Source organism: Arachis ipaensis, chromosome B10 (assembly GCF_059453495.1).
Source record: "Arachis ipaensis isolate K30076 ecotype BB chromosome B10, ASM5945349v1, whole genome shotgun sequence".
NCBI classification, from domain to species: Eukaryota; Viridiplantae; Streptophyta; class Magnoliopsida; order Fabales; family Fabaceae; genus Arachis; species Arachis ipaensis.
The window spans coordinates 1,885,079-2,026,774 of NC_142435.1; the positions used below are offsets into that span (position 1 = coordinate 1,885,079).

At 35.9% G+C, this 141,696-nt stretch overlaps 15 protein-coding genes, 2 non-coding genes and 2 pseudogenes across 21 annotated transcripts in view; 7 read left to right on the forward strand and 12 right to left on the reverse strand.

Annotated features, from left to right (window-relative positions):
• The first annotated feature begins 5,989 nt into the window (after positions 1 to 5,989).
• On the forward strand, positions 5,990 to 8,445 carry LOC107623051 (F-box family protein). The gene is made up of 2 exons (XM_016325183.3): positions 5,990 to 7,587; positions 7,968 to 8,445. Exon 1 carries the CDS (start codon positions 6,375 to 6,377, stop codon positions 7,557 to 7,559), a length of 1,185 nt encoding a protein of 394 aa, XP_016180669.1. The 5' UTR covers positions 5,990 to 6,374; the 3' UTR covers positions 7,560 to 7,587; positions 7,968 to 8,445.
• A 9,063-nt stretch (positions 8,446 to 17,508) lies between these two features.
• On the forward strand, positions 17,509 to 36,671 carry LOC107621965 (ABC transporter C family member 2). 3 transcript variants are annotated; one of them, XM_016323917.3, is made up of 28 exons: positions 17,509 to 17,810; positions 18,405 to 18,826; positions 19,035 to 19,213; positions 19,354 to 19,393; positions 20,396 to 20,552; positions 20,866 to 20,980; positions 21,067 to 21,147; positions 21,514 to 21,538; positions 21,673 to 21,729; positions 21,862 to 21,927; positions 22,194 to 22,268; positions 22,537 to 22,644; positions 22,966 to 23,100; positions 23,383 to 23,489; positions 23,590 to 23,683; positions 24,278 to 24,445; positions 24,688 to 24,828; positions 25,032 to 25,232; positions 25,828 to 25,926; positions 26,039 to 26,191; positions 26,711 to 27,090; positions 27,402 to 27,582; positions 27,791 to 28,114; positions 33,498 to 34,254; positions 34,815 to 34,936; positions 35,073 to 35,318; positions 35,449 to 35,863; positions 36,152 to 36,671. In XM_016323917.3, the coding sequence occupies exons 2-28, from the start codon at positions 18,494 to 18,496 to the stop codon at positions 36,247 to 36,249; spliced, it is 4,857 nt and encodes a 1,618-aa protein (XP_016179403.2). In that variant the 5' UTR covers positions 17,509 to 17,810; positions 18,405 to 18,493; the 3' UTR covers positions 36,250 to 36,671. The 3 variants fall into 3 exon arrangements, with proteins under 3 accessions (XP_016179403.2, XP_088359279.1, XP_020969003.2); XM_088503153.1 differs by lacking the exon at positions 17,509 to 17,810 and adding an exon at positions 17,908 to 17,930; XM_021113344.2 differs by lacking the exon at positions 17,509 to 17,810 and adding an exon at positions 17,953 to 18,161.
• A 1,478-nt stretch (positions 36,672 to 38,149) lies between these two features.
• Positions 38,150 to 49,785, forward strand: LOC107615334 (pentatricopeptide repeat-containing protein At3g09040, mitochondrial-like; annotated as a pseudogene). Its single transcript, XR_015902709.1, has 7 exons — positions 38,150 to 38,648; positions 40,812 to 40,984; positions 42,822 to 45,835; positions 48,014 to 48,135; positions 48,272 to 48,517; positions 48,650 to 49,062; positions 49,381 to 49,785. The product of XR_015902709.1 is annotated as a pentatricopeptide repeat-containing protein At3g09040, mitochondrial-like (transcript).
• Positions 49,786 to 54,218: 4,433 nt separating this feature from the next.
• On the forward strand, positions 54,219 to 54,734 carry LOC107619904 (uncharacterized). The gene has a single exon (XM_016322140.1). The coding sequence runs from the start codon at positions 54,219 to 54,221 to the stop codon at positions 54,732 to 54,734; it is 516 nt and encodes a 171-aa protein (XP_016177626.1).
• An 8,048-nt stretch (positions 54,735 to 62,782) lies between these two features.
• LOC148578938 (small nucleolar RNA Z278) lies at positions 62,783 to 62,893 on the reverse strand. The gene has a single exon (XR_015899253.1). It is a non-coding gene; the product is annotated as a small nucleolar RNA Z278 (small nucleolar RNA).
• A 56-nt stretch (positions 62,894 to 62,949) lies between these two features.
• LOC148578939 (small nucleolar RNA Z223) lies at positions 62,950 to 63,042 on the reverse strand. Its single transcript, XR_015897639.1, has one exon. It is a non-coding gene; the product is annotated as a small nucleolar RNA Z223 (small nucleolar RNA).
• Positions 63,043 to 64,725: 1,683 nt separating this feature from the next.
• Positions 64,726 to 67,139, reverse strand: LOC148578940 (uncharacterized; annotated as a pseudogene).
• Positions 67,140 to 76,806: 9,667 nt separating this feature from the next.
• On the forward strand, positions 76,807 to 78,687 carry LOC107619905 (protein kinase PINOID-like). Its single transcript, XM_088503159.1, has 2 exons — positions 76,807 to 77,559; positions 77,659 to 78,687. Exons 1-2 carry the CDS (start codon positions 76,931 to 76,933, stop codon positions 78,482 to 78,484), a joined length of 1,455 nt encoding a protein of 484 aa, XP_088359285.1. The 5' UTR covers positions 76,807 to 76,930; the 3' UTR covers positions 78,485 to 78,687.
• A 12,734-nt stretch (positions 78,688 to 91,421) lies between these two features.
• Positions 91,422 to 94,962, reverse strand: LOC107623215 (DOMON domain-containing protein / dopamine beta-monooxygenase N-terminal domain-containing protein). Its single transcript, XM_016325401.3, has one exon. It carries the CDS (start codon positions 94,515 to 94,517, stop codon positions 91,815 to 91,817), a length of 2,703 nt encoding a protein of 900 aa, XP_016180887.1. The 5' UTR covers positions 94,518 to 94,962; the 3' UTR covers positions 91,422 to 91,814.
• Positions 94,963 to 100,055: 5,093 nt separating this feature from the next.
• On the reverse strand, positions 100,056 to 100,582 carry LOC110267456 (uncharacterized). The gene is made up of 2 exons (XM_021113049.2): positions 100,394 to 100,582; positions 100,056 to 100,295 (listed from the first exon to the last, which is right to left on the reverse strand). Exons 1-2 carry the CDS (start codon positions 100,580 to 100,582, stop codon positions 100,056 to 100,058), a joined length of 429 nt encoding a protein of 142 aa, XP_020968708.1.
• A 967-nt stretch (positions 100,583 to 101,549) lies between these two features.
• LOC107623941 (F-box protein SKIP19) lies at positions 101,550 to 103,366 on the reverse strand. Its single transcript, XM_088503163.1, has 2 exons — positions 102,945 to 103,366; positions 101,550 to 102,452 (listed from the first exon to the last, which is right to left on the reverse strand). The coding sequence occupies exons 1-2, from the start codon at positions 103,301 to 103,303 to the stop codon at positions 101,846 to 101,848; spliced, it is 966 nt and encodes a 321-aa protein (XP_088359289.1). The 5' UTR covers positions 103,304 to 103,366; the 3' UTR covers positions 101,550 to 101,845.
• Positions 103,367 to 105,990: 2,624 nt separating this feature from the next.
• On the forward strand, positions 105,991 to 107,965 carry LOC107621662 (myosin heavy chain-like protein). Its single transcript, XM_088486012.1, has 2 exons — positions 105,991 to 106,310; positions 106,896 to 107,965. The coding sequence occupies exons 1-2, from the start codon at positions 106,211 to 106,213 to the stop codon at positions 107,684 to 107,686; spliced, it is 891 nt and encodes a 296-aa protein (XP_088342138.1). The 5' UTR covers positions 105,991 to 106,210; the 3' UTR covers positions 107,687 to 107,965.
• Positions 107,966 to 110,451: 2,486 nt separating this feature from the next.
• Positions 110,452 to 111,860, forward strand: LOC107619907 (mitochondrial import inner membrane translocase subunit TIM17-1-like). The gene is made up of 2 exons (XM_016322141.1): positions 110,452 to 110,507; positions 111,500 to 111,860. Exons 1-2 carry the CDS (start codon positions 110,452 to 110,454, stop codon positions 111,858 to 111,860), a joined length of 417 nt encoding a protein of 138 aa, XP_016177627.1.
• A 1,094-nt stretch (positions 111,861 to 112,954) lies between these two features.
• Positions 112,955 to 118,005, reverse strand: BRCA1 (breast cancer susceptibility1). Its single transcript, XM_016325971.3, has 13 exons — positions 117,733 to 118,005; positions 117,581 to 117,634; positions 117,417 to 117,487; positions 117,230 to 117,343; positions 116,483 to 116,952; positions 116,094 to 116,201; positions 115,041 to 116,000; positions 114,849 to 114,949; positions 114,562 to 114,748; positions 114,266 to 114,472; positions 114,016 to 114,181; positions 113,786 to 113,904; positions 112,955 to 113,466 (listed from the first exon to the last, which is right to left on the reverse strand). The coding sequence occupies exons 1-13, from the start codon at positions 117,786 to 117,788 to the stop codon at positions 113,116 to 113,118; spliced, it is 2,964 nt and encodes a 987-aa protein (XP_016181457.1). The 5' UTR covers positions 117,789 to 118,005; the 3' UTR covers positions 112,955 to 113,115.
• A 1,289-nt stretch (positions 118,006 to 119,294) lies between these two features.
• LOC107623633 (Tetratricopeptide repeat (TPR)-like superfamily protein) lies at positions 119,295 to 121,287 on the reverse strand. The gene has a single exon (XM_016325972.3). The coding sequence runs from the start codon at positions 121,203 to 121,205 to the stop codon at positions 119,346 to 119,348; it is 1,860 nt and encodes a 619-aa protein (XP_016181458.1). The 5' UTR covers positions 121,206 to 121,287; the 3' UTR covers positions 119,295 to 119,345.
• Positions 121,288 to 123,181: 1,894 nt separating this feature from the next.
• On the reverse strand, positions 123,182 to 126,217 carry LOC107619908 (uncharacterized). Its single transcript, XM_088503179.1, has 4 exons — positions 125,519 to 126,217; positions 125,221 to 125,445; positions 124,540 to 124,920; positions 123,182 to 123,837 (listed from the first exon to the last, which is right to left on the reverse strand). The coding sequence occupies exons 1-4, from the start codon at positions 126,035 to 126,037 to the stop codon at positions 123,370 to 123,372; spliced, it is 1,593 nt and encodes a 530-aa protein (XP_088359305.1). The 5' UTR covers positions 126,038 to 126,217; the 3' UTR covers positions 123,182 to 123,369.
• Positions 126,218 to 126,250: 33 nt separating this feature from the next.
• Positions 126,251 to 130,520, reverse strand: LOC107622434 (hyperosmolality-gated Ca2+ permeable channel 3.1). Of its 2 annotated transcripts, none has more exons than XM_016324315.3 (6): positions 130,124 to 130,520; positions 128,854 to 129,008; positions 128,500 to 128,634; positions 127,386 to 128,230; positions 127,042 to 127,297; positions 126,251 to 126,721 (listed from the first exon to the last, which is right to left on the reverse strand). In XM_016324315.3, the coding sequence occupies exons 1-6, from the start codon at positions 130,368 to 130,370 to the stop codon at positions 126,365 to 126,367; spliced, it is 1,995 nt and encodes a 664-aa protein (XP_016179801.1). In that variant the 5' UTR covers positions 130,371 to 130,520; the 3' UTR covers positions 126,251 to 126,364. The 2 variants fall into 2 exon arrangements, with proteins under 2 accessions (XP_016179801.1, XP_016179800.1); XM_016324314.3 differs by having other exon boundaries at positions 128,500 to 128,781.
• Positions 130,521 to 131,034: 514 nt separating this feature from the next.
• ERD4 (Early-responsive to dehydration stress protein (ERD4)) lies at positions 131,035 to 135,050 on the reverse strand. The gene is made up of 6 exons (XM_016324313.3): positions 134,432 to 135,050; positions 133,565 to 133,704; positions 133,145 to 133,420; positions 132,151 to 132,995; positions 131,673 to 131,928; positions 131,035 to 131,566 (listed from the first exon to the last, which is right to left on the reverse strand). Exons 1-6 carry the CDS (start codon positions 134,700 to 134,702, stop codon positions 131,210 to 131,212), a joined length of 2,145 nt encoding a protein of 714 aa, XP_016179799.1. The 5' UTR covers positions 134,703 to 135,050; the 3' UTR covers positions 131,035 to 131,209.
• Positions 135,051 to 137,601: 2,551 nt separating this feature from the next.
• The window catches only part of LOC107622989 (Galactosyltransferase family protein), a 4,955-nt gene continuing 860 nt past the window's right edge, over positions 137,602 to 141,696 (reverse strand). The window contains exons 1-7 of the mRNA XM_016325077.3: positions 141,022 to 141,696; positions 140,269 to 140,501; positions 139,606 to 139,896; positions 139,150 to 139,278; positions 138,802 to 138,975; positions 138,367 to 138,474; positions 137,602 to 138,134 (exon numbers count right to left, since the gene is read on the reverse strand). The exon at positions 141,022 to 141,696 is cut by the window's right edge and continues 860 nt beyond it. Coding sequence (XP_016180563.1) covers positions 137,928 to 138,134; positions 138,367 to 138,474; positions 138,802 to 138,975; positions 139,150 to 139,278; positions 139,606 to 139,896; positions 140,269 to 140,501; positions 141,022 to 141,696 — 1,817 coding nt within the window. The 3' untranslated portion in view covers positions 137,602 to 137,927. The remainder of the gene's footprint in view (positions 138,135 to 138,366; positions 138,475 to 138,801; positions 138,976 to 139,149; positions 139,279 to 139,605; positions 139,897 to 140,268; positions 140,502 to 141,021) is intronic.

A 141,696-nucleotide genomic window follows, 5' to 3' on the forward strand; every position in this document is an offset into this window, starting at 1 on the left:
TATCGGCTTCAGTCGGGCTAGTAGTTCCCTTGAACTTCGGTGGATTAACCTTCAAAAAGTCCGCCAGTGTCATCGGACCCTAAACTCCACCTCCGTCATTACCATGGTTGTTCATCTGTTGACCAAGAGCCTCAGCAGTGGCTTGCATAGCAGCAGCCATGTTCTCTAACGCAGTCATAAAGTTCACCGGATCATTAGGGTTAGTCTCCGACACACGAGTATTAGTACGACCTCTCTCACGACCTTTACCGCGTCCACGAGGCGCCATTTGGTCCCTATACACACCAAACAATCGATATTAAGTTGATCAGTCTCAATATCGGAAGTTCAGTGCTTCAAAGTCCCAAATGCATGCTCATGAACGTTTATGCCAATTATATCAAGCAGATATACTAGTAGCACATAACACACACACAGAGAATGCACAGAAGCATAGTCAGTCCATTCCTCAGGCTCTACAGGAACGAACTGCTCTGATACCATAATGTAACACCCTACCATACAGAGACTTATGCTTAAGTCATAATTCAGAGATGGCAAGGTATTACGACCTCTAAAACAAAAATTTAGTACGTATAGTAGTATGAATAATTGATTATAACTAGGAGCCTTTGTAGAAAAAGGGGTAAACAAAAACCGTAACTCGAACGCGCAACACTCCGATCGATAACGTAACGAGAAAAGGATAAGCTAACGCAAGATCATATATATAAAGAGTGTCAAAAACGGGAATATCAAGACTCAAAATCCGGCTGCGAAGATAACCGGTCCGAGCATAATAATATATACATATAATAAAATAAGGAAACCCCAAAGGAAACCCAAAGGGACACAAATACATACAACCTATTCTCCAAAATCCCCTCTAGAAAGAGTCATCACAGTTTGTATTATTTAATGGAGATAAAAGTATCTAAACAAGATATATAAATCAAGATAGAGTCCCGAGAACAAGAATCTTCGCTAATCCAGAAGTCCCCAGCATGCCTCAACGAGAAGCCTCGCGTCCTGCATCTGAAAACCACAAAATCCGCATGGGTGAGAACCAGAGGTCCCCAGCACGGTAACAGCTTCCACATATATAATACATAATAATAGAGGAAAGCCAAAGGCAATCCTAGAACTTCCTTCAGATAATATCAAAGCTTATAAACAAGCTAAACCGTAAGTGGCAACTGACTAAAGATTCTTCAGTCTAACTAATACTTTCCTTTCCAATTCCTTCAGACCTCCCAACCACCAGCAGGAGTATAATATAGCAAACACAGTTATATCAGACAAGAGATTTACAAATAGGAACAGATAAGGCATTTAGGCAATTAGCAAGTAATATGCAGTCAAATAGGCAATCTCAAACAATTCATGTAGTATGCTTATGATGCATGCCTGTCCCTAGTGGCTGATGATATCATCTGTCGGTTATAGAGCCAACCCGACAAGTCCTGGTAGCTAGCCATTGGACTGTCCCTCTATCGTGCATCCCCAACTCGAGTTATACTCATCATAAACTTGATCATAATCATGATCCATATCCATCACCCTCACTGGTGAATATTTATCCATCACCATCACTGTTGAATATTTATGGGGGCGAGCTCATCCGGGCCTTTCACAGTGCCCGGCCACACTTACGACATAGGGTCAAAAGAGCTTCGAGTCTCAACCTGGAGCACATGGTGGCTAGCCATTGCTACTACCCAGGGAAACCCTCATTTCCAATGGTGGAAGTGCAAACCTTCACAATTCAATCAACATCATATATGCATTTATACTTGGCCATAAACATGGCTCCGCCGTAACACGGCAATAATCTAGCCATCCGGCTCACGGTTAAATCCATAACCAGCCAATTCATTAACAATTACGGCCCTTCGGCCCATGGCACAACAAGCACTTCCACCGCCATTCTCCGCATCTCACATAATCATCTTTGATCCTCAATGATCATTCATTTTTCCCTTGCTTCACTCGCAAGTTACCACATTCACTAGCCCTTTTTCTCATGCTAGGCATATCATAATGATTTAAGACATAAGTGGTGAGATCGGAGGCTTAGAAGTATGAAATTTGGCTTTTAAAACTCAAAAATCAACTTTGGGATGAAAACAGGTCCACGCGTACGCGCACTCCACGCGCACGCGTGGATGGCGCTTTCTCGAAGAACGACGCGTACGCACCAAGTGCGCCTATGCGCGAGGGGTCATTCTGCTAAAAATTTTCTAAGTTAAAAGCTGCAGAATTTACAGATTCAAACCCCAATCTTCCGACGGACATAACTTCCTCATTTTAAATCGTTTTTCACTCGTTCTTCGAACGGCATGGACATCCCGGATCCAATTTCATTTCTAAACAGATTTGGCACAAATCAGAGATCCGTAGTCCAAGTTATGTCCCGTCAAAGTATGCCCAAAAACCATGTTTTCATACAAAACCACAAGGTGCCATTTTCAAAACAAGCCACTTTCAACTCTTTTCAAAATCAATCAAACATGCCAATTTCAATCCTTCTCTTTGAAATCATTCAAAATGTACCAAAATCAACAACAAGCCATCCTCAACTCACACATTGACACTTTACCAAGGTTTCCAAAACCACATCCAACCATTTTAACACTTCTCAATCAAATGGCTAAGGGACAAACACAATATCATGTCATACACCCTTCCTCATCCCAATTTCCAATAATACCATTTCCAATTAACCATCATTATACATAATCAACATCATACTCACCATCAACATGGTACCACACATCAATTCAACCTCAATCATCCATCAAGCATATATCACAACACGCATTTCTCATATTTCACACAATCAAGGCATCAATATTCATAATCACATATATGAACACATCATATATTTCAACCATTCAACAACACCAACAATTCAATGCCTATCTTAGGGCCTCTAGCCTAAGTATTTCCTACCACATTACATATTAGATACGGGAAACTAAAACCATACCTTAGCCGATTTTCCAAGCTCAACCGGAGCACTTCCAAACCACTTGTTCACAAGCTCTCAAGGTATCAACACCTCCAAGAACAGATTTTATCACACAAAACCCTCTTCCAAGCTTTCCAAAATCACCAATCAAGCTCCAATATTCACATATACACAACCTAAGCCACAATCATCATACCCATACACAACATCTCAATACCCAAACATCATAGAACAACAAATTATACTAGGGTTGAGAATCTTACCACACCCAAGGTCCAAGGAGACAAGATTAACCTTCTCCTTCAAGAGAGTTGGGTCCTATAACATCAAAGAACCCAAAATCTCAACATTTTTGCTCATGAAACTCGAAATCAATGGCTGGAATTTCGAACAGTAAAATGTGGCTTACCTCAAGATTGATTGTATGGGTTTTGTAGAGCTCTCCGCGGTGAACGCGTGGCCGCAAACGGAGCGGCAATCGGAGCTCTAGATCAAAAGTTATGGTGGTTTGAAGATTAAGTGAGAGAAAGAACTTGAGAGAGTGTTCTTCCCTCCATAGCCTCCATTTTCAGCGTGTTTAGTGTGTTGTGAGGAGAGAGAGTGCTGAAAACTAGGGTTTTGGTTTAGTTTAGTTGGGCCAAGGGCCCACTTTGGGTCCGGTTGGCCCGGTTTGGCCCGTTCGGTCCAATCTTGGTCCGATTTCTATAAAATTGGTACCGAAATTCTCGTCTCAATTTCCTCTATCACATTTAGCCATAAAAATAACATTTTTGGCTTTCTAGAATAAATTCTCATTTATGGGTTAATTAGCTGTTAATTAACTGGGTCTTACAGCACTGGTGGCGGCTAGCGCGGTGGCCCGTTGGCGGCACTGGTTCAGTGATGAGGAGAAGGTAGCCACGTTAAGTGAAGAGAGGAGAGGGGGCACTGCGGTTCTAGAGTTGCTAGCGGCGGCGAAGCAGGGGCTGGTGCGAAGGTCCCTTGGTCGGCGAAGACGAGACAGGGAATGAGAGAAGGAGGGACCCACGACGAAGGAGGACGGCAACAGATGGGGTTAGTGGTGGTGGTGGTAGTAAGGTGATGAGCAGATGAGGATGATAAAGTGGTTAGTGGGGAGGAGAAAGACGATGCGGATGATGATAAGGGTAATTTAGGATTTTTATGGGATTTTTTAGTGTTTGAATAATTTTGTTGTATGGAACACATATTTCATGAGTACAAATGGTAATTTTTTTTTCTATGGATAAATATGTTAGCATTTTCAACTTTCGTGGGTAGAAATGGTAGTTTATTCAATATATAAAGAATTTGGATCCTCTAAATTTTGAATTTTCACTTTAGAGGATAAAGTGGGGTTAATACTCAAAATGGTCCTTAAAATTTGACCCCAACGCAATTTAGTCCTCAAACTTTCAATTACCTCAAATTGTACCCTGAAATTTTGACACATGCCTCAATTTGACCCTTCCGTCGTTTCCCGTCATCGAAAAGCTGATCTGGCGAATTTCAGGGGCCATCTGATCAACATTTTTTTTTCAGTTTTACCCTTCTTTTATACCTACCACCACTATTATCATCACACTACTCTCTCTCTCTCTCTCTCTCTCTCTCTCTCTCTCTCTCTCTCTCTCTCTCTCTCTCTCTCTCTCTCTCTCTCTCACAACCATTGAAGCAACCATCACTGGCCAAATAAGCCATTGGAACTAAGAGTCGAATACATCACTATATCAAAAAAAGAATAAAAAAAAGTTTTAAGCTTTATTTTCCCAATCTTCACCCTAATTTGTTCAGATAATAAAATCAAGTTCAATTTTTTTCTTATTTTTTGATTCTGGGACAAAGAATGAATGGGTTGAAAGAAAAATTGTTGAGGAAGCTGAAATCAATCAAGCCAATTGGGTCTCAGATAAGATCAAATCCTTCAAGTGAAAGTATTAGTACGTTGATTTTTTCCAAAAGATTCCAACTAGGTCTCAGGTACAATCAAATCCTTCAAGTGAAAGTATTAGTACGTTGATTTTTTCCAAAAGATTCCAACTTTTAATCTAAGTTCCCTCTTTATTTTCCGAAAAATGTTCCCAAGAAAATAATTGTTGTCCACCCTTTCTAGAGAACTTTGCTACAATGAATTTTTATGGTGGCCAATTCAATTAAAAAGAATCAGAATCCCATGACGCCAAAAAAAGAGGGTTAAGTCTTAAGAGTCTAATTTCAGAAAGTGGGTTTAAGTCTCGTCGATGCTGTGCGCACATGGTGTTGCTGTAGGCCAAGTTGAAAGCTTTTCACACTTGTTCACTCAGCACTATACAGATCAGAGTCACCCAAAATTTTCTAGCACAAGCAGCGGAAGATCAGAAGAGGAGTGGAGGCAGACGGCCAACTCGAGCGCTGCGATGGCGAAGAAGAACTAGAATACGCAGAGCTAGAGCAGAGACAGATGCTAACCCACAATTGTGACGGCGACGATGACTCAGAGGCAGAAGCAGAGGATGGCGAAGGCTAATGGAATAAAAAAAGCACGAGAAAGAGGCAGATCCAGAAGACATGCTAGAGCTATCTGAGGCTTGATCCTGCTCCCCAATTCACCAGAAACACAATGATTTAGAAGAAATGAAGTTGTTAGTTTTTTTTTTTTTCAAATTATTGGGGGCTAAATTGATGTATACAAAAATTTTGCCATGTCAGCTTTTCAGTGATGGAAGTAGACGGAAGGACCAATTTGAACTACGTCTTAAAATTTCAAGGTACAATTTGAGTCAATTAGTAATTTGAGGGTTAAATTAAGTTGGGAGTCAAATTTCAGTAGTCATTTTGAGTATTAACTAGGATAAAGTGTGATCACTCATTCTTAAATGAATTTTCTCTTATATTTTTTTTTGGTCTCATCTAAAAAATAAATAATGAAAAATTACACTTTACACTCTAAAATAAAATTTAAAATTTAGAGAATTCAAATTCATATATATAAAAGTATGATTTTGTATTTAGTTTTCAATTTTCATGTTGATTTATAACGTTGGAGAGCACAAAACATAGATTATTGCAGCAAATGTTAGTCATTAGTGACGGAGAGAGAGGCTCCTCTCTAGTCTATAGCAGCAGTGATTCACCCTTTCCCTTTACCCTCTTCACTTATTCTACGCGCATCGCATAATATCTTTCTCTCTCTCTCTCTCTAATCTTAATCTCGAATATATGTAGAGACAAAAGCAAAGCCGTGGATCTGCCTCCGACACCCACCCATTTCCACTTGCATCTCCTCCTCACAACTCCTTCCTTCCTCCCTCCCTCTCTTCCCTAACCACCAAATCCCTTCAAATCTCCAACCCCATCTCACACCCACTTCCACACTTCTTCCCTTTCTTTCCATCTCTCAACAAATAATTAAAACCCTAATCTCTCTCTCTCTCTCTCCACCAAAACAATGTCATCCCTGCGCGCAGATCTACCCTGTCGGATCTACCCGGAGCCCGATTCCATCGAGATCGACCACTTCGACCGCCTCCCCGACTCCCTCCTCCTCCTCGTCTTCAACAAGATCGGCGACGTCAAAGCCCTAGGCCGATGCTGCGTCGTTTCCAGAAGGTTCCATTCCCTCGTCCCACAGGTTGAAAACGTCGTCGTTCGCGTCGATTGCGTCATCTCCGACGACGATTCTTCTTCCTCCGCCGCCGCCTCCGACAAATCCCGCGGCCCCTTCTCCAACCTCTTCCGCTTAGTCTTCGGCGGCATCGTCAAGCCTCTTCAAGCCCTGGGCCAGTTCCTGGGCCCAAAACGGGCCTCATCCTCTTTGGGCTCTTCATCCGGCCCAGGTCCATCGTCTTCGGCGTCTTCCTCGCTTGCCGTGGGCAGCGAGGACGACGGCGATGCCGATCAGGGAGGCGTTACCCACCACTCACCGACACAAGTCCTCAAGAACTTCAACGAGATTCGCCTCCTTCGGATCGAGCTCCCAAGCGGTGAATTAGGGATCGAAGACGGAGTACTCCTTAAGTGGAGGGCAGATTTCGGCTCAACCCTTGACAATTGCGTGATCCTCGGAGCTTCCTCTGTAATTCAGGCTAAATCATGCGACAATGTCGCTTCTGAAGTTGTTGGCGGCAACAATGGCGAAGACAACGGAAGCATTCCCGATTCGTTCTACACAAACGGAGGGTTGAAGCTTCGCGTGGTTTGGACCATAAGCTCTTTGATCGCGGCGTCCGCGCGGCATTACCTTCTTCAGCCGATAATTTCGGAGCATAGGACATTGGACAGTTTGGTTCTGACCGATGCCGATGGTCAGGGAGTGTTGTATATGAACAGGGATCAGCTTGAGGAGCTGAGAGTGAAGCCCCTTTCGGCTTCTTCGGCTTCCAAGAGGACCCTTGTTCCGGCGTTGAACATGAGGCTGTGGTATGCGCCGCACTTGGAGCTGCCTGATGGGGTTGTTTTGAAGGGCGCCACGCTTGTCGCCATTAGGCCGAGTGAGCAGTCGCCAGCCCCTGCTGCAAAGAAGGAGAATTCTGATGTTTCTTGGGTGTCTACTGCTTTCGAGGAACCGTACCGGACGGCAGCTAGGATGCTGGTGAAGAGGAGGACTTACTGCCTTGAAATGAACTCTTTTTGATTGATGATTAGATGTTGGATCTTAAAAGGTATAATCTTTTTGGAGTTGGGTATCTTGAGTTTGTTGCTGTTGTGAAGTTGCTTAATGGTTTTGCACTAACTGAATCTGCTAAATCTGTGTTTTTGGTGGACTTTGTTTAGTGATTGGATGTAATTTTTCTTGCCCCTGCAATGTAATGCATGTTATATTTCCTTTTTGTCCAGGATCTCTTTAACTCAGGTTGGTAGCTTTATTGTGATGGCCTAATTGTATGTGTGATATTGTTTGTTAGTTGCTTTAGAAGTGATAGAATGATGATGTACAATTTGTTAGGTTAGTTAAATCTAGTATGAGCTGACTGAACAAGATTTGCATCGAGTTTGTATCCCTATTATTATCTTCTAACCTTGTGATTGCTTGGATTTCCAGGGAATGCAGAATCAATTGAGAAATGTTGAGTTTCTCTGGTATAGAAGGGAATCAGAATACACTAATTTTAGTGAAGTTGAGGTGCCTTCAAGTCCCCGGCTTCTGAAACTGCAGCCGACATTCGAGTAGTTGTTAAAAGGAGCTGCAAATCATTCACCTAATATAATGCTATGAACTGAAAAATATGAATGCATTTGCTGGTTGTTTTAATTTGAGGCAATGCTTGTAAGAAAAGAATGCATACTGCTGCAAAACTAGGGTGATGGTCTTGTTAAGAGCTTTGGATTTGCAATCATCTGCTCTTTTTTTTATCTTTTCCCTCTCCTCTCTGTGAATATCTTAGGTATCAGTTTGCTATGCTTTGTGATATATGCTTCTGAAAGTTAAATGAGCAAATATACTTTGCTCTTCTGTAATTCTAAATAACTTCTGGATGAGTCAATCATCATACCAATGCAATACGTGTTCTGAACTTGCATTTGAGTTTTGACTCTGCACTTCTCATGAGGATTTGATAGGATGTGTTTAGTTTTCAGTTAGAAATTTTCACAATTATGGCTTATGTAAACTGTAATATTTGCTAATGAGAAATGTTTTGACCAAGCTATGATTAGTTGGTTCAGAATAGTGTATGATTGATAATGGGTAGTAGCATAAGTTGCAAGTTGAGTGAGTAATTGGTGTCCTTTGTTGCGGTACACGGTAGTGGATGAAATTGGTTAAAGCTAAAGGGTCACGTGGGGTGAGTTAGCCACAGTTGTGATTGTAACTTGTTGGATGCTTCGTGTCAATGGCTTAATCATGTGGCTTTTAATTTTGGTGAGTATGGTCCCCCAAGGGATAGGTAGTGGACTTTATTACACAGATAATAAAGCTATGTATGTATGCAACTCACTGCGTGCATTTCTCCATATTTTATTTGCAAATTTGTTGATGTGGATCTTTTCTAGGATTCAGTTACAGTGGAGCCTAGGCTGGTTTCAGCTCTGTCACAAGGATGTCATCATCATCACTTGGTGGCATTATTATTCAGATTGTTGCGTTTCAGCTATTATTTGTTACAAAATCAGTTTCACCTTTCACTAACTTGCAAACCGACACCAGTGACCCTTCTAATGGAAATGGAAAGAGAAAGGGTAAAGGGTGGAATCCAAGATCTTGTAGATTCATGTGGTATCTTTTTGCAATATTATAATTATGTGGATTGTGGAGTATTTTTATACGGGGATGACAATGAAATTCTTAATTTTAACAATAGTTAATGTTGCATACAGTCTTCCGATGCTGCCAACTGCCAAGATTATGTACGGAAATATAGTTTCTAAATGGGAAGGGCATCTTTTAGCCTATTCACATGAACGCTCTAAATTCAAGGTTTTTTCAATTGATAATGATGGAGATCACTATTGTAAAAGTAGCCATCCTTTTAGCATATCCATGGATTATCATTTCTAATCATAGATCTCGCCAGCCTCCTTAGTCTTCAACAGTAATCTTTGCTGTTCTGAACTTGCTGCTAATGATTCATTTGATGAAACTCATTGATTTATCTAGACCAATTATTTATTACTTCATATGTTCTCTTTTTACATGCATATATATTAAGTAATGATGATAGATAAAAGAAAATGAAAGAAATATCAAACTAAAGGAATTTCTGTTATACTTATATATTTTGGTGACTCTACACAACTTGTTGGACTACCATTGTTAATTTTAGTGACTAAGCTACACATAACGTGGATATAATGACATGTTTCAAACTTCCAACCAGCAAGTGGGTCAAAGTTATAAAGTTCTGTTTTGAAGGTTTATACCTTGTATGGAAGTAGGATGATAAAATGGGAATTTGAAGAATTGAAGGCAAGTTTGGTGCATTATAGAAAAGCATGTGTCACTCTCAATAACATAATAAGAGATGAGGTCAAGGCTATATATGCCAATACAAAACATGGATTGAACAAATTTAAGAGGCCATCAAGAAGGTTGAGCTTATTTTGAGGCCCTTAATTAGTGTACAGGTTTAGCCTTTCTGTTAAAAGTTTGATTAGTCATTGTCTATGTCTACACTGACCAGTTTCCCATTCCATTAAGATTTAGACACAATGGAAGACATGAATATGTGGGTCTTAGAGCTTTGTTTGGTCAATTACATTACATATTCACCTCAATCTTGTTGCTTCCTGAACTAGCCATTATTGTAGATATTCAGGAGGCATTGGAATTAGATTCTTAATCTTCATATTCAATTCAGCCTCAAAATGTTAGTTAAACTAGGCCCTCTTAATAAATGTTGCAAAATCTATTTCTAATACAATGTTGTTATATACAAGTGCCATAATTAAACTTCCAAGTTTTATGAATTTTATTTTTTCTCAATTTTGTCATTTAAAAGTCAATAATATTTTAAGAGGTATTCATGTATTATTAACTTAGAAGACAAGGCTTACTTTAATTTTAAAGGGAAAAAAAAAAAGAAACAAATAGTATCCCTAAAGTTTCATGACTTTTATTTGATTGGTTTATTATTTGCCTGCTACTTAAGTTTCATGGCCAAACCGAAATTGCAGGCACATTACAGTTGTGATGACAAGGAAAGGGTGTTTCTTAGAACCAACCTCTGTTCCCTTTTTTTCTCTTAACAATAATTCACAAAATTAATGTTTATTATTATATTTGGCTAATTAGCTGGTTGTGTTTGTAACTTTATCTGTTTGTCACATGACTCAGGTACCTTAGCTATGTAACACTTTAACAATCCACGTGAAATAAGTTCTAGACTTTTAATTTGTGACTCACACAGCAAGAAGCAACAGCTCCTTGTTGCTATGATGTTGCACTGATTTATTTGTTTTCTCATTACATGTACATTGGTGATTTAATATAATTAGGAGCCATATCTTATATATATTATAATTGAAGATGTCTCCTTCTATTTTATTTTTCTCTAATGTCTCATATTAAATCTTAAGAATAGGTACATCCAAGTTGGGGAATAAATAATATAGGGAGGGAGTATGGGACACACCAAATTTTGTGAACAAGGCCCCACATACTAATATTTATGCCGGCAGAGTTTGTGACAAAGAGGAAGTGGAATCACTGGACAAAACTATTATTAATATTAACTAAGCATGGTAATGATTCAAAATTGATAAATTTTAGAGAGTACTAGTAATATGGTTATACTATCTAATAATTGCATCTGGAAATTGGAATCATCACTATGCCCATCTTTTTTGGAGAATTTTTGTGTTTTTTTTTTTTTTAAAGTGAAATTTGGAAAGACTGAATATGAATAAACTTTAGGAAAGTTTTTAAGTATACCGGTACGCCAGTGTTTGAGTAATTTTTAATCGTTGATCTTAATTATATATATTATATATACTTTTTTATAATTAAGATCAACGGTTAAAAATCACTGAAACATCGGTATACAGTACACTTAAATTTTTTTTTAAATTTTATAAGTTTTTTATAATTTTTGGTCTAATTGCATTTGAAGTAGCTTCCTTCTTTCAGTTCTTTTGACCTTTAGGTTTGAAGTTATTAATTGTAATTAAAGCTTAAATTGTCTGGTGGAACGTTGAAGCTGTTAGATGCAAGTTTCCAATATGTTTTTTAAAGCCTAAATTATTGTTTTAATTGCATTGGCACCTATAAAACAGGGGATTAACTTTACTTCTATTGTAATTATTTTAGTACCATCCTTTTTTGATACTCCTTAAAAAGATATTACTGTAAGTGTCACCGTCCTTAAAATTATTGTCATTATCTAACCTATTGATTTGAAATAGTTGCAAGGTTTATCTTTTCATGTTATTAATTTAGTCCTTAAGGAAGATTATAAAATTTGTCTTTTGCGTTATGATTTAATTCTTTTAAAATAATAAAATTAACATATAGTGAATTAGTGATACAATATTTTATATGAACTAAAATGTGATTAGCCGCTAACTGTTTTCTTTAAATAGGACCCGTACCCAATTCCTTTCTTTCATTTTCACAGCACACAATACGCATCTATGCAATAGAAGTCTTTAATTAATTTCATTAGCATCTCCTAAGATTTGTTAATAATAATGATGTTGAAGTTTGCAAAGAAATTTGCACGTATCTCTAGGCTCTTGTTTTTTTTTTTTTTTCCTACTTTCCATTTTTTAAGCTAAAGCTGCTATGATATGTCAATTTAAAGTGAAAATTGCCATCATTGATTATTCCTTTTTCTTGCCTCCATTAGGCGAGTGGTGGGGTTGGTGAAAATTCTCTAAACAAAAATCATTTCTAATAGTTTAGAGAATGTAATAACTTGTATGCACATGCATCCTGTAATGTCACAAGCTTTAAGATGAAGAGATTGCATTGCAGTTGCAAAACAAGTGAAAATTCAAGGTTTTAGGGGGGAGGGGGGAAACCAAAAGGGTATGCTAAAATTATATCAACTAATAGTTCGAAGCTTAATTTCTTTCATTATGAACGATATATTAATATTGTAAGTTCAAATCAAATAAAATTAGTGAAATGAAAGAGATTAAATGGTGAGGTCAACCACAAAATAAAGTAGTACATTTTGTGATCCCAAAACAAATAGTGGTGTATTGGGTCTAAGATAGGAAAAAAAATTATTAGAAGATTGGATCTAATCGATCAAAAAGATGCAGTTATGAGGCCCATTTAAGGTAGTGGCCTTGTTAAGAGGTTGGATGGAAAACCCAATGACGATGCCCCAAAAGGTCATGCCTTGAATAATTGGCAAAATGCCATGTCCATAAAAAAAAAATGGAAAAAAGCATGGTTTGGTCTTCCTCTTTTTTTCATAAATTTTGGAAGATATTAGTACTCTTAGGATGCGTTTGTTTCTGAGAACAGGACAGGATAAGACACTGAGAATAGGACAAGACAAGACACTAATGAATAGAGACACAAAATTTTGTGTTCTTATATTCTGTTTGATGATAAACTAAAAGAAATTATAAAAATCTAATTTATTCTCATTTTTTTTTCTTCAAAAAATTTGAGATGAAAAATATAATAATAAAAAAATATAATTATGAAAAATTAACAAAAATAATAAAAAATAAGTTGTATTCCCTGTTAGTGTCTCCGTGTCCTTCCTGTCGGGATGGACACAAAATACACTAATTCAGTGTCTCTGGACACACTGTCTCTGTCAATGTCTCCTCTGTCAAACATGATTTTGTGTCTCTATGTCCATGTCTTAGTGTCCTGTCTCTGTACAGCCTTAAGGTCTTACTATCTTTGAAAATTGAATTAATTAGGCAGCTTAGGCTTAGCTCATATGATATAATTCATGTGCTTCTTAATATCCTGTACCTGGATTCGAATCTTAGTGGATGCATCAAGTATTAAAAAAGAATCTTTAGTATTGTGTAAGTGAATATGCAGTGTGGGTGTGTTGTGAGAGAGAAAAATTGATTAAAGAGAAAGTTTTTTAAAAATTAGAAGAGAGAAAAATATACATTTATAAAATAGAAGAGAGGAGAGCCGTCATTTTAACATCTAGCAAATTAATAGATGGCGATGATATTTTGTTTGAAAATACCACATCTGCCCAATAATTTCACTAAGTTTCTTTGGTTTTTCAAATTTTGACTCAGAAGTTTAACTCACCTTTCTCTTAACATACATAATAATAACTTTTCTTATCTTGTAATTTTTATTACTATTACCCTAGTTTTTTCCATGATGAAGCCACACCAAAAGCATAGAGATAAATTATAGGTAACCTAGGGAACATGTTCTTAAATTTTCTAATGAAAGCTTTGGCAAGTTGGAGTGCAACTTTGGTGGCTACCATTTTTGACCAAATAACAACAACTAGTTATATTATATTAAATTGTTAATCAACGACCAAGTTAGTTTATAAAATGGAAGTGCTCTCATGAAGTGCTCTCAAGATAATATAAAATATTTTATATAATTATTTAATTATGTCAGTCTTTTCAAATAATTATTTATATAATTAATATAAAAATTAATTATTTTAATTATATAATTAAATATATTTATAAAATTATTTTATATAGATATTATATTGAAATTAAATTCTTTTATAAAAATGTATAAAAAGCTATATATTTGGTAGAAAAGCATTAAATGTATTTTCAGAAGAAACAATAAATTTGCATGGCCATTGGAATCTTATCCATTAAAAGGGAAACCCACCAATCAATAGTAGCAATAGTTTTGGAATGAGTTGAGTTCAGCTTGATCACACTACCCTACATAGACATAGTACATACATCCTCATAAATTCTTCTACACTCAGTTTGTCCACGTCGTAATTATGAACCTTAAAAGTTGGACTATTCATTACTATAGTCAGGGGGTGGAAACAGGCCAGGCCAGGCCAGGCTTTGCTCTTAACAGGCCTGGCCTGTTATGTAGTTGATTGGCCTGAGTCTGGCCTGTAGCTTGTTATAAGCTTTTTTCAAAGTACTAAGTCTGGCCTATTATTCAGCCTGGCCTGGCCTGAAGCTTATTAAAAGGCCTGCTAATTTTTTTTACAAAAATAAAAATATTATTTAAAAAAAATATTTTTAATAAACATATTTATATATAAAATATCATATTTAATATTTATAAGAATTTTTAAACTTTAAAGTATTTAAAATATACAAAATTATTTATAATTAAATATAATAAATTTAAAATATCTCATTATTTTATTAATAATAAAAAATTATTTATATATATAATTATGTATTAAAAGGCCCAGACAGGCCTGACAGGCCAGGCCAGGCTAATTAGTGAGCCTGGGCCTGGCCTATTAACATAGTAAGGCCTTTATAACAACCTGAGCCTGTGCCTATTTTATAACAGGCCAGGCCAGGCCAGGCCAAATACAGGCCAGGCTGCAGGCCCCTGCCAGGCCGCCTGGCCTTTTTCCACCCCTAACTACAGTATAAGATAAAAAAATGTTACTAAGTTTTTTATATACGTAATATAGTACAGGTAATGAATAATACCATTTGAGAATGAGTTATAGTTCAAATGGTATAGTCTCTCCATACTCAGTTAAGAGATTGCGGATTCGAGTCTCCTATATTTGGTAAAAAAAAATGAATAATGCCATTTTAATTTTGTTATTAGGATTATTTTTAACTGAAAGTTATTAGGTTTAATTACTCTGTTGGTCCCTATAATTTTATGAAATTTTCAATTAAGTCCTTATACTTTTTTTCTTTTTAATTGGATCTCTACACTAAATTTTTTTTTTCAATTAAGTCCCTTTTAGTAGTAATTGGCTTAATTTTGTAGGGACCAAACTAAAAAAAAAAGAATTGGTATAGGGACCTAAATAAAAGGGAAAAAAAGTGTAAGAACCCAATTAAAAAAAATGGTGCAAGGACTCAATTAAAAGGAAGAAAAGTATAGAGACCTAATTAAAAATTTCGCAAAACTATAAGGACCAATAGAATAATTAAACCAAATTATTAGGACATTGCCAGGCAAATTCTTTTGATAAAATTAGAGTGCATTTTACTTACATATATATCCCAGCATTGTATGTATATTTTATGTTGTTAATATTAATTGATAATAATCTCAAGCCAATACACCAAAAAAAAGGGAAAAAAATTCAAAACGGTCCGCAACAATTACTTCAAAAGGCAACGAGGTCTTTAACAAAAAAAAATTTAACCTAATTTCTGATAATTACTTTAAAAGGATAATGAGATTTCTATACCATAAAAAGTCAATGTTATTTTTTTTCATACAGGAGCTAATCAGTTCAAAAAAAAAATCAAGAATTAGATTAAATATTTTATTTTAGATCTCGTTGTCTTTTTGAAATAATTATTAAAGATCGGATGAAATATCACAAAAAAAAAAAAAATAGTTAGTAATCACAAAATGTTAATTTTTTGTCACGGACTTACCTCGAAACACATGTCCCTTGTTTTTTTATGTGACCTATAATATGTGTAATAAAACATGTATCAAAATGAGTTATAGAATAAAATATATAATAGAGTATAAAATATATAATAAAAATAAATTTAACTATATATTTATTTATATATAAATATATAATAATTATTTTTAATATATAAATAATATTTTTAATAATAAAATAACTAATAAAATTCATATTTTTAGATATTTAAAAAAATAATTTTTTGATTTAATAATTAGGAAAATGTTAAATAAATTTATTAAAATAATGAACCATAATCTCAGATTTTAACCAAATTTCAATTCTTCAATATGATTATTGAATCAAATTTTCAAATCTCTTTATTCTTTTTTGGTTTACAATAACCATTTAAATCTATCAAGTTAATTTGGTATATGATTCATTGAGATTAAATTTGTTATGTTCTATCTTAATTATTCGTTTAAATCAATTGATTGGATCAATCGAACCAAAAATTGATAAGTCTAGTGATTCGATTAATAAATATAACTGTCCAGATAAAAAATTAGAGAAAGTATAGAGAGCCAATGGCGATTTAAGCGTATAATATGTACAATGAAGGTTTAGGAAGTATTAGAGATATGATCATTAGTGTTACATTGTCCTATCATATTACGCTTTTGGGATGAGTAGTTTCATGACATGGTATTAGAGTTCTAAATCTGAAAGGTTAAGAGTTCGATCATTGGTAAATTTTTTTCGATGAAAAAACAAAGAATACATTCTTATTTTATGAAATAGTTAAAAAATAATAAATTAAAAAATTAAAAAAAATATTTTATCTCTAAAACTTAGACTCATGAACTATAAATTATATATAATCTTTAGTAGCATGAAATAAATTATAAAAATTTCTATCAATATTAATTTTATTATTTTATACTAATTAATACACATGCATATAACAAAACTATTAAGGTAAATATTACATTTATAGTTAATTATGGGTGATTGATAATTAGTACAATTAAAATGATTGATATTATAGATTTTTATATAATTATAGAAAGATAATTTTTAAAAGGGTAAAGTACTAAATTAGGCTCCCAGCGTAATTCTGTTTTAGTTCTTAGATTTAAAGTGTTTAATTTGAATAAAAAAAAGTTTCATTTAGCATCAATTTAGTCCTACAGTGATGTCAAAGTTAAATAATTAACGAAATGTTCTACATAACAACAGTACAAGAACAAAATCGATAATTTGGAGAACAATACAGACCCCAGAGGCATAAAATCAACCATGGATACATCAATACATTTATTCTTGTCCCTAAACCATGAATGATAAATAAATATATTGATGTATTTTTGTATCTCTGGAGCTGTATTGTTCTCCAAATTATCGATTTTGTTATTGTACTGTTGTTATGTAAAACATTCCATTAACTTTGACTTCACTGTGAGACTAAATTGATGCTAAATGAAACATTTTTGGATTCAAATAGAACATTTTAAATCTTAAGGACTAAAACAGAACATAAGGACCAATTTCATATTTTACCTTTTTTGAAATAAGTTAAAAAAAGAGAAATAATGCATCGAATCAATGTTGTGGGTGCCCGAATATTACTTGTTTAGAATAATATAATGATGTAATGATTATGATTACACCGGGCTGTCGCTGGCCATGTACACCCTGAGGGCTGAGGGCAATAAAGCCTCCTTGACTCCAACAGAATAAATAAAGCTTTAATTTGTTAAATTGATTTTTGAATAGAAAGAAAAGAAGAAAACGATTGTGCAAAAGAAAAGGATTCGTAAGCTGTGACGTATAACACGTTGACATGTTCTCCCAACTGAATTAGAGTGAAGACGACCACCCTTCTTCTTCCTTCTTCTTACAAATAAATAAATTGTGTGTCTCTCAATCTATCACTCAACTTCACTCGCCCCACTCACCAGGTTTGTTAGATTCGCTTCTCTTTCTTTTTCTCTCTCCTTCCTCGCTCACACTTTCTTGTTCTTTTCGCCCTCCATCTTATCGTTATTTACTCAGTAACTTTTTTCCTTTTCCAGAAAAAGGTAAATCTGATAACTTTTGTGTGCGTGTGTTTGGCTTAATCTTCACTTCACTTCCAAGTAAATATACTGCAACTGATGATTAGACACTAAAACACAGCAATAAGAATCTTATGCTTGAATTATGCTTCTGCTTTTTTTTTTTGGGGGGGATATGCTAAAACAAATTATACTGAATCTGATGGAGTAGAGCGATGGAATTTGATTCTATACATGGAAGTTTTCGTCTTCAAAGTTGGTATCTTTTGTTTGGATATCTTCTTACTATAATATTCAAATTTTGATTTTTTTTTTTTAATTTCTGATGAGGTCTCCCTTCCCCTTTTCAAAGAAGTTGAAATAGTAATAAGTTCAGCAATTTGCTATTGCGAATAATGACGGTTTTACTTACATATTGAAAATTGGAAGTGTAAATGCTTGTTTTGGATTATGCACTCATTCGAGGCGCAGCTGATTCTGATTGGTTATTGGGTTTAGGGTCTCATCTTGCTGCCAAAGGAGAAAGAGGGGAGCATTTTGTGCTGATGCTTTTTGCTTGAACTTCTCTACTAAAGAATTTTATAGCAATGGCTTTTGAGCCATTGGATTGGTATTGTCAGCCAGTTGCAAATGGAGTATGGACCACAACAGTTGACAATGCCTTCGGAGCTTACACTCCTTGCGCGGTTGATTCTTTGGTGATCTCCGTTTCTCATTTGGTGCTTCTAGGCCTGTGTGTCTACCGGATATGGTTGATTAAGAAGGATTTCAAAGCCAAAAGGTTCTGCTTACGGTCAAAACTCTATAATTATTTGCTTGGGTTGTTAGCTTTGTATTGTGTGGCCGAGCCCTTATATAGATTGATTGCTGGACTATCAATTCTAAATTTAGATGGTCAGACTCAACTTGCTCCATTTGAGGTGAGCTATAATTCTGATTACGCATATGCTTGTATGATTTGATTATTTTATTGTATGAATTTGCATGCTTCTGAAATCTTAATGCTTTCCCTTGTTCAATATGTTTGCATAATCATTCTTTGCACACTATACCTTTCCTTTCTTGTGGTTAATCCTTTCCTGGCAGATGTTGACTCTGATAAATTTAAACGTGTAATAACATTTACAGATCACGTCACTGGTCATTGAAGTTCTTACTTGGGGTGCTATGCTGATTTTGATTGGCGTTGAGACTAAAGTTTACATTTACGAATTCAGATGGTTTATCCGATTTGGTTTGCTTTATTCTATTGTCGGGGATACTGTCATGCTCAACCTTATCATTTCTGTGCAGGAGTTGTATAGCAGGTTTGACTGTTTAACCATGCCGTATTTATCGTACTAAGTGACTCATTGGGTGATTATGACATGATTTAACCATGTCATCTTGTATTTCAGCGCTCATCTTTGTTTTTCTCAATCTCATATCTTTTACTTCCTTTTTACAGGTCAGTGCTGTATTTGTACATAAGCGAGGTGGTCTGCCAGGTATATTGTGCTAATGTGCTCTTTAAGTTAATGTAACCTTATGATAGGTGATAATGCATTTGTTTTTAGTAGCTGGGTTATTGATGCATAACATTATGTTTGTTTCTTGGCTCTTGCATAGCTTCCAATGAGAAAGCTGTATCTAAAGTTGGTAGTAGCCTTTTTTAATCTGTACTGGGTTGACATTCTTACAAATTTGAGCTTTCTTATTTGATTTATTGTATAAACTTGTGACATATTGTACAAAGGAACATATAAAAAAAAGAATACTGTAAATTGTTATATACTGTGATGTGCTGACATAATACAGTTAGGTGTATTATGCATACTTGTATTTTCATGACAGTAAATTGGATCTAGGAATGCTTGTACAAACCCATCCTAAAACCCATGATACACACTGACCAGATAGTACACTATATAATTCCAGCTGATATATAGATTTAATCATGCCAGGCTGTTTTATTCCCTTCTGCCAATTGCCTGCATAAAAATTTCTGCTACCTGCCTTTGATGTGTTTGGATAGTATTCTGTTTTTTCCCTATCTATTTTGAAGCTGATTATCTAAAGCATTAACTTAGGTTGCCAATATTTGGTGGCCGCATACAATCTTTTCAATTCTTTGTTGCAATTTGTTTGAGTGAAACACACGCATTGTATAGGGTGTCTCTTTATCATTAAGTCTATTATACTTAAAGGTTGTCTTTATGGATTTTGTTTACTATTGCAGTCAAGTGGTTTGTGTGTGTATGTATTGTTTGTTTTTATTTTTTTAGTATATACTTGTTTTCTTCCAAACAAATAGCTATCTAGTATATACTGGGTGTCTTGCTGCATTGTTGAGTTCATCCTCATTCTAGTGATTTTTATTTTTTCTGTTGCTGCAGAGAGTATCTATTTGTTCCCATACTTTTAATTTACCCCAGTTGGAATATATGGAAACATCCATCTAAAAGGATAAATAATAAAGAAATAATATTTTATCTCTTCTACAATTCCAGGCTTTGTTTGGGCTACTTTTGCTTGTGTATATACCTACTTTGGATCCTTATCCGGGTTATACCCCTGTTCGGAGTGACTTGGTTGTTGATACTGCATATGAAGAACTGCCCGGAGGAGAGCAGATATGTCCTGAAAGGCATGCAAACATATTGTCAAGTATGTAAAATTATATTTGCACATAGGATATCAAGGATACTTTCAAAAATGCTATAATGCTAAGTGGGTTAGAACTTTGAAGTGTTATGTTCTGGGCTGATTGTGCTATAAATTTTTCTGTTATTGCTGCTTCTGGTATTACATTTAGCTAACTGAAGAAAAATTTGCCAAGATATGCTGTATGTGATTAGGAGTCCTGGCTTTTATTTCTTGTGTTCATTAATTTTGGAGGTAGCATAGTGCAAATACCATTCATAGTAATATCTTGCATGGATCCTCGCTGTTTCATTCTTATTTCTTTTTCCTCGTGCAGGAATCCTTTTTTCTTGGATGAATCCTATCATGAATCTAGGATATCAAAGACCCCTTACAGAGAAAGATATATGGAAGTTAGATACATGGGATCGGACTGAGACACTGAATGAAAAGTATGAGTTTTCGCTTTGCTTAAGCTTTCTTTTGGCATTAATTGTTGTATTTCATGTTTGCTTTATAGTGCCTCTTGATTCTGTAGGTTCCAGAGATGTTGGGTAGAAGAATCTCGGAGGTCGAAACCTTGGCTTTTAAGAGCATTGAATGCAAGCCTTGGTGGGAGGTATGACCGATTTGTGTTGAACATGATAGAGTGTAGAAGATAGACAATGTTTTCTGGTGTTACTTTATGATCACTTGCATAAGTTGAGAGTTGAGACCATCAATAATGGCTCATAATGAGAGGGCAGATATTGAAGTAAAATGGTGCTTGGCACTGATAAGTTAATCTTGGCCGACAAACTTAGACTCCTCTATCTTCTTCTGTGTAGTAAAATTAGTTCGTGATGATGAAACCACTTATTGTACAATATATAACTGAATGTTCTTTACTTCTTTTTTTCCTGACTTTGTTTATTTTTGTTCATGTATCTCATTTGTGTTTATGCGTTCATATATCTTTGTGCTTGGGTTTTCTTGTGCTTTACAGGTTTTGGTGGGGAGGATTTTGGAAGGTAATGTTCTATTTCTTTTGTTTATATAATCATTTCATTTGGTCGCTTTCAATATTTACATGTGTTAAACTTTGCTGTATGTCAAAATGCATTGTCAATTTTAATATCTTTGTTAATCTGTTTACAATATGTAGATTGGAAATGATCTCTCCCAGTTTTTGGGCCCACTAATATTGAATCAGCTGCTAGAGGTCAGTTACTGTTTTACTGAAATCACTGGTTAACCACCTCTAGTACAAGTTATAGTGCTCTAACAAATTCTTCATTATTATTTTGTTCTAACAATTCTCTATCACTTGATGTGTCCTATTAATTGCCTGCAGTCTATGCAAAATGGTGATCCAGCCTGGATTGGATACGTTTTTGCCTTCTCAATATTTGTTGGAGTGGTATGATACAAAATCTGATTAAATTGTAGATGATAATGTTGTATTCTTAATTTTCTGTGATTAATGATACCGCTGGTTGCTTCATATTCAAGGATTTAAATTTGAATGTATTTCTGGTACCCCTTTTCTAATTGCTTCTGCATAGTTGGATTGCTGATAAACATTGAAGACGCCATCCGTTTTTGAATAAACTAGGGCAAATAATTTAAAACATATGTAGATTTTACTAATTAGGATTCTTTCCTATCTGAATTTCTGTTTGATAGGTCTTTGGGGTGTTATGTGAAGCTCAATATTTTCAGAATGTCATGCGTGTTGGATTCCGGCTAAGATCAACACTGGTAATTTTATTATTGTTTCATTTCTTTGTGTCTTAGATCTTTAATTCCCACCTAGTAGGTTGTCAAAGAATTGCTTGACCTAAAAGCTTAACTCATAAAGTTAGTTGCCAACGATGATTTTATAAGTGAAATCCCAATAGGCTTGGAACAGAATGTCTTACAAGCTGAAACTAGATGCTCAAACAAGTAGAATTCATTGGTCACTCAATCACACTCAAAATACTGAGTTTGTTATTCAATTTTTCCCCTTTTATTTTCTTTGTTGTAGGTAGCTGCTGTATTTCGCAAATCATTAAGGCTTACCCATGAAGCTCGAAAGCAATTTGCATCTGGAAAAATAACCAACTTGATGACTACTGATGCCGAAGCACTTCAGGCATGGTTTCCTTCTATTGTTTGCTTGCTGTTCATGTAGTTGCTGCTTAAAGGTGTCAAAGAACTACTTGAAAGTTATTAATATGGGACCAATACTGGATTTGATAACAGTAACATGCCCTCTCGAATAAAAGTTTCTTCGTTTGTACCTAAAATCCAATTATTTAAGGTTAAATGCTATTTAGTCACTGTACTACTGTAGCTTAATTCCAGGGTTTATGCATTTTCTATATTCTTGTGCCACAAACATTCTCTGAATATGTTTGATGTTTTAATACTACTATTTTGCAATTAACGTCTGGGTTTTTTTTTACCCAAACAGCAAATATGCCAGTCACTTCATACTTTGTGGTCAGCTCCGTTCCGCATTACCATTGCCATGGTTCTTCTTTATCAACAACTAGGTGTTGCTTCCCTTTTGGGCGCTTTGATGCTAGTCCTTATGTTTCCATTACAGGTACAGGAGTTCACCTGATTTCTCTAGTTTGTTTTATCCCGACACTGCTTTGAATCTATTAGTTAAAATGCACTCTTATTACAGTATACTGCTTCTGTTCCTCTCTGCATATCTTTTATTTTCTAGTCTCTTTGCATTAATGTACTGAGGTGGTAATGGATATAACTTTATTTTTTGAGAAATTCATTCATAAGCTAATAGTCTGGGTTGTTAACCATACTGAAGAACTTGAATTGATTTTATAAGATTCCCTAAACTTAATGTTGCATTTTGTGGGAGCAGACATTTATCATCAGTAGAATGCAAAAGTTGTCTAAGGAAGGATTACAACGTACAGACAAGAGAATTGGCCTTATGAATGAAGTTTTGGCAGCTATGGACACTGTAAAGTATGTTCTTTTGAACTTCATAATAATTTTTTTTTTTTTTAAATTTAGTTAAATATCAAGTTCTAACCATTCTGTTGTTGGCTTTTCTGACATGGCTTAGATGTTATGCATGGGAGAGTAGTTTCCAGTCTAAAGTTCAGAATGTCCGAGATGATGAATTATCATGGTTTCGAAAAGCATCATTACTTGGAGCGGTATGACACAAAGCCAATATTTAATATTCATGTTCCAATCATTTTTTGGACTTCAGCTTATTTATCTTGGCTCCTTTTTTCAGTTTCCCTAAGAAATTCATGTCTGTATTGCATTCATGTGCATCCATTAAGATAGTATAATAGAACGAATGGTGGCCTGCACTGTATTAAGATAGTGAAAGTAAAAGGATAGATTTAACACTAGCCAAATCTATCAATGTTATAAATCTAATTTAGATCAAGTACAATACTACTACTAGTAGACACTTAAGTTCACTGGTAATGGCTGTCATAAACATAGTAGAATTCAACTGACCTCATGATGCACTTTTGTAGACTGACTTTTCTAAATACCTATCAGAAACTAGATAGCTGCTTCATGAATGTGGTCACCATTTTATTTAAATCATATTCTCTCCAATCATCATGAACAAAAGAAAATGCTTTATTTCTGATATTTGCTAGCTTTGCACAGTTTGAATTTTTCTTGAAATTCAAGTGTTGAGCATGGAAAATGTAAATCCAATGTTACAACTTTTTCTCATGTTCTTACTGACTCCAGCTGTTTTTGTTCTAATTTTTCTTTTTTGGCAGTTAAATGGATTCATACTGAATAGTATTCCAGTTTTTGTAACTGTGATTTCATTTGGAATGTTCACCTTACTTGGAGGGAATTTGACACCCGCAAGAGCTTTTACATCACTTTCTCTGTTTGCTGTGCTTCGGTTTCCTCTCTTCATGCTTCCTAATATTATAACTCAGGTTATTCTCCATTATAATTTTCTTTTGTTTTGTTGATTTACCAGCAGGATAATGACATAATGCACCCTTCATTCTTGTAATCTCTATTAGTGTTTGTTTTTCTATTAAATACTTAGTTGTTTTGTTTCTTCTAAAATAGCAGAAAGAGTGTTAAATCCTCTAGTTTATAATGGCCAAAGTGGGTGGAAACTTGTTTAGTATTATTGTTGCTGATTGAAGACTGATTTTTCTTTTGTTTTAAGGCGGTTAATGCAAATGTATCATTGAAGCGTTTGGAGGATTTGCTCTTAGCAGAAGAGAGAATACTTTTACCAAATCCACCGCTTGAGCCAGGATTACCAGCCATCTCAATCAAAAACGGAAACTTCTCCTGGGATTCCAAGGTCCATTGTCTTGTCATTCTATGCTTGCATATTTCATCATTCTGCATAGTTGACTTGCACAAAGGACATCTGTTCATCATTACCTTTTTGCTGTGTGCAATTTTTATCTTCTATGGCCAGAATTGAAATGAATTGTTTGATATTATTGTACTCGTATTATATATCTTCCTGTTATCTCTAAATCTTTTGTTTTCTTTATTCAGGCAGAAAGGCCTACATTGGCAAACATAAACTTGGATATACCTGTTGGTAGCCTAGTTGCAGTTGTTGGAAGTACAGGAGAAGGGAAAACATCACTAGTATCTGCAATGCTTGGAGAACTCCCTGCAGTTGTAGGTTCAACTGTTGTTATGAGAGGGACAGTTGCTTACGTACCCCAAGTCTCTTGGATTTTTAATGCAACTGTAAGTTAATAGTATTCATAATCATGTATAGTGATGAACATGCTTAATAGTTATTAATTTTTTTAACAGAACATATATATCTATTGCTATTGGTATGCTCAGCTGATAATTGACTCATACAACTGTTTCTTCAGATGAAATGACCACTTCCACAAGCACTATAACTTTTCTCGTTGCTGCTACTATAACCTTTTAATTCGGAATTATGGTTTGCATATGAATTAGGTTAAAAAAGAATTATGGACAGATAATATATTTTTCAAGTTTATTTCAAGCTATCTTTTGTGTAAGTTGTTGGGAGGAGACATTGGAGAGCTTATCCAAGAGATCTTGCTATCTTTATGAGAATTTCATGTAATCTTAAAATCCAGCGACAGCAAGATGATTTGGACAGGGCTCTCACTTTTCTGATGCACGTGGAATAATTTGTGTTCCAATTCAAAAAATATAAAATTAATCTGAAAAAATTCAAAGTCGCCGAAAATTTTTTACTAGTTATGAATTGATTTTATGGTTTTGGTAAGGGTAACAAGGTTCAAGGCTGTTAGCATGCCATTATGATATGATATGTGGCTTATAAAAGTTATTTCTACAGGTGCGAGATAATGTTTTATTTGGTTCTGCCTTTGACCCAATAAGATATGAAAGGGCAATAGATGTGACTGAACTACGACATGACCTTGAGTTACTGCCTGTGAGTATATGCACTACTTATTGCATTTAAGTGGAATATAATGTGTCAAATTCTTCGTTAAAAGTTGGTGGCATTTGCTTGTCCTTTCTTTAACATGCCTATCAATGACTAGGGTGGTGATCTTACCGAAATTGGTGAAAGAGGTGTGAACATCAGTGGTGGTCAAAAGCAAAGAGTATCCATGGCTAGAGCTGTCTACTCCAAATCCGACGTGTACATTTTTGATGATCCCCTTAGTGCTCTAGATGCGCATGTCGCTAAACAGGTTATGCTGAGTGATTCTACTTTACATACCTGTTGTTATTAACAGAATGTTTTCTATACACAAGATATGGTACATATTAACATATACATGTTTGTACTTTGCAAAGTAACACATTATGAATGATGCATGTGATTGACATGCTTCAGTATTGCCTTTTTAACTTAATCTACTGATTCTCTAAATCCGTTCTTAAAATTCCTCCAATTGTAACTAAAGGTATGCTAGGCACGTGCCTCCAACAATAAAGAAAAAGGAGAAAAAGACAACAATGCTGCTAAGGTAGAAAAAAACATTGCCTCATGGAAGAGGCACACCTAAACTATCCAAGTCACAGAAGCCTTGCAATGGCTAATCTTAGTACCTTTGATCATACTTTCTAATAGCGAAATAGTTGCTGACAATGTTCTGATAGTTGTTGGGTACTGTATGCAATTGATCCCCCGTTTATTGCTGACTGTAAACTGGGTTCCATTTATTATCTTAACGTTGTGTAGTATTTTCCACTGCATGTCATTTCAGGTTTTTGATAAATGCATCAAGGGAGAATTGAGAGGGAAGACCCGAGTTCTTGTTACAAATCAACTGCATTTCCTTTCACAGGTGGATAGAATCATTTTGATCCATGAAGGTACTGTGAAAGAGGAGGGAACATTTGAGGAGCTCTCTAACCAGGGGCCATTGTTCCAAAAGCTTATGGAAAATGCTGGAAAGATGGAGGAGTATGAAGAAGAAACGGTAGATACTGAAACTGCTGATCCAAAGTCCTCTTCAAAACAGGTGGCCAATGGAGAACTTAATGATACTGCAAAGAGTGGGAGTAAGGCAAAAGAAGGAAAATCTGTCCTTATTAAACAGGAAGAACGGGAAACAGGTGTTGTCAGTATGAAAGTTTTAGCAAGGTAACATGATTCATGCAAATAGTTTTGTATTGATTGCAATTTAGTGGTTTGTAATCATTTACTAACTACTGGATGTCTCCTTTTGATACCCTACAAATTATTAGATGTGCTTATGCACATGCACAAACATTTACATTGTGAATATGCTTCTTTCTCCCCACTGCCATGCTCTACTTCTGCATAATCCTGATGGAAATCTATTGGAAAGTGATTTTGCAAATTTTATGTAGTGATCCTGTTTTCTTGGTCTTCTTTCCCCATTTGCTCCTCTTTTTATCATACTATCTTGAATATTATTGTTGTCGTTTCAGATACAAGACTGCATTAGGAGGTCTTTGGGTGGTTGTAATACTCTTTGGATGCTATTTCTTAACAGAAGTGTTACGAATTTCAAGTAGCACATGGTTGAGCCATTGGACTGATCAGAGTGCTTCAGTGGGCTATGATCCTGGATTTTATAATCTGATATATGCAGCTCTATCATTTGCTCAGGTATAGCTCTCTTGTAACATGACTGAAGAATATGGTGTAATTATTCCTTTTGCTTAAGTTCTCATTCATTTTCTGTCACATCTGTATCAGTGCAGTGTCTGCTTTTTGTCCCATGAGAATCCATGTTACTCTAAATGCCTGCATTCCTACTGAATTACATCTGTGGAATATGATCATTTGGTATTTTTCTCATTATTTTCCCTTCCAGGTTATGGTGACTTTAACAAATTCTTATTGGTTGATCATATCAAGTCTATATGCAGCCAGAAGGTTGCATGAAGCCATGCTTCACTCCATATTACGAGCTCCTATGGTTTTTTTTCATACAAATCCACTTGGAAGAGTAATCAACAGGTTTGCAAAGGATTTAGGTGACATTGATCGTAATGTTGCCCCATTTGTCAATATGTTTCTGGGTCAAGTGTCTCAGCTCCTTTCAACATTCGTCCTGATAGGGATTGTCAGCACAATGTCCTTGTGGGCGATAATGCCGTTGTTGGTACTGTTTTATGGAGCATATCTCTACTATCAGGTATTAACATTGTTTTCTTGCTTACACCGGCTTCTATTTACTTTCTGAAACCCTAAACGGTATCCGGCATTAGATAGTAGAACGTATGGATTTGAAGTCTGTCTAAATATACTTTGCTTACATGCTAGTTTTCTGGTGATGTAAAGCTATCTTATGTATTGTAGAAATTGAAATACAAACAAGTCTGTAGGTCATACATTTCTATCGACATATGAAAAATGTTCCTAGTGATCTGATTTAGCAAAGCTATCCATTTAGGAAAAGCTCAAGTTGACATATAGTTTTTAGTATCACTTGAAATATACGAATGGAGTGAGACAAGGATTGTGTTTTGGATGAATTCCCTTGAGAGAATTATCTCCCAGCGTCAATATATATATATACATAGGTACAGAAATAAAATCCCTTAATACTAGGAGATATGATAGAATCAGATCCCTTAATACTAGGAGATAGAATCAGATCCCTTAATACTAGGAGATCCAACAGAATTAGATATCTAAAGATGGAAACTATATCAAAACAGATCTAATCTGATATTCAACACTCCCCCTCAAGCTGGAGCATATAAATCATATGCACCAAGCTTGTTACATATGTATTGTATCCGAGGACCCCGGAGAGCTTTGGTGAAAATATCTGCAAGTTGATCGTTGGAGTTGACAAAGGCTGTTACTATTTCCCCACTTTGCAACTTCTCCCTTATGAAATGGCAATCAATCTCTATGTGCTTGGTCCGTTCATGAAACACAGGGTTGGAAGCAATATGTAAGGCAGCTTGATTATCGCACACCAGTTCCATCTTACTCGGCTCACAAAACTTAAGTTCCTTAACTAATTGCTTCAACCATATAAGTTCACATGTGGCAAGTGCCATAGCTCTATATTCAGCTTCCGCACTAGATCTTGCTACAACATTTTGCTTCTTACTCTTCCAAGATATCAAGTTTCCACCAATAAAAACACAATAACCAGATGTAGAACGTCTATCAGATGGAGATCCTGCCCAATCTGCATCAGTATACCCAACAATCTGGTTATGTCCTTTATCTTCATACAACAAACCTTTTCCTGGAGCACCTTTGATATATCTAAGGACTCTAACAGCTGCGTCCCAATGACTATCGCATGGAGAGTCAAGAAACTGACTTAGGATACTTGTGGCAAATGAAATATCTGGCCGAGTGACTGTCAAATAATTCAATCGGCCAATTAATCTGCGATATCTACCAGGATCTGCAAGAGGTTCTCCTTGATTTGGACTAAGTTTTGTATTGGGATCCATTGGTGTATCTACAGGTCTAGAATCCAACATTCCAGTTTCTTCAAGAATATCTAGAGCATATTTTCTCTGTGAGATACAGATCCCCGCATTAGATTGTGCCACTTCAATTCCTAGGAAATATTTTAACTTCCCCATATCCTTAGTCTGAAAGTGATCAAACAAGTGCTGTTTTAACTGAGTGATTCCCTCATGATCATCTCCAGTAATGACAATATCATCCACATAAACAACCAGATATATGGAGGTCATGGAGGAAGAATGACGGAAGAAAACTGAATGATCTGCTTCACTTTGAATCATGCCAAATTTAGAAATAACAGCACTAAAGCGACCAAACCAAGCTCGAGGGGATTGTTTCAAGCCATATAAAGATCGGCGTAAATGACATACTAAGCCGGAAGACTCCCCCTGAGCAACAAACCCGGGAGGTTGCTCCATGTATACTTCCTCCTCGAGATCACCATGTAAGAAAGCATTTTTAATATCAAGTTGATGAAGAGGCCAATGGCGAATGGCAGCCATAGAAAGAAAAAGACGAACAGAGGCCATCTTCGCAACAGGAGAGAAGGTATCACCATAGTCCAAACCAAAGATTTGAGTGTAGCCCTTAGCCACAAGGCGGGCTTTTAATCGATCAATGGTTCCGTCTGAGCTGACCTTAATAGTATAGATCCAACGACAACCCACAGTAGATTTGCCCGGTGGCAGTGGAACAAGATCCCAAGTACCAGTAGAATGTAAGGCAGACATCTCCTCAATCATAGCCTGGCGCCACCCTGGATGTGAAAGAGCTTCTGCTGTTGTTTTGGGTATAGAAACAGAAGACAAAGAGGAGGTAAAAGCATAGTGCGAAGATGATAAACGATGGTAACTGAGAAAATTATAAATAGGATTAGGATTACGGGTGGAACGAGTACCTTGTCTGAGAGCAATAGGAGGACTACTGCTAACTCCCGAAGAAGGATCCAAGGACGGTTCAGCCACGGGTTCAGGAGATGAGTTATCTTGGACTGCAGGCCGTGGGCGGCGATGATAAACTTGGAGAGGCTTTGTGGGAATAGGAGGCCCATCTAAGTAAGGAACAGGAAGCACCTCCGTAATGGAAGGTGAAGTGATGTCGGGTGCAGAGAAAAAAGGGGTATTCTCAAGAAAAGTGACATCGGCAGACACGAAGAAACGATTAAGAGCTGGAGAATAACAACGATAACCCTTTTGAAATCGAGTGTACCCTAAGAAAACACATTTGATAGAACGAGCAGTTAACTTGTCTTTGCCTGGGGTAAGATCATGGATGAAACAAGTACAACCAAAGACTCGTAGTGGAAGAGAAAAAATGTGCTCATGAGGAAATAAAATGGAATGAGGAACTTGATTTTGCAAAACAGAAGAAGGCATACGATTAATTAAATAACATGCAGTCAGAACAGCCTCACCCCAAAATTTAAGGGGAACATGAGTATGGAGAAGAAGAGTGCGAGCAGTTTCAATCAAGTGACGATGTTTACGCTCAGCCACACCATTCTGTTGAGGGGTATGAGGACAAGATGACTGATGTAGAATGCCTTTGGAGGACAAGTAAGACGAAAAGGGTGCTGAAAAATACTCACGAGCATTATCACTTCGTAAAATTTTAATTGAAGTTTTGAATTGGTTTTGAATTTCAGAACAGAAAGACTTGAAATGTACAAATAATTCAGATCTGTCCTTCATTAAATATAGCCAAGTGCAACGAGAAAAGTCATCAATAAAGGTGACAAAATAACGAAAGCCTGAATGAGAAGTAACTCGACTAGGTCCCCATACATCAGAATGAATAACAGAAAAGGGAGACGCAGCCCGTGTATTGACACGACTTGAAAAAGAACTACGAACATGTTTACCTAAATGACAAGTTTGACACTCTAAGGTAGTAAGACGAGATAAACTCGGGACCATAGCTTGTAACTTCGAGAGGCTGGGATGTCCCAGGCGACAATGGACCACGTCCGGAGACTCAACAGCAGCAACAGAAGACACAGTAGTAGTGGGTAAGGCAAGCCGATACAGTCCTTGAGACTCACATCCTGTTCCAATCGTCTGTCCCGTCCCTCGATCCTGCACAATGACGGAGTCAGCAAAAAAGGTAACAGAACAATTGAGAGAACGAGTAAGTTGGCTAATAGAAATCAAATTGAAAGGACAATTGGGCATGTAAAGAACAGATTTCAAAGGTATTGTAGGAAGAGGAGTAGCTTGACCTATTCCCTTAGCACCAATTTTAGAACCATCAGCCAAAGTGATAGAAGGAAGAAATGCAGGGTGTTCAAGTTTAGAGAGGACAGAAGAAGTACCAGAAATGTGATCAGAAGCACCTGAGTCAAGGACCCATGGTCCAAGAGAAGAGGAATGAGAGATACAAGCAACAGAATTACCAGAGTGGGCCACCGAAGCAACGGGAGTAGATGCCTGCTTTGAAGCTTGGTACTTGAGAAACTCATCATAATCATTGCCAGAGACAAATATCCCTTGTGGTTGTGCGGCGGAGTGAACGTCAGATGGCTCATTAGTTTGGACAACATTAGCTACCTTAGTAGGACGACCATGGAGAGCATAACATTTATCCTGAGTATGACCAATCCTATGGCAATGGGTACAACTAGGGCGAGTACGATTACCACGACCATTACCACGACCCCCACGGCCGCCGCGAGTGGGCACTGGAAAGGACACTTGAGAAGAAGATTGGGATGCCAATGCAGTTTGGTCAAAAGTATGGGTCTCAAGAGAGGGGCCGGATTGCAAGAGTCGTGCAAATACGTCTTGAAGGGAAGGAACGGGTGAGGTGCCCAATATTTGTTGCCAAAGAGATTCAAGTTCAGCTGGCAACCCAAGTAACGTAAGTACCAAAAACAGCTTTCCCTGTTGAGCATGATGTTCATCAGCATTAGACACATAGGGAAGGAGAGTCGAAAACTCTTCCCTGACAGCTTCCACAGCCCCAACATAAGATTCCATATCAGTTCCTTGAAGCTGTAAACTACACAGCTTCTTAGCAACATGGTAAAGTCTTGCAATGTCATTAGTGTATAAAGCTTTAGCACGATCCCACACCTTTTTACAAGTTTTGTAAGCCCGAAACATAGTCAGCTTTGGTGGATCAATGGTCTGCCACATAAGGTTACATAGCTGGGCATCAATCTTCTTCCAAGTGGTTTTGTCAGCGGCGCGAACATCATCAACAGATTTAGTAAGGTGGTCTTCATAGCCTTGGCCCATGAACCAAAGTTCTACAGAATCAGCCCAAGAAAGGTAATTTTTGGCACCCATCAATTTTTCAGAGGTCATTGTAGCGGTTCCAGAAACGACAGTTGTTAGAACAGCCGGTTTACCACCATTGGAGTTGGTGTCGGGGATTACCTCAGAAGACATGATGGCAGACACTCAGAAACGGCCGGAAAACACCTGCAGAAGGGAAACGAGGGCCGGAAAAAACCTGGGCAGCGGAGAAATTTTGGGGACAGGCCGAAAAAAACAATTTCTGACGAAGAGACACAACTGATAGTGTCAGCTGGTGGGAAAAGGGAACACGGCTGAGAGATTGCAGCCGGAAAAGAAGAAAAAAAAAAAAAAATAGAAACCAGAGCCGGGTCGGAACCCGCTCTGATACCAACTTGAAATATACGAATGGAGTGAGACAAGGATTGTGTTTTGGATGAATTCCCTTGAGAGAATTATCTCCCAGCGTCAATATATATATATACATAGGTACAGAAATAAAATCCCTTAATACTAGGAGATATGATAGAATCAGATCCCTTAATACTAGGAGATAGAATCAGATCCCTTAATACTAGGAGATCCAACAGAATTAGATATCTAAAGATGGAAACTATATCAAAACAGATCTAATCTGATATTCAACAGTATCCATCATCAATAACTATGAAGCAGTTTGGTCTAATTACCTTTTATATCATAAACCAGCCTTTGTACCTATTGCAATTATTATTATTGTTGTTGTTGTTGTTGTTGGTTTTCTCACAAATTTCAGTAGTAGAATTCATTATTCTGTTTTGAATTTTGAGGAACTCATGTCAGCATCATTTTATTCATTTATAGAGCACCGCCCGTGAAGTAAAGCGCTTAGATTCAATTAGTAGATCCCCTGTTTATGCACAATTTGGAGAAGCACTTAATGGTCTATCAACAATTCGTGCTTACAAGGCTTATGACCGCATGGCTGATATCAACGGAAAGTCCATGGACAACAACATACGATTCACTCTGGTGAACATGAGTGGAAATCGATGGCTTGCAATTCGATTGGAAACTCTGGGAGGTCTCATGATATGGTTTACTGCAACCTTTGCGGTAATGCAGAATGGGAGGGCCGAGAACCAGCAGGAATTTGCATCCACCATGGGTTTACTACTTAGTTATGCTTTGAACATTACCAGTTTGCTTACTGGTGTGCTCAGGCTTGCTAGTTTGGCTGAGAATAGTCTAAATGCTGTTGAGCGTGTAGGCACTTATATAGATTTGCCTTCAGAGGCACCATCCATCATTGAGGATAGTCGCCCCCCTCCAGGCTGGCCCTCATCTGGATCAATCAGATTTGAGGATGTTGTACTTCGATACAGGCCTGAACTTCCTCCTGTCCTTCATGGCTTGAATTTCACAATTTTTCCAAGCGATAAGGTTGGCATTGTAGGAAGGACAGGAGCTGGAAAATCTAGCATGCTTAATGCTTTATTTCGAATTGTGGAATTGGAAAGAGGAAGAATATTAATTGATGATTGTGATATTGCAAAGTTTGGGCTGGCTGATTTGCGTAAAGTTCTTGGCATTATACCACAGTCCCCTGTTTTGTTTTCAGGTATTTAAGATATAATATTTTCCATCGTATTTTCATATTGGCAACTTAGGCTATACGGATTCTGTTATTTTGTTTCCAAGTTACCAACTGACCTGAAGGAAGAGTATGTTGAGCAATAATGTTGTAGAATGGACTTATTTCTTTTTATAATTATTATTATTTTTTTACTTATGGTAAAATGGACTGTAGATCTTGAATTTTTTAAAGCTAAGAGATCTGTTTTGGCCATAAGTGGAAAGAATCTTTTGGGCAGGAAGGGAATTCTAACTCCTTTTAGAGCCACATATTAAAGGTTATTGATCATTTGATTTTTATAAAATACAGTGAGGGAAAAAAAAAAACGAATGAGAAAATAAGGATAAATATGTTAAGATGAAAGTCAAGAAATTCGTTGATCTACTTGAGTGAAGATTGGAATAATTGTGATGTCAAAACTGGAAAGCAATAATACGTGATGGTGTTGTTGATTTTTATAATTTTTACTCTGTAAATTGTGAAGCATATTAATCTTTGAATTAATCTAATTGTATTTATATTAAGCTTAATTTAAATTTTTGTAGGAACTGTAAGATTTAATCTTGACCCTTTTAATGAACACAATGATGCTGACCTCTGGGAGGCTCTGGAGAGGGCACATTTGAAGGATGTGATACGGAGGAATTCTCTGGGGCTGGATGCTGAGGTAAATTATGATTTCTTGATTTCACTCTGGCTTTTTTTGTACAGAACCATTTCTATTGCTGAGTATGTTTACAATGGTCAATAAGTGATGTTTTATTGAAAGCAATATAATATTTATGAAAATGTACTTTGTTTAGGTCTCTGAGGCAGGCGAGAACTTCAGTGTTGGGCAGAGGCAACTGTTGAGTCTCTCTCGGGCATTATTGCGTAGATCAAAGATATTAGTACTTGACGAAGCCACTGCAGCAGTAGATGTTAGAACAGATGCCCTCATACAGAAAACAATTCGAGAGGAATTCAAATCGTGCACCATGCTCATCATTGCTCATCGTCTTAACACCATCATAGACTGTGATCGGATTCTTTTGCTTGATGGTGGTAAGGTAAGCACTGTATTTAAATGGTACTGCTGGAAATCTTATAATATGGTTATCCTTTGGCACTAATGTAAGTAATACTAATGCTAATTATACAACATAAAATAATACTGATGCTAGCTTCTTATGTTTAAAGGTTCTTGAATATGATACCCCTGAAGAACTGCTATCAAATGAAGGCAGTTCGTTCTCTAAGATGGTGCAAAGTACAGGAGCCGCAAATGCCCAATATCTACGCAGCTTAGCACTCGGGAGCAAGTCAGATAGGGAAGAGAGTAAGCATAATGATGGCCAGAAAAAATGGCTTGCTTCGTCTCGATGGGCTGCTGCAGCTCAATTTGCCCTTGCCGTCAGTCTCACCTCATCACAGAATGACCTAAAAAGATTGGAAGTGGAAGAAGAGAATAGCATACTCAAGAAAACAAGGGATGCTGTGATAACTTTGCAGGGGGTTTTGGAAAGGAAGCATGATAGAGAAATCGAGGAATCTTTAGACCGATACCAAATATCCTCAGACAGTTGGTGGTCATCACTCTACAAGATGATTGAAGGTATGTATAACTTTGTGCCATCTTTTACATAGCCTTCCCTTGCAATGAAATTTTTGAAAGAATAAATTCTGGGACCACTTCATGTTTTGTCCATGAATGCATTATCCTCCCTCTCCTTTCTCTTTCCCTTTTTTCTCCTATATATGTTGTCTCAAATATTTCTAAGTTAGAGGTAATCCTGGAAGATATGGTATCATAGCTAAATGAGCTTAAATTTCTAAGATTAAAGAATCTCAGGATTTTCAACAGTGTAGATGATGTAATTGCATCTCTTTTTCGTTTTTGTAGGTCTTGCAATGATGAGCAGACTGGCCAGGAGCAGGCTTCATCAATCAGACTTTGATTTTGATGATAGATCAATTAACTTTGATCAAGTTGATATGTAGCCAAAGCTGCACTGTTATATATTACCTCTGCTTCAAAATAATTGTTCATTTGGACAAACAATTATTGTGAATTACAGGGAATATAACATGTGCCACAGTCCCACCAACTGACTCACATACCCAAGGTTGTGCTAACTCTATTTTTGGCAATGTAGCTCCATCACTCAGCCATGAGACATGAGTTCGAAAATGCAATAAGTTTCATTTTGATCTTAATCCAGCAATTAACCCAATTTCCCTTATCATTTGTAATGTAATTTTTATTGCCCAAAATATATTAGGGAAAAAAAAAATTATCTTTTAGGTCTTGAATACTTGTGTTTGGATTTCTGAAAAAGATTCTCTAAAACGAAGTGAGAAAATAAAATGTAAATTATTCTTAAATCAAGGTAATAAGATTTACATACGATGAAAATTATAAATTCAGTAGTGATTAAATGTTTATTTATTTATTCTACTAATTTTTTTATCTTAGAAAAATTTCCTTTTTTCATCATGTTATGCCACAAACTTACACTAGTACTGTTTATATTCAACTATTCCAAGCATCTTTCAAAATCACAAATCCTCGTCAATCAAACAATTATACTCAAATGTCTTACATGGAATGGAAGACGAAAAAGAGTCTCTTGCTTTTAGACCCAGTATGTGAAAATTACCTTTATATTTCCATTTTTAGAAGAACCATATCATCTTAAAATTTGTTAAACGCTAGTGTTGTATAACTTACCTATTTCCTAATAATATAAAATAAAATAAAATAAAAGAATGAGTTGATAATTAAATTAATCTTTGAATAGTAGATTATTTTTTAAATTTATTCACGATTGAAACGTTAATTATTCGAACATAAACAACAATCAGCCCAAATAAAATACAAAGATCAACTCATTCACAACAACAAACCCAACCAACCAATTGTTAATTCATTCTATTTTGTCTCATTCTCACATAATACATTCTTCTAGAATTATTGTTTGATAACCATCATTTTGTCAGCATACAATTTTTACCTCCATTCTCCTTTCTTCTTTGGTTTTAATACGTGGAATTAGACGCTGACCATAATTGACGTTTCTTATAATTAATTGACAAAAATATTAATAGAATGATAAAAAGATAAACATAATTAATTTATAATTTTTTAAAAACTAATTTAATTAACAAAATTTTTTATAAACAAATTTAAAAAATAATTCATCTTTTAGAAACTAATCTTACTATTAACACGGAAATAATACCAAGTTGAATATCTTTTAGATAAACCATTACTGAAAAAGGTTTAATTATTCTATTAGTCTTTATAGTTTTGCAAAATTTTTAATTAGTTTTCTATACTTTTTTTTCTTTTAATTAGTCCCTGCACTAAATTTTTTTTTCAATTAGATCCCTCTTAGAAATCATTGGCTTAATTTTATAGGGGCCTAACTAAAAAAAAAATTAGTATAGGACCCAAATAAAAGGAAAAAAAATGTAGAGACTTAATTAAAAAAAAAATTGGTGCAAAGACTCAATTAAAAGAAAAAAAAGTACAGGAACCTAATTAAAAATTTTGCGAAACTATAAGAACCAACAGAGTAATTAAACCTACTAAAAACAACTGCATAAATTACGTGGAATAGACACCAACCTTTCGTATCCTGAGGGGATCTTATTATCAATCATAGTTATCAAATCCGGCTCGACTCGACCGATTCGATCGGAAATCAGGTCATTCGATCATCTAACCGAGCCGAGTTATTTGTCAAACCATTTAAGCAATAAACCCGGTGAAAACCTGTTCGATTCGGTCGGATTTCATGAAAACCGGTGACTTTGACCGGTTCATATGACCCGGGCCGATTTTTTTTTTTAAACGAAAACGGTGCCGTTCTCACCATCACTTACTCCCCTGCATTGTGGCGCCCTAACCTTGAACCAACACCCATCTCACCTCTCTCTTCTCTCGCCACTCTCTCCCAGTCTCCCTCAAGCTCGTCGCCGGCTCCTCAAGCTCGTTGCTGCCTCAAGCTCGCGTCGCCGCCTCAAGCTCGTCGCAAGCTCTGTCGCGCTAAGCTCGTCTTCCTGCTTCGACCATCAACGCTTCCTCCGCCGTGAGTCTGGGTTTAGGGTTTCAGCTTCGGCCCAGATCTTTCATCAACGCTTGCTTCGTCTCTCTGAACTCTGAAGCAAAGTTCAAAATCACCCAACCAAACCCTAGGTTCTCCCTGCAACGGTTCTGCCGTAGTGCCGCCGCCGTCCATGCTGTCGGCGCCTCCGCGTCCTCTCTTGTAGCCCAGGCCCTCTCTTGTAGCTCGGCGTCCTCCTTCCCCCTGTCCCCGTCCTCCCTGGCTTCTCTGTTCGAGGCTTGGAGCAGCTCGCCGTCGTTTCGCCGGTCGCCGTCCGTGTCTCCGTCGAAGGTTAGTGGCACTGCTTTCACTTCTTCGGTTCTTCTCTTCCTTTTATGCTCTGTTTGCTGATTTTTGAATGTGAAGTTGTGAATGGATTAATGAAAATCAAATAGTTGATTTTGTGCTGCTGCTCTTTTTTTAATTCCTAACAGTTTTGTTGAAATTTTCTTGCTGCTGCTAAAAATGGATTAGGAATTAATTGTTGCTATTTTGTAATTAGGGATTATGATATGTTAGCTTTATTGATTTCAGGTTTAGTGTGATTAGGGATTACTTGTTGCTGTTTTGTAATGTTTGTTACTGAATGCTAAAATGGAAATCAAATTAAATGCTGTTTGTTGCTTCCATATATTTTCTTTGATAGTATTTTCCCGATTATAAATTCTGGTTTTGAGTCAAAACTTTGTATTTGTTTTGTCTGTAGTTTGATTTGAGATCATTAGATCTGATCCGATCCTATTAAGTTCAAACTATGCGTTTGGATTTTTGGTGTAGAATTGTTGGTTACCTGTTTGAAGTGTGTATTTCTTGTAATTGGATCTATTTTGAACTGGATTGTGATTTTATGCTGCATTAGGTGTTGATAGTTCATCTTGGGTGTAGTTTTGGGATCATTTACTTGTTAATTCTCGGACATTCAGCTAAGGATCTTCTTGTACAAATTTGTTATCTTTCTTTAGGTTCCTTATAGATTTATTGGTAATAAATTTATATAAATGTTGGATCATTTTGAATATGTCTGTTGGTGTAATTTCACTTTGCAGTATATATCATTATATCTTAAATGGTCTCTGAAGTCTTATCTTTGAACGAGGTGTTTTGTACTCTTTATTTTTAGTTAGGCCATTTTCAAGATGGAGTATTAATTTTTTTCTTTTCAGTATATATAACATTATTAGCTGTTTTTATCTGTCTAGGTGGCCACAAGTCCACAACTGAAGGAGTATATAGGTTATGTAATATTTCTACAGAGATTCAGGCATAAATATGAACAAACCTTTTGTTGGAATAGCATTTCTCATCTTTTATTTGTCTATAGAGATTCAGGCATAAATATGAGCAAAATTAATATTTGATTATTATTATTATGTTTGTAAAGACTTACATTTTAAATTTTAATACATACTTTTAATTTTATTTATATAATTTTATAATTTTTTTAATTATGACCGGGTCAACTGGGTGAATCAGTGACCCACCGGTTGAACCAGTAATTTGGTGACCCAGTCATATGACCGGGTTGATTGCCGGTTCGGTTCTGATAACTATGGACAAAACTATTATTATTACCTAAGCATGGTAATGACTCAAAATTGAAAATTTTATAGAGTACTTGTAATAGGGTTACATTATCTAATAATTGCATTTGGAAATAGGAATAATCACTATGCCCATTTTTTTTGGGAGTATTTTTGTGTTTTTATTTTAAGTGGAACTTGGAACGACTGAATATGAATCAATTTTATAAGCTTTTTATAGTTTTTGGTCTAATTGCATTTGAAGTAGCTTCCTTCTTTCAGTTCTTTGACCTTTAGGTTTGAAGTTATTAATTGTAATTAAAGCTTAAATTGTCTGGTGGAACTTTGAAGCTATTAGATGCACATTCCAATATGTTTTTTAAAGCCTAAATTATTGTTCTAATTGCATTGGCGCCTATAAAACAGGGGAATAACTTTACTTCTATTGTAATTATTTTAGTACCATCCTTTTTTGATACTCCTTAAAAAGATACTACTGAAATGTAAGTGTCACCGTCCTTAAAATTGTTATTACCTAACCTATTGATAGGGCTGGGCAAAAAAATCCAAATCTTGGATTCTAAACTCAATCCAAACCAAACCATTTTAAAAAAACCAGTTTTAAATAAAAAAAAATCCAAACCAAATTGCATCAATTTTATGGTTTGGTTTTTAATCCAAACCATTTAACCAATCTAAATCCGGATCCGGATCCAAATCCGAATTAGGATCCAAATCCGAATTAGGATCCAAAATTTAAAAAAACCCCAATTCTGTGAACCACTGAACCAGTTCACACTACATATGCACAAATCAACCGTGTCGTCTTCTCCTTCGGCACTTCTCCTTCAACTGTGTCGTCTTCCTCTGCTCGTGCTTCTTCTAGAGGAATTTTGGGTTGTCGTGTCTGATTTTGCAATTGATTGTATTGCAGATTTTGTTTTTCACTGAACCAGAACAAGCAGTAGCTCTTGTTTCTCTTCTTTCTAGAGAGTTCCAACGCAGTTCCATCACGCCGGCGCCGCCTGTAGCAGCGTCCTCCATCCACCGTCGCTGCAATACCCTTGTCCCCTTTCTTTTTGCCCTGTTCTAGTTCTCTGCTTCCAGGTTTTTGTCCATTTTCCTTTTTATTTTTATTAAGTTTGATTAATTTTGGTTAATTAGTTGATTTTGGTTAATTAGCTTAGTTAGATTAGTTGCTGTTAGTTGATTATAGGTAGTTAGGTTAGGATGATTTTCTTTAGATTGTTAGGTTTTGATTGTTGCTGAGTTAGTTTGCTGTTTATGATGGAATTGCTGTTTTGATGAGAAACTGGGCTGAGATGGTCTGAACATTGTTTTGATGATTTTCATACTTAGTCTGCGTTGATTGTGATTGTGTTTTTATATTTAGGAACAAGATATGATTTTATTATTGTTATTCATTCATCTTATGTTTCCCATCCTATGTTGTCTAATTAACATCATGCATTGGCAATTCCTCATAGAGCTTCTTGTGCTTAGATTTTGTTTCAATTTCTAATTAATGGGATCAATAGTATTTACACTTGCTGCCCTGATCCAACAATTGAGAAATTGAAGTGGACAAGAATTGTATGTGGCAGCATAAATCTGAATCCTTTTATTCGCAATTGTGCTGTCATGTTAGCTTGAAAGGTTGAATTTGCTTCAAGATTCTGTTGCTCTTTGATCATTTTTTCTATTGAAACTAATGTAAGGAAGTATAATAATTGCTTTAAAAGCCAAAGAATCAGATAATAAGATTCAACCTTCCAATTCTAAACCTACCTGCCTTTTATTTTATATTTTCTGTCCCATTTTCCTAGTTTAGATATTGATAAATATGTTTAGGTAGCTTTTATGTAAATTAGTATTGTCTTTTAGATTTTGTTATAGTCATAGTTTCATGTATTCACCAATTTGTTCACGTAGTACCAATTCACAATTCATTGGGATTTCGGAATCCTCTGATATGCCTCTGGAATTCTCATGTGTCATATTTGACAAGGTAGCATGCTAGGTACCTGAACCTGTTTCAGGGCTAAGAATTTTGTAAATATGGTTTAATACTTTCATTTAAAGATTTGTCTCAAAATGATAAAGGTATATTTTGTTATTTGCAGATATATTTTCCTCAAAGGTTGTGGTTGTTTGATGATTTTGTTGGCAACTTGGCATCTTTTGATATTTTGTGGTTGTTGTTTGAGAGAGTTTTTGGTGGTATCCTTTTGATATTTTGAGAATGATTAAATGTTATATAGATTAGCTATTGTCGTTAGATTTATAAAGAACCAAATTCTAGTTGTAATGAACCTATACACTTTAAAATGACTTTAGTATTAATTTTACTTTTAAAAAAATTATGTTTTGAAAATTGAATTTCTAAAAACTGGTTTTAAAAGTGGATTTTTTTTGTTAAAAAATCTGGTTTGGAAATTGGATTTTTAAAAACTAGTTTTAAAACTGGATTTTTGGTTGAAAAAACTGGTTTTAAAACTGGATTTTTGGTTAAAAAATCTAGTTTTAAAACTGAATTTAAAAAAAAAACGGGATTTTAGATTTGGATATTAAAAAACTGGATTTAAACCGGTTTTTATTTTTTCAAAACCGGTTTCTCTCTTTAATCCAGTTCTGGTTTGGTTTCATGAACCACAAAACTGGTTTTGAAGTGGATCCAGTTTGGATTTTTAAAAATCCAAACCATGCCCACCCCTACCTATTGATTTGAAATAGTTACAAGTTTATCTTTCCATGTTATTACTTTAGTCCTTAAGGAAGATTATAAAATTTGTCTTTTGCGTTATGATTTAAGTCTTTTAAAATAATAAGATTAACATATAGTGAATTAGTGATGCAACATTTTATATGGACTAAAATGTGATTAGCCGCTAACTGTTTTCTTTAAATAGGACCCTTACCCAATTCCTTTCTTTCATTTTCACAGCACGCAATACGCATCTATGCAATAGAAGCATTAACAAGGTGGTTTTGTTTGTTTGTCGATGCGTCTTGCAGTTGCACCTCATGTCCAAGGTTTCTTATTCTTAAGACCTTATTCACTCACCATTCAGCACTGCTCTTCCCCTTCTCCTCCTTCCATCTCACAAGTCTACGAAGACCTTCTCCGCATTTGCTTCCGCTTACAACAAACTAAAACTAATCCCCATCACCATCACGACTACCATGTGTTCGACAATATTCCCAACCACGGCGACGGGGAAATGGCCAAAGTTGTTCATGCACACGCCATCAAACACGACATTTCCTCTGATGGCTTCCTCGCAAGTGCCACCATCGATCTCTACGCCGCTGCCGGCAATGTCCCTTTCGCTCAGAGGCTCTTCCACCAGCTCCATCCCCGTCAGAGACATTTATCCGCTTATAATTCTATCATTTCCATGTACTCAAGGCAGGGGTTATTCCAAAATGCACTCCGTTGTTTCGTTTCTATGATGCGTTTTGGCCAGTTGCCTGACCAATTCACGCTCGCTATAGCTCTCTCTGTTTGTTCAAAGCTCAGGAATGTTGAATTCGGCACGCTGCTTCACTCCTGCGTGATCAAGGCAGGTTTTGAGTCCAATCCGTTCTGCCAGGGTGCTCTTATCGATCTGTATGCCAAATGTGGCTTTCTCCGCCATGCTAGCGCCATATTTGACGCCGCAGTCCACTTGGACAATGTTTCTTGGACGGCTTTGATTTCGGGTTATGTTCGAGCCGGGCTGCCGCAGGACGCCCTTCAGGTGTTTGACAAAATGCAGATAGCTGGCTGCTCTCCTGACCAGGTGGTTTTTGTGACTGTTCTCAATGCTCTTGTGAATTTGGGTAAGCTGGATGATGCCTGTAAATTGTTCCGAGACATGCACACTAGCAATGTTGTGGCATGGAATGCGATGATCTCTGGTCATGCTAAGAGCGGCCATCATAAGGAGGCCATTGAGTTCTTTCTCGAAATGAGGAAGTGTGGTATAAAGTCCTCAAGGTCCACGCTGGCAAGTGTTCTTAGTGCGATTGCCAGCTTAGCTGCGTTGGATTATGGGTTACTAGTCCATGGAGAGGCTATCAAACAAGGTTTGGGTTCTAGTATATATGTGGGAAGTTCTTTGATCAGTATGTATGGGAAGTGCGAAATGTTAGATGCTGCAAAGCAAGTATTTGATGTCATGTCTGAGAAAAATATGGTCACTTGGAATGCCATGCTGGGAGTTTATGCACAGAATGGTTATTTCAATCATGTAATGGAGCTATTCCTTGATATGACACGACGTACCATTGAACCGGACGAATTTACCTTCACTAGCATTTTGAGTTCATGTGCTTGTTTTGAAAGCTTAGAAATTGGTCCTCAGGTGCATTCAGTTGTTATCAAGAGAAGTTTTGCAAACAATTTATTTGTGAACAATGCATTGGTAGATATGTATGCCAAGGCTGGGGCTTTGAAGGAAGCTAGGAAACAGTTTGAGCGCATGAAAACCCGAGATAACATTTCTTGGAATGCCATTATTGTTGGATACGTGCAGGAAGAAGAGGAAACTGATGCTTTCAAAATGTTCAACAAAATGAGGTTACATGGCATAGTACCTGACGAGGTAGCTTTGGCAAGCATACTTAGCGCTTGTGGAAATGTTAAGCTATTAGAAGCAGGATTGCAGTTCCATTGCCTGGCAGTTAAGTTGGGATTAGAAACAAACCTTTTTGTTGGAAGTTCTCTTATTGACATGTATTCTAAATGCTGGTCCATTGAAGATGCACGAAAAATCTATTCTAACATGCCTGAATGGAGTGTGGTATCCATGAATGCTCTGATTTCAGGATATGCTCTGAAAAATATAAAAGAAGCTATTAATCTTTTTAGTGATATGCTGGCATTGGGGCTCAAGCCATCTGAAATTACATTTGCAAGCCTGATAGATGCTTGTAAGGGTTCTCAGGTAAATCTAGGGTTGCAGATCCATTGTGCTATAGTTAAGAGGGGTCTTTTATGTGGTAGTGAGTTCTTAGGTACCTCTTTGTTGGGCATGTATATGGACTCACAAAGGATTGCAGATGCCAACTTACTTTTCTCAGAGTTTTCGAACCTTAAAAGCATTGTTATGTGGACTGCTTTAATTTCTGGGTATACTCAAAATGATTGCTGTTACGAGGCCATAAATTCATACCGAGAAATGCGGGACAACAGTATGTTCCCTGACCAAGCAACATTTGTTTCAGTTCTTCGAGCTTGTGCTCTCTTATCGGCATTGCAAGATGGGAAAGAGATACATTCTCTAATATTCCATACTGGTTTTGACTTGGATGAGTTAACCAGCAGTGCACTCATAGACATGTATGCTAAATGTGGGGATGTAAAAAGTGCTGTGCAAGTTTTTGAAGAAATGGGTACTAAAAAGGATGTGATTTCTTGGAACTCAATGATAGTTGGATTTGCAAAAAATGGTCATGCAGAAAGCGCTCTGAAGGTCTTCAATGAGATGGCTCACTCATGTGTTACACCAGATGATGTCACATTCCTCGGAGTGCTCACTGCTTGCAGCCATGCAGGGTGGGTTTCCGAGGGCCGTCAAATTTTTGATCTCATGGTGAACTGTTATGGCATTGAACCCAGGGCTGATCACTATGCTTGCATTGTGGATCTTCTTGGTCGCTGGGGTAATCTCAAAGAAGCTGAAGAGTTCATCGACAAACTAAATGTCGAACCGAATGCTATGATTTGGGCCAATTTATTGGGAGCTTGCCGAATTCATGGTGATGATATAAGGGGAGAGCGAGCAGCTAAGAACCTTATTAAGTTAGAACCTGACAATTCTTCCCCATATGTATTGCTTTCTAATATGTATGCTGCATCAGGACATTGGAATGAAGCTAGATCTTTGAGGAGAACCATGATACAGAAAGAAATCCAAAAGATGCCTGGGTGTAGCTGGATTGTTGTAGGACAAAAGACAAACTCATTTGTTGCAGGTGATATATCACATCCTAATTATGCTGAAATTTCACATTCTTTGAAGCATCTGACAGCACTCATGAGAGACAACAGATTTCAGGATGATGGAATTTTGCTTGTTGGTTAAATTTAATTTTTCATAGTAATAGGAAATCAAGCAATCAACTCAGATTTGCATTCTGACAGAACAAATCGTACATATATTCCATTGTTACTACTTTCTGGCAAATGGAAAGCATTATATTATTATTTGCATTACTTATGAACTGTTTGTTGTCAATTTGTTATGCATATTCATGTGTTTGAATATAAGTTTCTGGTTAGAACTTAAAAAATAAAAAGTAAACCCTCACGTTACCTGGATTAAGCTCGTCTAATTTTATTCCTATCTATATTTTTCTTGACTTAAGATGGTCAACTTTTGTGTAGTGCTGATAAGCTCAAGTTGACATATAGTTTTTAGTATCCATCATCAATAACTATGAAGCAGTTTGGTCTAATTACCTTTTATATCATAAACCATCCTTTGTACCTTTTGCAATTATTATTATTATTATTATTGTTATTATTATTATTATTATTATTATTGGGCTTTGCCATGGATGATTGTTACTAAACCAGCATTTGTACCTTACGCAATTTTGCTATGGATGATTGGTTTAATGCACCCAAAATCTGACCCTTATGCGAGTTGAAATAATTTCTAGATTAGTTGAAATAATTTCTAGATTATTATCACTAATTCTTTTTTTTTTTCTGGTTTTCTCACAAATTTTAGTAGTAGAATTTATTATTCTGTTTGTGATATTGAATTTGAGCAACTCATGTGAGCATCATTTTATTCATTTATATAGAGCACCGCCCGTGAAGTAAAGCGCTTAGATTCAATTTGTAGATCCCCTGTTTATGCACAATTTGGAGAAGCACTTAATGGTCTATCAACAATGTGTGCTTACAAGGCTTATGACCGCATGGCTGATATCAATGGAAAGTCGATGGACAACAACATACGATTCACTCTGGTGAACATGAGTGGAAATCGATGGCTTGCAATTCGATTGGAAACTCTGGGAGGTCTCATGATATGGTTTACTGCAACCTTTGCGGTAATGCAGAATGGGAGGGCCGAGAACCAGCAGCAATTTTCATCCACCATGGGTTTCCTACTTAGTTATGCTTTGAACATTACCAGTTTGCTTACTGGTGTGCTCAGGCTTGCTAGTTTGGCTGAGAATAGTCTAAATGCTGTTGAGAGTGTTGGCACTTATATAGATTTGCCTTCAGAGGCACCATCCATCATTGAGGATAGTCGCCCCCCTCCAGGCTGGCCCTCATCTGGATCAATTAGATTTTAGGATGTTGTACTTCGATACAGGCCTGAACTTCCTCCTGTCCTTCATGGCTTGAATTTCACAATTTTTCCAAGCGATAAGGTTGGCATTGTAGGAAGGACAGGAGCTGGAAAATCTAGCATGTTTAATGCTTTATTTTGAATTGTGGAATTGGAAAGAGGAAGAATATTAATTGATGATTGTGATATTGCAAAGTTTGGGCTAGCTGATTTGCGTAAAGTTCTTGGCATTATACCACAGTCCCCTGTTTTGTTTTCAGGTATATTTAAGATATAATATTTTCCATCGTATTTTCATATTGGCAACTTAGGCTGGGATTCTGTTCTTTTGTTTCCAAGTTACCAACTGACCAGAGGGAAGAGTATGTTAAACAATAATGTTGTAAGAATGGACTTATTTCTTTTATTATTATTATTATTATTTTTACTTATGGTAAAATGGACTGTAGATCTTGAATTTTTTAAAGCTAAGAGATCTGTTTTGGCCATAAGTGGAAAGAATCTTTTGGGCAGGAAGGGAATTCTAACTCATTTTAGAGCCACATATTAAAGGTTATTGATCATTTGATTTTTATAAAATACAGTAAGGGAAAAAAAAAAAAGAATGAGAAAATAAGGATAAATATGTTAACATTAAAGTTAAGAAATTCGTTGATCTACTTGAGTGAAGATTGGAATACTTGTGATGTCAAAACTGGAAAGCAATAATAAGTGATGTTTTGCTCTGCTAGATATATGATTGTGTTGTTGATTTTTATAATTTTTACTCTGTAAATTGTGAAGCATATTAATCTTTGAATTTATGTAATTGTATTTATATTAAGCTTAATTTAATATTTTGTAGGAACGGTAAAGTTTAATCTTGACCCTTTTAATGAACACAATGATGCTGACCTCTGGGAGGCTCTGGAGAGGGCACATTTGAAGGATGTGATTCGGAGGAATTCTTTGGGGCTGGATGCTGAGGTAAATTATGATTCCTTGATTACACTCTGGCTTTTTTTGTACAGAACCATTTCTATTGCTGAGTATTTTTACAATGGTCAATAAGGGATGTTTTATTGAAAGCAATATAATATTTATGAAAATGTACTTTGTTTAGGTCTCTGAGGCAGGCGATAACTTCAGTGTTGGGCAGAGGCAACTGTTGAGTCTCTCTCGGGCATTATTGCGTAGATCAAAGATATTAGTACTTGACAAAGCCACTGCAGCAGTAGATGTTAGAACAGATGCCCTCATACAGAAAACAATTCGAGAGGAATTTAAATCGTGCACCATGCTCATCATTGCTCATTGTCTTAACACCATCATAGACTGTGATCGGATTCTTTTGCTCGATGGTGGTAAGGTAAGCACTGTATTTATATGGTACTGCTGGTTAAATCTTATAATATGGTTATCCTTTGGCACTAATGTAAGTAATACTAATCGTAATTATACAACATAAAATAATACTGATGCTAGCTTCTTATGTTTAAAGGTTCTTGAATATGATACCCCTGAAGAACTGCTATCAAATGAAGGCAGTTCGTTCTCTAAGATGGTGCAAAGTACAGGAGCCGCAAATGCCCAATATCTACGCAGCTTAGCACTCGGGAGTAAGTCAGATAGGGAAGAGAGTAAGCATAATGATGGCCAGAAAAAATGGCTTGCTTCGTCTCGCTGGGCTGCTGCAGCTCAATTTGCCCTTGCCGTCAGTCTCATCTCATCACAGACTGACCTAAAAAGATTGGAAGTGGAAGAAGAGAATAGCATAATCAAGAAAACAAGGGATGCTGTGTTAACTTTGCAGGGGGTTTTGGAAAGGAAGCATGATAGAGAAATCAAGGAATCTTTAGACCGATACCAAATATCCTCACAGTTGGTGGTCATCACTCTACAGGATGATTGAAGGTATGTATAACTTTGTGCCATCTTTTACATAGCCTTCCCTTGCAATGAAATTTTTGAAAGATTAAATTCTGAGACCACTTCATTTTTTGTCCATGAATGCATTATCCTCCCTCTCCTTTCTCTTTCCTTTTTTTCTCCCATATATATTGTCTCAAATATTTCCAAGTTAGAGATAACCCTGGAAGATATGGTATTAGAGCTAAATGAGCTTAAATTTCTAAGATTAAAGAATCTCAGGTTTTTCAATGTGGTTGGAGATGAAGTGTAAGCTTCTCACTGTGTAGATGATGTAATTGCTTGTCTTTTTCGTTTTTGTAGGTCTTGCAATGATGAGCAGACTGGCCACATCAATCAGACTTTGATTTTGATGATAGATCAATTAACTTTGATCAAGTTGATATGTAGCCAAAGCTGCACTGTTATATATTACCTCTGCTTCAAAATAATTGTTCATTTGGACAAACAATTATTCTGAATTGCATATTTGCAGGGAATATAACATGTGCCACAGTCCCACCAACTGACTCACATACCCAAGGTTGTGCTAACTCTATTTTTGGCAATGTAGCTCCATCACTCAGCCATGAGACATGAGTTCGAAAATGCAATAAGTTTCATTTTGATCTTAATCCAGAAATTAACCCAATTTCCCTTATCATTTGTAATGTAATTTTTATTGCCCAAAATATATTAGGGGAAAAAAAATATCTTTTAGGTCTTGAATACTTGTGTTTGGATTTTGGAAAAAGATTCTCTAAAACTAAGTGAGAAAATAAAATGTTAATTATTCTTAAATCAAGGTAATAAGATTTACATACAATGAAAATTATAAATTCAGTAGTGATTAAATGTTTTATTTATTTATTCTACTAATTTTTTATTTTAGAAAAATTTCCTTTTTCGATCATGTTATGCCACAAACTTCCACTAGTACTGTTATATTCAACTATTCCAAGCATCTTTCAAAATCACAAATCCTCGCCAATCAAGCAATTATACTCAAATGTCTTGCATGGAATGGATGACGAAAAAGAGTCTCTTGCTTTTAGACCCAAAGTGTATTTCAATTTTTAGAAGACCTATATCATCTTAAAATTTGTTAATCGCTAGTGTTGTATAACTTCCTTATTATTTCCTAATAATACAAAATAAAAATAATAAATTAATAGTCAAATTAATCTTTTAAGGGTGGATCTTTTTTCAAATTTATCCACGACTGAAACGTTAATTATTCGAACATAAACAACAAACAGTCCAAATAAAATATAAAGATAAGCTCATTCACAACAATAAAGCCCAACCAACCAATAGTTAATTCATTTTATTTTGTCTTATTCTCACATAATACATTCTTCTAGAATTAGTGAGTTTGATAACTCACCATTTTGTTAGCATACAATTTTTACCTCCATTCTCCTTTTTTCTTTGGTTTTAATAAGTTGAATTGGACGCTGATAAAATATATTTATAAAAATTTATTAAATTAGTTTATTTATTTAATTATATAAATTTTAATTTTAATTTAATAAATTGATATATTTTTATAATTATATTTAATCAATGTCTAATTAAATATGCTAAATATTATATATGCTATTAGTTGACATTGTATATTATTAATTGACAAAAATTATTAATAAAATAATAAAAATAAATATAATTAATTTAAATTTTTTTAAAAATTAATTTAATTAACAAAATATATTATAAATAAACTAAAAAAATATCTATCTTTTAGAAATTAATTTAACTGTTAACACGTAAATAATAATACCAAGCTGAATACTATAATATCTTTTAGCTAAACCATTACTAAAAACAGGTGCATAAATTACGTGGAATAGACACCAACCTTTCGTATGCTGAGGGGATCTTGTTATCAATACCATCTTTATTTAACTTTCTTTCTCCCTTTTTGATGGCTCACTAAGTGCTTCACTTTTCAAGTTTCTCTTTTGGGTGCACACCATTTGCTTTCTGTCTCGTCTGGTCACTTTCCAAGTTATTTTTGGAGAAGCTACCCATCCAACGATCCAACCATCACAAGCTCTAAAATATGTTGGATCACTGAGCCATTTAGTGTCGTTTATTTATTTATATTGTTGTAATTAAATTTGGGGACCAACGTAATAAATTAAAAAGGACCTAAGAAGATAGAGCTTGAACCATTTATGTCATGAATTATTAAATTACTTATCCCCTTGAATACTCACCAACTTTCTTTTATAAAGTACTCCCTCCTTGATTTTTAAGTTTGACTTGTCAATTTATTTCTTTGGACCAATCTAGTATTTATCGTAGTGGACATTTTGCAATTTCTCTCTCTTAAAAATGAAATCCAATTTATTTGTTCCCCTTTCAACCTGGGAATACATGTTTATGAATGAATAAGAGAGCTTTCTAACAAGTTCCTCTTATCTTAACTCCTCCCATTTATTATTGTTTCTTGGCTTTATTTGACTTCTCCATCATCATTCCCCTTCTTTTCCTTTACTTTTTCCTAATAACCCCTCACTATTTCTCTTATTCACCACCCTTTGTTAATTTGAAAAAATAATGGATCAAAGTGCAATTATTTCCCCTCCCCCCTCAGAAAAATGTTAGACGTGTTGTATTGTAGGCTAGCTAGCTAGCTATTATTAGATTTTGCCATTTTGGTATTCTTTGTTTCTGGGATTTGTTCTCTGTTATTATCATTTTTAAGAATAATGAGAGAGGTAGGACAATCGAGAATAATTTCAATTCATGATGATCAATTATATATATTATTCCACTCCAATTATTATGGGAAAGATGGACTAATATATAACTGTGTTTGGATCTCAGTAAATTAAAATAGTGTTATAAATATATATTAATATTTATATGTGAGGAATGCTAGGGCCAGTAAATTTTATAAGTTGTAGCCGTCAATTAGTTATCAATAATATATTTAATGGTATAAGATTTTATTTAATAGTAAAAAATCACTCATTTTTATTTTACTGGCTAACTGCTGGCCAAATTTGAACAAATCTACTGATTTTCTAGACTTTTCCTTTATACGTCGTACATGGTATGTAACTATGTATTATTCTCCAGAGCAAATGAATTTCTTTGATAAAAATAAAATAAAGAAATTATTATTATTATTTTCCGTGATGGATCAATTGCACGGATCGAATAGAAAAATTGTTACAGAAAAGATGAGTTGCTATCTGTGTGACACATGTTGTCCATTTGTCGGGATATTAATACAGCGAGAATATTGGTGGCTGTTCTCTTTCTCTATCTCTCTCTTAAAATCATGCTTCCTTCCATTTCTAAATTTCATTCATTCTTTTCTTCCGTGTTAATATATTATTATTACCTCATAATTGTAATTGTAATATTTGCAATATATAATATATGTACAAATACGCGTAAAGAGATAGAATAAGATTTGATATTTTGATTTGCCGCTTTTTTTAATCTTGACATAGAATAATAATACTTTTCTCTTCGCATAAATGATAGGAATCGAATCTAGAGTAGATTATCTGGGAATTTGAATTTCAGACATAGTGCTCTATGCTACGTATGGTCCATGCATCGATGTATATATGACGGTTAACATATCATTATTAATGAGTAACTTGGATATCTCTAACAAGTGTCTCAAAAATATATATAATTTAAAACTAAACTCTTATTTAATTTTCTCAATACAAGTCAATTTGTTAGCATATACCGTAAAAACCGGATGTGCATAAATATATGATTTCAGCTAATCCTCTACTAATGATAGCTCAGTGGCTAAAAGTTAGAGACAGGCAATTAATAAGAGTAATGGAATTTACACACCCTTAATCGGTTAATCACTTAATCCTAAGTTCTCTATGGTTATCATCCCTCTTATTCTTCGGAGTAGCCTGCTAAGTTACTTAGTGAGGTCCAGCACTTACCCAAAATTATTTATTCCAATCTAAAAATGATAATTAATCTACGGAAAAAAAAATAAAAAGAACGTTTACTACAAGAATTTGCAAAATAATGACAAATTATTTTTACGAAAAATATTTTTTGTTATTACTTTATCACTAGCTAATGAAAAATTGGTGACAACTAACAATAAAATTAATGAATGGAGTCACAAAATACCTGTTCCGACTCAGTCCAGTTGGCCCATTGCTCGAACCCGACGTATCGGTCGACCCGACGGGACAACACGACCCGAACCGGAAGGTGACCCGGATGTCACCTCCCCTCTCGCGAGGTACCTGACAGCTGGGGAGGCGAAGCTTCTTCGGAGCTTGGCTTGCTCCTGTGGGACCCACCCTAGTGTAGACTATATAAGGGGAGGGTCCTACCCCTCTCCAGAGGTACGTCACCTAACCTTTATCCTAACTGTCGCCTTTGTACAGACATTGACTAGAGCGTCGAAGTCCCTTTGCAGGTGGCATCCCCCCTTTTCACTCCACGTCGTCAACCTGGGAGGATCTCGAACTCCGACCTTCTCCTCTACACACTGGTCTTGGAGATCCAGACGCATGAAGGTGATCCGAACCCAATTTCTCCATCATCCCTGGACATTTAGCACATCCGACCCGTTCGATACCCGAGCAACCGAACATTAGCGCTGTCTGTGGAGACCTCTGGCACAAATGGATTTCCTGTTGGGGCCAGTTGAAGGGCGAGAGGAGGGCAACCCGTGCGAGGAAGAGGGAGCTCACCGAACCAGCAGGGTGGCCTCCTTAGCTTCCTCTCGCGAACGCACGATATCCCCCTCTCGCGGGGACGAGCTCCCCTCCCGTTCCTGAGAAAGGCATCCTTTTGGAGGGATGGGAGGCGATAACGTGAGAATCATGCAGGAGTTGCGCCACAGAGTACAAAACCTTGAGAGGGAGTTTGCGGCCAGGGACCGCTACCAACCTGGCCCGAGTCAACCTCATGCCCGATCTCCTCAAAAGAGAGGGGAGACCCGAAGAAGAAGCCCCTGGAGGAACCACGTCAGACTTAGAACAGGTTCCCGGTCCCCCTCGACCCGCGCAGAGTCTGAGGGCTAAGGCGAAAGCAAGAAAATACCGAGAAGACGACAAGACCCCATAATCTACACTCGGCCCTTCGCGACTCATGCTGAGGCGGAAGACCGAGAAGAGAGCAGGGAGAGACCGAGAAGGCGATGAAACCCCATAATCATGGGAGCAATTCCTTTTCACCACTCCATTCTCGAGGTCCGGCTACCGAAGCACTTCGATAAGCCTACGGACATGAGATATGATGGAACCCAGGACCCTCAGGAACACCTAACAGCCTTTGAGGCTAGGATGAACCTCGAGGGTGTGGGCGACGAGGTGAGGTGTCGTGCTTTCCCCGTAACCCTAGCAGGACCGGCAATCCGATGGTTCAACGCGCTCCCCCAAGGGTCCGTGACGACTTTCGCGGACACAACTCACAGCTTTTTAGCGCAATTTACTACGCGCATTGCCAAAGCAAAGCACCCGATCAACCTCCAAGGGGTAACCCAAAGAAACGGAGAACCGACCAGGAAGTATCTTGACAGGTTCAACGATGAATGTCTGGAGATGGACGGCCTGACCGACTCGGTGGCCAGCCTGTGTTTGACGAACGGGCTGTCGAACGAAGACTTTAGGAAACACCTTACCCCCAAGCCTGTATGGACCATGCAAGAAATTCAGAACGTTACAAGATAATACATCAACGATGAGGAGGTCATCCAGGTGGTGGCGGCCAACAAACGGCAGCCCACCAACCATCCTCCCCGTCAATCCAGGTACGGGGAAAGGCCCAAAGAATACTCCAAGGACGGAGGATCGACTAAACCTTTCAAGCCTTTCCCTCGAGTAGGAAAGTTCACAAACTATACCCCTCTGACGGCCCCGATCGTTGAGATATACCAGCAAATAGCCGACAAAGGCATCTTGTCGAAAATCTCGCCAACTCAAGGACAGAACTGGTGGGAACAAGAGTCTCTACTGCGACTATGATAAAGGTTTCGGCCACAAGACCCAGGGCTGCTTTGACCTAAAGGACGCTTTGGAATAAGCAATCTGCGAACGCAAACTGACGGAGTTCTCACAGTTTATAAGAAAACCCAGGAGGCGAGAGCGCGACTGATCTGACAACGACAGAAGCCGGGCTGTGAAGCCTAGACAAGAGCCCGAAGAAGACAACGACCGCAGCCTCACTGTCGTCAACGTTGTAATCGGAATAGACGTAGCACCAAGGTCGAAGTCGGCAGCAAAGAAAGACGCCAAGATCTTGGTCGTATCATCAACTAACCATGGGCCCTCGTTTAGGAGAACCCCAAGGATATCGCTCGGACCATAGGACAAATGGTTCCACGACACCCTGGAGAACCCCCCTATGGTGATCACAGCAAGAGTCGGAGCAGGTCTGGTGAAACGAATCCTCGTGGACACCGGAGCCGACTCCAACATCATGTTCAAGAACGTTTTTGATGCCCTGGGAGTCCGAGAAAAATCGATCTAAAAACCCACCAACACGGAGTGGTCGGCCTAGGGGACAACTTCATAAAGCCCGACGGGGTAGTTTCCCTCCCGGTTCGCATTGACGGAGGAGGAGGTAAGAGGTCGGTAATGGCGGAGTTTGTCATCCTGAGAGACTCCACGGCTTACAATATCATCCTGGGAAGAAAAACGATCAATGAATTCTCTGCTGTGATATGCACTAAGCTTTTGGTCATGAAATTTGTCACTGACGATGGGTCGGTGGGATCCCTTAGAGGAGACTTAGAAACGTCGGTTGCATGCGACAATGCCAGCCTCTCCCTAAGAAAGAGATCAAAGGAAGCATCTGGGGTCTTCCTGGCCGACTTAGGTGCTTGGGTTGACGACAGACCGAGACCCGAGCCCGAAGGAGATTTGGAAAAATTCAGGGTTGGAGACACGGAGGACAAGTTTACTTTTGTGAATAGGAACCTCCCCCATAACCTGAAAGAGCCCCTCATGAAGGCCATAAGAGAAAATGATGACTCATTTGCCTGGACACCAGCCAATATGCCTGGAGTAGACCCCGAATTTATGTCACATCGACTAGCCGTGAGACCGGATGCCAAGCCCGTGGCCCAGAGACGAAGAAGGATGTCCCAGGAAAGAGCCAACGAGGTAGCCAAGCAGACGGCCAGCTTGTTGGAAGCAGGGTTTATCAGGGAACTGGACTACTCGACATGGTTGTCGAACGTGGTCCTTGTCAAGAAGGCCAACGGAAAGTGGAGGACATGTGTCGACTATTCAGACCTCAACAAAGTATGCCCCAAGGACTCCTTCCCCCTTCCTAACACTGACGCCTTTGTGGACGCAGCAGCAGGTTATCGTTTCCTGAGCTTCATGGACGCGTACTCTGGGTATAACCAGATACCGCTGCACCGGCCACACGAGGAAAAAACGGCGTTCATAATGCCAGGAGGCACTTATTGCTACAAGGTAATTCCATTTGGATTAAAGAATGCAGGGGCGACTTACCAGAGACTGATGAACAAGGTTTTCAACGATTTAATCGGGAAATCGGTAGAGGTATACGTGGATGATATATTGGTGAAGACCAGCCGATCGGAAGACCTAGGTTTCATGATAACCCAAAGAGGGGTCGAGGACAAGTGTGAAGCCATTTTGCGAATGACTAGCCCAGGTTGCATCAAGGACGTGCAGAGGTTGACCGGAAGGCTTACAGCCCAATCTCATTTCCTCGGTGCATCGGCAGCCAAAGCCCTCCCCTTCTTCAACCTTATGAAGAAAGGGATCGCCTTCGAATGGACCCCGGCTTGTGAAGAAGCTTTCAACTAGTTCAAGAACATACTCTCAGCACCACCGGTCCTAGGTAAGCTCAAGGATGGCGAGACATTATTTCTATATCTAGCTGTAACAGACCACGCCTTGGTAGTCGTCCTCGTTCGAGAAGAAGGAAGGACCCAACAACCGGTCTACTTCATTAGCAAAGCACTGCAAGGCGCGAAATTAAGGTACAGCAAATTGGAAAAGCTAGCCTACACACTCCTGATCTCGTCTCGAAGGTTGAGACAGTACTTTCAGGGGCACCGAATCACCGTCAGGACGGATCAAGCGATTCGCCAAGTTCTACAAATACCCGACCTGGCAGGACGGATGATGACCTGGTCAGTTGAGCTGTCTTAGTACGATCTGCATTATGAGCCCAAACACGCGATTAAGGCCCAGGCGATGGCTGACTTCCTAGTGGAGGTAACGGGGACCCTCACGAGATCCCGCACACACGGTGGAAACTCCATGTTGACGGAGCTTCCAACCGTTTGGGGGGGGGCAGGGATAATCCTCAAAATCCCTACTGGAATGATATACGAGCAGTCCATCAAGTTCGATTTTCCAGTCTCAAACAACTAGGCAAAATATGAAGCCCTTATAGGAGGTCTACTCTTATCAAAGGAAGTTGGGGCATCCAAAGCAGAGGTGAACAGCGACTCCCAAGCCGTCACCCCTCAGATCAATGGGACCTACCAAGCGATGGATTCTTTGTTACAGAAATACTTGGAAAGGATAAAAAATTTGAGTGAAGAATTCGACGAGGTCGTGGTGCAGCACGTTCTGAGAGAAAGGAACACCCGAGCCGACCTCCTGTCAAAGCTGGCAAGCACGAAACCAGGGTCAGGAAACCGATTCCTGATCCAAGGATTGGTAAAGGAACCAACGGTCACTTTGCACATAATCCAAGCAGCCGTCATCCCCTCACGGATGGACCCAATTACCGATTTCTTGGAGAAGGGGAAGCTCTGATGAGCAATATTTTATACACATTTTGGCATCATTTTCATATAGTTTTTGTTATGTTTTATTTAAGTTTTATCAAGTTTTCATAGGTTTTAGTGCAAAATTCACATTTTTGGATTCTACTTTGATGTTGTGTATTTTTATGCAATTTCATGTATTTTCTGGCTGAAATCTGAGAGTTTTGATAAAGTCTGATTCAGAGGCAAGGAAAGCGTAGCAGATGCTGTCAGGATCTGACCCCCGTGCACTCAAGAAAGCATTTCTGGAGCTATAGAGATTCAAATGAAGCGTTCTCAACGGCTATAGAAAGCTAACATCCAGGGCTTTCCATCAATATATAATAATACATCTTGTCTTTGGAGATGAAGGCCCAAAACTGACGTTCAACGCCATCTATCTACCCCCTTCTTGGCGTTGGACGCCCAAAAGGGAGCAGCTGGCGTCCAACGCCCATAAAGGTGCCCTTAGCCAGCATTCAACACCCAAGAAGCCCCCTAGCACGTGGGAGACACTAAAACTCAGCCCAAACACTCACCAAGTGTGCTCCGAAAGTGGATTTTCACACTACAATCCTAAGCTTATCATATTTCTGTAATCCCTAGTTATTATATTAATATTTATAGGAGGAGATCAACCATGTTTAGTATCTCTCTCCAGCATATCATATTTTCGAACACCATTATGAACAGTATGACTAACTAAACCTCCTAGGTTAAGGTTAAGAGCTCTGCTGAGTTTTATGGATTAATAGAAGCATTACTGTTCTATTTCAACTCATGTTTGATTCTCTCCTAAGATGTATCTTCGTTCTTCAACCTTATAAATGAGTTGAACCAGCACAAGGTTATCTCTATTCTACATGGGTTCAGCGAGCGTCTTTCATCGGATATCAATGAACCACTATCTTGAAGATACGTCTCTTAGACAGCTAATCCGTGACTTCGTTGGGGACTTCTTGAGACATCAGTTCAGCCGAGGTATGGGGAGATTAAAGTCTTTGTGGTAAAGGCTAGAATCAAGGCACATCATTCTCTAATCCGAAAGATTCGACCTTGCCTGTGGCATTTTGAGTAGGATCACCAAAGGGATGAACTGCAGGAGCTTCACCCTCATTCAGACTGGATGCGCACCAAACCTGGTGTTCAGCCTAGAGGAAGATTGGCAGCCGCTCAAACCGGTGTTGATCATATACAGCCTGCTATAGAAGAAATCATTCACAGTTGGAGTATACAGTAAGAAAGGATTGATCCAGAAGAACAAAGCATCTCTAAAGCCTTAACCATCTTATTATCATTGAATTCACAATTACTGAGTAACGTTATCTTTATTTTACTTTTATGCGTTTAAACAACTACACAACTTTTCTATCCGCCTTTTGATCCAAGCCGACAATCCTCGTGGGATCGATCCTGACTCATCTCAGGTATTGCTTGGACGACCCAGTGCACTTGCTGGTTCAGTTGTACGGAGTGTGGGGATCCGTGCACCAAACTCCCTGAGGATGAAAAGGCTGCGAAGGTGGTAAGGAGGGAAGCGGCCAAGTACGTGATAGCACAGGGTCAACTGTTCAAAAGAGGACTGAACCAACCCCTTCTAAAGTGCCTACGCCCCGATCAAACGGACTACGTCTTGAGCGAGGTCCACGAAGGATGTTGCGGTCCCCACATTGATGGCGGTTACTATTGGCCCTCAATGATGGCGGACACCTAAGAATTCGTTAAAAGATGCAAAAAAGTGTTAGGAAAATGCCAACTTTTATAGGACCCCAGTAGCAGAATTAAGTTTGCTTTTGGCCCCCCGACCTTTCAGCCAATGGGGGGTTGACCTTCTGGGATCCTTCTCGGTAGGCCCCAGGCAGGTCAAATACGTGATCGTGGCCATTGACTACTACACCAAGTGGGTCGAGGCGTAGGCGTTGGCCAGTATATCGTCAGCAAATTGCCGAAAATTCATGTGGAGGCAAGTGATCTCCAGGTTTGGAATCCCGGAGGTCGCGATATCAGATAATGGGACACAATTTGCTGACAAGAAGTTTGGTGAGTTTTTTACCGGCCTAGGAATAAAACAAAGGTTCTCGTCAATAGACCACCCACAGACCAATGGCCAAGTGGAAGTGGCAAATAAAGTCATCCTCCAAGGCCTTAAGAAACGACTTGACCAAAAGAGGGGAGCATGGGCAGACAAACTCGCATCAGTTTTATGGTCCTACAGGACAACACCACAATCCTCCACCGGGGAGACGCCTTTCCGACTTACCTATGGGGTCGATGTGGTGATTCCTGTGGAAGTGGGAGAACCGAGCCTGCGATTACTCCTCGGTGGAGTTGAGGAAGCTGTGGAGAAAGATCTAATCGACGAGACCAGGGAAATGGCTCACTTGTCAGAAACGGCATTGAAATAGGGGATAGCCCTGCGGTACAATGCCAGAGTGCTAAAGAGGAGTTTTGAACCAAACGATCTAGTTCTGCGACGCAACGACGTGGGTCTACCGATCCCTGGAGAAGGGAAACTGGCAGCTAACTGGAAAGGCCCATACATGGTAAAAGAAGTAGTCGACAGCGGAGCGTACAAGATGGAACGACTGAACAGAAGAGAGATGCCCAGAACGTGTCGCGTGGCGAACTTAAAAAGGTTCTACCTTAGAGACCGAAACAAACCCGGCGACCAGCCGATCCACCGATCTAGTAATACCCGCTCCAACCCATGTTTACTTGTTCCTATTTACTTACCCATTTTGTTTAGATCATCACTTAACATGATTTAGTCGCATGTCTAATCTTATGATGGTACCTCTTATTTCTGATCTACCATGTCTAATGCGTTATTTAGTTGTTTTACCTTGTAAATTAACTATGTGTTATTTAGTTGTAAATTCACTAATTTGTTGACATTATGGCACCTCAGAATTGATCACCCCGGGAGCCATGAAAATCGCAAACACAATCTTAATGGCTAACAAAATGAAGGCCACAATTCGAACGTTCAAACATAAAAGCCTCAAGTCGGCTTGGCTAAGTTTTCACTTGTCGAAAGAAACGGTAAATAGTTTACACAAATTACCAAAATGTCCAAAGCAATACATTACACCACAAGGCCAGAACGGCTCAAAAAAGTACAACGAAATACATCTCACTTCTTCGGAAGATCGACAATCTTACCATCCTTGATGGTCTTGAAGGTGCTGACGGCTGAGACATCAAAGTCGGGAGCCAGCAACTTCACCTGCACTTTGATCGCCTCCTCGGTAGCCCCAATGGCATTCTGAGCATGCTTCACAGTCTCTTTATTTTTCTTCTTCAGCTCGGTGGCCTCAGCCTTGGCGGCATTTGCCGATGAAACGGCATCGTCACGCTCTTTTTCCAACTCCTTCACCTGACCTTGAGCAACGTTGAGCTGACCCTCTAGAGTAAGCTCTCGCGTGGTAAGCCGGGCGACCGTGGCGTCGAAAGTCTTTACTTTCTCTTCAGAAGTAGGCAGTTGCGCCTGCAGTGACTTCACTTCCAGTTTTAACTAATCCTGGGAATTGACAACCGATTGAAGCTTACCCTCCATAGTCCGAGCCCCAGCCTAGATGGGTTCCGCTTTCCTTGCTATGGCGGCAGCCCGGAGCAAGGTGCGATACATCCACTTGGCTTGGGAGGCCTGATCCCCACTAAGAAAGAAGTCCTCCGTGCCGGGCGGGAGTTGTGAATCGATAAAGGTCCTGGCATCGAAGTTCTTCTCCATCACGGTGAGAACTCCCTCAGGGCTTGAGGTTGATTTCCTTTTCCTCGGATTATCGACGATGGTGACCTCGGGCACCACCTCCTCTTCCTCAACCTCTGGTCGGGGGTCGGACCAGTGCTTGTACCGATCACCTTCCCTTGAGGAGGTTGGGACTATAATTCGGGAGCAGGGGAATGCGGTGCCTAGTTGGCATGGGTGGTGGAGCTATCGTCACTGATTCCTGGAAGGAACATCGAAAACAAGGTATCAAGTCCAACCTGTTCGCCAGCCATTGACACTGAAACAAGGAAACACATAAGAACTTGTTAAGCAAGATACTGAATAAATAAATAAGTCGAGCATTAGAAATCAAGAAACTACGACCAACCGACTACTCACCTATGTAACCCATACCCATCTCACGGCACTACAAGAAAAAGTAGTATTTGTAACAAAAAAATTATTACAAAAAATCAGAATTTTGAAACAAAAGGATTTTGTAACAAAAAAAGGGGCCATTGCAGTATGTCCCGTTACAAAAAGTTTTTGTAACAAAAAAGGAACTGTTACAATTCAAAGTAATATTTTGTAACAAATTTTTCTGATACAAAAAATCAAAAGTCATTATAAAAGTGATAACAATATCTGACCTTTAAAATATTTTTCGTAACAATTTAAATTTTTGTGTCATAATATTTTGTTACAAAATACTACTTACTTTTGTAACATTTTTTATTCTTAGTTACAAAAATAAAAAGTTCATTTTAAAATATTTAATTAAATAATTGATATATCAATTAATTTTTTAGACATGTTAACTTAACATTTATATAATATATAGTCATATAGATAATTAGAATATCTTATATGTCATTAAGATTCTTTCACAATAAAATAAGTTCTAGAAATTCAACTAAACACAACTTTTTCCTAACATAAAATTGTATCATATCGGATTTATAATTCTTGACTCTTCTAGCATATTTCAATCAAGTTGGCATCAATTTTGTACCCCTGTAAATATGAACAATGAAAACTAAAATTAAAAAACAACAAATAACACTATCTTCATCAGAGTAAAAATTAAGTTAGAACTTATAAGTTAAAATTAACTAATTCTTTAAGAATCTATTCTTAAAGTTTAAAACTAGCCAATCAAGAATGTAAATTATCAAGAATTAACAATTCAATATATAAACTCGGACTAATTAATCATAATTCAATTCATTAAATTTACATAAGTATCAATTGTCAAACAATCACTATCAATTGTCAATTCATTAAATCATAATTCAAATGAATGCAGCTTCACCAAGTAGGTTCTCCCTATAAACAGGGTCTTGGCTCCACAACACCTCAAACAGTTGGGTTGAATCATCACAGGCTATGTTTGGCACTCAATTAACATGCATTAACAACAACTTAAAAAATAATAAATGTAGAAAGGCTCAGAAATATAACAGCTTCATCAATCACAATATTTTCAGAAGTAGAACTGGCATTTGAAGATGAATTATTATCCTCATAGCTAACCAGAAATACATCAAGCAGAAAATCCAAAATCAAATGTTTATTAAATCAGAACTCAACGTTTGGATAAAAGATTGATTGCCATATAAGTCATTACTTACAGTATTTTATCAACTTCCTTTAGAATATCGACTACAACTACATGCATGTCCTCCCTACTAAGTTCCTTCTTGGATTTCTTACTACCTTTTCCTTTTCCTAACAATGGCATTGGAATAGAATAATTTGAGATGAAAAATTTACAAATAGACACATACTTGTAAAATACAGAACCATGCTGTGTAACTTGATACAAATTCATATCAAGGGTGTGTTTATCAGGATGGTAAAAAATGGGGAGGCAAATTTCATGTGAGCTCTGTAATTATAAGCATTTATCTCATCCATGAAAACTTATGTCCCATTTTTTCCCCCAACCAAACACCTGAGAAAGGAAGTTTCCAGAAACAGTTTGACAAGACTACTTAATCAAAGTTAACAAGTTCTAAAACTATTTCGAGCAAACAATAGAATGCTAAAAGAAATAGAGCAAGCACTACAGACAACATCATATGTAAATTGGAAAAAATACAATCAATTCACCTTGATCCTTCACTGAAGCCTTTGATGGCTTCGCTATTTGTTTTTTTGCTTGCAGCCTTTCCCTTAATATCTGACTTTTCACTAGAGATTTTCTGCTTCTTGGATGCCAAAAGCACTATCCTGATGAATAAGCAAGTCACAACCCAAATCCTCCAGATATGCACGGAAGAGAAAAATAAACAAAATTGGTCTATTATGAACAAAAATAAAAATCCAAATGAAAAGCTAAGATTATCATTTGCTTTCATAATTGACAAAATGCAGAAACTTAACAAGAAAGCTAAGTATCTCCAATTATCTCAAGGAAAAATAAGTGCCAAAACCAACAAAACAACTCAGCAGAAACTGCCAATAGTTAGAAAGCAACTTGGTTGAGCTATTGCATTCACAATTACACCAAGTTGAAACACAAAGCTACTAGTTCGTATGATGAAAAAGTTAAGATCTTATAAAACTCATTTTCAGGTGTTGACTACACAATGTGAATCTTACGAGACAAATAACATGCTATGTTATCATAGAGAATAGTCTTATATATGTTACCTTTGCATCCTTAACAATTGGTGCTTGCAGCCCATTAATGACTTCTTTTGCATCATATATCACTCTCGATGGGGTTGAATAAAGGGCATGAACTCGACCATCCTGAAGAAGCATTATCCAGAAGTACCATTAGTATCTCAAAAAATTCTAAAACCACAAATGCTTAACAGAATAAGTTTTATTTAATTTAGATTCAGTCAAATTTAGCAGGCCAAGCTGGAAGATAGTACATAGCTAGAAATCAATACTTAAGTAAAGAAAGTGGTGAATTAAGGAAATTGTTGATGATATTAACTTGATTAACATAGTGAATAAACTTATCCAATCGACGAAACCAAGTATGTGCATATTGGTACTTGAAATCTGTACTTGCATCCATCTAAACAAAACAAGACAAATTTGCATACCTCTATAAAGTAAGTTATGTTAGTGGCTGAAAGTTTTTTGGTTATGACAACAGAGCTCCTAAGCAATCTTAGCTGCTCCTCAACTCCCTTGAGCTTGCCCTTCCCTCCTATCCGAAGCTCCTGGCGGAAATCAATGACAACAATATTCCCAAAAATTAAAGGAAATCAAAATCAGAGGGGAGAACGCCCTTACCGGCAGTGAATCCCGGTGAGGCAGTGCTGTTTTCCGGTGACAGGGGCTCAGTGACTCAACCCCTAACATCGGCGACGACAGTGACTCCACGAATGGCGACTGGGCGCAGCAGGGCGAACATCACCTCCTCCTTTTTCCTCCGTCTTCCTCTATCCACGCGTCTGTCTCTCTAGTGCGTCTTCAGCATCGTCCGCGATGGGAGATGCGATGGCGGTGGAGGCTAGTAACGACCCGCTCGCGATGAAGACGACGATGGCGGCGGCTTCCTTTGGCGACAGTAGAACGCGAACAGACGGCGGCGATGGAGGCACAGCGACGCTCCTTCCTCGCGCAGCTCTTCCTCTCGCTCAACGTCTCCCCCTTCCTGGCGGCGACACGACGGCGCATGCCCGCCGGCACCGTCCTCCCTCTTCCCCCTCTCCTTCTCTTACTCTCTGATTCCAGCTTCCACCTTTCTTTTCCTTTCTTTCCCTCTCCGTTCTTCCCTTTCTCTTGTTGTGTGTGTGTGTTTTTGTGTGTGTGTGCACATTTGGGGAATGGGGGTGTGGCGGCTGGAAGGGTTTAGGGTTAAGGTGAGTGAGTGAGTGAGTGAGTGTGGGTAGTGTTAGGATAAAATTAGAGTTAGAATTTTTTAATTTGAGAACTAGGGATTGTTTTTGGAGAAAATGTAAATTAGAAATTTTTTGATAAATTGAGATTTGGTAATTTTAATTAAATATAGAATATTAAATATTTATAAAAATTATATAAGTTTTAATTAATTTTAAACTTAAAATTTTTTTGTTTTCGTTTAATTATTTTTTGATAAATAATTTTTTGAAAATAAAATCATGAATAATTATAATAAATCACAAATAATTTATTTTTTATTTTTTAACAATCAGAGATTTTACAAGCTTAATAATGAGTGTTGGGTTATGGTGGATTTAGGATTTTAGTAGAAAGAAGGAAAAAACTAGAATTCTATATTTTGTTCTCAAGGAATTTTTTTTAAAAAAAAATAAATATAAAAATATGTTAAATTTTAGAGTGGTAATGAAACAAAAAATAATATTGGTTATAAATTAATTTTAAATAAGAGAAGGAATGTGACCGCCAATGAGTTATAACTCAAATGGTATAGTATTTTCATACTCATCTAAGAGGTCGCACGTTCAAGTCTTCCTATCTTTGGTATAAAAAAAAGAAGGAGGGTGACCAGCGAGCGGTAGAATAAAGAGTGAAAGTGAGGATTACAATTAGGGTTTTTTACTTTTTATATTTGTTTTTATTTTTAATTTTAATTATTTTTAGTAACAAAAATTCTTGTATTTTGTGACAAACAAATAATTTGTTACAAACAATATTGAATTTTGTGACAAATTAATTTTTTGTTACAAAATATTTTAAACTTTTGCAACAACTTCATCTTTTGTTACAAAATATTATAAAATTTTGTAACAAAATATTGTTTCGTTACAAAAGCCAATATAATTTGTAACAAAAAAATCAAATCATTACAAAAATAACAAAATGTTTCATAACAAATTATATTGTTGTTACAATCATTTTTTGTAACAATTTTAAATTTGTTACAAAATTTTTGTTACAAATGTTCTATTTTCTTGTAGTGCAGTCACCTATAAGAAGGTGAGGGTTAACGTTATGTTTGCCAAAAATAACCAACAGCACGTCGGCAACCTTTTTATTCTGTTGGGTCAGGCCTTTGTAAGTCACTTTTGTGAACGCACTGGCCTCGGCTCCAAAGCTCCAGTAGGTCGGGATGCGGCGTTCTCCCTCCAAAGTTAACCAGAAGGGATGCTGACCTTCGGCAGGCCACACTTTAAAGTACTTTTCTTTGAAACCATGAAAAGAGTCTTCGAACAACCCGAAGATCCGTCTACCCTGGGCCGCCCGGAAAGACATGTACCCCCTTCTTGGCTTTCCCTTCCTTGGAGGGGTTCGTCAAGACAAAAAACCACAAGAAAGCCTCCACCGAATCCGGTAGTTCGAGATATTCGCAGACCATCTCGAAGCATCGAATGGAGGCCCAACTGTTCGGGTGCAGTTGCGACGGCGCCACGTCACATTGTTCAGTAGCGCCATTTGGAAGGGGGAGAAGGGGATGCGAACCCCCAGGCTGGTAAACATCGCCTTGTACACCCAAATCCAATCAGCAACCCGGGGAGTGTTTAGGTTAAGGTGACATATTCGTTCTCGGTCCGTGGGAACAAACACATCGTAGCGATCCTCCTCGGGAACTCCCCCGCACAGCCGGTCGTTTTGACGGAACTCCATGAGCTCCTCCAGAGTTATTCGTGAAGGGGTATCCTTCACATCTGATGTCACCCAGGCGTACCGGTCTACAGGAGCCCTAACAATGGGACGCTGTGTCATACCTACAGTGGAAAAACCACTTAGTTAATGAGTTCGGTAGGTCAGAAAACCGGAAAAGTTGGAACTAGCACTACGCGTCACAGTAAGCCTATCTACAATTAAGCAAAGGATAAAAAACAAAAACTAGAAATCTAGTGGTAACCCTCCTAAAAAAGCCTAACTAAACAGCGGCGTAATCCAAGTGAAAGAGCATCCACAACGTATGAACTACAAAGACGAAGCAGTAGCAACAGTGACAACAGCATCATTCATCCATTTAGGATAAAGAAAGAGATGCTTACCAGGAAGATTGTTGCCAGGGAATATTGGAAAAAATTGAAGGGACACAGTTGAATTGGAAGCAGACCAAGGCAATGAAATCCAGAGAGCTTGATAGGAAAAATGAGAAAGAGCAGCGTAGGAGTGACTCAGAAATGGGAAGATGGAATGTGAAAGTGGGAGAAAGAAACTGAGGAATAACAGCCACTACTCGGAAGCGCGAAAGTCAGGGGTAAAACAGAATTTTTTCCCTAGCTTTTCAAATCAGTCATAATGGCATTAAATGTCAGGCGCGAGGAACGAGGCGACGATTGACGTTCCCTTGAAACGGACGAAGCCCACTCGCGAGTAGGGGGGCACGCCCCTATCACGAGCGGCCGACTCCACGGGAACCTAACCAGAGAAAGAGTGAAGGAAACGCGCCAACAACGACGTTCACGGCCATAACTAGCGCGTTGAGGGCACTGTTCCGTCCCAGCCCAATTGGCCCACTACTCGAACCCGACGTACCGGCCAACCCGACGGGACAACACGACCCGAACCGGGAGGCGACCCGGATTCCACCTCCCCTCTCGCGAGGTACCTGACAGCTGGGGCCTGGGGAGGAAGCTTCCTCGAAGGTGGGCCTGCTCCTGTAGGACTCGCCCTAGTGTAGACTATATAAGGGGAGGGCCCTACCCCTCCCAAAAGGTACGTCACCTAACCTTTACCCTAACTGCTACCTTTGTACGGACACTGACTAAAGCGTCGGAGTCCCTTTGCAGGTGGCATCCCCCCTCTTCACTCCACGTCGTAAATCCGGGAGGATCTCGAGCTCCGACCTTCTCCTCTACACACTGGTCCTGTAGATCCAGACGCACGAAGGTGATCCGAACTCAATTTCTCCATCATTCCTGGGCATTTAGCACATCCGACCCGTTCGATACCCGAGCAACCGAACAATACCCGAATAAAAAAAATAATTAGAGAGAGATTCATGAAAAAGTTAGTTCTTTGCAAATTGAGTTTTGTAACTAAAAGAAGAACAAGACCGAATTTCTTCCTAATTTAATTGTCATAATTACTTAGTGAGTAACATTTTTTTAGCAAATTGGTGAGTTAGAAATTCAATTGAATAAAAGTATAGTAGCGACATATATTGTGATCACTATTCCGTCACAAGTGTTTGACATAAAATTAGCGAGAAGTTTGTTCCTAACTCATTCTTAGCCAAACTTTAACCTTATTTTGTGACCAATAATTTACTCACTAATAATTTGTTGCTAAATAAATTTAGTGTGAAAAGATGTATTAGCAAAGAACAATATTCCTAGCTAATTTATTATAAAGACTTAAAATGTTCTTTGCGATGAATAATTTTCTAGTTAATTTGTCACTAAAATTTTGTTTTTAACAGCAACTAATTTTTTTAATTTATCGCAAAATATTGCAAAAATTCAAGTTAGATTAGTGACGATTTGTCGCAATAAATAATCATTCAACTAAAAAAATGTTTCTTATTAAATAATTGCTAAAGTGAAAATTCGAATATTAAATGACTAAGACCTCACTAGCGAAAATTTTGTGACCCTTAACATTGACAAACAAAGTAAGTAACTACTATACTAATGAGTTTGATTTGTAATTTTTTTTTGTTATGGTAAATGAGATCTAATGGTAGATATCATGGTTGTTTGCTAGCTTATGATATTGTCTACCATCCACAGAATATGGTTAGGGATTATTATCACCAAATTCAATTATTGGTTCCTCCTCCTACTCTCATTCTCATACAGTTAGGCACTTTCCTCATGCCACCTATTTTGAGCCTTCTGTTTTTCCATCCAATAAATTTTAAATCAATCGAGTAACCTAATGTTTTTTTCCATCCAATAAACATGTTTATTTTAAAATTAGCTGGGTAGACGTAAAAAATCAATCTTACAAATGCTTAAAAATGCCAATGTTTTTATAAAATTTTCTAAGTTGTTAATTTCGATCCTACAATATTATATATGTGTTTGAAGAACATATATATATTAAGAATACTATTCTTAATAAAAATTTTAAATTTTTATTTTAATAAATATATAACAAACGTATTGATGAAAACTTAAATTTTATATATTTATTATAAAAACTTTTTAAATTGATAATATTAACATGTGCATATGTACCTAATAATAATAATATTTTTTTTGGTATTATAATAATAGTAATCTTATCTCTTTGTGTTTAAGTAATTTTGTTTAAACATGCAAGAAAAGTTGGAAGTAATTAATTGAGGTTGTGCATGGGTGTCTGGTCACGTGTGTAAATAGTAAAAGTTTGGTTCACTTGATAAAAAAATAAAAAATGCAAGGTGGTTCAAATATTTGTCATGGACCTCACAAACAAACAAAAGACTCATCAATTTTTCAGTGTTTGGGTTCCCTTTTGTACAAAACCTCATGGCCCCATAGCACCAACAATTCCACTTGGTGCACTTTTTGCTGCTCTTTACCAAAACACCATTCCCCACTCAAAACTATAATGGGTCCCTTCAATTTAGAGTGTGATGTGTGATAGTCTATATATTATTCTAATATGATATTTTTAAACTCGTATTTTTCTTTGATTATTATCTTAAGCTTAGTATTTTGATGAGTTTAGCTAATATATGTCCTTTATTTAAAACAGACATATAGTGTCTAAGTTTTTAATGTATTTATTTTATATTTATTAAAATAAAAAATTAAAAATTTATACCAATATTAATGTTAACAATTATCTTAAAAATACATATTAATTAAACCCTATTTATAGATTATCAAGTTTAGTTATACCGGCACCTTTGTTTGTACTAACTTGGTGACCTTAATGTTGAATCAATGAAGAAAAAAAATAGTGAATAAAGAAAATGATGGGTCCGAAGGTGTACATCAATTTCTTCTCAGTCTATTTCCAAGAAAAGGATGAGAGTCATGTGTGTCAAATAATTCAAAAATCATGTAGCCTCATTAGAGAATGGTTGTTTTCCATTGGGGCCCAATCAATTTCTCATCAAATTATCTTTGGACCCCACATCCCTCTTCTCCAACACTTGTTGCTTCCAATTATCATAACATGTCATGCATGCATTGTTTTTGTTTCAGCCAATATTTAGTATCAATCTAATCCGTTCCGTTCCATAAACTAAATCGAAATCCAGATATTTAATTTAATCGACATCAGCTTAATTGTCATTTGTTTGTACTCCCAACAACTTGCATCAATGCCATTACAACTCAAATCATTTAATTAATAACTAACTAAGATTACTTCTTTGTTCCATAAATTCCTATTATGAATTCATCTAATTACTTAATTGTCTTCTACTTTAATAATTGATAAGACCTATTGCAAAACAAAAACATCGTTGTTCGCTTGTTACAAGTATGCCCCCTAATTATTAAAGCTACCTAATTCTTCAAGTTTTTGGTAAATCTTAATGTATAATAATGTATTATCATGTTTGTTTTGACTTCTAAACAAAATCACATGTATTTGCCTATCAAATGCAATATTGTTTAAGCCAAATAGAACAGAGAAGCTTCTGCTTTAGTATTTTATTATATTTATTTCTATAACTGTGTATCTATATGTATCCAAGATTTAAAATAAAAAACTTATGGTTATTAATCTAGTACCATAATCTCCTGCTATTGAACTATACATGCATGTTAATTATATATTGTCTTTAATTTTGTTTTGACATGTATCTTATTATCCCAGTAATTTTTATGTACTAATTATATTCACTACCTAATTAGGGAATTGTTGATTTCGGACTAATTAAATAGTAAAGTTTACTTTTCTACTAAAATAAATAAATTATGAACATATTGAGATACACCAGAAAAATCATTTTGTTAGTACAAGAGATAACTTCCGTAGTAAAACGGCCACGGGATAATAGAATTTAAGATAATTTTGGAGTACTATAATAATTAAAAAAATTTTTAAGTATATTAGAATTTCAGTAAATTTTAATCGTTGATTTTAATTATATATATTATATTTTTTTTTATAATTAAGATTAATAATTAAAAATTATTAAAATACCAGTATATTAGTATATTTGAAAATTTTTTCAATAATTATTTGTTACTTATATCATCCCTAAAAAGAATAAAAAATATAAAAAAATACACAGGACCACAAAATTATTACACACAACTTTTTTCTTTTCAGTGCATTTGTCTAATCCTCCATGAAACATATTTCAGCTACCACAAACTTTCCCATGTTTCTATATATATGTACATATATAGCTACCTTATTGATTCCTTTTTTCTAATGATAGCATATAATGAATGTATGCACTAATAAATGATTGCTAGCTATAAAAACTTTGAGGCATAAAGGAGGAAAAGAAACCTGCAAGTCCCAAAATAAATTATCAAATTATTTACTTTACGATAATAAGAAAATATAGAAGTTAACTTTGATGCAGTCAATATTAACTATTTTTTATAGACTAAAAATTGTTATTTTTGGATGATTTAAAATTTAAAATTAAAAATTTATGCTTAGAATTTAAGATAAATAAAATATTTTTAAAAAATTGATTAATATTAATTAAAAAAGAAAAAAAATTTAAAATTTAATTATTACTTTTAGAGAATTTAAAATTTAAAATTAAAATTTAATATAAAATTTTAAATTTATAGTTTAATATTTAATATTTAATATTAAATATTTAAAACTAATAAAAAAATTGATTCTCAATTAAATTATTTATTATATTATCTTTTTTCCTTCGAGAGTCCGTTACAGTGTTGACTTCCATGTACGCAAGCATGGTTTATTTAGCATCCTATTGTATTAATATATACATATTTTCAAATGAACCTTTTAAGTGTTTTAATTATTATACGTGATATGTCTCAATATTGATTTAAATCACATATGATAAGGTATATATGCATATGTTAGTTACATGTTTACTCCACACAAATTGCATATTCTCTATTAATCGTTTGCCGACATTGACAATGATAATAAGTTAGACCCGAAATGAATAATGGAAACATGTAAAAATGGATTCTGATACTTTGCTCTTCCTTTCCACAGATAACACTATTACTATTACGAAAGAGACAACTAAATAACTTGTTTCTCTTTAAATTATTTATTACATATGTGAAACGTTGAATATATATCTTTTCAAGAAAAGAAAAAACTTATCTTATATAACTATTGTCTCTAATCATTAAAATTTAAGAGAGTAAAATAACAAAGTACTTCCTATGAATTTTAAATTAGATTATTTTTACGGTGTTTTTTAATTTCATAGGTTAAGAATTTATTTATTGTAGATTAGAGCTTTATTTAAAAGTTTGTAGTTGGTCGATAAATTGCTGTATATACAAAACGAATCGTCTGACACTTATTTAAAATTTAAACAGACTAATGAATTAATCAGTAGATCGATCCAAATTAAATTTTAAGTAGGATAATTTAATCTTATTATAATCACCAAATTAATTTATAATCTTTTATTTTGTAAACAAATAAACTCCTATGTCAAAATTTGCTAAATATTTGGACAAATTAATTTTTATCATTGTTTGAAAAACATATAACAGTTGTTAATAATTTTTAAAATTTTTAAATTAATCTTTTTATATGGACCAACAATCTAATTTAAAAATTAATTTATTTAATAAAATAAAAATTTATAAATTGATTTAATAATTAAATTTTGTTAAAAATTAAATTCTCTAACTCAAAATTTGTCAAAAACTAATTTAATATATTGCTAAATTTAAAATTTTAGAATGTCAATGTTCTTTAGCTAGAGTTATCCAAATCATGATTAAGGTAACGTTTCTTTCTAATATGTATGTTTTCTTTTTAGACGAGTCCATTTTAATTATAAAAAACGAGTCCATTTTAATTATAGAAGAATATTAAGTCTAAAATAGTAATCTTTCCACACAGTAGAGTACGCAGTCTTAGAAATCACAATTATTAGCATTGCTGCTTATATTGTATTACCTAGGAGAAAGGTGTCCACGCTACTTTTTAGTTTTAATATGTGAATTATAATTAAACTAAATTAATATGACAAAATGAGGTGAGGCTTACGAACAATTAAGGCCATGTTTGTTTGTAAGAGCCAGTGAGAAGAGTGCAAACGTGTGTGGAGCATGTGCAAAGTAGAAAATGATTGCTCATTTGGAAATCAATACATTCTTATTTTTGAAGCAAGTGTGATTCTGCTTTCACTGTACATTTATATAATTAACTTTTAATTAAACTCAATCCTCAGCTCAAATAAATCAATTAATAATATTACTTTAAGCTTTCAACACAAATCATATATCATTGGAGGTTATGTCAACATTTTCTCATGGTTTGCCATCATCAATTATATGTAATATATGGTGAGGCATATAATGATTAAAAAATATTTATAATTTTCTTATTAAACATTTTTGTTTATCTAATTTTTTAGGAGACCCACATGGTGTCCTCCACACATGTTCAAAATCAATGTATTCACATATGAAAGCTATGGATTTTGGTTACGTTGAAATTAAAGAGTGAAACAAAATTTTGGAAAAGTTTTCTATCTTTTTAAAAAATTTTCATTAATACCATGAAATTTATTGGTTCAAGGGTTTAATTACTATTTTAAGTAACAAAATTATAATTGTTATTATCAACAACCACATAAATTTATATTCTTATCATTTTTCTAAACTGCATCTAATTAATTATATAAAAACTATTTATACTTAATAGGAAGAGAAATATTCAGTCTCTAAATTGAAAAGATAACATTAGTAAAAAAAAATTAATAAGATTAATTGTATTCTTTTTAATAATATAGTATTGGGGTGTGAGCATGAATATATGTGTATATATAATAAGATTCCCATGCAGAGGCAATAAGTTGGAAAAGGTTAAAAGTGTCTTGTGAAAGGTCAGGTCACCACTTACGTCGGGGCCTATTATCGTACCATAAAATTGGACCTACGATTGATCTCAATGTTTTCTTATATTATTATTATATCGTTACTAATTGGTTAGTACAAACATAAGCCCAAAACACAACCTCCACATTTTGCTCCAAGTGGAATATTATATTAAGATAGATAATAAATGTGCAATAACATTATCAGTTTATCACTCACTAGTCACTGTTGTCTCTGTATCCAAAGGCATTACATACACTCACTCTCTCTTCCCCTTTCCTTTCATTTTGACATGACCATGGGCGGCCTTGGGCTATCTTGATTCCACACACACAAATTGTGGTTCTTGTTCATCAAATTATTATACTTGCTGTTCATATTCTTTGTATTTTCTGCCTCCCTCTTCACAAAAATCTCTCATGACACCTTCAATAGGATCTGAATAATTGTTACAAAATATTTTACATACACCACAAACATGTATTGAGACTACAATAATTTTCTATTTGGTTGACGTGCCTAACAAATCACCACTACATAGCGCGTACTTTCAAAGTTTGCTAAAAATGATTATATAACCGTTTGAAAGAAAATTAGCAAGTACAAAGGTGGCCATGAACATGTCAATCCTCGTGTGGGGATCTACCATTTTATACATACATCAAACTCTCTTCGTGAACCAGAAAATGACTTCTAATATCTTTCATCTTTTTAGATGACATAATAATATTTTCTTTTAATATTTAGACTACAGATAGGTATGTCATCAAGACAAGTTCAAAAAAGTATATAATTACCATATTAGAAAAGGTCTTAGAAAAAAATAATTAGACTATTTCATTTTTTCCAATTTTTAAGATCAAAATTATGCTAGCATTCAGGAATAAATCTAAAAATTTTGATATGCCAGGCGAAATTTTATATAAATTTGTTAATTATTTTTTATTATTTTTTTATTATATAAAAAAGTAATCTATACATGAATTACATGGTACTCTGCAGTACTCTATAAAATTATAAGATATCAATACTTTTATGGTATATTTAGTTAAGAATTTGTTACATCTCTTTTTAATTAAAATTCGTTCTTTTAAAAGTTTCAAAAATTTAGAAATAATTTATTAATTATTAATTATTTCAAAGGTATTAGTATTCTTATAGAATATAAAATATATTTCTCAAAATAAAACTATAGTTAAAATAAGTTATTATGAAAAAATAAGATAAAAATTTTCTTTTAAATAATATAAATTTAAAAAAAATAGTATTTTTTTATAAGAAAACAATGTCTAAAATACACAATATAATTATTAAAATAAAATAATTTAAGTAATTATATTCATAGAAATAAGTATATAGAAATTAATTTAAAAAATATAAAAACTTGAGTATATAATATAAAATTGATTAAGTAAAAATATTAATAAAAAAATTAAAACTTAAACCTATTCCACTAAATATTTTTTATTTTAACAATCATATATCTCATATATTATATTTCTTTAAAAAATTTGGGGAGGTCAAAATCACTACTTACTCCTGTATCCGTCTCTACTAGCATTGACTCTCCTCCCTCCTAAAATTCAACACAAAATAATTGATAAAAAAACATAAAAGAAACGAAAAAATAAAAAATGAACGAAGCTTGCTTATTGTTTTGTTTTTTGTTTTCCTTTTGTTTCCCAATGACCAAATGCTTCACATGGATGCATGGTGTATGTTCACCGTTACTCTTATATGTAATACCACGTAGCTTTTCTTACTCTTAAAGTTTTGTATTAAAAGTTGTATTGTGTAAAAAAAAAAAAAAAAAAAAAAAAAAAAAAGAAAGAAACAATAAATTAAACCACAAAAATAATAAAAAAAATACTATTTGTACATCAAAATCATCTACTAATATATTTATGTATAAATACATGTGTAGTTTAATTTATTTTTAATATATAATTGTATTAACATTACAATCAACCATTAATATATTTATGTATAAATATATGTGTAGTTTAATTTATTTTTAATATATAATTGTATTCTAACATATATTTTATAGGGTTAACTGACTTTGGTAGCTGATTAGCATAACTCAAATAATAATGATGGTGATATCCATAAATTGTGTTTGGTAAAATGGTTAGACAGCAACAAACTTAACCAGTGCAGGTTTTACAGAAATTTTCACACCCCTAATCAGTAAAAGGGTAAAAAAGGCCAAGTGCACCAGCAAAAAGCCTTTTTCACAGTTTCACACAAATTGAACCCTCTTTCTCTCTCTCACTGCACCCACACGCCCAGCCCTCCAAATGAATCCTCTGCTACGCGGCATCCCACTTCGTCATCATCCTTCAAAGTAACCAACGACTAACCAGGACTAAACTAAAGTAATGCAACAACTAGCCTCGCACGTGCCTAAACCCCTCTCTCACGTGCCCTTTTATTATCCCTTCCGTACTCCTTAACCATAAATACCACACAACTACCCCCTCATCCTTCCACAAACACAACCCACCCTCTTCCACAACGCATTCAAATTCTAAATTAAAATCAAAGCTCTGTCCTACTCTCTCTTCACTCTTCTCTTTTTTTTATGATCGATTCTTCCCTAACACCCCCATGGTAGATAGTGGTTTTGGTGGTGGTCGTGATTCTGGGATGAGCTTGGAGACTGTGAATTCTGCACAGAGAACTTCCATGAGCAGCGACAGCATCTGTAGCACCAGCTTCAGCCGTCTCTCCTTCAACCTCCTACCTACCTCGCCGGAGAGCCTCTCCATCAAGCCACACCGCTCCTCTGACTTTGCATACTCCGCCATCCGCTCCGCCACTTTCCGCCGCAAGTCCGGTCTCACTTTTCGCGACTTTCACCTCCTCCGCCGTATAGGCGCCGGTGACATCGGCACCGTCTACCTCTGCCGCCTCCGTGACTCAGCCGCCGCCTCCGATGAGTTCCCCTCCGGTGAGTACGACAACTCCAACAGCAACGGCAACGATGAACCAGCCGGGTGCTTCTACGCGATGAAGGTTGTGGACAAGGAGGCGGTGGCGATGAAGAACAAGTCGCAGAGGGCCGAAATGGAGAGGAAGATCCTAAAGATGTTGGACCATCCGTTCCTTCCTACCCTGTATGCGGAGTTTGAAGCGTCTCATTTCTCTTGCATTGTGATGGAGTTTTGTCCCGGCGGCGACCTCCACTCCCTCCGCCACAAGCAACCACACAAACGGTTCCCTCTCTCCTCCGCAAGGTGCTTTAAGTGAAAACATTCCAATATTACTGAATGAGGTTTGTGTGAGAAAATTAGGTGTAACTAATTATTTACTATTCCTCGTTGTTCTTGTTACAGGTTTTACGCTGCGGAGGTACTGGTTGCTTTGGAATACCTGCACATGCTTGGAATCATCTACAGGGATCTAAAGCCCGAAAACGTGTTGGTCAGATCAGACGGTCACATCATGCTCTCCGATTTCGATCTCTCCCTTTGTTCCGATGCAATCCCAGCCGTTGAATCCTCTGACTATTCCCCTGACCCAGAAAACACATTCCCGCTACCATACACAAACACACGCACCTACTCAGCAACGCCACTATTCTCCTGTCTCTCTAACCGCGTCTTCCGATCCAGGAAAGTTCAGACGCTCAACCCCAAGCGCCTCTTCGTGGCCGAGCCTGTCGGAGCACGCTCCTGCTCCTTCGTCGGAACTCACGAGTACGTGTCGCCAGAGGTTGCCTCCGGGAATTCCCACGGAAATGCCGTTGACTGGTGGTCTTTCGGGATATTCGTGTACGAGCTCGTGTATGGTCGCACACCGTTTGCTGGTCCATCCAACGATGTGACACTGCGCAACATCATAAAGAAGCCATTGGCGTTTCCTACAGCCACGTCCTGCAGCACGCTTGAGCACCACGTCTGGGACCTCATAAGTGGCTTGCTCCACAAGGACCCCACTCGAAGACTCGGGTCCAGGCGGGGCGCTGCTGACGTCAAAAAGCACCCCTTCTTCAGCGGGATCAACCTGGCGCTCATCAGGATGCTCACTCCGCCGGAGATTCCCTATCTCAGGGGGCAAAAAACGATGCCTTCTTCGTTGTTCTCTGCTACTACTAAAGGCCACAACACCATAATGAGTAATAAGCAGCTGCAAACAACGGCGTCGTTTGATTGCTTTTGAAAGAGTAAAATGAGAGAAAATATTCCGACGATGGCGGAGTTTTGCGCCACGTGTTAAGTCGGTGACCCCTCAGGTTTTATAGCTGGCGGGGTGACGTATGTGTATATTCAAGCTGTCTTTTTTTTTCCTTGTATCTTGCCTTTTTATATATATATTTCTTTAAAAAAAGATAGAATTTATATTTGAAATACTTATTTACCTTAATCTGTTTATGATTTGATCGTATGTATATGCGTAAGTATGGATAAAAATATGGATAGCGTGGGATACGAGTGGGCAGGCACGATCTAAAAATTTTGATATATAGGAATCAAATTTTATATAAATTATTATTATTTTTTTTTCAAAGATAATATGTTATATTTTATTAATTATTAAAAAAAAATATACAAAGATGTCTAAAAGCAGGACAGCATAATAAAAGGTGGGGATTTTCCAAAAATACTACACTGAAGGTATTCATCCGACGGTGCGTGGTCGAAAAACGAAGAAAAATCTTAAAGAAGAAAGAATAATAAATTATTATTTTATTATTATATAAAAATAATTTATGTATCATATATAATTAGTGAATTGTTCTTTTTCAAAAATTTTATTAGGAAAAAATATAAAAAATTTTTAAAAATTTTATTTTTGATATAAAAATTACATAGTACTCTCTAGTACTCTATAAAATTATAAAATACTAATATTTTTATGATATGTTTATTAGTTAAGAAGTTGTTATCTATCTTTTTAATTAAAATTTGTTCTTTTAAAAGTTTTAAAAATTTAAAAATAATTTATAAATTACTAATTATCGTAAAATTATTGGTACTCTTATAAAATATAAAATATAACTCTTAAAATAAAATAATAATTGAAATAATTGAAATAAATTATCGTAAAAAAATAAGATAAAAGTTTTTTTAACAATATAATTTTAAAAAAATTTAGTATTTTTTACAAGAAAAGAGTATCTAAAATAGGTAGATTATTAAAACAAAATAATATAAGCAATTATATTTATAGAAATAAATATATAAAATTAATTTTAAAAAATATAAAAATTTGAGTGTATAATATTAAATTGATTAAGTAAAAATATTAATAAAAAATAATTGAAACTTAAATTTATCACATTATTAAAAATAAGTACATACAAAATCACTAAATACTTTTTATTTTATCAATCACATATTTTATATATATACTCTTTTAAAAAATGGGGAGCCAAGTCATTACTTGTCCTCTTTGAATCGGTTCCTGCAGTAAAAAAATAAAATAACTAAATAAAAATAGGGTTTTTATCACAGATTTGTGCCTTTCCTTTCCTTGTTATGGAATGCATTCACGGGGAGAGCACAGATTCAACCAAAATATGTCTATACATTTCTAAAAAATGATACAGAGTGCTAATTGTTAGTTGCACTACTTTGAAATAATGACATTGGAAGAGGGCAAGACTATTAACTTGTAAATTTGTAATTAATTGAAGAAAAACAACTTGTTAAACCTAAATGCCATGGAGCATGCTAGTATATATGCTTCATTTTTTATATACAACTTAATTATTGATAATAAGTTCTTCCTTTGCTGTTTAATTATATGATTCTTAATTTTTTTTTTTTTTAAATACCTATAATTTTCAATCTTCAAAATTTTGATGAAAAATTGTGTACAACTTAATTAATTATGATTTTATTATTACCTTCTTTCACTAGCTTTTGCCTTCTCTTCCAAGGAAAAAAGCGGAAAGAAAATTTAAGAGATTAAAACAGGATGCTGATTTGTACGCCCTTCACAATTTAATTTAAAAGGTCTACTATGGCAGTAAACTACAAAGAATGTCACATATTTGTCACCAAATATAAATATTGCATAAATAAAAATTTAATTAATATTTAATTTATTTTTAATATGTATTTTATATTTTAATATATATTTTATATTAATGTTTAATTTAATAATTAATTTTTGGGGGTAGATTTTACATTCCTTATAGATATTATGCACAATTACACATTTACACGTAAGGAATCCTCTTACTGCTGTTTAAACATTTGGCATATTTTCTAGTGAATAACGAACATACATCAAGATGCATAGATGAATAATAAAGTCGCTCTTCTCGTACCATTATATACAAACGAGAAATTTGTTTTTTTACATACTTAGTACTTGTTTAAACATATTCACAACTTTTTTCTAATTTTATATAGTTTTTAATGTTAGAAAGGTAAGAAATTAAAGAAGAATAAAAAAAATATTTGTATGTATTTAAGTCATATGCAATGATATAATATAAAAGAATATTTATAGGTGCTAATAGAATCGAAATAACAAAAATATAATATTCTATAATAAATATTCAGATATGTTAAATAATGCTAATTGATTCTAATTATACTTTAACATCTCTCCTCAAATTCATGTGACAACTTGAGTTTGAAATTTATTTAAAACAAAGAAATAAAAAAATGCATACACGGATAGAATGAGTGCAAACGAAACTGCCGAAAAGAAACGCAGACAGAACTACCGGAAGGAAGCACAGACGGAATTGCCACAAAGACATACACGGAATTGCTACAAGAAAACGCAAATGGAACTGCCACAAGGAAATACAAACGAAACTGCCACAAAGAAATACAAACGGAACTGCCACAAGAAAAGCGCATGCGGAACTACTATAAGGAAATGCAGACAGAACTGCCGTAATAAAAATGCAGAACTGTTACAAGAAAATGCAGACGGAACCGCCACAAAGAAACGCAGACGAAAATGCCACAAGAAAATACAGACAAAACTGCCACAAGAAAAGCGTAGACGGAACTGCCGCAAGAGTGGCTAATTGCCGAAAAGATGACAAACAGTTGGAAAACTGCTGAAAAGTGACAAAGTCCGAAGAGATGGTAAAATGTCGGGAGGATGGCGAACAGTCAAAAAGTGACGAAAAATATCTGGTTTCTTTGTGAGAATAGATAAGCAGCAGATGAGAATGGTGTTTGATTCATTAGACTCGGAAAAACACAAGACAAGAAAAAATGACATAGAGAACAAGTGTGAAAAATATAGTGATTTCACCAGAAAGAAAAACAATCGATCATCTTCAAGGAGAATGTCATGACTTTGATACCATTTTAGAAAGGTAAATAAAAGAGAAGAATAGAGAAAAGGTTCGTATGTATTTAAGTTGTATGCAATGATATAATATAAAAAAGTATTTATAGGTGCTAAGAGAATCGGAATAATAAAAATATAATATTCTATCATAAATATTGAAATATACTAAATAATGCTAATTGATCTAATTAATCCTAATTATACGCTACCATTTAAAATTATAAATTGAAATAAGTGACTACAAATATTTGTAGATCATATTGAGCATGCAAATATGCTACTAATACATGTTATGATGATTTCCACAACACACTATATTATTGCATAATCGATCTATTTCTTTCACGCTTGATATATATATATATATACACACATATGCTTGTCACATGTTATCATTCTTAACCATTTAGTATTGTTGTTGGTAGGGGTGTGCATGAGACGGGTAAAATCGGGTTTGATGTGACTCAGATTCGACCGAAATATATACCGGGCCTATTTATTTGACCCGAACTCGGCCCTAGATCCGATAAAACCTATACACTTTCGGGTCACGATTATACCGGGTGAAAACCGGATGAAAACTGGGCCGTTAACATTATATTACCTTGATACTTTCTTAGAAGCTAGCATGTGAAAATATCCAATTTTTCAAGACTCCAACCATTATTTGACATGGTAAAATTCACTTAGAAAAATATAACAAGAACCAACTCTTCTCTAAAATTAAAGCATAACCATAATCAATACTAATATTGTCTAATAACACCAAATATTTAAATCAATATAAATAGGGTAAAGTACTAAATTGGTCCCCTAAATTTGAGCGTAATTCTGTTTTGGTCCTTAAGGTTTAAAGTGTTCTATTTGAATCCAAAAAAGTTTCATTTAGCATCAATTTAGTCCCATAGTGAGGTCAAAATTAAATAATTAACAAAATGTCCTACATAACAACAGTTCAAGAACAAAATCGATAATCTGGAGAACAAGTACAAGCTCCAGAAGCACAAAATTAACCATTGATGCATCAATACATTTATTTATCATTTTCTTTAGTTTTATAGAAAATATTTTATTTATATTATAAAAAAAATAATAAATAAATGTATTGATGTATCAATGGTTGATTTTATGTCTCTGGAGCTTGTACTTGTTCTCCAGATTATCGATTTTGTTCTTGTACTGTTGTTATGTAGGATATTTTGTTAATTATTTAATTTTGACCTCACTGTGGGACTAAATTGATGCTAAATGAAACTTTTTTGGATTCAAATAGAACACTTTAAACCTTAAGGACCAAAACAGAATTACGCCGAAACCTAGGGGACCAATTTAGTACTTTACCCATATAAATAACATAATATTATGCATTAGTCTAAAATCTTATGCATTTTAAACATAAAACATTAACTTATAGTCTTATAATAACTAATAACACAAAATATTAAGGTTTACAATACTTAAATTCCACATAAGAATAGTCATCATTCATCACTAATAACACAAAACATTAATTATATATGATGATCGGGTCACGGGCCGACTTCGGGTGACCCAAGCCATGACCCGGACCCGACCCGAAATAATGACCGGGTCTATTTTTGAGACCCTTACCCGGCCCTAGACCCAATAAAATCACACCAAAATAATTCCTAAAGTGTTCGGAACCGAACCAAATCTTTGGACCGGTCCGGACCATGCACACCCCTAATTGTTGGTATCATTACTTTCATGGTCAATAACCTCTGTATCTATATATACATATATAGATGATTTTCTTTAATAAGCTACTAATTTATATCAATACCAAGAATGTCGAAAGCAATAAAAATGTGCGTCTCACGTAAAGAATTGCATGTCTTGAATGGGATATGTTTTGACATGTCACAGCATGTAATATAATGTATAAAAGATTATATTGTAAAATAAAACATATATACGAATCATATATATGTATGCTCTACAACTTGTGCTGATGCTTTACGGAAAAAATATAAACAGTATAATAAGAATCGATACCCCAATCAATTCCCGTTCTATGTATTCTGCTTTGAAACACCACTTTCACCCTTTCATCAGATAGATAGATATGTCCATTGTTCTCATAAAATATACTGTCTCATATAACATATCTCATCTTCATCTATCGATAATGGTTCTAGTGTTTTAATTCCTTCTCTTTTTTTCCCTTTTCCTCTTTGCCTACGCTTTAGAATGTTCCCTACTGTTTTTATCTGCTTTTGTATCAAACTTGTTCTCCATTATTTAACGATCATGTTCCTACAAAGTTTAGGGTAGGGTGGACTTCTCATTAGGCAGGAATCCACTTTTTGCTTCGAATTCGATCGATCTTTCATTTTAAGGGAAATTAGTAGTCTATGTAAGCCTTAATATAGTTATTCTTCAACATATATACATGCCACTTTGTCTCATGATGATGTGAATAGTCAATTAACAATACTATTTTCTTCTTTAGGAAGGGAATAAATATGTTGGGAGACTTTGATAAAGATGCTTAAAACGTCTTTTTTTTAAAGATGTTTGTTATTAACTAAAATTTAATACATATAATTGATTAAATTAGATTATTTTTGTCAAAATTAGATCAGACAAATTGATTTGGTCAAAAAATCGGTAAACCAAACTTTGAAATCGGTTTAAATTAATATTCTTTTTTATAGAAAATGGCTACAATAACCTTATTATAGAAAATGAATAAAATATTTTTATTATATAATTTTTTTAATTTTAAAAATCCCAAATTCTAACCCTATAATGACACAAAGAGAAGAAAAGAGTTAGAATTTAGGGTTCTTAATATAATATATATATAACAATATATTAGTCATTTTTTATAATAGAAATATTGTAATTATTTTTTATAAAAAAATATTAATTTAGACCGGTTCAAGGTATAATTGATCAATTTTTTGGCCAAATCAATTTATCTGATCTAATTTTGATAAAAATAACATAATTTAATCAATTATATGTATTAAATTTTAATTACTTAAAAACATCTTTAAAAAGAGACGTTTTAAGCGTCTTTATTTAAGTGGCTCCCAAATATGTTATTGAATAAATAGCTCTTTCTTTTTTATCATAAAAAATTTGAACGTTAATAAAAATGATTATAAAAAAATAAAAATAAATTTTATTCGATAAAAATAATTTATTATTAAATTTTTGAATTATAATAAAAAATATTTTTTATTGATATTTATGTTTTAAAATTAATAAATAATAAATAAATGATTAACATGTGTATATACTGTATTAATTGTAATCAAATTAATTTAATTTGATTTATTACTGTATTACATATATACACAGTTAATTAAATCAATTTGATTAGATTTACATGTAAAATAGCATAAACAATATATACATGTATTATAATTTAGTATAGTGTAATTTTGAGGTGAATTTATTTTATACCTGTAAGTTATCCGATAATATATAACATGTATGTGTAATATAGCATTTGGGGAATATATATAACCTGATATTAATGAATATTATAATTTATAAATTAGGGTAGTATATGTTTATAGTACATTATTTCACTAATTGGTAGCTCATTTCAATGTAATCTACCAAATGTGGAATATAGTTAGTTCGTTGGTCAAGTAAAGAATTATTATATCTCTATAAATAATTGATTCCGTAGAAACGAAAACTCTGAATGATACAGGTGTCTGATAACCAACTGGTTTAACCTTTTCAGAATATTTTCCAATATATTAATCAACAAATTCAAATGTTACAGCGTTAAATTAGAATATGAAGTGTAGGTGTTGACCTTCTAATTAAGCACACTTTTCTGTTGGCACAAAAATTTAAGAGGAAAAAAATCCATTATTATATCCCGTGCTGTCTATGCTAAAATTCGAATAACTCCAAAGTTAATAGTAGTTTGATATAGTTCATATCAAATAGAAAACATTTCAAGTGTATCAGAAAATATCAATCTACTAGTTATTTTAACTATTAATTTTAATTAATATATATTATATATATTTTTTATAATTTAAATTAACCATTAAAATAACTGGTGCACTTGAAATGTTTCCTATAAAATATGCGCCGCGTAGTAGCGAATCATTTTAATTGGCGAATGAAGGAAGGGGAGTTGTGAGGCACGCGCAAAGTGGTGTAAGTGTGGAATGTAATGGAAATTGGTGGAATTGCAATCCCAATCCCCAGAGGGGTGTGAAAAGGAAAAGAGAGAAGAGAGAGAAGAAAGAGAGAAGAGAGAAATACAAAGACATGTGATGGGAAATGGCAATGTCCATGTGATTCCCTGCCAACCAGGCAGCCCAGGCCTGCCCACCTCTCTTTAATATCACTGTCCCCCCTATCCTATCTTTCTCTGGGCTCATTTTTTTTTATATGGATCTAAATGTATGTACTACTTTGTTATTGAAAATTTGAGTGTGTTTTTTTTTATATAGATTTTTTTTTAAAATTGATATTAATTAAATAAGATCATTCAATTTTTTTGAAAAAGAAAACAAGTTACAAATTAGATGGTTTAATTTTAATTTTAATTTTTTATTTTTGAAAATAAAAATAAGAGTGTTCGATTTTAATATTTGTTAATTTTTAAAAATATAAATCAAACCATTTAATTTGTGACCTTTTATTAAAAAAGTTAAATAATGTAAAAAATTTCTAAGTACCGATTTTTAGATCTACAGCAGGGTAAATCACATATTCTCTCTTATCTTTTTGTGATACACACTCCTGCAGCATAGAAAAATTAATAAGCGGCCGTTTTCTTCATATTGAATACAAAAATTAGATAATTTTTTTAGAATTTAGTTAACTTATGTTCTTATAACACATTTAATTTTAAACATACAATAACAAAATATTTTTAAAATTTTTAATGTATTTAATACATTGAAAATATAAAAAAAATTATCTTTTAATAATTTTTAAAATATTTTTTTATAATATTCGAATTTATGATCTTAGACTACAAATTAGCAAATTTCATTTTTTTTATTATGATAAATAATGTTTTTATGTATATTTATTTATGATATAAAACTAATTTTCTTGATTTAAATATTAAAAATAAAAGTGTAAAAAAAAGATATATACAAATGTTTAATATTTTTTTATAATTTAACTAATTTTTATTTTAAAGACACATATTAAAATTATAAACTGAAAAATTATATTAATAAGTTTTGAACGTATTAGCTAGTTTTGTTTTTATTAGAAAAAATTTAAAATTTTCACTAATAATAATAATAATCTTATAATATATTTTTAGAATACATATAAATTAAATCTATTTTTATTAGAGAATATAAAGCATTTATTTGATTTATGTTTTTATTATTAATATTCGTTTTTAAAATCTTGTGAAAAGATAGTAAAAATAGAAAAAAATTAACGTTTCATAAAAAAGTTTAAAAATAAAACATTTTGACTAAACAATTTTTTTTTTAAGTTTTGCATCAACAGTACATCATCTTTTTTATTTTAATTAACCTAATCATTATCTTTAAAATACTTTTTAAGTGATTTTTTAAAATAATTATAAGAACAACTCTTAAAGATTAACTACTCTGTTTACCGGTTTACCCTATTCAATTTTGTCTTGTTATTTGTAAATCCTTGAATCTTTTTGAAAAAAAGTTTTAAATAGCACCTCACAATTATCTCAAAAAACAACGAAGCTTTTAATAAAAAAAAATTCAATCTGACTCTTGAGCTTTATTTTATGAGATTAATTAGTCCCTGTATAAAAAAAAAATTAATATTTTTTTTTTTGCACAGGACTAGTCAATAAAAAAAATTAGAGGTCAGATAGGATGTTTTTTTTTAGAATTTCGTAGTCCTTTCGAAATAATTGTTAAAAATTAGATGGAATATTCACTCATTTTTTTCGTGTTGTTTCTCACCAGTTAGATATAGAGTAAAAATCTAATTCGACTCCTGTCTAAAAAAATAGTACAGTCAATTTTTGTTTCTGTTTATTGTGATTTGTGAGACATATTATCTTTTTCATTATTTTTAACATTAAAAGTTGACAAAAATAATTTAAAGAAGAAAATATAATGAAAAGATCGATATGTTTTAAGACAACTAAAAATAGAAGTTGAACTGTATTATTATTATTATTATTATTATTATTATTATTATTATTATTATTATTATTATTATTATTATTATTATTATTATTATTATTATTATTATTATTACAAAAAATGCCTTATTCTTCTTGAGAATGGACATGATCAGGTTAACTCTTTACTTCTATATGTATAAGACAATTTATTTTGTTTAGAAACTCTAGTGATTCAGTTGATTTTAACTACTCTATTACTAATATCAATCATACATTTTTTTCCTTGAAAATTCCAAAACAATATATAAATATTTAACATTGATATGACAAACATGTCTGAATTTGAAATTAAGATTATTTTTAAATTTATTGATCACTTATAAATAACAAATAATTCACTACTAAATACTAATAGCTAGAGAAGGCAAAGTCAAATTAAGTGTGAATGTTTTGTTTTATTTTGCTTTATTTATATTCAGAAGAGGGGAAGAGTAACTTCATTATTATATTGTAAGAACTAAAAACAGAACATACCACATGTGTGATTCGAATATTGCATGTGAACAAAAATCCTAAACCTTATTTCTCAATGTCAACATCCATATATGATCCTCTCTCTACAAAATTTAGGCCGACTTCACATCACACATTTATATGGCAAGAACAAATCAGTGTATGAAAGAATATTTAAAAACAGAATTATTGCACAAAACTAGAAAAAATAGTATATATGGGTCCAAGTGTATGCCAGTAACTCTGAATAAATGTATAGTTGAAGCAAAGGTTAACAAGACATGGTGGGAAAATGAAATGGCAGTGATGACCTTGGTAACTGGTTTGAAAGTTGAGCCTAATTTGGGAAGCCTAAAATTTGATACATGCATGGATATAAGAGCTTTGATATGACTTTCACTCGACAAATTCTGAATTCAGTATTTTATCATATTAATTATTGTAACCCTTTGCTCAATTTTTAAAATTCTATTTATGACAATTATTTTAATATTTATATAGTATGGAAAACATTATGAAATAAATGTTTGTCTCCACTCTCCACTATTTTTTGTTTCTCTACCTGTATTCAAAATCTGCTGCTTTTAGGAATGGCAATACCATCTAAATTCGCGAGTATCTACTCCGCTCCTACTCGTTCAGCCGGGTAATTACCCGCTCCGCATTGGGACGGGTTCTTGGAAGGACGGGACGGGATCGGGTTTAGGTAATACCCGTCTCTACCCGTCCCACTATATATAATATATATAATTTTAATATATAATATATATAATATATGTAAAATAATAAGTAAATGATTAATAATATTGTATCACATTTAAATTTTTACTTTAATTTATGTTATGTATGTGATGATGGTTATATAAATTTTGAAATTTAATTTTATTTATTGAATTTTAATAATTATAGGAGCGGATACCCACAGAAATGGATTAGGATTCAATTTTTTACTATCCACGGATAAAAGTGGGACGAATTTTATATGGATTATTATACGACAGGACAAGATCAGATAGAGCAAAAACCCGCCACTACCCGTCCATTGCCATCCCTAGCTGCTTCCAAGTTTCTTATTGATGCAACTCTATTTCGAAATTAAACATCAATTTCTTATTCTTTAGTGACTGGATTCAATTATTTTTCAATGGGACAGCTATATTAATCTAATGATACTGTACTGTACACTAAAAATAAACTAGTCCAGATGACTTTGGTAGCAACCGACAAAAACCAAGCTTGTCAACTAAATAAAATGTTAATGGTCTAATAGTAGTAGATTATTATATTATGACGACATGACGTAAACTAGTATGATAGCTTAGGAACAAAACCAAACTTAGTTGACCATTTGCAAGTGAGCATGGGAATTGATAACTAGCTCTAATTCTCTGAGTACTTTAACAAATAGGGTCAAGATGAAATTGGGGTGAATTTCCCAAGGTTGGGATTTGGGTATGTACTATTTAATATTTATCCTTGTTTTATGCATTATATTTCTTTACTAATTTAAATGATAAGCAATACCTTACAAACATAAATTAATAATTTAATAATATATTCTAAATTCATGGAATGTACAAATAATAGTAGTAATATAGAGGGGATGGGATGGTAGAGTTGACAATTGGCTATAAATATAGTGTTGGGATCAATGAAGTTTCTCAGCTGAACATTATTGACCTTTTTCTTGTTCTGTGTATGGAGAAAATTTGCACAAGCCTAAGGCTAGGTAGGATCAGTCAAATACAGTACACTACCATCACTGCCATTATACACAAACTGCTACCCCTGCCCCTGCAATCATTATTGTGGTCCAAAATAATATTAACAAATTGGTGAATATTACAATAAAAATTTTATAATTATTTTTATATAAAAATATTTTTTGTTATTAGATAATAAATTATTTAAAATTTTATTTTAACATATTATAAAAATATTATTTTTATTTAAAATATGATCAAACAAAAAAATCACACTTTTAATACAAATATCTTGTCTAACAAATTTCTTTCAAATATAGTAGTGAGATGAGACAATATTCTAAATAAAATAGTTGTCATGACTCATGATTTTAGTAGCATATATAATAAAAATGATGTATAATGTATAATAATTCAGCCGAGTATAATCATTAAGATCTTAATATGTTTTAAGTTCCGGTTTTGTATTGCCTGTTTTTAAGATTTGTATTTGGATTAATGTCTGTAAATAGATGTTGGTGTTAATTACTTCTAGAAGTTAACGGGTTCAATCTCTTATCCTAAATGCAATTCTAAAAATCTATAAGATAAAATTACAATTTTATTAACGATCTCCTTTTCTTTTTCTCCTATTTTTTGCATTATTAAGAACCATTACTTTCGGCTTAACGGTAAATGTTTTCGTTCAAAAGGATTTTGTTAATTTACTATTTTCACAGTACTAGTAGACTTTTTGTTTATTGGGTCACGTCATGACAGCATTCTTTTTTTTGAACTGGGTCATGACAGAATTTGCAAATGGATTTTGATCCAGTTTTTTTTTTGGGCATGTTATGTTGGCAAATACATTGTATTCATTGGAAGGAAATTGGGCTTATACTACAATAGTGAATGGCCTTTTGACTATTTGAATAGTAGGAACCATTACATTTGCATAATATGAAGTCGTTGTTGTCAATACCAAAGAAAATAAAATAAAAAAGGAAGTCTTCGTTGCAAATGCTATTATTTAATGGCCATATATATAATCATGTATGTTTATACCAGAACAATATATATATTAAATTTTAATGCCATATTATATTTTTAAAATGTGGATTACTACTCTAGACTTGTTTAAGTTGTGCGACAAATTTCTCATATTCAAGTGTGGAATATAAGGAAAATATAGTTCCAAGAATTCAGAGAAAATCGACTATTTAACTAATGTTTTCTTCAACAGAATTCTTTTAAGATTTGTATATACTTCTGATTAATGACAACACTTACTTAAACCACCCGTAGGAGAAATTCTACCTGCTAGGAGAAAAATGTTATGTGAATACTAAAAGAAAAAACGCTTCATTTCAATAGCAGTTAAAAATTTGCTCGAATACAATGGAACGTGGTTCCACAGAAGTTAATAGCTTAATCATTTAATGCTAGAGCAGAGCACAAGCATGATTTCAATCGGGACGATGGAAACCCCTAGAGCTTAGCTACTTGGCTTACATGGAGAATTATGGCAACCAATGAATTGAAGAACACAATCATATTGAAACAAAAAATAAATGACTTTGTATTAGTTTCCTGCATCTCATAATATAAACAAAGCTTTTTGTCTACGACAGCCTCCTAAATTAATCCACAAGTATGCTTTGACTTTGTAATGACTGATTTTCTTCTCTTTCTTTCTTTTTGGTGGGTTTGGGAAGAATAAAAGCAGCTACAATGAAGAAATGATATAACCTATTCTGCTGAACATGTATGAATCTATCGGAAAGCTACTCTTCACAAAAGATGGCATCATGGGTGGAACACGAGGTATTGAACAGCAAGTGCTCCCCTGAGACCTCAAAAATGCCTCATGAATTAGCGTGACAACTCAAAATCTGCCAAAATTTGTAGCAAAACAGAGAGTTCGAATCAGAAGTTCAAAAACATGCATCTATCTGTTCAAAGGTTCTAGCTGGACTTCCATTGTTGCAGAGGTTTGTGACTCTTTCTCTGCATGTGCCCTGGATGGGCTCAATAGATCAAGGGAATCATCTTCCTCGGCATTACCAAGCACCCAATTACTTCTTCCAAATATCCGGCCCCTTACTCGCTGCCTCTCACGGTATTCCAAATAAAACACAATGAATGCACCGAGTACGAACCAAACCACCATTGCCAAAATGAGTCCATTGGCATTTTCCTCACCATATCTTTCTTCCAAATGCTTCATGCCACTAAAAAGTGCTGCAAGGCCTAAAACAAAAGCAGTTCTGCCAACAATAATGTGAAAGTATTCCCAAATAACCCTTTTCGAAGATGGAAGCTCCCCATTATTTGGTTTTGGAGGCCGTAGGCATGCATTCACTGGTTGTATACAAGCAAAAAATATTGCAGCAATTCCAAATTTAACATGTGGTGAGGTGACATAAAAACCCCGAAGCTCAGCAACAGCAAAAAGAAGGGCAAGTAGAACAATTACTAATCCCGAGTATTGCAAGTAAACATGAATCTTGTACCAGCCATCACCCTTAAGATGTTTCAAGTATCTAGCTGCCAATATACCTCCAGGAAGCAACATTCCCCATGCCAGAAACATCATAAAGCCATGCACAGCCAAAACTGGAAGTAAATCCTGCTCTGCTTCTGCCGAGCCACGCATCAGCAGTACATTTATAGCCCTACTACTCGTGACTGAATGCATATTCATGTTACTAAGATTTTCATTACTCCATCTAGCTCCCATTGCCCAAACAACTTTAAGTGGAGTTGTGGGATCAATAATATTGCTACATTCTGGCCTAATGCTCCTATCACATGATGGGTCCAGTGGACGTGTAAATTCCAAGGTAATAATACCATTTTCTGTTCTGCATCTCACATATGTCAAATTCTCATGTGTATGATGTATACTTTTAGCATCCTTTCCATCAATCCAGTAAGTGTCAACACGACCTAGACCATTATCATCTATCCAGCCTACATAAGCATAAGTGTTTACCATTCCACTTCCAAATCCTATTGCAAGATAACCACTCTTTTTCTCACCACGAGCAGCAATAAATATGGAATAATCCTTTGACAATGTCCAGAAGAAAGTAACCTGCTGATCATCAAGAAGAACACTATTATTATACATGTCAGACAGACCCCCATCAACAACCTCAACTCTCCAACCCATTTTCGGCTCAAACAATGAATGATAGTATAACTTGTCGGGAGTGTTCCTGTTAGGTGCCCAAACTAACTCCTTAGGACTGGCTACAACTCCATGAGCCTCAGGACCTCCAGCATAAATTGTCTCGGTTAGATTCCTCACAGTAGCATTTCCACCGATTGGATCAGAAGTAACATAAAATGCAACGTCATGCCCGGCTTGTATGGAAAATGTGACAGGCACCCCTCTTTCCACCCTCAACACAGGAGATTCCTTTTTGTTGATGTAAAGAACCCTCTCCGGATTTGGCGGATTTGGATAATGCAGTGCTGGACCAGTTGAAACAACCAACGGAACCTTACCATCAGCAATGATAACATCTTGATCCTCTTTATCCTCAGCATCCAGGGGACCATGACAATCATTCACATGCTCAGAAACATTCAAAACCAAATGCCCGAAATTCTGAGATGGAAGACCGCCATGATTCTGAGGAAGATAGTGATGCTGAAGGGTATCAGGAGGCCTAATCTTGCCCATTGCCCAGATAACCGTCATGTTAGCCAAAGGATCCACAGGGTGATCATACTTCCCATCAACCTTACTCAATGGCCTCCTATATCTAACAAATGTGACTCCATCTTTCCTCTGCCCAAAAATCAACTCAGTATTATTCACCAAACCAACTCTATCAGGACCAACATAGATAGAATCGGGGCAAACCCCTTCTGAAGATCCATTGCTATCTGTGACACACTCACTATACTTGGTGATGAAGAAATCATCCACAAATGGCAACCCGTCCTCCTTAAACCCTGCAACAGCAACATCAGCACCAACCATGAGCTCAGACCCAGTGTTATTAGGGTTTGCCCAGCCAAAAGCCATGTAATTCATGATCCCAGTTGCAGCTTCGAGACCAATCTCAATGGAATCCTCCCCCACATTCAAACTCCACCTTAGCCTAAAATTATCAGACAAAACCTTGCAATTCTCAAACATTGTCGGCTCAGTGTGAATACGAACCTCACCTTTTCCTTTCCCGTCCCCGCCGGCCGGAGCGGGTGCGGGAGAAGCCTCCGTAACATTGGCTAACTCTCCGAGGACGATGTGGCCAAAATCGGAGCCGGTAGGGCGATCCCAAACTGCAAGGACCTGGATCATGCTCCAGGTAACGTTGTTGAGCAAGCGCACAACGAAGGTGGAATTGGCGAAAGTTTGGTTCAAGCGGTGATCGGAAATGACGAATCCGTTGGTGAGGTTATCAAGATCAGGGGCGAGGGCGCCCCACCAATGAACGTCGGAGCCGGAGAGCATGTCAAATTGTGAAACCCTAAAGGAGCAATCGTCGAGGACCTTGATGCGGCCTCTGAGCTGGTGCTGAACCATCTTGAAGTCGAACTCCAAATCGACGAGCGAGCTGACCCGCGTGCACTCCGGATCCGCATGACAGCATAAGAAGAATAAGAGGAAGAGGGAGATGGTGGATTCGCGAAGCATGAGGATTTGTGAGATCCGAATGCGAATTCGGAATCCTTAGTGGGATCCGAATCGTCGGTTTTAATCGGTGAGGGACGGCGGGCGTACCTGCTAGTAGTGGAGATGATAGGCGAGACGCCGCGATCGCCGTCGTTGATGATGACGGAGCACCGAAAGCAGAGAGCGAAGGTGGCTTCCACGGCGGGGTAAGTTTGTAATTTTTGTTTTTATGTTTTCAATTGAGAGAGAGACGAAAAGAGATGCTTTGTTGGTGTTTGCGTGTTAGTTAGTGCGGAGTGCGGTGTGGGAGGTTTTAGTCTTCGGATTTAGGTCTGGAAGCGCGCGGTCACATGCCACACAACTTTGAATGATTCAGTTTTTGGTGAGGCTCACCAAATCAAATCATACTTGGACTCTTTTTTCCTTCTAAACACTCAATTCACCATCACAATCACATTCGTTTTCTCTTTCATTCAAAATTACGATTACCAACAGTATTTAACGTGTGTTTTACTATACACATAACAATAACAAATAGTTAAATAGTTAGAGTTAATAGTCAAAATCGTCCCTGAAAGATATTCCGATTTCCATTTTAGTCCTCGAAATATAAAATTAATCAAAGTCGTCCCCGAAAGTTATTCACGTTGGTCGAGTTTGTCCTTCCGTCCTCTCAGGTAGTGACGTGGCTAACGTTTGCTGAGGTGGAACGTTAAGTGCCAGCGTGGTGAGGTGCAAAACGACGTAGTTTCATACCCTCAGCCCCAAATCAGTGGAACGACGTCGTTTATGAGCCACATGTGGATATTCAAACGTTCTGCCCTTCTCTTCTCTCGTAACAAACCTCTTCCACTTTCGCTCCAAAACCCCTCGTCTTCTCTCTACCCTGGTACTCTGCCCAAAGATCCTTTGATCAGAACTTGGTGGCGTTATCGAGCATTCGTGTGTGCGAGGCTTGTAGAAGAGTAGGCCCTGCTACGTTGGAGGAGGTCGCGGAGGAATCTCGCAGTTGGAGGAAGGAACAGTAACTACCATAGGTAAGGCTTAATTTTTTTTCACAGTTTCTGTTGATTTTGCAATGTTGGTGTCCGTTGGTTTAGGGTGACTTAGTTCTAAGAACCATCTAGTGAGGCTAGGGTTTGGATTAGCCTGAAGATATTCTGTATGCGTTTGTTAGGGGTTTCCTGGTCCTTATGTGGTGGATTTTTCTGGGGAGTTGAGGGTTTGCGATGGTTATGATTATGTAGTTTGCTGTGTGTTTACATGCAGTTGTAAGAGAGGAGTTGTTTTAGATGTTGATGTTGACTACATTTATTTGCACTTGTAGATGGAGGGTCCTCCGATGACTTTTGTATTTCACCATGGTGGGAAGTTTAAAAAGGATGAGGGTGGATATCTGTACTATGAGCCGGATCACACAGAGGTGTTAATGGGAGTTGAAGCTGACACACTTGACGTGTTCTTTGTGAGGGGGTACTATGTCGAACTGGGATATGCTGAGGCTAGGGAGTGCTGGTGGAAATCTCCAGGAGTTCCCCTTGAACATGGGCTGATGAGGCTGGCCACAGATGATGATTTGGTTGCAATGGTGAAGGATTGCAGGAGGAACTTCAACTTGATCAACCTGTATTTCGAGCATGGTGTTTCAGAGCCATGTGTGGTTGATGAGCAGGAAGAAGATGTGCCTAAAATTAACCCAACCCAGACCAAGAGACATCAGTCTCAACCCACCAAGTTACCATCCCACCAAAAAGCATGCTCTGAGTCCACGAAGGCATCAGCTGAAGGAAGCAGATTATCTCAGCCTTCAAAGTTGCCTTCTCAGTCCAAGAAATTTTCTACCCAATCCACAAAGGAACCAAGTCAGCCTAGTAAACTGCCTACCCAGCCCACTAAGCAACCAATGCAGCCCACTAAGGAGCCCACTAAGCCCACTAGACCATCATTGAAGCCCACGGGTCCATCAGCTAAGCCTACTAGACCAACCACTAAGCCCAGCAGACCATCATCTCAGCCCACCAAGAAGTCACATGAACCTGTGCAAACTTCATCACAGCAGAGAAAGGCCTATAGTCAGCCTACCAAACCTACCCCTGCTACAGCTCAGCCTAAAGGTAAGGCCAAGGTCACTACCACCACAAGGGCAGGCAGGCATGTGAAGACAGTAGAGGTTGAGGAAGACAGTGACTCTCATGACTCCTATGAGAGTGCTGAAGACAGCCTTTACAAACCTCCAAGGGTACTAGGAGATGATGAATCTAGCAGTGACAGTGATGATGGTGTCAACTCTACAAGGCTGAACAAAAAAAGGGAGGTTAAGGAGAAGCACAAGCCTGCTAAGACCAGATTAGCAGAGAAAGAAATAGAGACTGACGATTCAAGCTATGAAGCTTCTGAGAGTGAGGATGAAAGTGACTCAGGTATTTGGTTAAATCAATTGGTTTGTAGATGTTGATTTAATTTTGGTCACATGACTGATTACTTAATTTGTGGTTTCTATTTGGCAGACCTAGAGGATAATCCCCTTGAGGACAATGATTCGGATCTCAACTCATGGCACTCGAAGGACTCAGGTCAGGAACTAGACTATGATGAGGAATCACCAACCATCTATCCCCAGTATAATGACAAGGCAAAGTTCGGGGACCTCAAATTTGAGGTTAGTATGATATTCAAATCAAAGGAACATTTTATGCATGCAACTAGGGACTATACAATCCAGTTAGGTAGAAACATATTGTTTACAAAGAATGACAATGTTCGGGTTAGGGATGTGTGTAAGGCTGAGGGTTGTCCTTGGGTAGTATACTGTGCACGTAGTAAGCAAGACGGGTCGTGGCAGATTAAAACCTTGGTTGACAACCATATCTGTCCCAGAAGGCGAAAAAACAGGGCAGCCACCCAACAGTGGACACTAAGCAAACTTGTTCCAAAACTTAGGAAGCATCCTACAATGAGATATCGTGAAGTGTATGAGTGGTTTGTGAGGAAGTGTAACGTAAACCTGAACAGCACCTGCATCACTAGAGCATTGAAAGCTGCTAGGAAAGTGGTAGAGGGTGATGAAGTTGCTCAGTATGGACTAATCTGGGACTATGCGAATGAGTTGCTTACAAGTAACCCTGGGTCTACAGTTCAAGTTGGTGTAATCCCAATGCCAGAGGGTCCTCCTCAGTTTGAGAGGTTTTATGTGTGTCTTGATGCCTGTAAAAAAGGATTTAAGGCTGGGTGTAGACCGATGATAGGATTGGATAGGGCTTTTCTTAAGACCCTGCACGGTGGACAAATATTGACGGCGTGTGCTCAGGATGTCAATAACCACATATTTGTTGTTGCCTATGCAATTGTGGATGTGAAAAACAAGGACAACTGGAAATGATTTCTGGAGCTGCTGCAATCAGACCTTGGCAACTTCAATGGTAACAACTTGTGCCTCATTTCAGACATGCAGAAGGTGAGGACTAAATTGATTTAATTAGTTATACTTCTAGGACTAAATTAATTTAATGATCATAATTGAGGGATTCATTTGACTAACAATCTTTTCGGGTTTCTTTGTATCTGGCAGGGACTCATTCCAGCAGTGAAGGAAGTCATGCCCATGGCCCAGCACAGGTTCTGTGTCTAGCATCTGTGGCGGAATTTTTCAAAACAATGGGGTAGCACGGAGTTGAAAGACCTGGTTTGGGAGTGTGCTCGATCAAGGACATGTAATGAGTTCGAGAGGAACATGAAGATAGTAAAGGTCATCAACGAACAGGCTTGGCAGTATCTTGAAAAGTGGTCGAAGGAGGCTTGGACTAAGGCTTACTTCAGTGAGGATCCTAAGAATGACAATATTTGCAACAATGCTTGCGAATCATTCAATGCTAAGATAAAGCATGAGAGGACCAAGCCGATTTTAACTTTGGCTGAAGAGGTGAGGAGAATAATCATGAAGAGCATGGTAGATAACAAACTGAAGCTGAGCACTTATCAAGAAATTTTACCCCCGGTTCAGCAAAGCAGACTATAAGCCATGACAAAGTTATCTAGTCACTGGGCTCCCCAATGGTGCGGGGATGAAAAGGAGGAGTTGTTTGAAGTACATGGCTAGCCCACAAACATGGTGGTCGACTTGGGAAAGCACACTTGCACCTGTCGATTCTGGCAACTCACAGGTAATTTATTCGGACCCTATAGCTCCTTCACTTAGCCTGAATTAGTCAGAGTTGCTTTTGATTTTGTCATTACCTTTGTCTATCTACACTTGGCACAGGGATGCCATGTATGCATGCAATTTCAGCAACTCAAGACAAAAATGGTAAGAGAACTGAGGAGTATTGCCATGAGTTGTTGACAATGGAGGCGTATAAAAGGACATACTGTTTCAATGTTAACCCGGTTAAAGGACAAGATCTGTGGGAGAAAACATCTTCACCTGCCCCTGTCCCACCTCCAATCAAGCCTAAACCTGGGAGGCCTACCAAGAAGAGGAGAAAGGACAAAGGAGAGCAGCCAGTTGGGTCAAGCACCAAGATGAAGAGGAAGTACAACCCAATTAGGTGCATGTTTTGTGGTGAAGTTGGACACAACAAGAGAAGCTGTGCAAAGAAGAAAAAGGAGGATGCTGAGGAACAAGCTAGGCAAATGCAACTTCAGCTTGCCCTTGCTAAAGGGCCTGCTCCCCCTACAGATGACCCAAACACCAACAATGAAGTTCAATCACATTCTCTCCCTCCTCCCCCAGTCCAGCCAGAACCTGCTGTGGAAGTCAACCAACCTGGAGGAACCCAACCAGTGCAAGATACCCAACTGCCTGTTCAAGACATCCAGGTTATTTATTTGCTGCTTTTTATTCTGCCCAATTGCATTTGTTTTATTTACTTGAAATTAATTGGTCTTCAACTGGCCTATGCAGGGTGAAAAGAGAGGCAGGCCACCCAAACTACATGTAATAAAAAAAAAAGGCAAGATCAAATGCCTCCACCTAGTCACCTGTGGCCATTTCTGCTGAGACATTGAAAGGAACAACTTCTGCCACTGCAAAGAAGATGCAAACCTTCATGACATTCGTGCCTACTCCAGGGTTCAAGCGTCCAAGAACGAAAGATTAATATGTTTAACTAGAAAATATATTTTGTATGTAGTTGAAAAGTTTGCTTTTTGGGAACATGGCTCTGTAAACTGCCTCTGTGTTCAGGATCATTTAAGTTAGGCCTAGTATGTTTTTTTGTTTACATGAACAATGTTGTCTGGATCCTTGATTACCTTTGTGGTGTGTCTACTAAGACAATATGATATCAGTATAATTATGATGTTTGTTATGGATTACAATTAATTTGTCTACTGTCATATATGCTTCTATTTGGTGAAAAGATACTTATAATAGTTCAAACATCACCATCATATATTCTCAGTAAAACCCATCAAGCTTAAACAACAAGTTTATGTTAAATTAAAGACAATTAAACCATACTTTCATTCATAATTAACATCATCATTACATATCAACTAATTCAATTTCTCTGATCTAACAACACCTATAACACACAAGAACATAACACTCCATTTGTGGCTTTACTTGGAGATTAATGTGAACAACAGTGATACACACAATACAGTAGCCACCACCACTGCAACTGACAGGAACATTATCAGCATCTTCATTGCTCTAACCTCACCCTCCAAGCTACCCAATCTCCATGACACATTCAGTCTCCATTCATCATAGTCCCCACCAACCTCTGCATCAGTTTCCGCCCCTGCTACATACCCATCTTCCTCAACCCACCTAAAGAAGTTGCAGTGACTTCCCTTCTGAATTTTTCCAAAAAAAATAAAATCAATTTCAACAACCCAGCAGAATAGACAAAGGAATATTGAAAACAAGCTTAATATATCATAACCTAACTCACCGGGTATCTGGCACAAGTGTGGAACAACCTATCCGGATTCTCTCTTGTGCCGGATTTCTTGATTGTCGTCTTCAACCCACAAAAGCAAGTCTGGTCCTTCATCTTCCTCCTCCGTCGCATGGCAGAGTTCGACTCATGGCTACCGATAGACTGCGACGGTAGGTCACCACTCCGGCTTCCACTCATCATAGCAGCGACTCCTCAAACATACATCGCCACCTGAGAATCGCGCACATATATGCTTCAAATTGGGGGTTAGGGTTGTAACATTAGGACTAATTTGACCTAAATAATCAAACATATCTTATCAGCATTAACGGTTGCTATGCTGGACCTCTCCACGCTGGCACTTAACATTCCACCTCAGCAAACGTTAGCCACGTCACTACCTGAGAGGACGGAAGGACAAACTCGACCAACGTGAATAACTTTCGGGGACGACTTTGATTAATTTTATCTTTCGAGGACTAAAATGGAAATCAGGGTATCTTTCAGGGACGATTTTGACTATTAACTCTAAATAGTTGTGAGTAGTAAAACAATAAATAAATGGTTGTGGCCATAGTCCATGGGAATATATTCCATTCGCATGATGTTAACAGCCTAACAGGATCCTTCATTCTCTCTTTGACCACTTCTCTACGCATGCTCGGCTCACCGACCATAAGCATATTGGAATCTTGGTTCTACTTTATATGATAAAACACACCATCCATAATCATTTTATTTTATATTATGTCATATAAAATATATAGGTCTATATTTAAAAATGCGATTTTACAACACCTTAGCCCTTGGGGGCCATTTTGCAACAGCAGGTCATATCGTGTCCAGGTAAAAGTTAACTCAAACAATGACAACAAACACAAGTATTGGGTCATTAACTTATTATTTCTGGGTCAAACTCACTTGTCATATCCAATATTTGAAAGTAAAATACCACTAGAAAAAGGTTACAGAACTTGCAATAGAGTGCGGCCCCCAACTTGTGCATTAACAAGAGCTAATGCTGGATGATGCGGCCGAAACAAAGACAGGGACTCAACGTAAAAAAGGAAAACCACAGACGTAGTCGAAATCATCCGACAAAACTACAATATAATAAACATACCCAAAAATCTCCTACCCGTTCAGAATCGTCAATTATAAACATACATTGAGCTAAAGAAATTGCTTCTGACATACATCTAATTAGCTGCACAATGCAAACAGTAATGCTTATCAAAATGGTACTATTATCCTATGGGACACTGAGATCAAAAGAGGATCAGGTGGTCTAACCATGCAAATACATTACAACAGATCATTAACCAGCACCAAAATGAGTCACTCCTTGGAAGGTCGAGGATACTTCAATGATTACATTGTTGATTATTTCCTAGAGAAATATACCTAACATATTCACAACAGCTATCTGTCCTTTAGCTGGAAAGTGTTAAATTTACCCGAGTCTTAATCATCATCATTGTAATCATAATCAGAAAATTCACTCAGACTCCCACCTGAGAATTCATAAAAGTCATACTCATAATCAGACAATATGTCAATGTCTGATATCCCAGATGGATAGTCTTCATCAAATGATCCATAGTCATCTTCCGCTTCAAATGGGTAGTCATCAATGGGATCATATGGACGCCGCAGATCTTTGATCTGTTCAGCACATCTCCTCTCCAAATTTCCTATTAAATTGACATTGAAACACTGGCGTAAGTCAAGAGATTCAAGATTGGGACACCCATCAAGAATGGCAAGCAAGCCATCATTGGTCAACTTGTTCCCAAAAAGCTGTAGATGGCGTAATGCAGGCATTGTTTCCGCAATGGCAAATGCATCCTCATTGCACTCAATGTGTGGACTTTTGTAACCTTCTATATTAAATTTCAATGTTCTTAAGTGAGGGCAACTCCGGCCAATAGTTTCTAGAGGATCCTTGGATAAGTTGCTGATTGATATGTCAAGTTCTTCCAACAGAGATAGCTTTTCTGCAACTACACACAATCCCTCATCTGTTATACTATAGCATCGTATAAGGCATAGACGTCGTAGATGACTTGTACTGTAAATGGAAAGACAAAACAACAGCGGAAGATATAGTTAACGGAGATGCTAATGAAAATATGAACTTCAGTCTTCAGTATTTATACACATATGATTAGTAGTGAACACTAAATGGAAGTATCGCCATTCAAGGAAGCCATCACTTGACATAACTCAGTCCCAGGAAACAAGAAACATGATTTCAACATAAACATACCATTTGGCTCTCAATAAAGAGAGAAATTTTTGAAAATTCCTTATTTTGTGATTACCGAGAGTATTTCATTTCTGAAACCTTTATTGAGGATAAAATCTAAAAGTTGACAATTGCAAAAACTCAAAGTAAATCAAGATCATTTTGCTTGTTGGGAAGCTAATAAATACCGGAAATAAAATTAAAGAAACCCTAATCATCACCAAAATTGATATTCAAATTGAAAATTCGAAGCCGGAAACAAAGAAAGCCAAACAAAAATTTAACCCAAAAAAATAAAGAAAGAAAGAAACTTACGAATCGACGATGTACTTGAGAAGAGCGTCAGTGGCGAATTCTTCGATGGTGATGTCAGTTAATTGGCCGGAGCTGTGGTCGATTGCACGGCGGCACATGGCGTCAAGGATGTCATCGGAGTCGGTGAGGTCACCGAGTGCGTGCATGTCGATGGTGCGCCAGATGAGAGGGTCCTTGGAGACATTGCGCCACAGCGAGCAAACTCTCTGAACGTTTCTCAGCACCTCGATCGTACCAACCTTCACGAATATCGCCGACACCACGTCTCGCGGCAGATCCAGCCAGTTCCGCTGCTCATCCTCTGGCGAAGACGGCAGTGGTGGTGGTTGGTTCGGGCACGATGATGACGATGCTTCCATTGAAGAACCGGCAGAAGATGCTGATTTTCGGGTTGAATTTGGAATTTTTTCCTTGGAAAGCCAACTCGCGTGTAACACTTGTCTTCTGCCAATTATTAGTGGGCTTAGTTTTGGGCTTTCCATGATAGATGAGTTTATTTTGGGCCACATCAGCTCCAACTTTGGGCTTTCATTTTTTTTGTTCTTTAATGGGCCATATTCTTGGTGACAGAATACCTTTCTGACAAAAAGATTTGCACTCTTGGAAGAAAAAAGAGATTACAATGTACAAATGCTACGTATATAAATACAAAAAAAAAAAACTAACTTGAGTTGGTCGAGTGGTCAGTTCACTCGTCCGCTTAAGTAAGTGTCGGATGTTCGAATCCCGCTTTGTGCATGCAGTAATTTATTGACCAGCGGCAGACCCTCAACGGATTAGTCATTGGCCTATCGGGTTGGGATACCGTGGGCAACAAAAAAAATGCTACGTATATTATTCTCTCAATTTTATATGTCAAAAAAATATTTCATCAAATTTTACTTTTTCTCTCAAATGTTATCATCATAACATTAAGCATTCTCATGTCAAGAACATTAACACTCACCCACAACTTTCTCTTTATATTAATATTATTTTATTATCAATATGATTAATATTATCATTACTTGAACTTAACACATATTGACAGCAATAGGATATAGATTATGAAGGCCGTTCGTAAGGGCGTTTATGGCGGATACACCCACATGCTAGGACGTGAACAAGTGCACACATTCTTTTTTCAATTATTTTGTTTCAAAAAATAATAATAAAATAAAGAAAAGGGTGCAACTTTTGTCTCTTATGATTGTTTGGGTCAAAGGAAATGTGATTGTTATATGATTTGGTAACTTAGGACAGCGAAAGAAGCAAAGCTATAGAAAGCAAAAGCACGTTCTCTTCTTTTTCAACTTGTATTGGTTATCTGTCATATATGCTGCTTTCTCCTAATATGCCACGTAACCATCTCATGGCATTTCTGGATTAGATATAGTAGGTAGGTAATCAATAACAATACCACCAAATATATACTAACCAATATATGCTATAAGATATTAACTTTTTATATGTATTTATATATCTTTACATGTGGTATTTATATATTTTTTAATGTGTATTTTGTATTTCATATTTTATATAAGTGATCTATTGGTGATTAATTTTATATTTATATGTAGTATAATTTAATTTTCAATGTATCTGTTTCGTTAAGAAGTAAAAATAAGATTAGAAAAATTCATGTTCTTTTGTATATCAAAATTATTTATGAATATGTTCTGATCATTTTTAACCTTATATTTTGGTCTTCTCTAAGTATAAAATGTACCTTGTTTTCACTCTAGCTAACTACAACTTCATAGAAAAATTTTATTTGAAAGTGACAACTTATCAATCAGAGTAACTTGTAATTATTTGGTCATATAATTGTGTTAAATAACGTTTTTATTAAAGAGATTTGTATAGTTGTCTCTCTATCTTGTATTATAGGTGTCAAATGAGCCAGCTTGCAGTGCAATGTCACATATCAAATTCACAAATTAATTATTCACATTGACAAAGCGTTGGGTGAACGCCGATCGGATCGGATTGGATATGACCAAAATTTTGATTTGATCTGTATTAAAATTATCAGATCAGATTGGATACAATATTTACAGTTTTTAAGGTTGGATCCAATCTAATTCGATCCGCACATTTGCAGATCGGATCGGATTGGATATCGGATATATTCGCAAAACATACAAATATTTTTAAAAACTTATTTTTATTAATAAAATATTAATAAAATTTATTTTTCTATTATTTTAAATATGTTTACTTTTAAAATAATATTAAACATAATTTTTTTAAATAATAAATTAAAATAATACAACATATATAATCATTATTAGTTGAAATAAAATATAAAAAGAATATTTACTTATTTATTTCTTTATTTTTGCTGATACGCAGATATGTGGATACCAACACAAAATTCGCAAATCGATCCGATTAGTGTGCGGATTCGATCCGATCCGAAAACCTTGCGGATCGAATCTATATCCACAATTTTCGGATTGAATTCGGATAAACACCGCAGATATGCAGATGAAATCCGATCCATCAACACTCCTAATCAAGCGGTGATTCACATTAGAAACTAAATGATTAAGTATTCTTCATCAAACTTTACACAATAACAATTAATTAATTTACGTAAAAAAAACTGTTTAGTAAGTAAAATAAATTATCCAAAAATAATCAGAATTTGCCTTATTGAATATTAAATAAGATAAATTATGTATATTTTTAGTTAATTTTTTTATTATTAAATATTTTTAATAAATTAATACTCTAATTATCTTAAATAAAATGCCTTGAACGATCTATCGATTTATCTATATCTATATTATCCAAATAAACTTCATTTAATTTTGCAATAATTATGACAATCTACTATCTTTAAAATGGAATTTTAGGCAAATGATGATCAAAACATGATGTCTAATATTCTTTTCCAATAATCACCATAAGCCGTGGATTGGATAAAAGTTTCTTAGGCAAGGATGATTAATGAGCATTAATTCCGATGTGATTTGAGGCCATAATATAAGGATAGAGAAAGCCAATGAAAAGGTCAAACTCAAAGCAATAATTGCGCATCCAACTATTAGCCAACCATTCCCCAATCCTCACTCCACATACTACATTAACATTACAAATCAAAGAAAGGAAAACAATGATGCTTTCAAGGGATAGAGAATAGAGACCAGAAAAAAAAAAGCTATATCATATCTTTTCTTTCTTAGAAAGAATTTCACTAACACTTATCCCTTTTGTTCTACTCATCATTACATATCTTTGAACACATTTGTTAAAATTTGTCGGACATTGTGGTTTCTAGCATGGATCGCCCTCGAGCACATTCATCTCCGCATTTAGTTTCTTCACCATCATCAAATAACGCTGAAAGGCCACAACCACAAGAAGATTGCAATTTAGAAGGTAATAACATTCATTTTCATGTTCATGTTTCATCATAGTATATGGTAGAATAATCCTTATTCAATGTTTTTTGTTAGAATATAGTTAGGATCAATTAGGATCAATTAGTATTATTTAGTATATCTGAATATTTATTATAGGATGTTACGTCTTTATTATTACGATTCTCTTAGTACTTATAAATATCCTTTTATATTGTATCATTCTAGACAACTTGTATAGACAACTTGAATACACTCAATAATATATCATCCTTTCTCCAGTTTAGTCTTTTGTTTCTAACATGGTATCAGAGCTATAGTATCCTCCGTCAAGAGGATCGGTTGTTTTCCTGTAGCTTTTGCATTTTTTTTCTATGTCATTCTTCTTTTTCTTTTGTCAATAATATATCATTCTTTTTTCAATTTAGTCTCTTGTTTCTAACATGGTATCAGAGTCATGGTATTCTCTTTCAAGATGATCGGTTGTTTTTCTTGCGATAATTTTTGTATTTTTTCAATGTCATTCTTCTTTTTCTTTTGTCAATAATATACCATCTTTTCTCCAGTTTAGTCTGTTGTTTCTAACATTTCTTATTTGCTTTAGGCATTACCACAAATGTTAGATTGCTGCTGAAATTAATTCAAGATCATAATGGAGCAAGCATGAAAGAGAACGAAGAGAGAAAGGTCCACAGGGTGAATGGGATCATGTCCATTTTAGATGAAGTTAGGTCCAGAATTCAAAGAATCCAAACATCTACAAAGAAAAAAGCGGAACTTAGAAGGTGTAACACAGATCTTAGGCCTACAATTCCAACTTCCAATGATAAAAGGCAGCCTGATTTGCCAATAGATGAGAAGGAGAGGCTAAGGAGGGAGCTTAATGCGAGCTTCATGGCGCGACAGAGCCTTCAAGCCATGTGTGCGAGTTTGGGGAAAGAAAAGCAGATTATGGCTTCAGAGCTTGCAAGAAAGGCTCAAGAGTTGGCAGAAATGGAAGAGCTCTTGGTTGATCTCAAGACACAAAATAACATGTTGGCAGAGAAGCTGTATGCTTGCAGCTCAGAAAAGAAGAGCAACGATGCGGAAATTGAAGGCAACATAGCCTTGCAGGAGCGAAACAGGGCACTTACAGAACAACTCCACAAGTCCCTCGATGCATATCGATCTTTGAAGCACAAGTACAAAGATGCACGAGAGGAAAACCAAGAAATCCATGCCACATTGGAACAATTGAAGGAGGAAGTTGAAGCAGGCACTCAAAGGATACATGGCTTCAAAGAACAAGTCATAAAGAGTCATGAAAACATATTTGCAGAGGAGATTTCCGCTATAGAGAACATGCTTGAATCTCTTAGCCTCAAAATCTCAAAACATGATCAGGAGAAAACTTAATGTGTCTAATAATATGAGATTGCTAGAGGCCAAGATAAGAAGCATGCATTATTGGAATCAAGTTATAAACACACCCTTCATGTATAATATGCTCTTATTCACTTCTTTGATTACCTGTCTAGGATGCATGCTTCAGGATTATGCAAAAAAGAGAGTCATTATAAACATAGATGATTAACTGTAAAATTTGTAATGAGGAGGACAAGAGTCAGAGTAGAAAAAGTTGATATTGCACATATTTTTTAACTTTAAATATTATCTATTGAGGCCCAACAAAAAAGGAGGTATATTCTATCTTGTGTAAAATCAGAAAATCAGGAGTTATGCTCTTTCTTCTTCTTCTTCTTCTTCTTTTTTTTTCTTTTTTTTTTTTTTTCAATTAAAACTAGTCTACTACCAGGTTTCCTATTTTCAGAAAACCAATTCTACTTCTACAATTTAAAAATAATAATAATAAGGTATTTTCTACCTTAGGAATATGAATAATTGATATTCAACCAACGACAAGATTACAAATCAAACGCGTAACACTTATGACTTATGTCTAGGCATAGTGGCATACAAGCGTGAGATAGTGTTGCTATCCAAGAAGCAAAGTAGAATTAAAGCTTGACAATATAACCATGAGTAAACATAATTCTAACTAGAAATTCGATATATATTAACATTTTTATTATATATTTCGCCAAATAAAAATATTTTAAATATTCATTATAATTCCTGAATATTTGCTTATATCATAATGGATAGAATGAAGTGGTAATCAAACTGGTTATTGGTTAAATTATTGATTTATTAGTTTATTAATTCGATCAGTGAGTTACTGGTTGAATCGATTGATTCGGTCCCATATAAATAAAAAAAATAAAAAATTTAAAATTAAAATTTAAAATACTTATTTTTCATTAATATTTTAAAAATAATTAAACTATTTTAAATCAATATGAAATAGAAACAATATAAAAATAAAGCCATTTTATAAAAAAAATTAATAATTTGTGGTTGGTTCGTCGGTATATTAAAATAATAATTATTTTTAAACTTTAATAATTTATTAATTAATTTATACTTATTATATTATTATATATTGTAAATATTTATTGAAAAATAATATTAATAGCTATCATATAATTATGAAAAGTAAAATAAATGAGTTTATAATTAAAATTAAAATAAATTAATTAAAATTAAATTATATGTATTATAATTTACATATATATTAACAAGAAGCATGATAGCCTAATGGCTTTTCATGCATGCTACATTAGTAGAGAGAAGAGGTTTTTTTTTTGTATTGATGTATTTATCTGTTCATTCTAGGACTTCATAAAAGGAGATCAAGTGTTTTTTGGAGATAGATTAAGAGAAAGGGTCATCTAGAAGTTCATTGACAAGTCTTATTACGCCTGCTTTAGTGGGAGATTTTGAATCTTTAAATACTCTGTTGAATCTTTTCAAGTAGGCTTGAAGAGGCTCACCGACTTCTTCCTTTACTCTAAAGAAGCTTGGAGTAGGGGTGTACATGGGTCAAGTAAAGTTGGGTTTGTTTTGACTCGGACTTGATTTTTAATAATGATTGGATCTATTTTTGAGACTTTTGACTGGCATTAGACCCGGTAAAATTACATTACTTTTAGGTCACATTAAAACCGAATCTAGACCGGTGAAGTTCGAGTCTTGAAAAATTTTATGTCCATAAATTCTAATTTCATGATTCTTTATTCTGTTTTCTAATTCAACAAGTGTGATTAAAAATAAAATAATAAGTTTATAATTAATATAACATAATATTAGAATTAATTTAAAACATATATACTTTTTTTAGTCCCTTTAGGGTGCACATGGGGTCGGGTGAGACAAATTCGCATTGACCCGGATCTGACTCTAAATAATGACCGGATCTATTTTTTGAGATCCTTACCCGACTCTAGACCTGATAAAATCACACCAAATTTGTCCCTAAAATATTCAGGTAGGTCCCGACCGAGCCGGATCATGTACACCCATAGCTTGGATCATGCTTAGTTTTGTCTTTTTGAATGAAAAATCTTGTAAAAAAAATTTTGGCTGGATCGTCGAAAGAGGTGATCGATCTAGGAAGTAAACTATCAAACCACTTAATTGCTGCTTTGGTCAACGTGGTTGAAAAAGCCTTACATTGAGTCGCGTCGGAGGCATCTGGCAAGTACATACGACTTTTAAAATTGTTGAGATGATGTCGAGGATCAGTTATTCTATCGTAGAGGTCCAAGTTTGGACTCTTAAAGTTTTGAGGAACTCGAACCTACATAATATCTTTAGAAAATAGATTTTCTTTTACAGGTGATGAAGAGGTCTCTCTTTCTTCCGACCTCTTTTTTCTTTGAGGTCGGCTTCCAACTTCTGTAATTTGTCGTTGAACTTGCTGCACCTCCTTTCCTCCCTTCGAAAGGACCTCTCGGTCTCCTTTTGTCTTTTCAGTTCGTGCTCCAGTTGTTTTAATTGTCTTTGATTTCCGTGAACAAGTCCCATGAATTTTGCAGCATGACGGTCTTGGGCACCTCCAAGTTGATAGACCTTTGATCCTATGCTTCTTCCTTCTTCCTTTTGGGTTATTTCTGTTGTCGTATGCACATCTTCTTCCTTCAAGATTTGGAGGTATGACAATTGCACGATCGTCGTTTGGTTGGTCCTCGTCGTAAGGTTTTGATTCCAAGACGGTAGTACATCCATCTTCAACATGATCGTCCACCATTTGTCGAAGGTCGAGTTCAAGGTCTTCAGCAATGGCGTCAATGTTTCGAGAATTACATGAAACAGATGATTTGGGTTTGAACATGAGGTACAGACTTATGTGAGTGATTGGTCCGATGTTTCCTCCGACGGAATGAAGCCGTCCGAGCACTTTGAAGAGGTTGGTGAGGATACTTGTAAAGAACTCCGATACTTAAGTTAGCATATGTTTAAAATATGTTTATGTAGAATTAGATTTTAAGTATATCTGTAGGTGTCAGTATATTTATAATAGTTGGTGACGAACTTGTCATCACTTACGAGATAGTTCTACTTTTTATAGTCGATTGTTATTTCCTTTATCTTAGAAAGTTTTGTTGAGCCTTTAGTTCTAAAATAAGTTAGTTTAGGTTTGCATTATCGTGTCCGACCTCTTATAAATTGGTTGGCACGTTGGAGTTAGAGTTATTATAACATTAGACTTGTTTTTGTGAAGTAGGGGTGTTTGCGGTGCGGTTTGGATCGGTTTTGAATAAAAAATTCATCTTATCCGAACACGAATTTTACTTATGGTGCGGTTTGGATTGGATTGGATTTGCGGCTTTGTAAATTAAAAAGATTAAATACATATAATAAGTGTCAACATCAAATTTTAAATAATCAACAATAATATAGCAAGTCTTAACAATATCTTAAAAAACCAATGATAACATAACAATAGAAATAAAATTACTGATTAATTAAAATAAATAAATAAATAACATTTTAAATATAAAATATTTATTAAATAAAAATAATATATAAATAATATAAAAATATATAACAAATTAAATATATTATAAATATAATTATAAATATAATAATATAATAATAAAATAATAATATTAATATATTATAATATATTGTGCGATTTGGATTGGATTGGATCAATTATAAAAAATAAATCTAAATTCGATCTGATCCAGCGATTTAAAAAAATAGAATTCAATCAAATTTAAACCGAATTTAAATTAAATTAGATAAACAATTTAATTTGGATCAATTTGGATTTACCCATTTATGCGGGCTATGAACAGATACCAAGTTGAATTCTATAAATAGGGCTCCCGTTAATTTGGATCAATTTGGATTTAACCATTTATCCACCTTCTACTTCTTCAAGTCCCTTCGCATCTCTCCAACCCATATCCCTACGGCTTGCCACGCCGTCCGCCTCAATGCACCCCGCGTCGGGGGCAAATTTGCCGCCTGGAATGCCCTCTGCTATGCCTCCCACTACGCCTTGGTTTCTGTTCGTCAGAAGGACGACGGCTGGAACAGCATATTTTCCACGGCCATCGGCACCGGGCTGCTCTCCGTGTGCCGCCGCAGTCTCAGAGCCTCCGCACGCTTCACCATGGGTGGTGCTCTCCTCGGCGCAGTAGCACAGGTCAGCTCAATCATGCTTGACATGCATGTTTGAGAAATGGAGGAAGGAAGTATGAAATGTAACCGGTCGAAATTGACGCTTTGACTGATTCAGTGTGTCGAAATTCACTCTTTTAATTCAAGAACGATTAAATTCTCAATTTCTTTACGAATCTTAATCAATTTAGCATGTATATTGATTGTTATTAGATAGGTACCATAGTATCAATGCATATCTAGTTCTATAGTTATACACTTATACTCTTGCTGCGCCTATTAGCCAATTTTTTTTATATAAATGGGTATGTTCTTTTTCTTTTTTTCTTTATTATTCTTTTCGTGTGTGATTAGTGGATGGTTGTGCATAAAGGAATCGATTTATTTATATATACAATCAACTGTTATGAGTTTAGGATCGAGTTATTTGACACAAAATAGTCATTGACTAATGATTGGTGTTAAATTAAATGGATTGGATTAGCAAATAATTTTTTGATGGTTTATGTCATCACAAACAGATCAAACATAAAAAAGCATTGATTCACATTGTTTTTTCTTATTCTTCAATTCAAAAGAACAATAAATGTTGAATCTTAATTAGGTTTTCTTAGTTGATAGACTTGATAACAAAGGGAATAGCTTCTACAGCTAAGGCAAGATAATTGGGTTTGAACCAGCCTATGATCTTTGCTATTCTCAAGGTACATTCTAATTCTTTTCTTTTTTCCTCAACAGTCGATTTCTTTATTTGTCAATCGTATAGGATTCTTCTTTATATGCCAATCATAATGGTCCAGAGTTTCTTTTCTCTTGATCGTGTTGATGTTGCATAACAGACATTTTTCCTTAACTTGACTACATCATTTGAGGCATAAATACTTACCTGGTATTGTGCTGATTCAACAAAAGGTAAGTTCAGGTCAATATTTCCGAAGTATGATTTCAAAATTGCTGATTCATGAACAGTAGTTAAGTGTGTGGTAGTAAGTTTCATATGCAGAGCTAAAGACGCATATGCAGAGTGTTGTTTGAGTAAGAGTTGGATTGTCCGTTGAAGTATGAGTTAGGTGTATATTCCGTTTAAACAAAGAAGCCTCTGGGGATACATTGTTGGATCCTTACTAGCTAATATGGGTTAACAACGGTAGTGAACAACGGTGTAGAATTTGTCTTTCTCACTTACGGTGTTGGTAGCCTTATATAATTACATACCATATTGTCATTAAAGCATGCCTTGACAGACAACGATAAAAAGAGCAAGACACTAGTCTAGGATGACGTTAATCTAAATGAGGTCAACATATACAATTTCATTCAGCAAGGATTTGCAGCTTGCAGGCTGCAATAGAGTTCAGAATCCATGTATTACTTGCTATCTTTGAACCTGTAGAGCTTGCTAGAACCTCCGCATCATGTCTCCGTTGAGTAGAAATGGTATCCCTTTTGGAAGGACTGCATTTATCAGGAAGCTCAAGGTTGTAAATTATGAGTGTCTGGGGTGGATGCATACCAGGTGACGTTGAGTTTGCGTCACCAGACACTGGTTTTCTATTCAAAATTACCCCTCCAGCAGCGGTCACAAGATCTTGCAAATAGCCCTTGTATGATGGCATAAAATCTCCCACAAAATAGAACTTGAAGCCATCGAAAAGCTTCGGTTGCTGCATAAAGAAAGAAATTTTGTCAACACAGACCACTAGTTTGCACATAATCCGGAGATTGCACCAAGATATCCAATCTAAAAGCACAGCTAATTTTAATGAAATAGAAGTTAGTTTTAGTCATAGTAGGTTTTTGGCCTAAAACATTAAGACGTGAAATCAAACGTCTAGCTGCGTTATTATCATTGCGTGTTCCAGGACATTCATATAAAAGATAAATAAGGTTTATCTAACAAGTATGCCTAAGAAATTAACATGAGAAAGTTTTAATATAAATTAACAATGTTTCCACGCCAAAACTAACAATGAAAATTCTAACCTTATTTAAAACTCTTAGTCTTCCAAGATGAGGACCATCATGGATTCCATGGATGTCAAGATTGATTTCATAACTCTCCTCGTCAACAGGCTTCATTTCCTTCATGCAAGCTTTAATCCCTGTAACCAGACAACATGAGAACAGGAGAGATGTCACCATTATTAATTTTGTGATGACATTTTAGTAGGAATTAGAAACCAGAGGAATTCTAGTTATAGTACTGAGCTCACATTCAATATTGAGAATCCACTTCCCCTCCAGTATGCCCATCAATACTTTGAGGGTCCTTTTACATGCCTTATTTTCGTCTGTTGATGCTATAACATGGGTAACACTTGAATCCCATTTTTTCAAAACAGTAACCTTGGTTACTCTTTGAAATTCAGAAACAATATCCTACAGTTTTCAACCATGAAACAAAGTAAATATGGCTTCTAAATGAGGGGGGAAAAGACAATATGCCATATGCGATTATTTTACCCTCTCCTGTATTGACAGAGCTGAGCAACAAAGCACAATTTTCTTGTATGATCCAAGAGCAGTCCCTTTCTGATTTGTAGGGCCATGTTTGAAAGCAAGGCTTTTACTGTCTCTCGTTCTGCACTTATTGCTCTTACCCTTGGATCCTGAACTCTCACAGGGTAAAATGCACGACGTATGTAAAGGGCATAACATGACAAAGTTTTCCTGATGCATAAAAATGAAAGGATTTGATTAGATGGTTTATTTAAAAAGCTGCATGAAACTTTAAATCCTCACTGCTTTTTATCATATACCATATCCCATCGGCAATGGGTAGTCCACTTGGCACAAGGAACATGAAAGCTCCTACGACAACTTTTCTCGTAACAACCAAGAGCAGCGCCCTTGAGTCCACAAAAACCACACTTAATTCTCCGGCTCCTACTTATTTCAGCTTCAAGATTAATTGCATTATCATCTTCAAAATATACATTGGGGGCCCTGCACAAGTTTAGAACAAATTAACTTTACATATCAAACCAGTCACAAGTAAACATTCAAAGTAGAGGTAGTTAGTCGTCAGTAAAAATTAGTAAATTACCATTCTGTGCAGTTCCTGTGAGAATGTATGACTTTGGATCCTCCCTCATAATTTGCATCAACAGGCTTGGTGCCATAGTAATGCATCATTGGCCCAGAAACCTGAATTTTGAACGGCACACTATCAAATCCTAGTTCGTATATAGTAGATAACATATTAGAGATGACTAGATGCGTGAGCAAACAAATTTACCTCTGATTCTTCTGATGAGTGACAAAAAACACATTGATACTTTTCAGCTTGACTTTCACAGTTCGGTAAAACTGGTACATGCATCCAAGTGCTACATTTCTCCTTAGATGTATCATCCAAAACCTTGACACCCGGACACCTCTGGGTACTTTCATTAGGTTGGATTTGTTCACCAACCTTTGTCTGAGAGATAAAATCGGAGGAAAGTTTCAATTTCTTGGTACTCCTCAATTCACTACCGCAAGAAATAGACTTTCTGAAAACTTTCCCTTTAATTTGCCTTTTATTGGACATCTTTCCATTTTTGTCTGTCTGCTGACTTAACATAGATGATGCAGAACCAGCTAATTCATCATCAGTTTGATTTTGCATGCAAGATAATTCTTCAGCTTGGTCCTGCACATAATTCAGCTTTTGCTTTCCAGATCTTTTACTCTGGCATTTACCTGGAATCATTTGGCAAGCAAGCTTGTTGGTTTCTTTTTGGGAATGTGAAATATATGAATCCTTTGCCATGTTCACTTCACCATTACGAAAAACTACTGATATATTGGAGTCGGTACGAGTATCAAAACAAACCCTCTTGCACTTTAAATTAGTCTTTCCCAGATTAGAAGCTTGTTGCTTCTCCCGTGATTGATCCTCAGTGATTTCTAATGATCTATTTGAATCAACATTGATTCCCTCAATTGAATCTTGTTGTTCCACAACCTGTTCTTGAGCAGCTTTTTCCCTCATCTTCCTGCTTCTCTTCTTGTACTTCTTTGCCCCATTTATATCACCAGAACTCCTAAATGGAGAAGTCACACTGGGTTGTAGCACATCAGACAATCTAGTTTCGTTTTCTGAATTCTGAAGTTTAGTATTTTCAGCATAATCACTGGATTTATTTCTTTCAAGCTCTTTTGAGGCATCCAGCAAATCCTCTTGATTTTCACTGATCACACCAGCACTCAAAGGCTGTAATACAATTGAAAAGAACATCAATGCATAGTCAAGGTACAGTATCCTAAATTTATGTATGATAACCCGTGGCTCCAATTCTCTCCTTACCTGCAATTTGACAGGACTTGAAAATAATTCAGGAGAGCAAGGCCTTTGTGTCCACTCAAACAGCTCACTATCAAAGAGATCAAAAGAGGTTTTATTTTGCACCTCATCCTACATGACAATAGCAAGAATCCAAGAAATAAAATCAGCAATTTATAAGTCTCTTCTAAAGTAATCTGATTTTTATCATGAAAACTCAATTTCCAAATTTTGTTCTGAGTGACTTCAACAACTTTTATCACCAACTAAGTAATTGAATAGTTTAAGAACCATGAGTCTGGGAAGTGATTTTCATCAGCCATATAAAACAAACAGTTATTAAAAAAAAAAACGGCTTACAATTTCATAGTCTATGACAACATATTCAGTTGCTATAACAACCCATTACTTACTGATGTCAGTTTAGTCGGATTTTCATCATCAGAGTCCTTGAGATCACTGAATGAAGGAGGGCTTGGTGTTGGGCTTTCATCTATAAGCTTATCTCCAAAAGTTTGCTGACTTAAATTCTCAACACCTTCCTCCTCTCTTAACCAAAAGAAAGGTGAAAGAACAGGTACATCTCTTTCACTTTGGAGAGGGTTTTCATTTGCAGTATCAGTATCCTTTTCTTTTCCCTCTTTTCTAGTTCCATAGAGGGAGTCTCCAGAGCTTAAATTTTTGAATGGAGTTTCAGAAAGAGGATCTTGTGGCACCTGAACCCTTTTCTTAGCTGGAAGAGAAGGTTTTGCAGTGTCAGGAACATTCTCCTTCCCTGACACGCTGTTTTTGAGGGTTTTCCTTTTCTGAGCAGGATTTCGATGACTTCGAGTAGCATCCTCTCTAACACAGTCAGCATCAGTTTGACATTGCGTTTCTTCATCTGCCAGGTAACTAAATGTCAGTAAAGTGTAAAAAGAAGAACATAAATGCATATACTTGAAAGCACATTCCTATATTTCAAACAAACCTAGAACTTGAACCTATAAACCCACAGGCAAATTAGCTTGCAACTAAAAGATAGCACAGGCATATGCTTATTACAACACATTAAATCAATAAAATAGTGCATAATGCAAACAAAAACCTGAACACAAGTCATAATAATTCGGAAGTAGGTGAAGTTTATACATGGACAAAAACAGATGGGAAAAGCTAACCTGAAAACTTAGAGTGGTGCGGATTCTGGGTGAGGAATAAGTTCATACCAGAAGAGCGTTCCATTCTTTTGTAAATGTTGACCAAGTTGAGCGAACGAGGACTAGGGCGAACCTCTTCATACAAAATAGCCAAAATTACTAAAAGAACCTTTAAGATAAAGAAAGGAGGTAAGAGGAGGAGGGGTACCTCGAGGGAAGAAGGGTATTTTACAGACAGGGCAATCAGAAGACGACTTCATAGACTTGACGATACAAAAGCTGAAACCACGAAAATTGAATTACAAACACATAAGAATGCTTCATTTCGGATTTTGTATAACAAATATCAAGAAGAAGAAGAAGAATACTTACTTGCAGAAGACATGGCTGCATGGAAGACTGGCCGGAGAATTCAGCAAACTTAAACTTCACAGGTCATTACAAAACAACGAGAAGAAATTAATTAATTAATTGTACTATGAGGATTATTAACATAATACTAGAAAGAGAGTGTGTTTGAATACCAAATGGGGCACTGGAGTTCTCTGCCCATTTCCTCCAGATCCGTACGATTCGCCATTGTTATACTCGATTGACAGATCAAATAAGGGCGAAAACGATTCTGATTCTATTCAATTTATATCGAAAGAGAGTTCAGAATATTTGTGCTTCAAATAAGTAGTTTTGCAGCGATTTTTATTATTTGAATTTGAAGGCGCGCCAACTCAATTCCTTCGCGCCTGTGTTTTGCAGTGCAAGCTTTCTAGTTTCTAGTTTCTTCCTCGCCACTCTTTCCCGCTTTCTTTTTTTATTATTTTTACTTCCTTAATTACGTTAAATTTTAAGAAATATTAATTAAATTAAATTATGTGCGTTGAATTTTTAAGTAATCATTTTTTATACAAAGAAATAAGTAACAAAGGTTTTCATAAAAAGACAAAACCCTGCAAACTTAAAGTAAAATTCTCAATATTAATGATTTTATAATAAAAAAAACAGTATATTGTTGGATATTTTCATGTCCATTGGATATTTTTATGAATAATTTTTTTTATAACACAATAAATACAAAAAAAAAAAAGTTAACATTCAATTCTGTTCTTATCTATTTTTATGAAGGACAAAGTGATCCCTATCCATAAAAAAATGGGCATTTCGACCCTCAACCTTTTTATTTTAGGACAATATCATTCTTCTGTTAAAAAATCTATTAAATAATAATAAAAATTAGTTTGATGGGAGTTTTATTTATATTTTGTAAGGATTTTAAAACCCCACAATTTTTTTCATCATTATAATCAATTACTACCACTACTACTATTACCTTCTTCATCCTCATTATTATCACTCCTTCCTCTGTTATTTTTATTGTGTAACCATACTTTATCATCATCATTATCTCCTCTATCGTCATCATCACTAATACTAATATTATTAACATTAAGGTTTTTCTCTTTCATTTCTTATTCAATGTTATTTTTTTCTTTCAAAAAGATGGAATCATAATGTGATTAATCTAGTCATGTTAACTACGGAATAAATCTTTTATTCGGTCTCACAAATTTTAATGTTGAATAATCTTGTCTTTCACTATTTTCTTTTTTCATTATAATTGAAAAATAAAAAATGAAAAAAAAGAACTTCAATGTTAATAATATTGGTATTGGTGATGATGACGGTAAAGAAGATAATGATGATGAGAAAGTATGGTTACACAATAAAAATAATAGAGGTAGAAGTGATAATAATGAAGATGAAGAAGGTAGTAGCAATAGTAGTGGTAGTAATTGGTTATATTGTTGAAAAGAATTTTGTTGGGATTTAAAATCCCCACAAAATACAAATAAAACCCTACCAAACTAATTTTTATTATTATTTAATAGATTTTTTAACAGAAAAATCAGATTGTCCCAAAATAAAAAGGTTGAAAGTTGAAGTGTCCCTTTTTTTTTTTGACAGAAATCGCTTTGTCCTTTGTAAAAATGAACAAAGACCGGATTGAGTGTTTACTATAAAAAAGAAGAAGAAATATTATAGTTTAATGGTTTAAGAGTTCAAAATTGATGGTTTGATTCCATCCTTAAAGTTCTTTTATCTAAAGTTATCAAATAATATTTAACTTTCATTATATCCCATATTACCAGTAATCTTTACATGAACATGAACCACCTCTAAAATGGTGGAACCTACTACGATCCCTGATAACAATCTCTCTATCATAAACCTTTGATATGAGTTTTATAGCCATATGACAATCTGCACAAACCCTCAAGTTCTTCATGACCCTAATTGGTGTCCCTGGTGGTGTATTTAGGATCATAAAAGCGATTGCCACCTTTTCACTGTGATAAGACAAAGCTTGCTCCTTCTCCTCTTCCTCTATGTCTGCAAGTACATTTGCAGTGTGAGGAACATAACCTTCTAACTTCAGCAACTCTGTGATTTTCTCTAACAGTGCATATACATCCTTACTCTGAGGATGAGACCTATCGCCCATAGTAAACTCATAAACCCGATTTCCCAACTCCACCATGCTATAGCCAGGTGTTTTCCTAACACCATCCTCTAGCATTGATCTTCTTACTGTTTGTACATCCGACCAACGGCGTTCGGCCGCATAAATATTCGAGAGAAGCACATAGTCGCCGCTGTGTTTAGGCTCTAACTTCAAAAGGTGTGATCTAGCTATCTCCCCTAGGCCTAAATGGCCATGGATTGTGCATGCTCCCAATAAGGTCCTCCAAATAACAGAATTTGGCTGCATTGGCATGTTCTGAATATATTCATATGCTTGTTTCACTAAACCTGCCCTACTCAGCAGGTCCACCATGCAGCCATAGTGTTCTATCCTTGGCATGATTCCATATTCATCTTTCATCCTTCTAAAGTAATTAAACCCTTCATTCAACATTCCACAGTGGCTGCAAGCATACAAGACACCAACAAAAGTAATCTCACTAGGCTTAACTCTTTGTTCTTCCATCTCTTTGAAAAACTCAAGTGCTTCCTCCCCAAAGCCATTCACTGCCAAGCCAACAATCAAAGAAGTAAAAGAAACCACATTCCTTTTTCTCATCTCGCCAAAAACTTGTTTCGCCTCCCTGATGCTCCCACACTTGGCATAAAAGTCCAGCAGTGAATTGTTCACATGCATGTTCTCTGTCAATCCTACTTTTAACAAGAACACATGAACCCTACGTCCTAATTCTAGAGCTCCAAGTTCAGCACAAGCAGATAAAAGGCTAACCACAGTGAACCCATCCGGCTCCAGTCCCTCCATGTTCATCTCCCTGAATAGTGTCAAGGCCTCACTAGGCCTGCCATTAAGAGCAAACCCATTAATCACAGAATTCCAAGCCACAAGATCTCTTTCCACCATTGACTCAAACACCTTGTGTGCGCTTTCTGTGTCGCCGCAAACAGCATACATGTGAAGCAACCCATTCTGAACAAACACCAAAGACTCAAACCCTTTTCTCACTGTAACTGAATGTATAGCTTCCCCTTCTCTAACATTCAAAGACTTGGCAACAGCCTTTAGAAGAAAAGGGTAAGTGTGAGTGTCAGGCTCAACACAAGACACCGACATTTTACGGTAGAAATGAAGTGCAGGACTTGGGTCATCACTTTCAGCATAACCTCTTATCATGGTGTTCCAAGTGAACACATTTGGGTCATGCAATACAGCAAACACATGGTAGGCATAAGACATGGGTGCAGAGAGGGATACAATAGTAAAAATGAGATGCTTGCCCATGTCAGGGTTGTTAAGTGGGACACCATGCCTAATGGAAAATGCATGGATTTGCCTTAGTTTGGATATGGAAGATGCCCAAAACTGCAATAGAGCAATGCATTTTGTGACAATATGGGGTACTGGGTTCTGTGTGGCAGTTGTTGATGATGATGATAAGAAGGTTGAGGAACATAGGTGGATTTTGGGGTTCAACGGCTGAGATGTGTGCACCAATGAGGAGAACTTTGAGTATAGTCTCATGTTACATGGTACGATACCACAACATGCTAAAGATTTGATATGTTAAATGTTAATGTTCCCTTGATCGAATCTACATTGTGCAATGTGTAATGTGAATAAAGTGCTGCCTCTTTTTTAAAAAATAAAAAATACAAAATACAAAATACAAAGGTAGTCTTATATGGTATAATAATAGTCGCTTTTTATTTTTAATATGGAGGTAAGTTTGGTGTCTTGCCTTATGAAGTATACAGGTGCTTGACATGCATGTGATGACAGTGGAACACAATTCGGACTAAGAGAGTTGTGGTATTAGAACTCGGACGGTCCGTTTTCAAAAAAATAATTTTTCATGCAAATTTGGAGGGTTCGTTTTCTAATTAGAAAAAAAAAAAAAAAAACTAATCGGAGGGTCCGATTAGTTCACCGTAAAATTTAAAAATTTCATCCCTCACATTTCGGACCCTCCGATTTTGTGCCTCATTTTTTTTAGCACACAACTCTCTCCCTCCGATTTCTTGCTCCATGGTACAGCCAAAAGCTGTCCCACACCCTTGTAAAGCACTCATTTACTCCATACTAATGCGTTATACACATATCTAAATTAATTAGTCAATAATAGTAGGGTTTGGATTCTGTTAACAAATACTCAATATATATATGAAAATGAAAATTTCAAACTTGAAGCAAAATGTCATAAGATTATATAATTCGAGTTATTAAGGCATTGAGCATATGATATATTTTCACACTAATGATCATAAGTTGAATAAGAAATATAAGGCACTGGATTACATTTTCAATAAAAATAAAATAAAAAGAAGAGTTGGAATAAAAATAACATAAAAAGAAGCAGAGTCAATCAAATATGATATATTTTCACACTAATGTGCAGAAACATCTCCTTCTGTAGAAATGCTTTTTAACTTGATTGCTTGTCTCATAAGCATCTCAATTAGTGTCGAAATCTGAATTTCAGGTACTGTGTCCCCATTCGAAATGGACTTGTCAATTGCAGACACCTATAGATCAGGGAAACAGAAACAAATTGAGTTATATGTGTGTTCATTATGCATTAATGAGAGGGGCTTATTACAGGGGGTTGTTCTCTCTATAAATTTTTACATGGCCTAATCAAATCAAAATAAACATACAATGAAGACCATTAAACGTCTTAACCTACATAATTTGTGAGCATAATTCAACTTCCCCGTGTCCTCCAAATTATGAAAGGTTGCATAGGTATGTACCTGTTGTGCGAGGTGGTCGAGTTGGAGGATAATATTGTTGATGGCGCGAGTCGCAGTCTGAATCTTAGCGTTCCTGCGAGAAACTGCTCATGCAACTCACACTGATCTCATACCTCAATCCACCATAAGCAATTCGAAGCCTCAACGTGGGTGCCGGAGCATCATCGCTCATTTTCTGCACCAACATTCCCCCGGGCCTCACCTCCCACTCTGTCTCTTCATTACTACTCCTAACACCATTGCCATGCACATTCACTTTCTTTCCCACCATTTTTTAAATTCTTAACTTCCCCGGCAAAACAACAAAATATCTGAATTGTAAATGGTTCATGTGTTGATTAATTATTAGTTTCCGTGATGGGGACATGTAATGTTAAGATTTGTTAATAGCATCTAACAACTTGCAGTTAAGTTATTATAACGAATGAAAGTGATTAACTTCTTGACCAAAGAGAAATATTCTTAGGTCCTAAGAAATGCCTTCCTTCTATTTTAAGTTTTTAACAAATGAATTTATGTTGGAGGAGTATATTACTAGACAAGAATCAATTAGTGACACTTCTACCATTTAGTAGTAACGACAAAGCAGTGTGTCAGCTATAATAATCTGTTGAGAGAGGTGCTTCGTTTATGGATGGCTGCTAAATTAGGGTTCAGACGGAAATTGTGTTTGACATGTCTGCTGAAAAATGATATGATAAGCAACCATTGAGAACGTGGAAAAAATAAAAACGCATAAACTCGTGCTTTTATGTGCTTTTACCTGCAAAATCAAGCATATTTAAAAAAATCGTTACAGATTAATATCCTCTCTGAAATTTCTGACAGCAAATTTGAATCCTCTTCATCCTATTTCATCTCCACTTGACAACAACCTATGAGTATATTTGATCAACCCAACAAAATGGCATCCAAACCCCAATACTACACTCAAGTTATGTAGCTCTATAATCAAGGAAAAGACGTAACTTTTGTATAAGCATCTCACGGGTACCAAAAGCTGGTTTCCCATTGGTAATCCAGTCCTTCTCAAGAAGGCTTGCTTTAGCACCAGCTAACATCTCATCATGGAATGCTGATACTATTTGGTATATTGAAGTCCTTAGAACATCAGCAATAACATAAGCTTTTGAGTTTACTGGGCCACTTCTTCTTTTACCAGATGAAACATCCACCCTTCCACCGTTCATTGTTGCCCATCTGATACCGGCAGGTCCCAATAGCTGGTGCTGGGACTGCAGGTTTATTTTCTTTCCCATGAAATTTTCAACAGCTAGAAGACAGGATATCAGCGTTGAAATTACAGCAGCATTACTCCCAGAGAGCTGAGCAACCCCAAACTTATCTTCTTTGCGTGAACAGGCAGTCAGTGAGGCAACAGATCTTGAACACCACGTGTAAAGCTGCATATAAGTAACACAAGGTCTTAATATGTCACGTGCAAATTCACAATGCTGAGTTAAGTGAACATTGTTACTAGCGGTCATGATTAGTGATTACTAGGAATGGTAACTGATGACACTGGTCATTTGTGCACATTTACACAACCAAAACAAAAACATGAAATGGTCGTGCCCTCATGCTATCCACCTTTAACCACTTGCAATTTTCCTATCAATTTTGGCAGAATGGCAGGTAGGTCGCTAGTAATGATCAGACTTTTGTGGAGTCAAGTCACAAATCGTCAAATCCTATTTCTATGCAATTCTAAAGTGGCACACGTCTCTTTACACCTCTTTCCAAAATTATGTATGTTGGCTCCACAACTTCTAAATAAGTTTCAACTTTCAACCATACTAGATAAAAACTTAAGATAAAGTAAAGAGGGCCAACAAACACTGTAACATTGTGAATGCGCCAGGCATATACAATCCAAGATTCCTGACTTTTTAAGTAACATACCAATTTATGAAGCTTATAATAAGCCTTTTAAGGTTTTTGTTACTTACGTTTAAAAATTCAGTGTAATCACAAGAGCTGCCAGAACTTTCTAGTTAAACAAAGAACAAAGTTAAATGAACTAGCAAATCTTTCTAGTTATACCAAAAAGACAAAGTTAGTTAACTACAAGTAAACAATATAAATATAGTTAGATATGCCTATACCTGGAGAAGCTGCAATTGTTCTAAGCACTTTGAATCAAGTCGTGGATCAGTCGGAGATGATAACTGATTCGATAGCTGTGCAGGTTTGTCAACAGAATTTCCCATGCCTTCACTTAATATTGTGGCAAGTTGCTCCAGTGGCTTCAAGCACACAGTGATTACTCTCTTGTAAGTCTCACCAGTTTCTTCAAAAAATGCTGCACGTCTCCAAGTGTCAACATTTTTCTCGCAAACCATACAGAGATCAAGATACGCAAGATAGCGTAGAAGAGATGTTGGATCACTCTCCTCCAAAGCTAAAAGGAGATGTTCAGTTGGATTTGTTTCTGCTGCTGCTGAACCTTTTGGAGGTGCAAATATGGATCTCTTTGTATGTAAAACCTACATACCAATCAACAGAAACTTCAATCAGTAAGCAATAACGTCTCCCTTAATAAAAAGTATCCAGAATTCTATAACTAGTCACTAGTTCAAGGATACATATATACAGAGCTGATTACAAGTTTTTTAGAGGACAGAGTAACACATGGCTGCTTTCAGAGTTATTTCTTTATTAATATATCACATATATTTAGTCATGAGTCACTGTGCATAAATGACTAAAACCAAATGAATTACTAATATTTATAAGTAACTTGAAACAGTTAACATATACATAAGAAGCATGTTGCAGAAACCAACCCGGTGCAAGTGATGAGTCAATTCCCAACAGAAGAAGATAGCAAAAGTGGCAATAGAAAAGACGATCTGTTCGGTGAAGTATCTCTGCAGTGAAATGCTGTACTTAAATGGATGTGGGAGAAGCTCTAATAAAATAGCTGAGAAGATGGAAGCCACAATGGAAAGCTTGAGAGCGCGCCTACCAGCCGAAGGAACTCCCATTTTGAAGCTGAAGTAAGGTGGCCGCTGCAAAATCAAAAGCAGTTATAGACAGAAACGCATTAAGAAGCATCAAAGTGAGGGAGATAGAGAAAGTGACCTGAATGATGGGAAACTCCAAAACCCATCGACGCTTCAAAACGTAATGCAAACCAAAAAGTAAACTAACGAAGAAACCCCTCAACCCTACCCTTCCAATCACCCAAAAGCCCTCACCAATGGCTCGAAGCCCGCATAGGGACACCGCCGCCGCCAGACCAGAAGCTGCGGAGGCGGCCGCGAAGAGCACGAATGATAAGGAAACCTTGGCACGGGCGCGAAAGTGGGCGGAGTCGGAGGGGATGAAGAGGAAGCGGAGGAGACGGGCGGCGAGTTGAAGAGGAGGGGCGGGGCGGCGGGGGTGGGGGGAGGCGATGAGGGAGAGAGTGGAGGAGAAAAGGAGGAGGGAGAAGTGGAAGGTGAGGAAGGAGAGGGAGGAAGTGAAAGAAGAAGAAGAAGAAGAAGAGAGGAAGGGTTTGAAGAGGAGGAAGATGAGGGTTGAGGGTATGGATTGCCAGATCAAGAAGCTCATGAAACGATTCTTCAGTAACACCTCCGGAGACGACATTGACATTGACATCTTCTACTCTGCTCTGCTCAAATGATTTTCAAATTAGCGGCATCCAACCGCCCCTTACCCCTACCGCTCCTCTTTACTCAGTTGCAGTCGATTTCATGTGAAGTTAATAGATGATTCAGATGAAGTCCACTGCACTTGAGTTTTCACCTACAGTCATTTCGTGCTCAACTGCATCATAGTATCTCTGAACAAAGCCAATCTTACATATATATATATATAAAGCAGTCCTCAATCCTTATTCATAAAACATATTGTCAACAATAAATATAATATCTAGAGGTATCAAAACTACAATAGCACACAACTAAAAAGTAAAACCAGTGATCTCTAAAATTTGGAAATTGAATCTTCAAAGTTCTCATCATCAATCTTTTCGGAATTTAAACTTGGTGGAATGAAAGATCTGAAAATCAATTCCATGTCAGGAGCTTCCCTCATACTATAAGCTGCAACCTCAAGTATTGGACGTTCAAAAGCTGGATAAAATTTCTTTGCACAGACAAAACCATAGATGAACGACAATATAGGAAGTGGAATCAACAATGAGGCATAGTAGAACTTCTGCAACCCAAAGTACACAAGCATGGTAACTTGGTATAGTATCAAAGATGCTAGTATACGGTTATGTATATGGGGCCACATTCTTCCATTGCTTTCAAATGTTGGAACATAGACATTGAGTGCCTGTCGATATAAAGTTAACGTATATAAACAGAAAGATTATTAATTCACGAGGTATCAAAGTAAAGTGGTACATATACCTAATATACCAGCATATGTTAAAATTTTAATGGTGAAAATTGATAGCCTGTATCCATATAAAAATAAAACAATAATTGTAACCACGGAAGATGACCTATTGGTCCGTTAGGGTACTCTTGGCACACAGAAACCATACAATTATCGTTTTATTTTTATATGGGTACATTTGTTAGTATCTGTATCTTTTAATGGGTACAAATAGTAATTTATTCAGTATACAAAAATTGTTCCAAGAACTTCACCTGATTTCGTAGTATAAGCCATCCTAGGCCGAAATAGAGAACACCAAATGGGATTATGAGAGGAGCAATCACAGAGTAACAGAAGACAATTATGACAATGAGCATGTCCTCAGAAACTCTAGTCTCATAACCAAGATCTCCAGGAGCCCAAGCTTCTTTACACTCAGCTTCGGTCTTGCAAATATACTTTCTCTTAAAATGGTATAGAATAAGAGGAACTAGCCGGGACAGTTCAAGGCCATAGCCAACGAAAAATCTGACGCAATCAAAATATTAAAAATCACTTAAAACAATGTGTTATGACCTTGTGGATCAATAAACAAAGTATGTTAATGGTATCTTACTTGAGAGACAAATAGGTCAAAAAGAAAGTAGCATTGTCCGGGAGGCTCATAACTAGCCAGGACAGAAGTGATTTGGGATTATCCTCAATTAACTTGAATGTTCTGTACAAAGTTCCACCAAGAGTAACTCCAAGGAACACATTAACCACTGGAAAATAGAAGTATTTTCCAGATGCAGCCCTCACTGCTTGACTTTGTGTGGGAATCCCCTCCAATTTAGACAAATAGAGAAGCAACTTTGGCAACAGGTAAAAGAAAATAATCAATGCAAGTTGAGGGAGATATGCTTCCAGCACTGTCCTCAAAGCCTTTATACGCACTACTGGCTCTATGAATGGGGCAAGTTCCACCAAATTTTGCAGAGTTGTGAAAGCAGATATAAATGAAATTGGAACCATGTAGAAGACTATAGTGAGAGCAACAATGGCATGCACCAAGTACTTACGCAGCTCTCTTTCAAAATACTTGATTGTCAAATTATGCCATATTAGTTGACGGGGTTCGGCAGCAGGTGACACTGACCATGTATCAACCATTTGAGCATGTAAGCTCTGAGCTGCACTTGCTGCAACAACCCTACTTGTGAAGAACACCAAAGCAGCATTTTGCTGCTTTTTACTCTGAGTAATCTTCTGCTCCGCTTCCAACTTTGTAACGGTTTCATTAATTCTGTCGTTGTAATATTCTATACTGTCCACCTTACTACCACAAAGTCCAAGTAAACCAGTCTTGATAGTAGGTCTTGTTCCTTCCAGTTTGGCATTTGTTTTTGACATTTGAAATACGGTTTCAGCACGTGCAAGCTGCTTCTTATAACCTTCTAACTCCTCCCAAATCCTGTTTGCCTATTAATAGAAGTGTTAGAATATAATTAGGATCAGTTAGTATTATTTAGTATATCTGAATATTTATTATAGGAGATTACGTCTTTATTATTACGATTCTCTTAGTACCTATAAATATCCTTTTATATTGTATCATTCTAGACAACTTGAATACAATTGAATAATATACAAAACATTTTCTTCGGATTTCTCTCTTGTTTCTAACAAGAAGCACCACCAGATGAATGATATATGCAGTGGAAGGCATTGAATCAGAATGAGGAGTGTACCTTTCTGTTATCTGTTACAATCATACACTTGTAATATGTATCGGGATAGATAGCTTTAAAATAAGAGTGGACATATTCCTCTGTAGTAGTCTCTCCTAGGGGAACAGCAGGTATGTCTCTGACAACTACAGCAAACTGTTCAGGCTTCACATTATTAGGATCCATAAGAGCTTGAGCTCTCAGACATGACACATGCTTGCAAGCTTTCCATAAGAGGCCCAATGCAACAAGTGAAAACCAATAGCAGCAAACAAAAAATGCCCACAACCGATTACTCTTCTCCTACACATACATTACAAGATATCTTGTAAACGAAGCTAACCATATGGACATGGCAAAATTCAGCGTGCATACCGTGATGTTTCCCATTGTTAACTTTTGAAGTTCATCGACGACTGTCTGATTGTAATGACTTGTTAGTGACTCCTTCACCACACGTTCATCGGTGACAGCAACAGGAAGAAGTACCGGTAGCAGAATCACGGCAGATAAAACCAGGATACTCAGCACTTTGAGAAGAAACACCAATCACAAACACACCAAGGCTCAGTTTGGATAAACAACTTAATTAAGTTACTTTTGAAGAAATAGCTTAAACAATAAATGTTTATATTAAAAGTAATTTATAAATAAGTTATTTTGTATTTGGTTTTTTAGTTCTAAAAATACTTATTTTAAGAAAAAAGTGATAAAAAACTTTTTATTATGAGAGAAGTCATTTTTTTTAACTTCTCCTTAAGCACCAAAATAATTTTTTAGAAAGTTGTAATTTTGTTTTGAAAATTGTACCAGAGATTAATACTACACATTTTCATAAGTTAAAAGTTAAAAAAAGTCACTTATGAACCTATCCAAACGGACCCTAATTACTCAACTTCTAATTTTTGAATATTGAAGATATAGACCAATGTAAAGAAAATAATAAAAGATTTCGTAATTTTATCTGAAGAGTGTTCTAAGAACATTCATTATAGATTAGTAGACATTTGTTGCTCTTTCAATATATAAAAAATAAAAAATAAATATTTATTTTCTAGCAAGACATTTTAATCATAATATCATTTAACAAGTGTCCTTCAAATAAGGGTACATATCAGCAAAATCTTTCATGATTAAAATACAAACTTTCAACTCATCTTTATGTTAGAATATATTTTTTTTTTAATCACCTGCAAAAACAAAAACAAATAATCTTTATATCATATTTACTCTAGAAAACAATATTATTTGTACACCTAAATAAACTAATTTGTTAATATTTATTTAAATCCAAGAATAATAGTAATAAGAAAAAAGGTAAAGATCACACCGTGACTGATTTCATTACTTCAAAAGGACTCAGAAATCTAAGACTACTCTTGAAATAATGATAAATTAATTAATGATAAAAGCACAAGGTGCGAGACACATGAAAAGTCTAGGGGACAGTAACTTTTGTGTTTTGTGGCCAGCACTTATCAAAAGAAAAGTGAGTGATCTTCCACTATTGGATGTAATCTCACACCATTAAAAACACTATTGATGGCCAATTAATGGTTACAAAACACAAAAGTTACTGCCCCCTAACGCTCTTCGTGGATGAATGTAGTGGAAGAGGGTGTGAAAGTAAAATAGAGAGAGAAACCAGTGTTGAGGAAAACAAAGTAAACAGCAGTGTCGACCCCGGAGGGAAGCAAGGCCACCTTCATCCAAATGAAAGGGTTGCATGACTTGTTTTTCCCTTCCAATGGTTCCAACCCCTTAAGGATCTTGTTGGGGTAGTACACCACATTGTTTCCTGCTCTCCATGAAAGGAACGCATACACTATCATCAGACCCATGAATATCCCAAAATATGTCCCTAGAGATGTTACAAAAGATGTAAGGTCCATGATGTTCCAAAGTCTTCTAACCCCAACGCTATTATTGCTTACAAATTATGAAGCTATATGATGCATGGTAACTAACTGAGGCAGTATGGAAATAACATAGAAGATCTCTTTAATCTTGACCAACAAAATATATCACCACCGTCTTCTTAATTGTAGCACCCTTTCATCATGTATGATTGAGAAATAAAGTGAACTTGTGGGATCAACTTTTCTTCACATTAAGACAAATAAACTACAAATAATGTCTCAGCCGGGCCTAATAATCTATCAACTTTATTTCTTTCTTGGATGCTTCCTCGATCAATCAATCATAAATTCTTAATTCATCTGCTGACAACGGAGTTAAGATATATTGGGCCTCTTTTTAGGAGACTATTGGGCCTCCTCAACATAGTATTGGGCCAGAACTTAAAGATCGGACTAATGTTAGAGTAAGTCCTTGTAGAACATGACAGGCAACAAAGACAAACTCGAATCAACCAACTTGGGTTGGTCGAGGTTGGCTCACTTGTCCGCTTAATCAAGTGTTGAGTTCGAACCCCGCCTTGTGCATACAGCAACTCATTGGCGAGCGGCAGACCCTTAAATGGAGCTCAGATCCACGACGGATTAATCCTTAACCTGTCGGGTTAGAGAATACCGTTTGGGTAAACCAAAACAAAAAAAGACAAACTCGAATTTATATTCAGAAAAGCTATGCACAAACGTCAATGTTACAAATGCAGATATGTGAGACCCGAAGAACCTCAAACCTGATTCCTAAAATGTATTATGAACAATATCTAAACATATCAACACTAGAATAGTACAACTAGCAGTGGAAATTCAGAATAACTGCCTCAAACGTTAGACCTTGCATCTTCAAAGTTCTCATCATCAATCTTCTCAGAACTCAAGCTTGGTGGAATGAAAGCTCTGAAGATCAAGTCCATGTTGGGAGCATCCTTCAAACCATTGGCTGCAACCTCAAGCGTTGGCCGCTCAAAAGCCGGATAGAATTTCTTTGCACATACAAACCCAAAGAGTACTGACAGTAATGGAAGAGGTATTAAGAACGGTGCGTAGTAGAACTTCTGCACCCCAAAGTAACCAAGCATGGTAACTTGGTATAGAATCAAAGATGCTAGTATGCGGTTGTGTATGTGCGGCCACATCCTTCCATAGCTTTCATACGATGGAACATACACTTTTAGAGCCTGTTGATAACAAAAAAACATTACTCATTCATGAGATTTCAAGCTATTAAAATGACACAGATCAATTAATATCCTGGTTGGGTAAACAGAATCATGAGAACTTCACCTGATTTCTTAGTATAAGCCATCCGAGGCCAAAATACAGAGCACCAAATGGGACTATCAGAGGAGCAATCACAGAATAGCAGAAAACGATTGTGACGATGAGCATGTCACCAGGAACTCTAGTCCCATAACCAAGATCTCCAGGAGCCCAAGCCTCTTTCACCTCCGCATCGGTCTTGCAAAGATACTTTTTCTTCAAATGGAATAAAATAAGAGGAACTAACCGGGACAGCTCAAGACCATAGCCAACAAAAAATCTGAGATAAACAGAATAGAAGTCATTTAATTTTGTTGAACATTAAATCATATGCACAACCCAACTTCATAAGAAGATGATAACTAACAAGATCATTGGAAACACCATTTGTAAATCAAGTTTGCATTAATGCACCCTTTAGCATATATAACAAACAGACTTAATCAGCATTACCAGAAGAATAATAGTAAATAAATAAATGAAACATGAGATGTTATCTTACTTGAGAGCCACGTAGGTCAAGAAGAAAGTAGCATTGCCTGGAAGGCTTGCAGCTAGCAAGGACACAAGTTTGTTTGGGCTATTCTCTATAGTTTTTAGTGTGCCAAACAAGGTTCCACCTAGAGTAACTCCAATGAATACATTCAGCACAGTAAAGTAGAAGTATTTTCCAGATGCAGCCCTGATTGCATGACTTTCTGTGGGAATGCCTTCCATTTTAGACAAAATCAGAAGCAGCTTGGGCAACAAAGCCAAGAAAACAATCAACGCGATTTGAGGTAGATAAGCTTCCAACACTGTCCTCAAAGCCTTTAGACGCACTATTGGCTTTATGAACGGCAGAAGTTTCACCAAATTTTGCAAGGTTGTAAATGCTGATATAAATGCAATTGGAATCATGTAAAAGAGTATAGTCAGTGTGACAACGAAATACACCACATATTGCCGCACCTCTCTTTCAAAATACTTTATTTTCAAATTGGGCCATAATAGTTGGCGGGGTTCAGGAGCAGCAAACACAGACCAATGGTCAACCATTTGAGCATGTAAACTCTGAGCTGCTGATGCTGCAGTAACCCTGTTCGAGAAGAAGATAATAGCAGCATTTTGTTGCTTATCTCTGAGAGTAACCTTTTGCTCGGCTTCCAACTTGGTAACGGTTTCATTAATCTTCTCATTGTAATATTCTATGCTGTCTACCTTACTACCACAAAGTCCAAGTAAACCAGTCCTGTTAGTAGGTCTTGTTCCTTCAGGTTTGGCAGTTGTTTTGGACTTCTCAAATACAGCTTCAGCACGGGCGAGCTTCTTCTTATAACCTTCTAACTCCTCCCAAATCTTGTCTGCCTATTGCAATAATAAAGACTAGTGATCAAATTCAGACACAATAAAAAATAGACAGAAGCACCAGGACAAATGTGATATATATAATGAAAGGCATTGAATCAGAAATGTAGGTGGTTTAGGACAAGAAAGCAACGAAATGAAATGTGTACCTTTTTGTGGTCTGTTGCAATCATTGACCTGTAAAATGTGTCAGGATAGATGGTTTTGAAATAAGAGTCGACCTGCTCCTTTCGAGTCTGGCCTTCGGGAACAGCAGGTATGTCTCTCACAACGACAGCAAACTGTTCAGGCTTCACATCAGGGGCCTTAAGAGCTTCACCTCTCAGCCACGCCACATGTTTGTAAGCCCTCCATAAGAGGATAAATGAAACAATTGAAACCCAATAGCAGCAAATAAAAAATGCCCACAACCGGTTACTCTTTTGCTGCAGATACAAGAAGCTATTTAGTCTTTGGCATTGCCATCATACTAAGATATAAAACAAGCTAGTCTTCTTTTTCACTCGGAGAAAGAAGTACGGAAATTAGCATAACACTGTTGTAAAAAAACTGATTCAATGCAATTATACCCGGATGTTTGCCATGGATAACTTGTCAAGTTCACTAAAAGTTCCTTTACTAGTTGTTTGACTCCCACCATCATCGGTGACAGCAACAGGCAGAAGCACTGGTAGCAGAATCATGCCAGAAAAAACTAGGATCCCCAACACTGCAGGCACATCAACAAGAAGAACAATAGTTAAAAACTGAAAAGATTATTCATAAATTATCCAATAAACAAGCTTTCAAATAATTGGAAAATATAGAAGTATACAATTGGAAAGTGTTTGAAAAAGAAAAAGATGCAATTTTCAAATTTCTTTTTAAATCATAAGGCACCACACTTGAGAAGTGCCAACAAAAACTTAACAGCCCAAGAGCCTATTCTGAAAGCACTACGCTGGATTAGAAGATTATTGGCAAAAGCATACATGTCATAAACATTAGAATACATTTTTCAACAAGATGGTGAAAATTGTGCAGGTATAAGATTATGTGCACGTTTCTGAAACGAGCATCATTCATAAGGATATTTGCTTTATTCACCTGCAAATTAGTCCCTAAAGAACCAAAGTAAAAACTTTAGTCCCTAAGTTAATACTAATCTGACATGCTCATGCTGAAACTAAATGCTAATCAGTAGCTTCTAAAATAGGAATATAGCTATCTATATATATATTAAAAAAGAAATAGAAAAAGAAGTGAGGAAATATGAGGAATCCTTCGAACATATCAACATCCAAACAACCTAAAAACTAAAAACAGAAAAGCTCAAAGTCCCTTTTAATTCAAAATTCCAAAGCAAAAGTCAAAGCAGAGAACATGAAAACAAGTCAGAAAATTTTCAAAGAAACAAAAAAAAAAGAAGGAAAATTTAACAGAAAAGGAGGACAAACCAGTGCCAAGGAAGACAAAGTAAACAGCAGTATCAACCCCAGACATGGCAACCACCTCTGTCTCAGAGGAAGTTAAAGCTTCCTTGATCCAAGTGAAAGGGTTGCGAGACTTGACTCCACCATCCAAAGGTTCCAAACCTTTGAGGATCCTGTTTGGGTAGTAAATGACATTGTTGCCAGGCCTACTTGCTAAAAGCGCAAACAAAATCATCAGAACCACGAATATGATGAACGACGTCGCTAGAGACGTCAAGAACGAAGAAAAATCCATCTGGGTCTTCCTTCTCTAAACCAAAACAACACTGAATTCACCGAAAGTTTCCAACTTGGTTCACAGAACCGTGGAAAACGGAGGAGAAATATCGGTTACTGGATTACTCTGCATTCATTCAGAAATGAAACCGCCGCTGAATGCTAATGGAGTCAGAAATTAATAGTTGGCCATGGAAAACAGTTACATATTAATATCATATTCATATCAGAGATATGGAAAAGGATTAATTGCACAGATAAGATTGAAAATAAAAGGAAGGAGGAAGATCTTTTTACACAGAAGGTGGTAGCTGTTTTGTGGGGTACCTTGGCATTTCGATTTCTTATACACATTTAATGTTACTTTGGATTATATTCTTTCTTTTAACACTTATTACTGTATTTTTGTGATAATACATTATTTTTTCCGGTCATTTTAATATTAGATATTTTTTTTATAAGCACGTGAAGATTGCAATTATTGTAAAATATAATAATATGTCAGTTAAACAAAAGAAAGAATAATTTTAACAGACAAAAAGTGGCATAAAGCTATAAACTATAAAAAATAAATATGGGGCATTATAATAAGCAGTATTGAATGGTAATAACTAATATTTAAAGACTTCCTGTAAGTAAGTTTTTCTTTTATGTATTTTTATTTATTCGCTTTCATATATACACGTTTTGTGTTCGTTAAATCTGACTATTCCACTAATTAACGTCAGATTTTATTTTTTTTTTTCAATTAAATAACAATATAAAGAGACCAGACATTTTATAGATTCAATGTCAACCTTTCTCTTGACATGTTATTTTGAGAACTCGGAAGGGTTGGTGGTGACTGGTGAGTTGCCACAGCCACGGTTTGGCATTTTATTTATTTATGGAAAATTATAGGAGATTATCTACTAATTTGTTGTCAATAATAATTAATTATTATATTTTAAACACATATATAAAGAGACATATTTAGAAAATATATCTATAAAAATATTTTTATTAGACACAGTCATAAAAAAATATTTTTATTAGACACATCTACAAAGACACTTTCATTAAACACAGTTATAAATAAGAATTGGTAGAAGTTGGCAGAAATGCTGTTGGTAACACAGCGAGATACATAAAATTAAGATGAATTAACAAAACGTGTTTGTTAATGAGTTATAATTCAAATGACATAGTCTCTTCATACTTATGTAAAAGGTCGCATGTTCGAATTTCCCTGTGTTAAGAAAAACAAATAAAAAGTAAAACGAGATTGTGTTCTTAATAGGTAGGATATATAAAATGAATAATTTAGTAACCATGTGAATTGAACATGAAGAAACAATTGATATCACATGTTCATATACACGGCCAACCTGTCATTGATAGCATCATAATGCAATTAACTTTACTTTATGGCTTAATTTAATTTTAAAAATATACTATTTATGCGTTAAAATTAATTACTAAAATTAATAATTATATATAGTTTAATTTATTTTTAGTGTGTATTTTATTATTTTATAATAAAAAACATTAAAAATTTAAAAAAATTTATTATTTTTAATTAATAATTATTCATCAATGTTTAAAGGTGTAATTTATAATTAATCTTAGCAGTCACTTAACCAAAATGTTTTATAATTACTACTTTTCTTTCCCTACAATTTCTCCTTTTTCTTTTCCTTTTTAGAAGTAATTTTTGCTGTAATTTAGATTCACCGATGAAATCTATACGGGGAAATGGGTGTACGTACCAAACCACTGTTCCAAACGGAAGCTTTGTCGTATTATCCCAAAGACAAATGTTACTACCGACGTGTCCATATGACAAGAGAGGATTGAGAATGAACGTGGCAGATGGATATGGTGCCGACAGAGAGGAAACGGGAAATAGATGCAACATAGGACCCCACATATTCAATTTGAATTGATTGGGATTGGAATTGGAATAAGATGCCTTGTTACTTGTTAGTTATATGTCATTTGCATGCTCACATGTTATCCTTAACTTAAGGGTAATGAATGGACTTATGGGGTTGTGGGGGCACGTGCCAGCTACAAAAGGTTGCTGAAAATGAAAGGACTCGAGATTAGAGGGTCCCAACTCCCAAACATGTTAGAGTGAATTTGACTCTAACACACGCAATACAATGCCTCTCTTGCTCTTTGATATTTTTCCCTTTGTAGAGATAGGCCATGCTCTCTGATTTTAAGGCAAGGCCTATCATTAATGCTCCACCACAAGTACCCTATCTTGACCAAAAGAGCCCCCATCCATATACTTTTTACAATTACAATGAAATTCTGAAGTGTGTGTGTGTGTGTATATGCATAATCTAGCTGTTTGGCATTGGATTTGCCATTCCTCACTTTCTTTACTTTGTACCGTTAATTCAAATTATTCACTTTATAATAAATCCTACTTTATAGTAAGACATATGAGGAAATTTTTGTCAATTGTTTTGGGGACAAGTTGGGCCAAGCATTGGAAAACAACTCTGATGTAGCGTTTGTTTTGAAGTACTAAAACTGAGACTCAATATCATTTTTGTTACTTCAGACACTAGTATTAAAATTTCTGTCTCTGTCTCTAAAATTTCAGTACCTCTAAAAAGTGAGAACACGGGAGACTAAAACTTTTAGAAATAGAGACTAAAACTTTAATAACATTTTATACTTAAAATACCCTCATTTCAATTAATTAATTCCAATTTTATTCTTTGTACAAATTAAATTAGAATTTCATTCTTGTTTCAATTTCTATCTCCTATTTTGTACCAAACAGAATACCGATTTATTTCAATCTCTATCTCTTAGTCTCTTCCTCTTAGTTTCAGTCTTTCTGTCTCTCTACCAAACACTACCTGAAGGACTATAAAAACAAGGCTTTCCGGGTCCAAAAAGAAAAAAGGAAAAAGAATAGGTTTCCATAACTGCAACTGTACCTTCGTCCTACTTCCAAAAGGAGAAGAAAACATGTTTCTTTGCAGAATCCATGAGCAATAAAATATTTGAATTGATGCACACAAAAAATGGAGGACATGTATTTACACTGAAACCAAGGCCCAAGCCATTCAGCCAGGACTATGAACACCCCTACAAATTCTCTTTTTCTTTCAAATTGAATGACTAATAGATTTTGCATCATTGAGATTTTCTTCAAACATGAACCAGATAGGTGAACCAAGAGGAGCACAAAGCTAAAGGTACAAGAAGACAAAATGGAAAATGGGATTGTTGCACATTATCTTCAGAAGTTGCAGCATCGAGCATGGCCTCTTGACCATTTGTCCCATAGGCACATCATCTGCCTCGGCGACTGGTAATGCGCCGTGAAGTAGTTCTCCATGCATCCATACTGACAAAACTTCCAGTTGTGTGAGTACTGGACTGCCGCCATTGTATTGTTGAATTGCTCGACCCACATCCCCATGCTTACGTCCTCCATTTTAAACAGCTGCAACCACACAACAAATCTCTCGCCAATCAGTAATGCGAATTATCCAGTGATATACTACCCAATCTACTAATTGCTGTTACTTTGATGAAACTTGTACATTCACAGATCAATGTTTCAGGATTGATTTATGAATGTACCAATTTTGTCAAAGTCACGGTTACTAGTTGATGAAGGATGGGGAGGGCGAATGAAATGAATGTAAAATCCAGATAAATTTACGGCAACTAACCCTCAGGTTCCTATTCTTGTGTTGTGATACAATGTAATTAACGATATCTTCGGAAATTACGTATGCAGGGCCATTTGCATAAGGAGGATATACTTCTTCAGGCCACTCCTGCAACAACAGAAACATCATCCTTAAGAGAAGGAAAGAATAAGCCATATAGCACCAAGCTATGCAATTCTCTTGTACTTGTCACCACCTACAACAAGAACGGCTACCGAGGAAAATAGAATCCTGCAAAAACTCTAGTCTAATTTAAGCTCTGTCATGTGCTGAATATGCATTATTTGGATAACCAAAAGGCAATAAATAATTCTCTATGGCCAAAACTGTTCCCCGGAGTTGTCAAAATTTGTTAAGATTCTTGTTCAGTATCTACCATTAGAAATACACACACCATATATTAACTACTACAACTAAATGTGGCAACTTCCATACCTCGTAAGTAACTGCCCATTTGCCGTGTCTCAGAGGCCGATGTAAGAGATTGAGATTCCCCATATAAAGCGGCTTTTTATGAGGTACAGCTTCAATTTCTCTCAAGACAGTGTCCACCCTAACAAAAGTGTCATCATCACATTTCATGATATATGCAGCTGTCACATTTTGAATCTGCATGACAAAAATATATAGCTGATGTAACTAGTGTGTATACAACAATTCAGATTTGAGGAAGGTGACCGACACCAGCTGTATAAATGCAAGTCACCAACACCCAGCACCCGTACAAAATAAAAACAGAAGAAACAGAGAAGCTTAGCTGACAAAATTTAAGAATGTACTAACCCCAAACTCACAGATAGCCAGGGTTTTAAGCACAACAAGCTCATAGCGGTCCATAAAGGGCATAATGACAATATCACCAAAGTAAGCAGCCTCCTTCCTCAGCACTGCATTTACTTCCTTCCTTGGATTCTTCATGACGATCGTTTTATGGTAGCCACAAATACAAAATTTAGCCATATTATAAATAAAAAATAGTAAAAGAACAATAGTGAAGCATGAATCAAAATACACACAAATGCCTTGAAAAATTTCAAGCATCTTATGTATAAATTGGGCAAATAAATTTCTTCACAAACCACATTATAGTTAATACAGACATTTCAATATAAATTATCTGCAATACTGCATATGGGTTCTGAGAATTAACATGCATTTCTTCATGTTGACGGAATGATCAAATCATTGTAGTGTATGCTTCTACGCAGTATATATAAGAAAAACAAAAGGAAGTCATACCAATGCAACAAAAAATCGTACTACTACATCTGAAGACTTGATCGCAGCTGCTTGCATCCACGTTTTTCGAACTGCCATACGTTCTGCAAAGTGATTTGAAGCAGAAAGGACTCCAACAAACAGTTTAATAGGATGTTTGGGTAGAGGACTTGCTTTCCATGTTTCAGACATTTCCAGTACTCGTTGAGGTGAGAAACTTGGGTGTGAAGTAGGTAGTGAAGTAGCAAAGACAGAATGAACATCAACATCTCCTTTAACTGCCAATCCTGTAGCATCTTCAAGTGTAAAACCCTGACGATAAAGTTGAAAAGAAAGTCATCAGGAAAAAAGTAAGCTGTATCCCACAGCAGAACCAGTATGGATTGCAGCAGATGTCAATTAGTCCCAATTTTTCTTATTGTTTAAGCCAAACGGACACCCTATGACACAGTAAAGGTGATACTGCCAATCGTTATGAGGGTACAAAAAAATTTCTTTTTATATTAAAACTTGACATAGATATATGTTTTTTAAATTTTTAAGTTAATAAAAAGCAACAACAATGGGGAAGTTATTTCCTTGACAAATGATTAACAAGAACAAGTAAATATACATAATTCCACTCAATCAAGATATTGGGTGCAACCATAAAATAAAAGCAACTGACATGTGTTAATTAATTACCGTTCGGTATGGAAATGAAGTCATATGGCGACCCCCAACATTAATATGGTACCCATCAACACCAGCACGCAGGGTAAGGACAAACATTCTACCCTCTACAAATGGAAATGGCCAAGTCACTTCTGGCTTCTGCTCACGCCCTATAAACCGCTTGAACCATGATGTTGTCTTGGACTCTTTTGAGTCTACAATGTCACTCCGCATCCATCTTTCACATCGCCTAAACCCATCGACTGCCAAACATAATCAAAAGGTTTATTTGTGCATTGAATTAACACCCAAAAAGTTAATCCAAGAATTTCTGCGCAAGTTAGAGACTAAAGGATTACTGCTCTCATATATAATTTTTCCATATGAAGGGCCATAAAAATTATTAACCATATAACTCTGTCTACAATTTTGGTTAGAGGCTTTTCTAAATACAAGCTAACCCAAACATGCACGACAATATCTATTAACCACATAACTTAAAAAATAATAAGCATTACTTCTGCAGTGTCCATAAAGCATCTAACAAACAACCAACACAGTAAACATTCTTCTGTTTCGTTAACAATGTAACAAGTTGCTACTTATTTTGATGGCCATTAGTCATTTTTTCTTATTTCACGAATTCCAAGTTGTCAGACCATTTTACTTTTCTCGCTTTGTTTCATTTAACAATTAACAATATGGACAAGAGGGCACTATTTTGCAGCACAATGTTTCTAGATAAAACAACTGAAAGTGCATATGCAATGTTATACATCATACCAAGCATTCCTTCATCATCCTCAGTTGGCAAGCCATCACATCTTTGAGCTGTTCCCCAGTGCATTCGATAGCAGGTATTATGCTCGATAACTGGTCGTTTGCTCCAGTCCCCTCTTAACCGAGGATTCAGGTGAAGAATCTTCGGAGGATCTTCCCCTTCAACTGACTTTAGTCCTTGTAACTCAACCATGAACTGTGAAACTGCAACCAATCCATCACTTTTCCTCAACTTCCCAAGCTTAGGAACATATTCCTTATGAGCAAAATGGGGTGTCCCCACCACAGTGATTGAAGAACCTGCTGCTAGCCCGCAAGGTAGAAACATCAAGCCATCTCCCTTCTGCAATTCATCCCCAGTCATTGATATCCAAGAAGGACAGGACTCAGGCTTTCCTTCGACGATAGAGTTCTCTCCGGACTCCACGTCATCAGCCGTGTCTAATTCTCCCCAAGCCTTCAGCCCCAATGTCCATGCCTCATCTGTCATTCTCTCAAGAACAGATAAATTGTTCGTCCTATTCATTTGCCGCATGATTCTTCCAGTAATCCTGCCATACTTCTGAGGAACACGCTCCACGGATTCACCCCCGTGTTCTTCCTCCTTCAGTGAAACTTTGTTGGGTCTCAAGGGAGCATCCTTGTCCGTGCTATCCTCTAGCCTCCGGTGAAGTGAAT

What these genes read in the sequence shown, in the direction of transcription:
- LOC107623051 (XM_016325183.3), top strand. Translation starts at nt 6,375, where the DNA reads ATGTCATCCCTGCGCGCAGATCTACCCTGTCGGATCTACCCGGAGCCC.
- LOC107621965 (XM_016323917.3), top strand. Translation starts at nt 18,494, where the DNA reads ATGGCTTTTGAGCCATTGGATTGGTATTGTCAGCCAGTTGCAAATGGA. An exon ending in TATTGAATCAGCTGCTAGAG is followed by an intron (nt 21,730 to 21,861) that starts GTCAGTTACTGT and finishes AATTGCCTGCAG; the next exon opens with TCTATGCAAAATGGTGATCC. An exon ending in CTGATGCCGAAGCACTTCAG is followed by an intron (nt 22,645 to 22,965) that starts GCATGGTTTCCT and finishes TTACCCAAACAG; the next exon opens with CAAATATGCCAGTCACTTCA.
- LOC107619904 (XM_016322140.1), top strand. Translation starts at nt 54,219, where the DNA reads ATGGGAGCAATTCCTTTTCACCACTCCATTCTCGAGGTCCGGCTACCG.
- LOC107619905 (XM_088503159.1), top strand. Translation starts at nt 76,931, where the DNA reads ATGGTAGATAGTGGTTTTGGTGGTGGTCGTGATTCTGGGATGAGCTTG. An exon ending in TTCCCTCTCTCCTCCGCAAG is followed by an intron (nt 77,560 to 77,658) that starts GTGCTTTAAGTG and finishes TTCTTGTTACAG; the next exon opens with GTTTTACGCTGCGGAGGTAC.
- LOC107623215 (XM_016325401.3), bottom strand. Translation starts at nt 94,517, where the DNA reads ATGCTTCGCGAATCCACCATCTCCCTCTTCCTCTTATTCTTCTTATGC.
- LOC110267456 (XM_021113049.2), bottom strand. Translation starts at nt 100,582, where the DNA reads ATGATGAGTGGAAGCCGGAGTGGTGACCTACCGTCGCAGTCTATCGGT. An exon ending in ACACTTGTGCCAGATACCCG is followed by an intron (nt 100,296 to 100,393) that starts GTGAGTTAGGTT and finishes GGAAAAATTCAG; the next exon opens with AAGGGAAGTCACTGCAACTT.
- LOC107623941 (XM_088503163.1), bottom strand. Translation starts at nt 103,303, where the DNA reads ATGGAAGCATCGTCATCATCGTGCCCGAACCAACCACCACCACTGCCG. An exon ending in CTCAAGTACATCGTCGATTC is followed by an intron (nt 102,453 to 102,944) that starts GTAAGTTTCTTT and finishes TTCCATTTACAG; the next exon opens with TACAAGTCATCTACGACGTC.
- LOC107621662 (XM_088486012.1), top strand. Translation starts at nt 106,211, where the DNA reads ATGGATCGCCCTCGAGCACATTCATCTCCGCATTTAGTTTCTTCACCA. An exon ending in AGAAGATTGCAATTTAGAAG is followed by an intron (nt 106,311 to 106,895) that starts GTAATAACATTC and finishes TATTTGCTTTAG; the next exon opens with GCATTACCACAAATGTTAGA.
- LOC107619907 (XM_016322141.1), top strand. Translation starts at nt 110,452, where the DNA reads ATGGCGTCAATGTTTCGAGAATTACATGAAACAGATGATTTGGGTTTG. An exon ending in GATTTGGGTTTGAACATGAG is followed by an intron (nt 110,508 to 111,499) that starts GTACAGACTTAT and finishes TTCTATAAATAG; the next exon opens with GGCTCCCGTTAATTTGGATC.
- BRCA1 (XM_016325971.3), bottom strand. Translation starts at nt 117,788, where the DNA reads ATGGCGAATCGTACGGATCTGGAGGAAATGGGCAGAGAACTCCAGTGC. An exon ending in GAACTCCAGTGCCCCATTTG is followed by an intron (nt 117,635 to 117,732) that starts GTATTCAAACAC and finishes TGACCTGTGAAG; the next exon opens with TTTAAGTTTGCTGAATTCTC. An exon ending in GTGGATTCTCAATATTGAAT is followed by an intron (nt 113,905 to 114,015) that starts GTGAGCTCAGTA and finishes GTCTGGTTACAG; the next exon opens with GGATTAAAGCTTGCATGAAG.
- LOC107623633 (XM_016325972.3), bottom strand. Translation starts at nt 121,205, where the DNA reads ATGAGACTATACTCAAAGTTCTCCTCATTGGTGCACACATCTCAGCCG.
- LOC107619908 (XM_088503179.1), bottom strand. Translation starts at nt 126,037, where the DNA reads ATGTCAATGTCAATGTCGTCTCCGGAGGTGTTACTGAAGAATCGTTTC. An exon ending in TGACTCATCACTTGCACCGG is followed by an intron (nt 124,921 to 125,220) that starts GTTGGTTTCTGC and finishes ATTGGTATGTAG; the next exon opens with GTTTTACATACAAAGAGATC. An exon ending in AACAATTGCAGCTTCTCCAG is followed by an intron (nt 123,838 to 124,539) that starts GTATAGGCATAT and finishes ACTTATATGCAG; the next exon opens with CTTTACACGTGGTGTTCAAG.
- LOC107622434 (XM_016324314.3), bottom strand. Translation starts at nt 130,370, where the DNA reads ATGGACCTTACATCTTTTGTAACATCTCTAGGGACATATTTTGGGATA. An exon ending in CTTTGTTTTCCTCAACACTG is followed by an intron (nt 129,009 to 130,123) that starts GTTTCTCTCTCT and finishes TTCTTCTCAAAG; the next exon opens with TGCTGAGTATCCTGGTTTTA. An exon ending in GGCTTATACTACGAAATCAG is followed by an intron (nt 126,722 to 127,041) that starts GTGAAGTTCTTG and finishes TTATATCGACAG; the next exon opens with GCACTCAATGTCTATGTTCC.
- ERD4 (XM_016324313.3), bottom strand. Translation starts at nt 134,702, where the DNA reads ATGGATTTTTCTTCGTTCTTGACGTCTCTAGCGACGTCGTTCATCATA. An exon ending in TATCCATGGCAAACATCCGG is followed by an intron (nt 133,421 to 133,564) that starts GTATAATTGCAT and finishes TTGTATCTGCAG; the next exon opens with CAAAAGAGTAACCGGTTGTG. An exon ending in TTGCAACAGACCACAAAAAG is followed by an intron (nt 132,996 to 133,144) that starts GTACACATTTCA and finishes TTATTGCAATAG; the next exon opens with GCAGACAAGATTTGGGAGGA.